The 120,595-nt window shown below is 59.5% G+C and overlaps 9 protein-coding genes and 2 non-coding genes across 20 annotated transcripts; 8 read left to right on the top strand and 3 right to left on the bottom strand.

Moving 5' to 3' along the window:
- Positions 1–14,945: 14,945 nt before the first annotated feature.
- On the top strand, positions 14,946–23,136 carry TBRG4 (transforming growth factor beta regulator 4). 3 transcript variants are annotated; one of them, XM_054726254.1, is made up of 12 exons: positions 14,973–15,066; positions 15,328–15,443; positions 16,817–17,286; positions 19,361–19,684; positions 20,035–20,206; positions 20,455–20,612; positions 20,934–21,044; positions 21,574–21,718; positions 21,955–22,200; positions 22,287–22,404; positions 22,505–22,619; positions 22,936–23,136. In XM_054726254.1, the coding sequence occupies exons 3-12, from the start codon at positions 16,873–16,875 to the stop codon at positions 23,035–23,037; spliced, it is 1,905 nt and encodes a 634-aa protein (XP_054582229.1). In that variant the 5' UTR covers positions 14,973–15,066; positions 15,328–15,443; positions 16,817–16,872; the 3' UTR covers positions 23,038–23,136. The 3 variants fall into 3 exon arrangements, with proteins under 3 accessions (XP_054582231.1, XP_054582229.1, XP_054582230.1); XM_054726256.1 differs by lacking the exon at positions 15,328–15,443 and having other exon boundaries at positions 14,946–15,036; XM_054726255.1 differs by lacking the exon at positions 15,328–15,443 and having other exon boundaries at positions 14,977–15,066.
- Positions 20,240–20,373, top strand: LOC114229305 (small nucleolar RNA SNORA5). Its single transcript, XR_003615394.1, has one exon. It is a non-coding gene; the product is annotated as a small nucleolar RNA SNORA5 (small nucleolar RNA).
- A 2,391-nt stretch (positions 23,137–25,527) lies between the features above and the next one.
- NACAD (NAC alpha domain containing) lies at positions 25,528–31,769 on the top strand. The gene is made up of 8 exons (XM_054726598.1): positions 25,528–25,594; positions 26,865–30,488; positions 30,577–30,683; positions 30,760–30,831; positions 31,083–31,229; positions 31,328–31,480; positions 31,562–31,684; positions 31,755–31,769. The coding sequence occupies exons 1-8, from the start codon at positions 25,528–25,530 to the stop codon at positions 31,767–31,769; spliced, it is 4,308 nt and encodes a 1,435-aa protein (XP_054582573.1).
- Positions 31,770–32,715: 946 nt separating this feature from the next.
- Positions 32,716–47,653, bottom strand: CCM2 (CCM2 scaffold protein). Of its 2 annotated transcripts, none has more exons than XM_054726074.1 (10): positions 47,474–47,653; positions 40,021–40,194; positions 38,899–38,982; positions 37,339–37,522; positions 36,261–36,397; positions 35,431–35,566; positions 33,971–34,028; positions 33,748–33,850; positions 33,521–33,659; positions 32,716–33,187 (listed from the first exon to the last, which is right to left on the bottom strand). In XM_054726074.1, exons 1-10 carry the CDS (start codon positions 47,501–47,503, stop codon positions 32,907–32,909), a joined length of 1,326 nt encoding a protein of 441 aa, XP_054582049.1. In that variant the 5' UTR covers positions 47,504–47,653; the 3' UTR covers positions 32,716–32,906. The 2 variants fall into 2 exon arrangements, with proteins under 2 accessions (XP_054582049.1, XP_054582050.1); XM_054726075.1 differs by lacking the exon at positions 47,474–47,653 and adding an exon at positions 41,146–41,158.
- A 1,729-nt stretch (positions 47,654–49,382) lies between these two features.
- Positions 49,383–49,514, top strand: LOC114229306 (small nucleolar RNA SNORA9). The gene has a single exon (XR_003615395.1). It is a non-coding gene; the product is annotated as a small nucleolar RNA SNORA9 (small nucleolar RNA).
- Positions 49,515–50,392: 878 nt separating this feature from the next.
- Positions 50,393–51,550, bottom strand: LOC103303620 (testis-specific serine/threonine-protein kinase 1-like). The gene has a single exon (XM_008160622.3). It carries the CDS (start codon positions 51,548–51,550, stop codon positions 50,393–50,395), a length of 1,158 nt encoding a protein of 385 aa, XP_008158844.2.
- Positions 51,551–52,164: 614 nt separating this feature from the next.
- On the top strand, positions 52,165–53,950 carry LOC114229303 (uncharacterized). The gene is made up of 5 exons (XM_054726596.1): positions 52,165–52,183; positions 52,429–52,756; positions 52,911–52,981; positions 53,356–53,444; positions 53,695–53,950. Exons 1-5 carry the CDS (start codon positions 52,165–52,167, stop codon positions 53,851–53,853), a joined length of 666 nt encoding a protein of 221 aa, XP_054582571.1. The 3' UTR covers positions 53,854–53,950.
- A 2,132-nt stretch (positions 53,951–56,082) lies between these two features.
- On the top strand, positions 56,083–70,308 carry MYO1G (myosin IG). The gene is made up of 22 exons (XM_054726073.1): positions 56,083–56,236; positions 57,436–57,644; positions 57,760–57,853; positions 58,396–58,561; positions 59,307–59,360; positions 59,640–59,735; positions 59,858–59,977; positions 60,430–60,639; positions 60,740–60,885; positions 61,209–61,323; positions 61,414–61,584; positions 61,763–61,833; positions 62,403–62,477; positions 62,591–62,723; positions 62,864–63,030; positions 63,807–64,014; positions 66,754–66,977; positions 67,817–67,961; positions 69,045–69,149; positions 69,231–69,344; positions 69,797–69,951; positions 70,087–70,308. The coding sequence occupies exons 1-22, from the start codon at positions 56,142–56,144 to the stop codon at positions 70,241–70,243; spliced, it is 3,030 nt and encodes a 1,009-aa protein (XP_054582048.1). The 5' UTR covers positions 56,083–56,141; the 3' UTR covers positions 70,244–70,308.
- Positions 70,309–79,267: 8,959 nt separating this feature from the next.
- On the top strand, positions 79,268–87,636 carry PURB (purine rich element binding protein B). Its single transcript, XM_054726576.1, has one exon. The coding sequence runs from the start codon at positions 79,451–79,453 to the stop codon at positions 80,384–80,386; it is 936 nt and encodes a 311-aa protein (XP_054582551.1). The 5' UTR covers positions 79,268–79,450; the 3' UTR covers positions 80,387–87,636.
- A 10,076-nt stretch (positions 87,637–97,712) lies between these two features.
- LOC103303598 (histone H2A.V) lies at positions 97,713–107,825 on the top strand. 7 transcript variants are annotated; one of them, XM_054726209.1, is made up of 5 exons: positions 97,713–97,820; positions 100,878–100,955; positions 103,460–103,573; positions 106,962–107,091; positions 107,498–107,825. In XM_054726209.1, the coding sequence occupies exons 1-5, from the start codon at positions 97,818–97,820 to the stop codon at positions 107,557–107,559; spliced, it is 387 nt and encodes a 128-aa protein (XP_054582184.1). In that variant the 5' UTR covers positions 97,713–97,817; the 3' UTR covers positions 107,560–107,825. The 7 variants fall into 7 exon arrangements, with proteins under 7 accessions (XP_054582184.1, XP_054582182.1, XP_054582188.1 ...); XM_054726207.1 differs by having other exon boundaries at positions 103,430–103,573; XM_054726206.1 differs by lacking the exon at positions 97,713–97,820 and adding an exon at positions 98,426–98,524.
- A 6,174-nt stretch (positions 107,826–113,999) lies between these two features.
- PPIA (peptidylprolyl isomerase A) lies at positions 114,000–117,691 on the bottom strand. The gene is made up of 5 exons (XM_054726033.1): positions 117,569–117,691; positions 116,060–116,090; positions 115,876–115,964; positions 115,494–115,666; positions 114,000–114,158 (listed from the first exon to the last, which is right to left on the bottom strand). Exons 1-5 carry the CDS (start codon positions 117,635–117,637, stop codon positions 114,026–114,028), a joined length of 495 nt encoding a protein of 164 aa, XP_054582008.1. The 5' UTR covers positions 117,638–117,691; the 3' UTR covers positions 114,000–114,025.
- Between the last annotated feature and the right edge of the window lie 2,904 nt (positions 117,692–120,595).

Genomic DNA, 120,595 nt, shown 5'->3' with positions numbered 1-120,595 from the left:
TTCCCATGGGGGTGCCAACCGCGTGTCCCCCAATAGGACAGGCCCGTCCGGCCCAGAAGCTCGAGGTGCTGCCCGCGCCCGCGCCCAGGGTCCTGCGAGACCCAGAGGCGATGCCCAGGACCCGGGCGGGAGGGAGGTGGCGGCGGGGAGGGTGGCTCCCCCACAGCCGGAGGGGGGCGGGCAGCGCGGGAGGGGTGCCGGTGTCTCCAGGAGCCGGGCCAGGGCTGGGTGTGCGCCAGGTGAGGTCCTGGAGCCAGCGGTTAGGAAGCAGGTGCGAGGCTGCAGGGGGGCGGGGAGACAGGAAAGTGGGGGGCGCTGCAGTTTGCCCCAAGGGGGAGCCGGAACCCCAGAAGTGGTGAGCTGTGTGGCCCTGCTTACACGCACCCGGAGGGAGGGCGTAGCCGACCTGCATCTGGCCCTCCTGCCGCCCTGGGTGGGGACCTCTGTCTGTCCCCACAAACAAGAGGGCCCAGGGCAGGTGCTGCCCCGCGGGGTGCAGAGGGGCGGGGACTCAGCGCAGGCCCGGCCCTGTCCTCCTGGTAGACGGACCAGGAACTGGGCCCCCCATCCTGCCCCGCCCCCTTCCAGACACCGGGCCTCCTTGGGGGGAGGGGGGGGCCAGGGGCCCCCGTGGGCTGTGGGCCTGAGGATGGGACTTTCAGGAGAGTCTCGAGTCCCAGCGTCAGGATTAGGTGAGCCGCATGACGGTGCCCTGGCCGGTGCGGCTCAGTGGATAGAGCGGCGGTCTTCGGACTGAAGGGTCCCGGGTTCGACTCCAGTCAAGGGCACGTACCTCGGTGGCAGGCTTGATCCCTGGCCCTGGTCCAGGCGCGTGTGGGAGGCAACCAGTCGATGTGTCTCTCCCTCTCCCTCCCGCTCTCTAAAGTCAATGGGAAGCGTCCTCTAATGAGGACGGCCAACAGCCAAGTGGCCACAGGTCAGCTCTGACGGTTGCAGAGATGGCACCTCAGTCTCTCCCAGGCCAGGCCTCCTGCCCACTCCTGGTCCCAGCAGCTCCCAGCAGCTCCCAGCAGCAAGTGGGTGGGGTCCCCAGGCCCCGCCCCCTTCCCGCCCTCGGCCCCTAATCCTCCACCCACCAGGCCATCTGGGCAGGTCTCCATCCCCTCTTGGAACTGGTGTCCCTGGAGGGGAGGGCGGCCCAGGGCCTGGGTGGCAAACGCCACCTCCCATCACCGCATCCCTGCCTGTCCCCGGACCGTAGCACCGTGTGGGGTTTCCGTCTCCCGTATCAGGTGCCGATCGGCGGACGCTCTGGGGTGTGTTGTATGCCCCAAAGCTGAGTGATGGCCACAGCTGGAACAGCCCAGCCCGTGTGGCTCAGGGGATGAGCACTGACCTATGACCCAAGAGGTCAGGGTTCGATTCCCAGTCAGCGCACAGGCCCAGGTTGCTGCTCGATTGGGGGCAGCCAGTCATTGATTCTCTCATCATGGGTGTTTCTCTCTCTCCCTCTCCCTCTCCCTTCCTCTCCGAAATCAATACAAATATAAAATAAAAAGAAAACTGGATCAGACCACAGGCCCCGGAAGGTCGTGATGAAGTGACGGGGGGAAAGGTCACAGGTCAATAGCCCCTCCACCTCCCCAACCTGCACAGGCAGGTGGGCACCTGCTTCCCAGAGAGCCGGGGACGGTGTCCTTGTGCCCCAGGCCACGCGCTGTCCTCACGCAGCACGGCCCTGGGGGGCGCGTCGCCATCGCGTCATCCTGTCGGCTCCGTGGCCTTCCGGACGGACAGAGGTCGCCTCCCTCCTTTGGTGGAGGGACAAGCAGAGGCCTGGGGGGGGCGGGGCTCGTGCCGTGTCACGGGCGGGATGACCAGAGCCCAAGATGGGGTCGGCCCCGCACGCACCCCGTGGCTGGCTCACCCTGGACGGCCGTCTGTCCCATAGGGGACCCGCCCTCTCCCCGTTCCTCTCCCCGTTCGCCGGGTTGGGCGTAGAAGCCCCCAAAGGGCGGTTGCAGCCAGGGTGACGGGGAGGTCACCCCAGAGGCAGGGCACGCGCACACCATCGGCCAAACTGTGTCCCCTCGTTCACATGCTGAGGCCCTCACCCCGGGACCTCAGACTGGCCTTGCTTTTCCAAGGTGGCGGCCAAGGCAGGTGAGATGGGGTCGCACTGGAGCAGGTGGGTCCCAGTCCAGCCTGTGTCCTCATGAAGGGACCTCTGGGGACAGGCCACGTCCCAGGAGGACCCCGTGGAGACAGGAGTGACGCTGCCACAGGCCCTCCCGCAGCCGCCAGAGGGCGCCGCCCCGCCCACACCTGGTCTCGGACATCAGCCTCCGCGAGGGACCGAGGGGTCTGCGGTTTGAGCCCCAGTGTCCTGGGCCCCTGGTGCCTCCTCCATCCTGGACGCCTTGGTGTGACGGACGGTGAACACCCACCCACAGCCAAGGGCCGCTCGGACCCACGGGCCGCCTCCCCTCAGCGCTGAGCAGACCGAGGGACCGTCACCGTCCCACCGGGTCCTCCCGGGCTGGAGGCGGCCTCGGTCACCTGCCCAAGACCACGCGTGCACTTTCCTCTCCGCACCCCAAGTCCGTGGGACAGCCTCAGCCTGTGCCCCTGCGTCCCTTGGACTTCCCATCATTGCCAACCTCGTGTGTGTCTTTATCCAGGTCCCATTCCCCCTCCCCCTCTGCCCTCCCCCTCCCCCTCCCCCTCTCAGTGTAACAACTGAGGGCCTGGCCTTCCGACACCCCGTGAATGTCCCTGATGGTGGGCAGGCCACGGGGGACATGGTCATGGCTGAGTGGAGACCTGAGTCTCCCGTCCAAGCCGGAGTCCCAGCGCCCCTCCCCGCTGGGTGACTCTGGGCAGGTGACTCAGCCTCTCTGTGCCTCGTCTCCTCCGAGGATTGGCTCACAGGGTTCTGGCAGGAGGAGAGGCAGGCCACACGCCTCTGCCTCTAACGTGTCTGCACCCCGTGCACACGGGGCGGCGGCACTGACGCTCGCTGAGCTGCCGTGGAGGTCAGGCGCCTGCAGAGACCCCTCGGGCCAGGGTGTCGCTCTGCAGGGGCTTCTGTGCAGGGCAGCTCGCCCAGTCCCTCCTCTTCAGCCCGGGATCCAGCCTCCGATGGGAGCTCCCGCCCCCGGTCCCCGCACACTGGCTGCGTCTGTGGAGGCGGAAAAGGGGCGGGTGACATTCAGCCGGGAACCGCATTCGGTCAGGTTAACTTGGTCAACGCGTTTCTCGGCCCTGGAATCACCCAGCCACAGGCTCGATCAGCCACTAGCACGGCGTCCTAGGAGGTTTCTGTGTCATCTGGTGGGACAAGTGGCCTCAGAGGCATGGGCGCCAGTCGTGGGTGAGGGTCCAGGGGGCCCCGGAAGGAGGCCATGTGGATGCTGGGGCGGGGAGGGGAGGGGGGACATGGGGGAGGAGGGGCGCTCTGCCATTGAGAGGCCGCGAGTGAGCTGGCAAAGCACAAACAGGCCTGGCCCCTGGAGGGGGTTCCCGGGCTGAGTGAGGCCAGGGCGGGGTTCTCTGTGAACCCCCAGGGATGTTCACAAAAGACATGCTTAGCACCCCCTTTCCCTGGCGGACAGACACCTCCCCAAAGCTGGCCACGGCCTCCCTTATCTATGGTGACACCGGGGCCCTAAGCCGACCACCCTGGGGGTCAGGCGACGGGGCCCCCGGCTCGCACCAGGTGAGCTGGAAACAGGGGCTCCGGGAGCCGCTGACAGCTGCCGAGAGCGGGCGCTGGGCTGAGGATTGTGCTAAAAATAGGCCGCTGAGCGGTGGCAGAGAGTTTGACCCAATTAGAGATTACCAGTCTCAGGAATTACTGGGTAGAATCTCATTAAACGGGTTAAATATAGGCGCTGGGCGGGACGCCTGCAGGCTTAGAGGAAACCCAGTCCTGACCACAGGCTGCACACCTGCCGGGGAGGGTGCGCGGAGGGGCCCAGCCTAGGACGCGGGCAGGTGCGGGGGGCAGGTGTGGGGAGGCAGGTGGGGGCTGGGCAGGTGCAGGGGGGCAGGTGGGGGCTGAGCAGGTGCAGGGGGGCAGGTGCGGGGAGGCAGGTGCAGGTGGGCAGGTGCAGGCGGGCAGTTGCAGGTGGGCAGGTGTGGGGAGGCAAGTGCGGGGAGGCAGGTGCGGGCAGGTGCGGGCTGGGCAGGGCAGGCGGGCAGGTGCGGGCAGGCAGGTGCGGGCGGGCAGGCAGGTGCAGGGGGGCAGGTACAGGCTGGGCAAGGCAGGCGGGCAGGTGCAGGGGAGCAGGGGCGGGCGGGCAAGTGCGGGCTGGGCAGGTGCAGGCTGGGCAGGGCGAGCAGGTGCGGGCTGGGCAGGTGCGGGCTGGGCAGGTGGGGGCGGGCAGGTGGGGGGGCAGGTGCGGACTGGGCAGGTGCGGGCTGGGCAGGTGGGGGGGCAGGTGCGGGCTGGGCAGGTGGGGGCGGGCAGGTGGGGGGGCAGGTGCGGACTGGGCAGGTGGGGGCGGGCAGGTGGGGGGGCAGGTGGGGGCGGGCAGGTGGGGGAGGCAGGTGCAGGAAGGGTCCCGTGAGGCCTGTGGTCCCGTGAGGCCAGCCCCTCCAGCGCAGAGCCACGCTGCTCTGGCAGCAGCCGCTCGGTGGGCCGGGGGCCTATGGCTGCAGAACGTGAGGCAGGGGCACCGCCCACCCCATTCCCGGGTCAGCAGGCACCGCCTCCCCGCAGGAGCCTGGCCAGCAGCCCTCGCCCGCCTCTCTCTGTCCCCACGTCCCATCTGTCCCCAGTGCAGGGGATCCGCCCGAAATAGCTCCTCGTGGCGTGTGCTCAGCCCACGGCGGCGGCTCCTGCCAGGACCCTCGCACCCGCCCACCCAGCACACGCGCCCCAACCTGGAGGGGGTCCCAGCGTTCCTGCTCTGAAAGCAGCCGCTCCTCCTGCCTCCGAGCTCCCCGCTTTCCCAGCCACGGCCCCGGGCCCCGGAGTCCCCAGGAGGAGCCCCGTCCGGTGCCCTGAGCCCTCATGGCGCCTTCAACCACCCTGACCGCCTGCGAGCCGGCCTACGTGCCGGGTGTGCCAGGCCTGCCAGGTCGGTGGCCACACGGCTTCAACACCCGCCCCTTCGCCCACGCGGCTTAGCCTCCACCTGTTTATATATCGGCCTCAGGTGAGGCTTTGTTGGCAGAAAGCATTCGGTGGGAAAAGTCTGAAAAGCCCTGCAAACTCTCACAGTCCGGGGTTTCCCAGAATGGAGGCCTCTCTCCCTAACACACCGGCTTCGAATGAAGCCAAGTGCCCCCTGCCTCCTGGTGTGATTGCCTCGCATCCTAATGGGCAGCAGACACAGGCCTGTGGGTGTGGAGACGACCCCTGACCCCTGAGCTGGCTCCAAATGGGAGGAGGCAGGAGGTGCTGGGGCGGAAGGGAGTGGGCTTTGCTCCGTGCCCAGCCCCGTGCCAGGTGCTCACGGCCCAGATCCGCTCCAATCTCATGAGAGGTGTTTCATTGCTCCCTCCCCTCCCCCTTCCCTTCCGTCCGGATTCACTGAGCACCTGTCTGTGCCGGGGGCTGGGGCACAAAGGCAGAGCTGGCACCCCGAAGACCTCACCACCCCTGAGAGCGTCATCCAGAAAACGGCTGACTGGGGGGTGCAGGGTGCAGGGGGAGCCCCGAGGGACTCAGGGGAGGTTCTCCAGGGGAGTTACAGCCGAGCTGGGCCCTGAAGGACGAGGAAGGGCCTTCGAGGTGGAGGGAACTGCACGTGCGAAGGCGGGGAGGCAGGAAAGAGCCCGCCTGGTCTGCGAGCTGTGGGAGGGCGAGGGCCCAGTCCCAGGAGCTCTGCTGGGTGAGGCTGGAGTCCCAGCACCCACCACCCGGACCCTCTGCCTCATGGACCTCCTTTGCTCCCGGCTGCCTGGCCAGGAAGAGGCCCCGCTCACCTGCCCAAAGGAGGCTTTGGTGCTGGAGAGGGATGAGGAAGGAGGGCCAGCTGTGTGTTTTGGGATGGCTTCTCAGGAATCTCCTCCTCTTCCTCCTCCTCCTCCTCCTCCTCCCCCTCCTCCTCCTCCTCCTCCCCCTCCTCCTCCTCCTCCTCCTCCTCCTCCTCCCCCTCCTCCTCCTCCCCCTCCTCCTCCTCCTCCTCCTCCTCCTCCCCCCCCCTCCTCCTCCTCCTCCTCCTCCTCCTCCCCCCCCCTCCTCCTCTTCCTCCTCCTCCTCCTCCTCCCCCCCCCTCCTCCTCCTCCTCCTCCTCCTCCCCCTCCCCCCTCCCCCTCCTCCTCCTCCCCCTCCCCTTCCCCCTGTGGCAGCCAGGCAGCTGGGGGAGCCCCTGTGAGCTGGGCTGAATGGAGGGGGAGGGGGGCTGGGGGAGGGCCCTCTGCTCCCCTCTCTGAGCCTCAGTTTTGGCGTCTAGAAAATGGGCACCACAACCCGGGTGCTGGCTCCTGTCACCCCAGGTGCTCCAGGACTCGGGGCCCAGGCTGGACTCTTGAGGGGGAAGGCCGGGAGGTGGGAGGGGGGGTTGGGGGGGCCCTGCACCGTCCTGCAGCAGGGGGCTTGGCCAGGCGGCGGGGAGTCCCTGAGCCTCGTGGCCTGCGCTTCCCACCCAGCAGCCCGCCTGGTGTGCCCACTGCACGTCACTGCCCGGGAGCCGGGGGGAGCGGGAGGCAGGGCCGAGGCACAGACACAGGATGGAGCCCCCTGTGAGCCCGGCAGGGAGAGGTCTAGGGGTCCCCCTGCCAGGGGCTCAGCTGTTCAGAGCCCCAGAAGGAGGGGCAGGGAGGGGCCGTGTCCTGGGGCTGCTGCTCCCGTGACTGCGGACTGGCCTCCAACAGGAACACCTGCTCCCCCTTCTGGGCCAGACCCTGCAATCGGGGTGCTGGGCGGTGCCCCCTCCGAGGCTCCAGGGGAGGGTCCCTCCTGCCTCAGCTACTGGGGGCTCCTGGCTGCACCCCGTCCATCTCCATGTGGCCCCGCCCCCTGTTCACGTGCACACTTCCGGCGGATCACGTGGCCCTGTGGCCCTTCCCCCTGTTAACAGCGCACATCTGGCCAATCACATGGCCCCGCCCCTGTCACGTGCACACTTCCGGCGGATCACGTGGCCCCGCCCCCTTGTCAGTGACCACGCCCCCTGCTGGCACAGCCACCCATGGGACAAAAATGGAAACAGCGGCAAAGGCAAAGCGTCAATGAAAGCAGGGGGGCTGGAAGGGGCTGGAAGGGGCTGGAAGGGGCTGGAAGGGGCGGGTCAGGACCCGGCAGGAGGCCCCGCAGCCGCAGAGGGGGTGCTGAAGGCGGGATGGAGGCCCTGGGGGAGGCACCGGGCCGGCTGGCTGTGCAGGCTGCGTCTCTGAGCCGGGGGGCGGGAGGTTTGGAGAGAAAGATGGAGGGACCCCAGCCAAGCGTGCAGCCATCTGGAGCGCAGCTATTCTGGGCCCCGGCTGCAGACAAAGTGGGGTGTCCCCGAGCCAGAGGAGAAGGGAGGGGTGCGGGCACCACGGGGAGGTAACCAGCTTCATTCGCCTCCACAGGGTGTCCTGGTGCCACCCCACGCCAGGCAGCCGGCCCTGCGTCCCCACAGGAGAGCAGGCGGCCGCCCGCCCGTCCGGGAGGGCCCTCCTTCCGCCTCAGAGGCGGTTTCTCTCTGGACAGAACCCGCCCTGCGGCCGGGGTCCGCGCCCTGAAGCCCCACCTCGTGTGCCCTCGCCAGGCAGCCCCTCGCCAGGCACGTCCACCCCGTTCTGGGCTCCCAGGCGCTCCTACTGCACGCTGGCCCCCCACCCACACTGCACCCCACCCACGCTGCCCCCCCCCCCGCGCTGCCCCCCCACCCGCGCTGGCCCCCCACCCGCGCTGGCCCCCCACCCACGCTGTACCCCACCCACGCTGGCCCCCCACCCATGCTGTACCCCACCCACACTGGCCCCCCACCCACACTGTCCCCCACCCACGCTGCCCCCCACCCGCGCTGTACCCCCACCCACACTGTACCCCCACCCACACTGTACCCCCACCCGCGCTGCACCCCCACCCACCCTGGCCCCCCACCCGCGCTGGCCCCCCACCCGCGCTGGCCCCCCACCCGCGCTGTCCACCCCCGCGGGTTTGATTCCCGTCCAGGGCACACGCCCTGGTTGTGGGCTGGATCCCCAGTAGAGGGCACACAGGAGGCAGCTGATCACTGATTCCCTCTCATCACTGATGTTTCTCTCTCTGACATCAGTAAAGTATTTACTTTTTAAAGGAAGCGGCTCTCTCATCGTCCCGTCCTAGGTGTGCGGGGCTTCGCTCACACACTCAGGAGAAGCGCTGCTCTGAGGCGAGTGGCCACTCGCCAGCCGCCTCCTGGAGGTCAGGCGCGCCCAGTCCCCGCGCCCAGGCCCCGCGCCCAGTCCCCGCGCCCAGGCCAGGCGGCGGGAGGCGAAGGGCCCTCGGCGCCCGGGCCGGCAGATGGCTTCCCACGCTGCGTCGTGTTTGTTAACGTTCAGCCCAGACTGAACTGACAATACTACACGCTGGCTCTCTAAACATTCTGTGTAGTTCTTTGCAACGGTGATTTTCGCAAACAGGAGCTTATTCCAAATCTTTGGAGTGTGAAATTAAATGTGTTGGTTAATTAATTGGAGGAATGTGGCAACTTCATTCTGCTGAGAGATTGTGGCGAAAGTCACACTATAGAGTGTCAAAACCACAGGGTAAATAAACGTATCGACGTGTAGCAACCTGCAAGCCCAGCTGTTTGCAACAATGTCGCTGGGAATTAGCACACGGCTTTCCTGCGGCCCCCCTCCCCCACACCCACCCACACACACACACACACCTGCCTGGACCATTCATCACTATCAGGGGACGCCAGGTCCCAGGGCCTTGCCCAGCGACGCGGGACGAGCTGTTCAGAGAGCTGTCCTCAGCCTGAAGGCGGGCACCTAGCCTCAGTCTTTCCTCCAACTTCATTATAAACCTCCCGGTTACAAATGATAACGTGAAATGCTCTGAAACCAGGGCATTTCAAATGGTTGACTTCCGAAGATAATCACCACCCCCCCGGCCAGTGTGGCTCAGTGGTTGAGCTTTGACCTATGAACCAAGAGGTCCCGGGCTCCATCCCCAGCAGGGGCGTGCAGGAGGCAGCCGATCAGTGACGCGCTCTCATCACTGACATCTCTCTCCCTCTCCCTTCCTCTCTGAAATCAATTTCTTTCTTTTTTTTTTTTTTAAATATATTTTATTGATTTATTACAGTGAGGAAGAGAGAGAGATAGAGAGTTAGAAACATCGATGAGAGAGAAACATCGACCAGCTGCCTCTTGCACACCCCCCACTGGGGATGTGCCCGCAACCAAGGTACATGCCCTTGACCGGAATCGAACCTGGGACCTTTCAGTCCGCAGGCCGACGCTCTATCCACTGAGCCAAACCGGTTTCGGCAATCAATTTCTTTAAAAAAGATAATTGCCGCCCTAGCCGGTTTGGCTCAGTAGATAGAGCGTCAGCCTGCGGACTCAAGGGTCCCAGGTTCGATTCCGGTCAAGGGCATGTACCTTGGTTGCGGGCACATCCCCAGTAGGAGGTGTGCAGGAGGCAGCTGATCGATGTTTCTCTCTCATTGATGTTTCTAACTCTCTATCCCTCTCCCTTCCTCTCTAAAAAATCAATAAGATATATATTTTTTTTTTATATATTTTTAAAACACAAAAATAAATAAAATAAAAAAGATCATCGCCACCATCTGTGAGGCCCCCACGAACACCCAAAACATCACCACGATGATAACGAGACGGTTCCTTTCACCTGTTGAGTTGGCCAAGCGGAAACACGAGGCTCGCCCATGCTCCCGCCGCCGTGCGGAGGCCTCGGACACGCTCTCCCAGGGGGAAGCGGATACAATATTGATGAGAGCGACTTGGCATCAGAACCCTGCAGAGCCGCATCAAAGCCTCGGCCCGCCTCCTGGGACAGGCGCTCTGGCACCTGCACAGCGGGCACAGGTGGCCTTTCGTCGCAGGGCTGCTTAGGACAAGTAAAATGCCAGCACTCACCAAGCAAGAGCGTAAAAGTCCTCAACAATCAGGGACCCGCCCGCCCTCTGGAGTGTGCGGCAAGCCTTTTGCTTTATCTTCAGGGCTGAGCCGGGCGGGGGCGGGCGTGACCCTCCTGCCCAGGCCAAGGCCTCGCCATTCTTACTTCACGTGGCAGAACTTTGGTTCAAATTCAGGTCTTTTCGCCTGTTTCCCCTCCGCGTGTTTTGCGCTATCGTGAACTTTAAGGACACATTTTCAAGCAAGTGCACAGCAGGTCCTTCCCGTTCGGGAATCCCAGGGCCACGGCGCAGGCTTGAAACGGAGACACCCTAAAAAATAAAATAAAATAAAATAAAATAAAATAAAATAAAATAAAATAAAATAAAATAAAATAAAAAGAAACGGAGACACCCTTCCCACAATACAGCAGCGGCCCAGGGACCGGCCGGCACTGCTACCAAATGCAACCCCCCCCAAAGCTGTCTTCCCTCACGGGAAGTGGGGAGCCTGGAAAAGCTGTGACTTGCAGCACGTGTTCCTCCTGTGAATCCGCTGTTGCCCCGGGTGCAGAAATGAAACCCTGGAGTGTGTCCACGCGGGTCAGAGTTGTCACCCTGGCTCAGCTGCTGGCTCCTGGAAGGCACTTAATTCCTTGTTCACCCCCCCACCCCCCACCCCCAAATGCCCCATGTTCGCGGTATCAGTGGAGGCACCTCCACGGATGGGGGCGAGGCCCAGGGAGCGGGGTCCACCTGATGGGCGCTAACGTGTGCGGAGTGTCAGCAAGCACCTGGCACAGTCGCTCCGGCAGACACACCTGAGAGCCCCGGGTGCCTCTGCCCTCCTCCCCGCCGCGCAGCTGGGACCAGCTTCTGGGGCGTATCCAGCCCCTCAGACCTGGAACCTGGCCCTGTGGATGGAGCGCCAGGCTGAGCGCTGCCCTGGGGACTGAAGGCTGGGAAGCAGGGGTCAGAGGAGCCCCCCCCCCCGAGGGGGGGCAGGTGGAGGCTGAGAGGAGGTGGACTCTGGGACTGAGGCTGCCCACCCACGGGGCTGCCCTCGGTGAGGCCCACCCACACAGCCCCTGAGTCACTCTCCCACATCCTCTCACCACCCAGTCACCCTAAGACATGCCCCCGTGACCCTCAGACCAGCCTCCCTAAGACCATCGCCCCGGAAGCGTGAACCTCGGATGAAAGAACTCCACGAACCCGTCACCAGGACCGTGACAAACCCCACATCGAGGCCTGCCACGCCCTATGGCCCCAAACTGCTGGCGAAGTGGCTGGAGACCTGAGACTCCTGCAGAGCGGGGAGGGCACGAGGGGGAGGGGTCGCATGCCGTGTGCAGCCGCGAAGAAACACTGGTAACGTCTGAAGAAAACTCCCTGTCAGCCTGGAAGTTATGTATATAATTATGTCAGAGAGGAAGGAAGAGGGAGAGAAACATCAATGATGAGAGAGAACCATGGATCGGCTGCCTCCTGCACGCCCCCCACAGGGGATCGACCTGGGCATGTGCCCCGACGGGACCTGCTCCTTCCTGGGGTGCAGCCCCCGTCCCCGGTTCCCCCGCAGCCCCCAGCCCTTGTGCTCACAATTCTCTGGGTCAGATCCCCGTGTCGGTGACCGAGGGCCTCCCCTCCTGACTCCTACCGTGGTGTGTGTTTGGCCGTTTTTCTTACTTATAAGTGGTTTTAAAAGAACATTTTCTTGACACCACAGTAGCCTCCTCTTTAAGGGAGGCTGTGAGCACGGGATTCGCCCACCAGCAGCGCCTGTGAGGCCCAGACCAGCCAAGCCCGCGGGAGGCAGAGGCGGAGGCGACAGGCAGGTGCGCGGGCCTGTGGCGCCCCCTGCCGGCAACCATTGTATCTCCATCCCCTGGGACGGGGCATGGGAAGTGGGGGTACGGGTCTGTCTCCAAAGAGGGGGGGCGACAGAGGAATCCTCCCAGCTCCCTTAGGGGCCCTCAGCTGTTTCCCAGCCGCCCCAGGCCCAGGACTCAACTCTCAATGTCCTATTATTATTATATTATTATAACAATTACAAAATACACATTATTTAAAGGCGCCCTCTGAACCTGCTTAGTGTACAGTTCAGTGTGTTCAGCACATTCACGTGAGCACCACCATCCCCAGAACTTTCCATCTTCCCCAACGCACATCTGTCCTCTTAGGGCGCCATCCCACACACTTGATCACGCACACACACCTGCACACACATGCACATACACCTGCGCGCACACACACCTGCACATGCACACACCTGCACATGCACACACAGGTGCACACACCTGCACACACAGGTACCCACACACCTGCACATACACACACACACACCTGCACACACAGGCACACATACCTGCACACACAGGCACACACATACCTGCACACACACCTGCACATACACACACCTGCACACACAGGCACGCACACACCTGCACACACAGGTACCCACACACCTGCACATACACACACCTGCACACACACCTGCACACAAACCTGCACACACACCTGCACACACACACACACAGGCACACACACCTGCACACACACCTGCACACACACCTGCACACACAGGCACACACATACCTGCACACACACCTGCACACACACCTGCACACACACCTGCACACACATCTGCACACACAGGCACACACATACCTGCACACACACCTGCACACACACCTGCACACACAGGCACACACATACCTGCACACACACCTGCACACTCACACCTGCACACACAGGCACCCACCCTCCACACCGTCTCCTGGTCTCAGGATGGAGTCAGGTCCAGGGGCTCCGCAGCCACTCACCGCTCTCCCGAGTCCCGTCCAGAACCGTTTCTGTTCAGTTGGCCCAGGAAGAGGGGGAGACTGCTGAGCGCGGGTCGCCACAGCCCACAGCGCGAAGGTCTAGCCCGGCCTTGGGCTGCGCCCACAGCATCGCAGGCAGAGGGCCCAGGGCAGCCCCAAGGTTTCCCACGTGAAGGAGGGACGGGAGCCTGGAGGAAGGACACTGACCATGGTTTCCAAACAGGGTGGGGGTGCTGTGCGTGGGGTCACCCCACCTTGGGCCTCAGTCTCGGTCAGCGGGGTGCACCTGGGGCGTCAGGAGCAGGTTCGTGTGAATGTGCCGAGGGCAGCGATGGGGCTCCCGGATCGGGTCTCGGTGCTGGGAGGCCGTGCCAGCTCCCACAGCCTGTGGGCCCAGCCGCTGTGTCGGGGGACGAACATCGGGGAGGGCAGACCACGGAGTGGATGAACATGTCATAGTTTTTGGACTCTTCATCAGAAACATGAGATGCTAGAGCAGGGGTCCTCAAACTTTTTAAACAGGGGGCCAGTTCACTGTCCCTCAGACCGTGGGAGGGCCGGACTATAGTTTAAAAAAAACTATGAGCAAATTCCTATGCACACTGCACATATCTTATCTTGAAGTAAAAAAACAAAACGGCAAAAACACCCGCATGTGGCCCGCGGGCCGTAGTCTGAGGTCGCCTGTGCTAGAGGCTCATGGGAGAAGCCTTCAAACCAGGAAATGATTTCTAAACACGAGCAGCTGCGGAAGGCCGTCACCCAGCAAACGTCCCCTCGTCCCTCCTTTCTCATCCGGCTGCCGGAGGCCGAGGCCGTGCTCCACCCGAACCCGGGCGGGCGGGAGCGGGAGCGAGAAATGAGATGCGGGAAGGGACAGGGCAGCGGCCCCAGGGAGGGCGGAGGCGGAGGGCGCTCCCCGCACAGGCGGCTCAGGCTCCGGGAGACGGGGTGGCTTCTCGGACGGGGACGTGTCAGCTGTGGACGAAAGGGGCCACAGGCTGACCTGACAGCTCAGGGGAGGCCTGCAGGGCCGTCTTGCAAACTCAGACCTACAGTCACCACAAAGGATGGTCTGGAATTAAACTTGAACTAAGCGCAGTGATGGTGGGTAGTCACCTCCTAGGCCGGTATCTTCCCTGACAAGGTCAGCCTTTACCTTCACTGAGCCTGTCTGTCTTTTTGCATCTGTGATAACACACCCTTGAAATGTCTGGGTGACTGGTAACTCCCCTTTTTCCGGACCCCTCAGGGCACAGCCCACTGTGCTGGGCGCCAGGACAGAGACCACCAATTCCTTCATTATCATGTTCATTGTCCCTGCACCCACGTAAGCTTGTGTCCATTTTACCTTTTATCCAATCCCAGGGGTTCTCTCCGCCCCCCCCCCCCTTTGCTTGCTCCCGCCTCTCTAGTCCATCCCCGATGGATTTCATATAAACACAGATGTAACCCGCCATTCTCCGGAGCATTATCTCAATTCGTTGAGGTTCTGCTTCCCGGCATATGTTGAGAGTTTGGCTCAAATAAACGCACTAAAATTCTTTACAGGTTTCAATGTTTTTTACGTTAACACGGCGCATCTGGAAAGATTTGGACAGCTGGTGAGGGATGCGGGGTAGATCTGTGATACGAACGGGGGTCTCAAACCAAACAAGGCCATCACCCATTCCAGGGGAGACTGCAGTCCACCGCGGGCCCAGATACCTTCTTCCCCGCACACTATTTTCTAATTAAACCTCAACCCCTAGGAGTCGGAAATGGCACCTGAAAGCCAGAGTACTTCCTTTTCGTTTTTTAAGTGCCAGACGCAGGCAAGGTGAGCCCGCGTTTCGGCGGCCTCAGCTGGGCGGCAACCGAGGGCGGGTCTGCACGTGGGTCCGCGGCCCCCACCCCCGCAGTCCACCCCGCGCTGCGGGGCGCACCAGCCGCCCAGCCCTCCGTCCGGGGCCCTCACGCTCCGCCCCGCCCGGTCTCCTCAACTGCCAACCCCGCCTCGCGCCCCGCTTCCCGGCGCGGAGTCGTCGCCCGCAACAAAGATGGCGAACGGCAGTGACTTTCGGCCGTGCGCCCTCAACAAAGATGGCACCCGGCCGGAAATGGTCCGCCGCAGTGACTTCCGGTCGGGAGACCTCAACCAAGATGGCACCAGACCGGAAATGGTCCGCCGCAGTGACTTCCGGTCGGGAGACGTCCGGCGAGCCTCGCTTCCGGCGGCGCTCCGTGCGGGACGCAGGGAGGTCAGCGGCGGCGGCGGCCGTGGCCGCGGCGTAGGTCTCCGGGCGGAGCGGACGGGGCCGCAGCGGGGGGTTCCGAGGGCCGGAGGCGTGGCGGGAGGGGAGACGGGGCGGGGGCGGGGGCGCCGGGGCCGGAAGGCAGGGCCTCAGGAGGAGGGGCAGGTTCGCAACCGGTCCCGCGTGGCGGCCCGCGAGCCTCGCCCTGGCCGGGGGTGGGGGGGTCTCCTAGAGCGGCCCTGGGGCCCCCCTCCGGGCTGGTGCTGGCTTAGGCCCAGCTGGGCTTCCGGACCTCAGTTTCCTCCCCAGCTCGTGGGGTCGTCTTGCTGGGGAACGCCCGGTGCTTCCCCGCTGCCGTCCGTGCACGGGCCGTCGACCTTGGGCCAGGATCCCCTCTCGCTGGGCCTCTCTCTGTAAGTCAGGCCGAGTGTTTTGGGGTTTTTTTTAATGTTTTTATTAATTTCAGAGAGGGAGAGACAGATAGAATCATCCATGATGAGAGAGAATCATGGACCGGCTGCCTCCTGCACGCCCCACGCTGGGGATGGAGCTCACAGCCGGGGCCTGTGCCCTTGAGTGGAATCGAACCCTGACCTCCCGGTTCATAGGTTGAAGCTCAACCACTGAGCCACGCTGGTGGGCAGACTAAGCTTTTTTTGCAGCTGCAGGAACCCACCCATGTAAAAGTAAAACATAGCGGCCACGTCCAGGTTCCAGGAGCTCAAAGATCAAACACGCACGCTCTGTGCTTTGGCGGGAGGCCCTGGCTAACGTTTACCCCCCTCCCCGTCACCTGCCTTACCTGGGTCACTTAATGACCCCGGTAAGCAAGACTGACAGAATCGTCAAAGCAACATAGTTGGGATATGTAACAACTTCTTGGAGGAGGAAACTTTGGTCTGGGCTTGGGGAGATGAAGGGTGATTTCCTGGTCCCTGTGGTGGGAGGTGAGGCCAGGAACCCAGGGCAAGGAGGGCACGGGGCCTGTTCAGAATGAGGGGTGTGTTGCTGGGAGGAAGGGGAGGTAAAGCTGAGAGAGGATTCTAAACCTGTGAAGTGCTTGTTATGATTGGTTTAGGAGTTTAACATTATTATTACTGATTTCAGAGAGTAAGCGGGAGGGAGAGAGAGAGAGAGAAACGTCAATGATGAGAGAGAATCACTGATGGGCTGCCTCCTGCATGCCTCCTCCTGGAGATCCTGCCTGTAGCCGGGGGAATGTGCCCTGACAGGGAATCGAACATTGAGCTCCTGGTTCAGAGGTCGATGCTCAACCAGTGCTGATTTGGGGAAGCTCACTCTGTGTCTCTAAGTATTAAAATTACCCATGGAAGCTGTGGGATGTGGATTCTATGCCCAGGAACTCTCAGGAGAAAGTGGTTGAAAACATCTTACCCTGTTGTCTCTCTTCGTTCTTAATCCTGAAGACACTTAACATTTGAAAACAAGTTGCCCGGCCCTGCTGGCAGACTCCCCTTTCATGCGGGTGTGAGGGCCTGCTGATCTGAACTGTCCAACTGCTCCTAGTGATGAAGCACAGTCACTGAAAACGCCCCCCGCCCCCCCCCACCCCCCCCCCCCCGTTCTGGTGTTTGGTTACCCTGTGTATTGGGGGAAACACACCTCTGAGCCTTTGCTTCAGAGAGCGCTGTCCAGTGCCTGGGAGCGGTAACGAGGTGTGGGCGGGAGTATGGAGCGTGTGCCTGAGGCTCCGTTTCACTGGTCACGTGCTCCTGTGTGTGCGTCAGGAAGGCCCTGCACCAAACCCTTCTCTCTCTCCCTTCAGGGCCTTGGGATGACCTGCTAGGAGTGCCACCTCCCTGCCGTCCGGTCCGGGCCATCATGGCCGCTCGCCTGGTGAAGCGATGTGCCTGCCTCCTGAGAGAGGCCGCCCATCTGGCCCCTGCTGGGCCTCCGGCTGGCCGCCTGAGCCTGGCCAGGGTGGCCCGTAAGACTCTGACGTCCTCAGCTACCTCACCCAGTTCCCACCTCCCAGCTTCCTGGTCACAGCACCTGGAGAAGGAGCAGGTGATGACTCCCTACCCGGAGCGCCAGGAGGTGGACGAGCTCATCGAGAAGGCCACTGGGCCGGAGGAGCTCCTGGAGCTGCTGCGGGGTGGCCACTGCCTGCAGCAGAACCAGGCGGCCCTCGCGCTCATCCGGCTCTCGCGCCTGCTGTCCGAGAAGCCGGAGGACAAAGCCTCGCTCGTGCAGGACGCCCGCTTCCAGCAGCTTCTCCAGCTGGTCAACAGTCAGGTGGGTCCCAGACTGTTCAGGTGGGAACAGCAGGGGCCCCGAGGCCACAGCAGCCGGTCTAGGTCTGTAGACGTTCACGCTTTCTCTCTGCTGACCCTCACAGCGGCCTGCTAGGTGGAGGGTGCCGTCCTCACGTAACCAGCACAGGATGCCAGCCTGCTCCTGCTTCTGCTCCTGCCTCTGGCTCTTCTCTGTCTGTCGGTGTGCCACCCGCTCCCCGGGGTCTGGCTGATGGCGGCACACTCTTAAAGCTTGAGGAGGTGTGGGTGATTGATGGGGGAGCCCTGAAACTTGAGAAGGGCATGGGCGTTGTTCAGCCAATCCGATTCTCAAAGGGTGAGGGTGGAGATAGGGGAGATGAGGGTGGAGACAAGGGAGAATATAGCTCATAAGAATCACCTTGATTGTCTGGCTGGTGAGGCTCAGTTGTTGGGCAGCTTGCCCTGCACCAGGAGGTTGCCAGTTCCATCCCAGGCCCCATGCAGGGCTTGAGCGGGAGGCAGCCGATCGAAGTCTCTCACATCGATCTTTCTCTCTCCCTCTCCTCTTCTCCTCTCCTCTCCCCTCCTTTCCACTCTCTCTGAAAATCAATGCAAAAAATATTCTCAGGGGAGGGTTTAAAAAAAGTAAAGTGACCTTAACCAGTTAACTGCCATGATATTTCTAATTTAATTTAAAAAGTTCCGCCGCTTGCGTCTATAGATGCTTATGGCGTACAAATGGTTAATTAGGGGCCCTCCTGTTTTAAGGCTGTAATTCTAGTTATTTATTGAATACTAGAGGCCCAGTGCACAATTTCGTGCGCTGGGGGGGGGGTGGGGTGGTTGTCCCTCAGCCCGGCCTGCACCCTTTCGCAGTCTGGGAACCCTTGGGGGATGTCCATCTTCTGGCTTAAGCCCGCTCCCCAGGGGATCGGGCCTAAGCTGGCAGTCAGACATCCCTCTTGCAGCCCGGGAGCCCTGGGGGGATGTCTGACTGCGGCTTAGGCATGCTCCCCATCAGTCGGACATCCTCCTTAGCACTGGTGCAGCTATCAGCCCAGCTGGTGGCTGAGCGGTGCTCCCCCTGTGGGAGTGCAATGGCCACCAGGGGGCAGCTCCTGCATTGGGCATCTGCTCCCTGGTGGTCAGTGCGCATAATAGCAACCAATCTTTCCGCTGTTGGGGTCAATTTGCATATTACCCTTTTATTACATAGGATAGACACAATTAAAGCAAATTTGAGGAAACTAAACATAATAAAGTTTAAGCTGTAACAAATTGGGAGCAAAGTATTTGCCATGCAAAGGATGATCAAGCTTTTTTAAAAAACCCTTCTTGCTGTCGAGGAAATCTACAGAGACGCAGGCACCGGGCCTCGTGACACTGAGATTAAACTCGGTGTTACCTCCCCACCTGCCACACAGCGTTGGTTTCTCACTTCGTGGGAGTGGCTTTGGTCCCTCTCGCAGCATGGTCCCACATGTGAAGACAGGCTGGGACCGGAGTCTCGTGTCGCCAGTAGTAAGAGCACAGCCACGCTCACCTCCCACGAGGGCGGGGCCACAGGGCCCTGAAACACTGCAGGGTACAGCGGGGTCACTCTCCTCCACAACTCACACAGGAGACCTAGGAGGAGGGGGTGCTGGGGTGCAGGGGGCAAGGCTGATGTCAGACCACCGGGCAGGCTCTGGTTCTGCGGGTCCCTGGCGTGACACGGGTGGTGAGGCCTGCGTTTGTAAGAGCTGGTGGTGGTGGCAGCCGCCCGTCTCCCAAAGCCTGTGGCACCAGCCTGTCCAGGGCAAAGGGCCTCCCTGTGCTGCTTGAACAAGGGCTGGCCGCTGTGGAGAACTGTTCTTAAAGCCAAAGGTTGTCATTGTCGTCAGCAAAAGGGGAGTCTGCTGACAAAACTGGCCTGGACGGGCCTGCAGGGGGCAGAGAAGCGGGCAGCCGGGCGGGCAGGGCTGAGCACAGCTCAGGTGTGAGGAGACGCCAGGACCTTACCTCTCCGAGTTCCTGCTGCAGGTGACGGCTGCACAGCCAGCCCGGCACACAGGCCCGCCGGGTCCCGGCCTGACCCTGCCTTGTCCCCCCAGATAACTGCCGTCTGGCACGGGACGCTCGTGAAGCTGCTCCGGAGCCTCTACACGCTGGCGCTCCCCGCCACGTCCAAGGAGCTGCAGTCGGTGGAGCAGGAGGTGCGCTGGCGCATGCGCAGGCTCAAGTTCAAGCACCTGGCCTTCCTGGCCGAGTCCAGTGCCGCCCACATGCAGGAGCGGGGCTCCCAGGAGCTGCTGGCCGAGCTGCTGCTGAGCCTGGAGCGGCGCTGGGCGGAGATCGAGGACGGCCGCACGCTGGTGGCCCTCCTGACAAAGGCGGGGTCCCTCTCGGAGTCGCTGATGAACCACCTGGAGGACAAGGTACTGGACTGGGAGCAGGGGAGAGACAGGGCGGCGGGGCCTGCAGGCTCCTTCCCCCTCCCGATGGCCTCGTGCACACGGCCTCCCCGGGGGGCCCAGGCCAGCCCCAAGGCTCAGCTCCCGGCCGGACTGAGAGCGGTGGTGCCCCAGCCCGCAGCCAAGTCAGTGCAGCCCCGTCCCCCATAGCGGGCTGGCCACATGGCTGCCACCACAAGGCCCTGGGTCCCCTGCCCCGGGCCCTGCAGGGCGCTGTGGGTAGTAAGCTCAGGCCCAGTTGCTGTCTCGCAGGGGCTGCGCTGCATGGGACCCCGGCCGTGGGCGCCGAGCTGACCCTGGGCTGTGGTTGACAGTGCCTGGACCTGGTGGAGCAGTTTGGCCCGGACGAGCTGCAGAGGGTGCTGGCGGCGCTGGCGGCTCAGAACCGGCGGTCCGTGCCCTTGTTGCGGGCCATCTCCTACCACCTGGTCCAGAAGCCCTTCCCCCTGACCAAAGGCGTCCTCCTGGACCTGGCCTATGCCTACGGTGAGCCCGTGTGCAGGGCTGGGGCGCCCTGGCTGCAGCCGTGTCAAATTCGGTGCCTGCCCCCCCGTGGCAGGCACCGGCCCGGAAGGCTGCCATAGAAACACTGTGGCCCATGGGCCCTGGTCCCCTCTGCTGGGCCTCAGGGATAAATTTGGCTACAGACACCAAGCTCCTAGACCTGGAGGCCGGGCTGGGGTGCTGGGTGGGCCTCCAGGTGAACCAACCCCCGGGTCTGCTCTGTCCCGAAGGCAAACTCGGCTTCCACCAGACCCAGGTGTTCCAGCGCCTGGCCACCGACCTGCTGCCCCACGTGCCCAGCCTCACGTCCGGCGAGGTGGCCCGCTGCGCCAAGTCCTTCGCCTTCCTCAAGTGGCTCAACCTGCCCCTGTTCGAGGCCTTTGCCCAGGTGAGCAGGGTGCACACCTGAGTCCTGGGGTTCGTCAGGAAGGTCCAGGGGCTAGAAACGCCCAGTGCAAACCTGGGGTTCCTGCTCTGCATGTGAGGGACGCTGTCGCAGGGAGGGGACGGTGTTCTCCCCGAGCCGCAGTCATGGTGGCTGCAGAGGGCACCGAGCAGGCGGCGAGGCTGAGACCCACTCGGCTGCCACAGAGCGTTGGTGGGAGGAGGGCGGTGCCTGTGCTGCCGTGCGTGGGCGCCTGGTCGGCACAGCGCCTGCTGGGAGGAAGGCGTGGGCACCTCATCCTGCCCCCTGCCTCCCTGTGCCCAGCACGTCCTGAGCAGGGCCCAGAGCGTCGCCGTGTCAGACCTCTGCAACGTGCTGCTGGCCTTCGCCCGCCTGAACTTCCGTCCAGAGCAAGAGGACGCGTTCTTCGACCTGGTACGTCTCCCGCCCAGACCCGGCCCCTCTCTCCCTGCAGGCGGGAAGGAGGGATGCTTTGCAGGGGAAGGGGGCGGGGCGAGCCAGCTGGAGCCAGACCTCCCGGGGGTTGTCTGGGGGCAACACTCGAAACCCCGGCACGTGTGCCGAGCGGCTGCAGGCCCCGAAGGCGTTGTTGGGCGGGCTCCCTTCCCATTACCGCCTTAACGCCCCCGAGACTCCGACCCACGGGCAGGGTCCCTGCAGGGGCTCCACCTCAGCCGGCCAGCTGCGTCCCCTCGTGCCCTCAGTCCCTCTCGGGGCCGGAAATGCCTCCCCGTCTGGGCCACTCGGACGTTCCTGGAGAGGTGGTTGTGCCGCACCTTCTGCCGTGGAGGGCTCCGTGGGAAAGCCCAGTTGAATGTCCTTCTGTGCAGATGGGTCCTGGGGATTCGGAGGGCTCCTGGCACCTCTCCCAGCGGCGGCCTCCCGCCCAGGACATCCGTGGGTACTGAGCAGAGCCTCCCTTGCACCCCTCCCTGTCGCCCAGGTTCACGAGAAGCTGGGGAGTCAGCTGGCCGACCTGGACCCGGCCCTGCAGGTGGATGTGCTGTGGGCCCTGTGCGTGCTGCAGCAGGCCCAGGCGTCGGAGCTGCAGGCCGTGCTGCGCCCCGAGCTGCACACCCAGTTCCTAGGTGAGTGTGGGGGTCCCTCCCCCTGCAAAGAGGGGAGCCTGTTCACATGTTGCCGGGCCTGTGTGCCCACGGCCAGGTGCGGGTGGGAGCCTCTAGGCTCAGTGCCAGGCCAGGAGCAGGGGAGACAGTGGGCCAGGGCTCCCCAGCATTTGCTGCTTTGCCGCCCGCCTGCAGGTGACCCATCAGGTCGTCGTGTCCCCCCCCCGTCCCCCCCGCCACTGCACCTCTTCTCTTAGGTGACCGGTCCCCGAGGGGTCAGAGCACCTTTCAGAAGCTGCTGCACATCAACGCCACGGCCCGGCTGGAGCACCCTGAGTATATGGGCCCCCTGCTGCCGGCCTCGGCCTTGGACCCCGGGCCCCCGGGCCCTGAGAGGAAGGTGACGCCCCTGCAGAAGGAGCTGCAGGGGACCCTGAAGGGGCTGCTGGGGGCGGCCGACCGGGGCCGCTTCTCCGTGGCCACACAGTACGGCTGGGTCCTCGGTGAGCCTCCCTGCCCTCCACCTAGCTGGGCCTGCCCTGCCCTCCCCCTGGGACCGCCGACCATCCCGTCTGTCACCCCTCCCCAGACGCGGAGGTGCTGCTGGACGCCGAAGGCCAGTTCCTGCCCCTGAGGGACTTCGTGGCCCCTCATCTGGCCCCGCCCTCGGGTGGCCAGCTGCCGCCGCCGCCACCCAGGGCCAAGAGGTAGGCCGTGCGCCTAGCCCTCCCCGGCTCTTGGTGTTGCCCTGCCCGGCCCTCCGAGGACGGACGCGGTCAGCCCAGCGCCTCCTCTCCCTCCCCCCAGGCTGGCCTTCCTGCGATGGGAGTTCCCCAACTTCACCAGCCGGAGCAAAGACCTGCTGGGCCGCTTTGTGCTCGCCCGGCGCCACGTGCTGGCTGCCGGCTTCCTGGTGGTGGACGTGAGTACCTGTCGGGCAGGTGGTGACCGAAGGGGGCATGTCAGCGGAGCCTCAGGTCTGCTCCCACCTGCACGGCCGGGGCCTCTGGGAGGAGGGGCAGGTTACCCAGGTTCAAACCAGGTGAGCGGCACGGAGCCCTGCTCTGCTCTCGCCTGGGAGACCTTCGTCCCTCCTGCTCCTTCCAGAGACGGCCTGGGGGCCACACGAGGTGCTGTCAGTGTCTTTGTTAAAACAGCGGGAACAAGTGGTGGAGCCCTGCCCAGCCCGCACCTGCGGGAGGGAGGCTGGAGCCCCGCCCACACGGTCCCTCCCCCAGGTCCCCTACTACGAGTGGCTGGAGCTCCGGTCCGAGTGGCAGAAGGCCGCCTACCTCAAGGACAAGATGCGCAAGTCGGTGGCAGCGGAGCTGGCCAAGTAGCCTGCCCACGTGGACTGTGCAGGGCCTGGGCCCCAGCACTGCGTGGCCCTCCCTCTCCTCTCGTGGGAAATAAATCTTTAACTTTGGTTTTCAACACCAGGAGGCCTCCTGGGCTTTGCCGTGACCCCACGCCGTCCACCCTGCTCTCACCACCCACCGTGGGCTGTGGTCAGGGGTGGCCCCGAGGCCGCTGCCCTGTGCGTCCCCTCCATCAGCAGAGCCACTTGTCCGAGAGGCACGGAGCTGGGCGGGGCTGGCTTCCCACAGGCGCCCGTCACCAGCTTCCTGGCTGCTCTGCCCCCCACAGGCCTTCCTTGTGGGCGTCCACATGGGGCCTCCCGGGGCCTGGGCCTGCGGTCAGCCAGCTCAGACCGAGTCCTCAAGTTGTGGGGCCAGTGCCTGGCGTAGGGTTCTGATTGGGGTGTGAACAGTCCTGGAGGTGCCCTCGCACCCATGGTCAGATGGGGCTGTGCTGGCAGCGTCACGAGAGCCCGCTATTTGGGGGCGTTGACGCCGGAGCAGGAGACCTCTCGTCGCACCTGGACTCGATGCCGAGTGCCACCTGGTGCCGGGAGGAGACGGCGTCCCCCCTCTGCTCCCCACCAGGGGGCACGCTGGGCGCTGGCCTCCAGGGAGCCGGAAGCACAGTCGGCATGGTGCCCAGGGGCCTCCTCATGCCGTACCCGTCCCAGCTGTTGCCCACCCCTCGTTAAACCCTCTGCTCACAGGCTGGGGTCGAGGGGGAGCCCCCAGGCTCCAGTGCATAGAACACAGTCATTGGCGCAGGCGGGGGTGGGGGTGGGGGTGGGGGTGGGGGGCCAGAGATAGACGGCTTTCCAAGCCCAGGCAGGATGGGGGAGCACCCCACGGTGAAGGGCCAGCAGGGACGCACCCAGGGTGCAGCCAGCTCGGGGGTCTGGGGGGTCCCACTAAGGACATGTGAGCTGTGCACACCAGGGCCCCACAGGCTCATGGGCTCTGACTCCGTGTTTGCAGCGCCCCCTGCTGGGGGCCCATGTGACCTGGGCATGGGTCAACGCTCAGCCGCTGAAACACTGGCCAGGCTGGTTGGTCACTTACTCTAGCTGGTTTTCCCGGTACGATGGGTGATTTTTACGGCATTCGGACAGCTGGGCGATGAGGGTTGAGTGTTTTATCCCAGCAGACGGCCCTCCTATCGGGGCCACGCACGCAGGTCCTGTGGCTCCAGACGAACGGTGCCCGGCTTGGCATCACTGCTGGCGTCCTGCCACCTGCCTCTGCTGGTTCCCCGAGTGGGGGTTGGGGGGTGCTTTGTGGTGGGCGCCCCCTTGCTAGTGCCTTTTCCACTCCCCTGTCGCCTCTGGGCTGGGAGCTGGGCCCAGTGGGGAGCAGTGGGCTCCCCTTGGCCCCTTGTCGGGGTCCTCCCCAGTCTGCCAGGCCCCCCAGAGCTGGCGGGACTGGTTCCCCCGGGCAGAATGCACCTGCCTGGTCCTGGTGGTCGGCTGGGCCCTCCTGTGGGGAGCTGCTCTGGGGTCCCTCAGCCCTGAGTCCCCTCACTACGGGGCTCCCATGAAGTGGGCTTGTTTCCAGCATTTAGGGGCGGGGGGGGGGGGCAGAGACGACCCCAGACAAGCCCGGGCCCATGGAGGGCTCTTGGTTCCTGAGGGGAGGGGACGGGGGAGAGGAGCAGGGCTCCCGGACGGACGGACGGTTTCCAGCGACTGGAGGGACCCGGGATGCACGCGGAGGTTGGGCGTCAACCCCCTGGCCCCGCGGGCTCGGGGCGGAGCCGTGGGCAGGAGGGAGGACACCACCCGCCGGCACAGCTGCTGACACCGGTGCTCCCGCCCCGCCAGGCCGGGCAGTGACAGTGCCGGTCGCCCAGAGCCTGGCACGACGGTCAGGCCATCGGGGCGGGGCGGGCGCTGCCGGGAACGGGCGGGAGGGAGGGTGTTTCTCCCGCTTCCACGCGGAGCGCTCACTGTCCCCGCCCCTCCGGTTGCTCTGAGCCGGAGGCGGTTGCCATGGGGACCGACCTAGGACCAGCCAATCGCTGCGGAGCTGCGGGCCGGCTCACCTCTCGGATGGAGGCGCCAGCTGGGCAGACCCCGACCGGGACCGCTGGGCCGGGAAGCCGGGCAGAGGGCCGCGTAGCCTCCCCCAGAGCGCCCAGCCACCTCCGCCCCGCACCCCGAGTTCTGGCGACCCCGCCTCTCCCGACGCCGCCGAGGAGTGCTGCTGCCCGGCCCCGCCTCCCGCCAGCCCGAGCCCCTGGGCCGTGAGGAGGGAGGGAGACCGCTCTGCGGGGAGACTCCGCTCCGGGAGGGCGCCCCGCGCTCGGAGTGCCTGGCGGCGCGCACGCTCATTTGGGCGCCGGCGGGCGGGGCGGCGTGACGTCACCCACTGACCCCCCCCCCCCCATCCCGGGCGAGGGGCGGTGGCCTCCCAGGCTCCACGGGGCGGACGCACGGAGGGACCCGGACGGAGGGACGGGCGCACGGCCAGGCCATGCCCGGGGAGGCGGCCCGCGCCGAGCTGCTGCTGCCCGAGGCGGGCGGCCCGGGGGTCCGCACAGGTGAGGCTGCGCGCTTCCCGCGTGCGTCCCGCGCCCTCTGTCTGTCCCTGCCCCCCGCCCCCTGTCCTTGCGACCCCTGAATGCTGACCCCGCCCGGCCGCCCCGGGACTGCGGGAAAGGGCGGGGGAGGGGCTGACCGAGGGTCCCGACCCCGCGCGTTCCATTGTCTGCGTGGCGCGGGGTGCCTGGGCGGGTCAGATCTGGACCGGAGGCGGCGGTTCCCAGGTGACCCTGGGTCGGGGGGACACTTGTCCCCCACTTGCCTGCAGGCCACTAGGCCACCCTGGTCCCAGAGGGAGGAGCAGGAGGGAGGCCAGAGGGCACCACGGTCGGGGGAGGGGAGTCCTGGGGGACAGGGCCGGGGCAGTCTGCCGCAGGCAGGCCTCGTCCTGGGAGGCCAGGCCGCCGTGCTGGGTCCCCGGCCAGGAAGACTAGATGGGGTGGCCCCGCTGGAGGTCAGCCATGTGCGCCCGGGCCAAGGGCACCTTGCTGTGGGCAGGTTGCCTGGGGATGGGGCCGAGCCGGGTCCAGGGCTTGGCCTCCCTCTGAGTCCAGAAAAGGGGACAGGGCCGGTGTCCCCAGGCCCAGGGGCTGGCGGCCCTGCCAGAGCCGGTGACCTTGAACCAGTCCCTCAGACTTCTGACCTTTAGGCTTCCCCACTCTGCAGCCTTGGCCCAGCTCCACCCGCCCGCTGCCCTGGGGCATTGGGGCCCGGTTTGGGTGGGGACGGGGCCCATGCCAGGCCGTCTCAGGCACCCGCCCTGCCCACCACACCCACCTCAGGTGCCGGGTGTTGGTCACACCCGTGGACCCAAAGGGCCTCTCCTCAGGACCCCTGGCCACCCAGCGCCCAGCAGTGTGGCCCAGGGCCGGGCCGGCTGCAGGCGGGTGGGCACCTGGGCAGTGCCACCCTCGGAGCTTTGCCTCAGGTCTGGCGGGCACTTCCCTTTGCAGACAGAAAGCCGAGGCACAGGGACCCAGACCCAGGTGGAATGTTCCAGAGCCAAGCAGAGTGCAGGCCCTCCCCCAGGGCCCTCTGACCCCGGAGGTCATGGGCAGTGGGTCACAGGCAGGGAGCTGCGCCATCGCTGCCAAGCACCTTGCAGAAAAGCGGGGTGCCCGTCTGTGCCACAGCTGCGCCCACACGGACCCCGAGCTGGTTGCTGTGGTCAGACCTCGGAACTTCTCCCCGACTCCCCGTCACTCTCCAGGGGCACCCCTTCCTGGGGGCACGGGTGCCAGCCCTCCTCACGCCCTTCTCCCTCCACAGATGGGTCCTGTGGCACGGCCGCGGCCACCACTCCAAGAGGGGACCAGCCTGAGCAGTGTGCCCTGACCCCTGGGCCCAGCCCCCTGGACCTCACCTTCCTGCTCAGCAAGCCGGGCGCCCGGCCCCCGCCTGAGGGCGCCAGCGGGGATGTGGGGCCTGGCCGGGCGCTCTCAGCCTGGGCGGGCCCCATGGAGGGGGGCCCCAGCCCAAGGCCCCACGAGGCCCAGCCTGCCGAGCGGCCTCTCCCAGCTACCCTGGAGGCCCGGGTGGTGATGGGGGAGGAGACGTGCCAGGCGCCCCCACTGCCCTGGGCGGCCCCGCCACAGCTCAGGGACCCGGAGGGGGGGCCTGCCAGCCTGCACCCCCCCGCGTCGTGTTCTCGGGGTGACCCTCCCGTGCCTTTCCCCGCCCCAGACCCCGATTCCTATTTCACGCCTCCTTCCACCCCCAGCGAGACCCCGGCCTTGCTCCCCAGCTCCGGGCCCCGCAGGGATGCCAGGGACGCCCAGGCCGAGGCCAGGCCCGTGGGGGACTCGCCGCCCACCTCACCCTCAGGCTCCTACGTCACCGCGGACACAGACAGCTGGGCCTCCTCCCCGTCCCCTTCCTGCTCCCTGAGCCTGGCCCCCGAGGAAGGGCTGGGTGTGCCCTCGGGCCGCGGCGTCTCCCCACCCGGCTCTGAGGCCCCGGAGCAGGAGTGGCCGCCCGCAGGGTCCCCGGGGCCCTCGTCCCCGGAGTCCAGCCTCTCCACGGACAGCAGCTCCTCCTGGGACCAGGAGGGCCACTTCCTGGACCTGGATCTCCTGGGCCAGGACGCGCTGGTCCCTGCCGCCCTCCTGCCGTTCCGGGGCAGCCTGCTCTTCCAGGTGGAGGCGGTGGAGGTGCTGGCCCTGCCCCCCGAGGAGCAGCCAGAGGCCCCGGCCGCCGACGGGGACTGGGCCAGCGAGGACAAGGACGACAGCACGTTCGCCTCCTCCCTGCAGTCACTGTCCGACCTGTCCGTCACCGAGGGCGTGGACGAGGCCTTCGCCTTCCCGGACGACAGCTCTGCCGCCTCCTCGGACCCCGACTCGGCCTCCTACCCGGGGGCAGATGACGAGAGACTGTACAGCGGGGAGCCCCACGCGCAGCCCGCCGCCCTGCGGGAGGGCCCCGTGGCCTCCGAGGGAGACCTGGGCACGTTGGTCTCCGGGGCCGGCCCCGCTCCAGGCCCCATGTCCCCGGTGGCCCTGGCCCGCCGGGCCCCAGGGGTCGCAGAAGTGACCACTCAGGCTGGGTGGCCAGGAGCAGGCCCCACCGCTGGAGCAGGGCCCATCCCCAGGGCCACACCTCGGTCCCCGCAGGAGCGGGCGCACGCCACCCCGGGCCCCGAGCCCAGGGCCCCGAAGGCAGACACGGGCTGGGAGCCCCCTCCGGGAGAAGAGGGCCACGCCTTCCCGCAGGCCCCCGAACCTGCAGCTAGGCCTCGGAGCCTGCCGACAGACGCGGGCGGCGCCCCAGGGACCGAGCCCGTGGCCTCCGCGGCCCAGGGGGCAGCTGCGGGGAAGGACGTGGGCTGCACTGGAGACCCGGAGCCTCCAGACCTGGACCAGACCCACCAGAGTGGCCGGGAGCTCACTGTAGATGCGGGGACACCCTGGGCCTCACGTGAAGATGCAGGCCCCCCCAAGCCTGCCTTGGAAACCCCAGACACCCCTGAGCCTGCCACGGAGGCCCCAGACATACCTGAACTCACCTCAGAGGCTTCTGACACTGCAAAGATTCCCGACCCCCCCACGTTCACCCCGGAGATCCTGGAGCCCACTGCGAACATCCAAGACCACCTATACACCCCCACAGAGACACTGGGACCCCCAGGCCTCCCCACGGAAGCCTTGGGCCCACCTGAGCCTACCTCGGAGACCCCAGACCCCCCCGAGTCTGCCTCAGAGACCCCGGACCCCCCCGAGTCTGCCTCGGAGACCCCGGACCCCCCTGAGGATGCCTCGGAGATCCCAGACCCCCCTGAGGATGCCTCGGAGACCCCGGACCCCCCCGAGTCAGCCTCGGAGACCCCGGACCCCCCTGAGGATGCCTCGGAGATCCCGGACCCCCCCGAGTCTGCCTTGGAGACCCCGGACTCCCCCGAGTCTGCCTCAGAGACCCCGGACCCCCCTGAGGATGCCTCGGAGATCCCGGACCCCCCCGAGTCTGCCTTGGAGACCCCGGACTCCCCCGAGTCTGCCTCAGAGACCCCGGACCCCCCTGAATCAGCCTCGGAGACCCCGGACCCCCCTGAGGATGCCTCGGAGACCCCGGACCCCCCTGAGTCTGCCTCGGAGACCCCGGACCCCCCCGAGGATGCCTCGGAGACCCCAGACCCCCCTGAATCAGCCTCGGAGACCCCGGACCCCCCTGAGGATGCCTTGGAGACCCCAGACCCCCCTGAGTCTGCCTTGGAGACCCCAGACCCCCCCGAGTCTGCCTCGGAGACCCCGGACCCCCCTGAAGATGCCTTGGAGACCCTAGGCCCCCCCGAGTCTGCCTCGGAGACCCCGGACCCCCCAGAGTCTGCCTCAGTGGCCCTGGACCCCCCAGAGTCTGCTTCGGAGACCCTGGAACCCCCTGAGGATGCCTCGGAGACCCCTGACCCCTCCAAGCCTGCCTCGGAGACCCCAGACCTCCCAGAGTCTGCCTCGGAGGCCCCGGACCCCCCTGAGGATGCCTCGGAGACCTCTGACCCCTCCAAGCCTGCCTCGGAGACCCCGGACCCCCCTGAGGATGCCTCGGAGACCCCGGACCCCCCTGAGGATGCCTCAGAGTCCCCGGACCCCCCCGAGCCTGCCTCTGGTGGAGAGGAAGTAGGCCTGCTGGCGCCCGACAGGGGGGCCCACCTGCCTGCTGGTGTGGGGGCTGAGCCCGGCTTGCCCCCAAAGGAGGCCCCCGGGGCAGGGAACCAGGGGGACGGAGGCTTTGAGCCAGCACCCCAGGGTGCTGGGAGCAGCTGCCCCGAGGGTGGACAGGTGCAGCCCCAGATTCCAGCAGAGGGCGGAGGGGGCACCCCGGGGCCCAGGCGTCCATCGGCTGTGGCTTCCCAGTCTCCATCAAGGGCTGTGCCCAGGATGGGCAGGGCCTGCCCCGAGGAACCTACCCCCAGGTCTTCACCACCCGCCTCCAGGCGGGAGCGGGTGCGAGGCGTGGGGGGTGATGAGCAGGCCCAGGCGGTCCCCGGAATCCCCCGCCCCTCACCACTGCAGCCCCAGGACAGGCGCCCAAGTCCTGAGGCCTCCGTGCCCAGGGTGCCCCCCGCAACGCCCCCTGTCCCCTGCCCCTGCCAGGGTCCGCGGGAAAGCTCAGGGGAGGGGCGGGACCTCCCGCCGCCCCAGGCGGGAGCCCCGCGGGCCGCCGCCTTCTCAGGAACCAGGAACCACCCCCGGGAGTCCAGGCAGCGCGTTGGCCTCCCGCCCCACCCCTCCCTCCTCGGCCCCAAGGTAACCCCCACGGGGGGCCCCCAAGCCAAAGACCCGGCCTTGCGGCCCCCACTCCCCTGCCAAGTGCCTCTTGGCTCCGGGCCCCGGGGCCCCAGCAGCCCTCACGGGCCCCCAGCCACCCGGCAGCAGGACGAGCGGGACAGCCGGGAGGAAGGTGAGCCGCGGGCGCTGCCCACCAGGGGCCAGAGGTGGGGGGCGGGGGCCAGGCAGGAAGGGCCGCTTCACCCCTCCCCTGTCCCCAGAGCCGCCTCCGGCTGCTGGCAGCTGCTCCGACAGCCACGGGGAGTCGTCGGGGGAGACAGAGGAGCAGGACGTCTCGGGACCCCAGGCCCCTCAAGGCCCAGCCCAGGTGCCAGCTGAGGGGTGCATTCGGGGGGCAGGGGGCTCCACCCCCACCCTTGGTGCTCAGACCCGCCCTTCCCCAGGCGGCAGCCAGTGGCCCCGAGGAGACGGCAGCCAAGGCCAAGCAGAGCCGCAGCGAGAAGAAAGCAAGGAAGGTGGGCGGGGCCTGCTCCCGGGGGCGGGGCTGGTCAGACAACCCCCCCAGACCTGGGGGCCTCCCCCACCTCCCACCCTGGGGAGGGTGAATCCCATGGGGTGGGCGTTGGGGATTCCTTCTTGAAACAGCCGGGCCCTGTCAGCCCGAGTCCAGCACCCGGCTCTCCCCGGGACCCCGTCCCGCCCGCATTGTGCCCCCCACACACACAGACCGTGGGCAGTGCCCGGCCTGAGCCTGCCGCGCCCCCAGGCCATGTCCAAGCTGGGCCTGCGCCAGGTGCAGGGCGTCACGCGGATCACCATCCACAAGTCCAAGAACATCCTCTTCGTCATCGCCAAGCCCGACGTGTTCAAGAGCCCGGCCTCGGACACCTACGTGGTCTTCGGGGAGGCCAAGGCCAGCAGCGGGGAGGGGCGGGGGGGGTGGGGGGGGGCGGGGAGGGCGGGGGGGGGGGCGGGCAGCCCAGGCGAGGTGCTGACGGCTGCCCTGCTCAGATCGAGGACCTGTCCCAGCAAGTGCACAGAGCTGCCGCCGAGAAGTTCAAGGTGCCCGCGGAGCCCGCCACCCTGGTCCCCGAGTCGGCCCCGGGGCCCCGGGCGCAGCCGGAGGAAGAGGAGGAGGAGGAGGAGGAGGGCGAGGAGGAGGAGGTGCGGCCCGGGAGCCGGTGGTGGTGGGAGGGGTGGCTCTGCGATGGAGGACCCGTCCCAGCCCAGCACCCGTGCCCCCAGGTGGACGAGGCGGGCCTGGAGCTGCGGGACATCGAGCTGGTGATGGCCCAGGCCAACGTGTCCAGGGCCAAGGCCGTGCGGGCGCTGAGGGACAACCAGAGCGACATCGTCAACGCCATCATGGTGAGGGGCCGGCCCTTCAGACACCCGCCGGCTCTGCGGGCCCCGGCCTGACCCCCCCCTTCTCCTGCAGGAGCTGACGATGTAGCCACTGGCCCTCCCCTGCGCTGCCGCTCAACAAACGGGGTCCCTCACCTCACTCCTGCCTGCCCCGCGGCCTCAGCCAAGCGGGTGAGGCAGGACCTCCCGAGCCCGCACACCCACGGGTGGTGGTCCCTCCCCTCGCGGGGTGGGGACCTCCATCCCTGTGTTCTGGGGTGCCCAGCGGTCACTGGGCTGTGGGCCAGGGGTGGGCCAGGGGGCTGGGGTTCCATAAGAACAAGCCTCGGGCAGTTCCCACAGGAGGGTCCCACAGGGGCTTCGGAAGGAGACGCGCAGGAAGGCGGCCTTGGCTCCTGGTGGCCTAGCTCCCGGAGTCACCCTCCCTTCCAGACAGAACACAGGGACCCTGAGTGGGGTTCCCATCCCAGCACAGGGTGTGCCGGTGCCAGGATAAGAGGGTGGGGGGACCCCTGAGCAGAGGAGAGGCTCCTGACTCCACAAAATGCAGGGTTCACTGTGCAGGGCGGGCTGCAGCCTCCGGGGCCCCTGCTCGCACCATCGGTCTGTGGAGCAGAGGCACCTGAAGGGGGGCCTAGGCTCCCCACACCTCTGCGCAGTCTCCAGCTCCCCTGGGGCCACCCCACCGCCTCCCACACTCAAAGGGCACGGACGGGAGGCTGACGCCAAGGGGCTGGGAGGAGGGAGGAGGGGGACTCGGTTTGCTGTGGGGACCACCCGACCACCCGGCGGCAGGTGAACCGTGGCCACGCCCCTCGGCGCCTGTGCCCACCTCCCTGCAGCCAGGGCCTGACAGTCTCACCGCAGGCGCCCGGACACCGGTTCCCGGCCCCACGTCCCGGAAGCAGAAGCCCCGTCGGGTCCTCCCCACAGGGCGGCGTGGGCCCCGACCGCTGTGCCCAGCTGGGGGGGCGGGGGGGCGGGGGACACCGGCCCCCACAGGCTCAGAAACACGCTGCAGCCGAGATAAATTATTCACATTGCAGTGACTTCTTTAAGGTCTCTGAGTTTCATAGGAACGTCATGTGCAAAACCACCGCTGTGGGCTCCGGCCCTCCCACGGCCGCGGGCAGGCGCTCGGGAGCCTCTGCCCGTCCCCTTCACAGTAGAGGCCCCGCACGCAGGCCCGGCCCAGCCCTGGGCGGGGAGGCGGCTGCGGCGGGCGCTAGGCCGAGTCAGGGTCCAGGCTGCAGCCCAGCGCCTCGATGTCGTTGCTGATGTCCGAGATCATGCGGTCCCACTCGTCCCCCTCCGAGGGCGCGGACTGGTCGTCGGAGCTGCCGGCCACTCTGTTCCCGTTGGAGGTGGAGGTGGAGGCGGAGCTCACGGCCCGCCGGTACCGCCCGAAGCTGTCCGTGATGATGCCGCGGCCGTCCTTCACCCCGATGGTCTCCAGGAAGTTCTCGAAGTGCTGGCTGTCCTTCTCGGGGATGAAGGGCCGCAGACCTGCGGGCACACGCAGCTGACCCTCAGTCCCGCAGGGCAGCCCCCGGGAGGAGGGACAGGAGGGGCCGAGCAGGCACCCCCCGGCCCAGCTGGGCTCCCACCGCGGGGGACCCCTCACTCATGGACAAGACAGAGCCCCTGAGCGGCGGGCGGAGCCTGGGCCCGGCGCACCCACGTCACTGCCACCAGCCTGCTCTCTAGGGCCACGGGGGACACGGCAGGTCCAGGGCCCATTCCGCTGCGGACGGCAGGGCCCTCCCTCGGCTGCAATGGCGTTTCACTCTCCGCCCAGCGAACTCCTCACCCCGAGCTGGCCGGGCGCCCCCCGCTCACCCAGCAGCAGGAACTTGCGGCTGTCCCCGTAGAGCCGCCGCAGGTTGATGCAGAACTCGTGCACGGAGGCCCCGTCGCGGTACTCGTGCAGCAGCGCCGCAAACTGCTGGATCTCCTGCGAGGACAGCTTGGTGCGCAGCTGCGGGGAGCGGGTGGTGACGGGTCGGGGGGGCGGCCCAGAGCCACCCCCCTCCCACCCCTGGGGCTGGCCGGGCGCGGACGCCTACCGTGAGCATGTAGTCCTGCAGCAGCTCGGCGGCCGTGGCGCTCAGCTCGCTCTCGCTGACCGTCTTGGCGTGGGGCACGGTGGGCACGCACTCGGGGAAGGAGCTGCAAGGACATGGACCCTGTACCTGCACCCGGGACCCCCGCAGGGCCCCGCGCGCTGGGGGCAGGGCAGGTGCGGGAGGGGCCGCTGTGGGACGGGCGCAGGGTGGGGGCAGGACTCACAAGCTGCTGGCGTCAGCCTCATACGGCTCCTTCAGGTCCACTTTGGTGGAAGAGTCATCTGTGTGGGACGCAGAGCGGAGCCTGGGTTACGGGAGGGGCAGCCACGCAGGGCCCAGCTCTCACAGGCACGGGGCCCGGCGCCGGGCACAGCGCGGGCAGAGCATGGGCCCGGGGCTCCCTGGGGGCGCAGAGGCTCCCACCAGCTGCGTCGCAGGGCTCACGACTTCCCCGTGCCCAGCAACCACCACGGCCGCCCGCGCGCGGGTGAGGGGCTGACCGGGTCCTGCAGCCTGCCCTGTCCCACAGCTGGCGAGGGCTGCAGCCACGAGTAGCTGATCCCCTGCGGGGACCAGTGAGCTCCCCGTGTGCACAGCTGCTCCCCAGGGACAGAGACAGGCCGGGAGCCGAGACCTCCAGACCAGCCAAGGGCCCGGGACCGCTGCTCCTCAGGACACAGCGGACAGCGGCCTCAGGTCCGGGGGACGGAACACGAGGGACCCTGAGGCACTGACGTGCAGGACCGAGGGCTGAGGGACAGGCGGGTGTTGGGCAGAGGAATGGCCCCGAGGAGGCCGCGCCCAGACCCGCGGCCCGGACCGTGGAGACACCGTGGGGCCGGGAAGGAGGTGGTGGAGCTCTGACTCTCTGGGGGGCCCTGCGATGTGGGGGGCAGGGCCGTGGAGGAGAGTCCTGGTCCAAGCCACGAAGGCAGAGGGAGCCCAGAGCGACGGGCAGGACCAGCCTGTCCGGAGCCACAGACGAGCTGGCAGCGCCCAGACGGGCAGGGAGACCTGTCAACTCTGAGAGCCCCGCACCCGGGCTGCGGCTTCGCACTGGGCTCTGCGGAGGCCCCCCGGCTGCTGGCCTCCCCCTCCTGGCCTCGACTCAGAGCCCCGAACCCTCAATAAACCGGTTCCGAACGCAGAGGCTTTGGCTGTGCACACCAAGGTCTGTGTGCAGGGGGAGCGCGTGGACCTGGGGCCTGGGCCACGTGGGCGGGGCCTGAGTCTGCCTGTGTGTGGGGGGGGGCACCCGAATGCTGTCCTGGTCTAAGCCTTTGGGGCTTCACTGCTCCCCGCCGCCACCACCCAGCAAGCTCTGTCCTGGGAGGGAGCCCCCGGCGAGCGGGCCTGGGCTCTGGAAGGGAGGTGCCCACAGCCGCTCGCGACCCTAGTGCTGGGAGCCCCCGCCGTGTCTGCCTCAGGTGAGGTGGCCGGAGCCACCTGTGGTTCCAGGAAAGATTTCCCAGCGCCAAGTTATGAGGAAGCCACGGGCTGGCCGGGGGGAGGGAGGGTACGGGTCAGTCCCAGCTGCACCTGCAGGGGAGCCTGGAAATCAAGGCGTCGGCTCAGCCCGAGGACCCGCCGTGGCCACCACGTCCCTGCGCACCACGCGGCCTGGGCGGCACGCCCGTGGCGGCAGAGCCTGCTGGGAGGGGCCCTGCGCCCGCCTGCGCTCACCGCTGTGCAGGGACAGGTGGTGCGTGGGGGTGGAGGCCCCGTCGAATATGGCTCTGTCCAGGAAGTCGATGGTGGACTCGGTGTACACGATCTGGAACACCTGCCCGAGCAGCGAGCACAGCTCCTCCGCCGCCACCTGCAGGGGGCAGAGCGGCACCTCCTGGGCGGCTGCCAGGGGCCCGGCCCGCAGGGCCCTCTGCGCCCAGGTTGCCAGCTGGCCAGCACGCTCCTGCAGCTCCTCCCACTGCCCTGCCAGCCCCCCACCCCCGTCCCGGCCTGGGGTGGGGCTGGGGCAGCACTCCCAGCGCCAGGCCTCCCCGCCTGCAGCTGAAGCAGGACCAGGACGGGGGGACCCAGAGGGGACTGGCGCTGGTCACCTCGTCTCACGGGTGCGGAAATGGGACCGAGGGGTGAGAGGGGTCCCCGGGGCAAGCAGCTCTCACGTGGCCGATGGGCCCCAAACCCTAGCCCTAACCCTCCCAGGCATCCTCCCTCAGGGCACAGCTTGGGGCACAGGGAACCAGCCCCATCACACAGGGAGGGAGGAGGGACGCTGGGGAAGGGACCACCCAGCACAGCCCAGGAGGCACCCCTCAGTGGGGCCTGGGGCCTGGGCCACTGTGGGTGGGGCCAGCTGCCGGGTCAGGTGGAGGGCGGGGCCGGGTCAGGTGAGGGCGGGGCCGGGTCAGGTGTGAGGGCGGGGCCAGGTCAGGTGAGGGCGGGGCCGGGTCAGGTGGAGGGCGGGGCCAGGTCAGGTGTGAGGGCGGGGCCAGGTCAGGTGGAGGGCGGGGCCGGGTCAGGTGAGGGCGGGGCCAGTCCGGCCGGCTCACCTTGCTCTCCGTGGCCAGGATCACCAGGCAGCAGGCTTCCACAGGCCCCACTCCGCTCTCAGACAGGGAGCCTGTGGTGAGGCCTCTGGAACTTTCCGCACACAGACTCTGGCTGGGGGAGATGCCGGGGTCCTGGGCTGAGAAATGAACGCGTGGCAGGTCAGGGCAGGTGGGGACCCCACAGCAGGCTCTCGGCTGCCTGGCTTAGCTCAGGTGGGACGGCCACGCGCCTTCCCCGCCTCCTCTCAGCAAGGGAAGGGCAGGCGAGCAGCCCACCTTCCGTGGCCACTGAGACCCCACGGGACGCCCGGCGCCTCGCCGTGACGGCACGAGCGGCGTAGGCTGACACTGAACTGCTGGTTCCCTCTCTGAGCACAGAGGGTACTGGCAGGGCCCCGTGCATATGCCGTCCTGACAGATGGGGACACGCAGGCACGGGGCCCAGGACGGGGCCCAGGACGGGAACCCCGCCCACGGGCCGGAAGCCCGCCGGTTCCACGGGTCCCGCTGGGTCCCACCACTGGGTGCCTCTCACCTGCGGGCAGTGCCGACCTGGGACCCCACACCCCTCAGGGCAGAGGCTGTGCTCGACGGGCAGCTTGCCAGGGGAACCCGGGAGGTGGCCCCACTGCCGAGAAGAGAGGCTGCGGCAGGTCCTGCGAGTCCCCTCGGGGGACCACTCAGATCCCTCGGCTCGAGAGGCCGGAGGGTCTGGCCTCCCCTTTGCACCAGCTTTGGAGGACCGCGTGGCCAAGGCCCCCACAGCCTCAGTCTGCCCACGTGGGGCCCACCAGGCCTGGGCACCACAGGGCACCCCAGTGTCCCCGAGGGCAGCACTGGGCAGAGCACAAGCTCAGAGCCAGTGGCCAGACCCACCCCTGCCCCTCGGGACCTCCTGGTCCCGCCCTCCTCGGGCCGAGGCTGACCAGGGACAGAGGCCGCCTCTCGCCTTCCTGGCCCAGTGGCTGCGGCGGCTGACCGGCGTGCAGGAGCCGTCTGTCTCCAGAGCATCCAGGCAGACTGGGCCTCATGGGAGACCGGGCTGCGCTCCCCAGGCCCCGCCCGCCCAGGCCCGCACCTGTCTTCAGGACCACCAGGTGCGAGGCGTCGTCCCGCACGTAGGACACGGCGGCGATGTCGTGGATGGGCACCCTGAGGATGGTGTCCTCGCCGTCCCGCCAGGCCAGCTTCACGTTGTAGGCCGACAGGCTGATGACCGCGTCGTGCTCCTGCGTCAGGTGTCCGGGGAGCAGGTGGGCTCTCTGGAGGGGACACAGGCGTCACAGAGGTCGCAGAGGTCGCAGAGGCCTGAGCCCCGCCCGCTCCCCGGGCCCCTCTGGAAAGGCCCCGCGTCAGACCCAGTGCGTCTGGGTGTTTAGAAGATGCTGATCGTGGGACAGCCAGCACCTCGAGGAGCACGTCTGGGAACAATTCCCGTTCAGACTGGGAACCCAGGTGGTGGCCCTGGGTCTGACCATGAAGGCCCAGGTCAGAGGGCCAGGAGCTGCTGCCAGAGAGTAAGGGGCAGAGGTCAGGGTTAGGAGGTGACGCAGGCCGAGGGTTGGAGGTCAGGGTTAGGAGGTGACGCAGGCTGAGGGTCAGAGGTCAGGGTTAGGAGGTGAAGCAGGTTGAGGGTCAGAGGTCAGGGTTAGGAGGTGACGCAGGCTGAGGGTCGGAGGTCAGGGTTAGGAGGTGACGCAGGCCGAGGGTCAGAGGTCAGGGTTAGGAGGTGAAGCAGGTTGAGGGTCGGAGGTCAGGGTTAGGAGGTGACGCAGGCTGAGGGTCGGAGGTCAGGGTTAGGAGGTGAAGCAGGTTGAGGGTCAGAGGTCAGGGTTAGGAGGTGACGCAGGCTGAGGGTCGGAGGTCAGGGTTAGGAGGTGACGCAGGCTGAGGGTCAGAGGTCAGGGTTAGGAGGTGAAGCAGGCTGAGGGTCGGAGGTCAGGGTTAGGAGGTGACGCAGGCTGAGGGTCAGAGGTCAGGGTTAGGAGGTGAAGCAGGTTGAAGGTCAGAGGTCAGGGTTAGGAGGTCAGGGTTAGGAGGTGATGCAGGCTGAGGGTCGGAGGTCAGGGTTAGGAGGTGACGCAGGCTGAGGGTCAGAGGTCAGGGTTAGGAGGTGAAGCAGGTTGAGGGTCGGAGGTCAGGGTTAGGAGGTGAAGCAGGTTGAGGGTCAGAGGTCAGGGTTAGGAGGTGAAGCAGGCTGAGGGTCAGAGGTCAGGGTTAGGAGGTGAAGCAGGCTGAGGGTCGGAGGTCAGGGTTAGGAGGTGAAGCAGGTTGAGGGTCAGAGGTCAGGGTTAGGAGGTGACGCAGGCTGAGGGTCGGAGGTCAGGGTTAGGAGGTGACGCAGGCTGAGGGTCAGAGGTCAGGGTTAGGAGGTGAAGCAGGTTGAGGGTCAGAGGTCAGGGTTAGGAGGTGAAGCAGGTTGAGGGTCAGAGGTCAGGGTTAGGAGGTGACGCAGGCCGAGGGTCGGAGGTCAGGGTTAGGAGGTGACGCAGGTTGAGGGTCAGAGGTCAGGGTTAGGAGGTGAAGCAGGTTGAGGGTCGGAGGTCAGGGTTAGGAGGTGAAGCAGGTTGAGGGTCAGAGGTCAGGGTTAGGAGGTGAAGCGGGCCGAGGGTCGGAGGCTGGGTGGAAGGAGGGTCACCTTGGCGTTGTCTATGAAGTGCAGGATCTCAGTCCGACTGGACGGGTTCAGGTAGCCTGGAATGGACGTTAACTGACCTAAGTACTGAGAGAGACAGGGAAGCCGTGAGAGAGGGCCAGCCGGCGGCGCCCGCCGTGTTCACGCTGTCACAAAGCCCAGGTCGCCCCACACGCCGCACCCCCACACTCAGTGCCCGCGGGCCGGCCAAGGAAAGGAGCGCAGACGTGACAAGAGCCGCGACCTGGCGTAACCAGGGCCTGTCTCCGCGTCGCGGGAGGGGTGTGTGTCTGAGTGTGACCCAGCGCGTCCCCGGCGGCCCCGTCTCTCAGACGCGCACACGCAGGCCGCTGTCCCGCCCGTTCGTCAGGCAGAGAGCTCGGAGGTCTCCATCCTGCCCTCACGAGCAAACCCGACAAACTGAAACCCACAGGTCTTCTAGGTTCCAGGTCCACCAGAGAGCAAGGTCGCAGAGGTCACAGGCCCCCTCCCCGCGCAGGAGGGGAGCTGGCCGAGGCCGAGACCCGCTGAGGGAGGGGCCAGGCCACGGCGGCCACGGCACACGGACAGGCGCCTGGGGAGCGTTTACCGTGCTCACCGGCGGACACGCCCCGTGAAAGGCGCCGCAGGGCACCCTGAGGCTCTGGGAGCAGCACCCGGGCTCGTTCCTCCTTTCACAAAGCGGGCAGCCGCGCCGAGAACCAACACGTCCTCTGCACCTGCACAAGGTCCTGCTGGGGCCCGGCCGCCGCTCTGACCTGGCGCGTGTCCGCCCTGAGCCTGTCACCCGCTCGGACCTGTGGGTGCCCACAGCCCGGCGCCCGCGTCGGCACACGAACCCGAGTGGGGCACCTAAGTGTTTGCTTTAAGCGACAGAAATGGTGTGTCCTGAGCTCCGGTCCCGGCTCCTGACCACGGCGTCTCCTTCCTCCTCCCACCTCCTGAGCGGCTGCTCCTCATCTGTTCCCGCTGAGTGGGGGGCCCGACACCCCGGAGACCTGCATCTGGGCCGTGCCCACCAGGCGGCAGCCCGAGAAGGCGGCGCTCACTCCTGTGGGGAGACCCCGGAGGGGCCGACCAGGAGCCTGGGGCTGGGCACCCGGGGGGGGCGGGGGGCGCACTGACCTTCACCTCCTTCTCGATGTAGTCGCTCAGCAGCCGGTCGGGCTCCACGCGCTCGGGCAGCGACAGCACCACCGTGTGCAGGGGCCGCCGCTCCGTCACCTTCTCGTGGGCCTTCTTGTCTCGGTTCTTCTCTCCTTTGAGGAAGACCCGCTTAAACGGCGACACCAGGCCAGGCTGCGGGCAGAGAGGCAACGGCTGGAGCCCTCCCTGGCACAGGCTCCGCGAGAAGTGGCCGCCCGCTGGGACGGCGGCTGTGCTGTGCGGCTCCGGGAGGAGCGCCAGGCCCCACGCGGTGGGCCGGGCCTTCACCCGCTCTTAGGCACTTGGAAGGTCAAGGCCGATTCCCAGGCGGAAGAGGCGGGAAGAGGGGTCGCCCCAGACCACAAAGCCGCAGCCTCTCCCAGCCCCCGGGCTCCGCGGGCCACGCCCCTCCCGGACGCGAGAGGCAGGGCAGGTCCGATATTTATTAAAACTCTCACTGTGCCGGCCCGTGTGGCTCAGTGGTTGAGTGTCGACCTATGAACCAGAAGGTCAGGGTTCGATTCCTGATCAGGGCCCAGGCCCAGGTTGCGGGCTCGATCCCAGTGTGGGGCGTGCAGGAGGCAGCCTATTAATAATTCTCTCTCATCAGTGATGTTTCTCTCTCTCCCTTCCTCTCTGAAAATTCAATAAAAGCATTTTTTTAAAAACAAAATTAAAATATAAATATATATATATGTATATGTACATGTATATTATTGATTTTACAGAGAGGAAGGAAGAGGGATGGAGAGTTAGGAACATTGATGAGAGAGAAACATCGATCAGCTGCCTCCCGCCCGCCCCACACTGGGGACCAAGCCTGCAATCAAGACACACCTTTGACCAGAATCAAACCCGGACCCTTCAGTCGCAGGCTGACCTTCTATCCACTGAGCCAAACCGGTTAGGGCTAAAAACACATTTTTAAAACAGAACTGAAAACCTCTTTTTAATTCTTCACAAGCCTGTGACTGGGCGCTCAGGTTCCTCATCACCAAATGGCCTGGTAACCTTTGACCCCAAAGACAAAAGGACCCCTCAGCCCCAGAAGCAGCAGGACGCTGGCAGCCGTGGGGAGCTCCGGAGGCCGCCCCGCCCTCAGACCTGCGGGTGCATCCCCACGTGCCACCGTCTCCGCTCCCCACGCAGGCGGGCGGCAGGGAGAGCTCCGGGAGTGGTCGACGCTGTGGATGCACTTTCTCTGACCTCCCTCCCAAGTCATTTTCCACCTCAGCTCTGGGTCCTCACGCGGACTGCCCAGGCCCAGCAGCCGACACCTGAGGCCCCTCGTTCCTGAGCCCGTGGAGCACACGGCTCCTCCCTCACCACCGTCCGCCCAGAGACGGTTCTCAGTCCCGGAACCCCACCCACCTTCCAGAGCAGGGCCCCGTGCCCATTGGCCAGCTGACGCCCCCGGCCAGCACCCACCTCGCCCTCCATGGACCAGCAGGGGGGAGGGTGCATCCGGGCGGGGGGTGGGTGGGCGGGAACTCCTGCAGGGGAAGCCGCCCGCTCACTCGACTGGGCTGTACTGGGCTGTACGGCCACATGGTGACCCTCCCCCGACACTGGTGACGCCCGGAAGGACGGAACCACAGCTTCCGTCTGCTTCCAGCTCAAAATAACGACAGCAGGCAGGGCCCCGGCCCCGGGGCCAACCCGGAAAGGGGCCCAGCCCCCACGCGCCCCCTCAGGACAAGTGCACGTGCGTTGCCTCGTCCCACGTTTGGGAGCCACTGACCCGTCTTCTCTGGGACCCACGTCCCCACCTGCCTGAGCCTCTGCCACGGCCTGTTTCTAACTTGAGGAAAACTCCACGCCGGGAGAGCTGCCTTTTGCTTCTGTCGGCAAATGTTTTTCTTGACTTTTCTCTCACGCTCGTTGACGCGATTAGACCCTCGGTCACCATCCTCCCGCCTCAGGGTTTTGGGGGGACAGGGAGGAAAGCTTCCCGTCCCCCAGTCGCTGAAGCCCCACCCATGGTTTGTACACAGATGGGCAGTCGGTTTTCACTCGCGTCTCCGACCTCCTGCGCTCAGCCGGCCGCACACCAGGAGGCTGGGTCTCCTCGGTCCCGTCCACCCACGCACCAGCTGCCCCGGCCCGACGCAGACCCCAGGGCGGCCGCCCTCCCGCCCTCGGCCTCAAGGGGAGCAGAGCCCCCGCCCCGTTCCTGCAGGGACCAGCTCCAGGCGCCCTCCTGCCTGCTTTCTCAGGTTTCCTGGGGTTCTTCCTTGTTGGTAACATCAATGAGCGTTAAGTGGTCTAGTTCCAGAAAAAAGCCTGATTTTTATTGGGGTCACATTATAAATTAACTCGGAGGCAGACACAAGACGCGAGGGCACTGCGGTCCCACACTTCCGGCCGGGTCAGGCCTCGCCCAGTCGGGTCAGAACCGTGAAGGCCGTGCAGTCTGCATCATGCTCGCGACTGCCCATAGCAGTCGCGAGCGTAACGTGTGGGCCCCGGGGAACTAACGTGTGGGCCCCGGGAAACTGTAACGTGTGGGCCCCGGGGAACTGTAACGTGTGGGCCCCGGGGAACTGTAACGTGTGGGCCCCGGGGAACTGTAACGTGTGGGCCCCGGGGAACTGACGTGTGGGCCCCGCTCCCAGCAGAAAACAGTCCTTGTATTTCTACCCGAACGACAGGTCCAGGCTCAGGCCTCACACGGCGACTCGGGAAACCCCGCGCCCGTGAGGAACAGCGCTGCTCCCACGAGGAGGCACGGGACCGAGCAAGCCTGAGCTCAGGACAGCGCTTGGGGCCGTGGTCCCACCTCAGTGCCCGGCCTGTCTGGGACGATGGAGACCAGGCCCCAGCCCAGGGCCTCCGCTCCAGACTCCGGTCACATCAGCGGATGTCCTGGGCTTGCTTCAAAATACCTGCCGCCCTGGCCCAGCAGGATAGGGGACCAGAGATGGGGCACCCGCAGCCGACACCCCTTCCCCCCAGGGCTGGACCCCGAGGCGTCTCTGGGCGTGGAGATGGGCTGCTCCCGTCCTCGGGCGCCTGCGTGCACCCTGTCCACGTCTCCTCCTCCGATAAGGACGCAGGTCCTATGGGATGGGAGCCACCTACCGACTCATTTAACCTCATCACCTCGTCAGAGGCCCATCTCCAAACACAGACCCTGCTGAGCTGCGGGGACCAGGCTTCACCCCGGAACCTGAGGGCCCGTCCAGCTCGGCCGGGAGCAGGGCTGGCTGAGGACACGCGGGCGACCAAGCGGCCACGCGCTGACGCAGGTGAGCTGGGGCCCCGATGGCACAAGGTTCTCTCTCGACGTGGGCTCACGTCTTCGTAACAGAGGTTCCTTCCTCGCTCGTATCAAAGCCCGTCTCCCAGCAGCCCCTCGCTCGCCGTCCCAGCACGTGCACCGGGAGGGCTCAGTGCGAGGACGAGCTCCAGTCGTTCCAGCTGCTCCCGGGCCCAAAGCAGGCGCCCCACAGCCTCCCCCACCGCCCTGCTCTGCGTCACGGCGGGTCCCCATCCCATGTCTCCTGACACACGAGCACGGGCCTTTCTCTGATGCTGCATGTGAGCAGCTCACTTTCCGGCCCTCAGCCCTCTTCTCGCTGCACAAGCGCATCAGCGGCACGGAGACCAACGGAGGGGCTTCGTGCTGACCAGCTGACCTCGACTCAGCCCAGAGTGGCCAGGGCAGTCGGGCCACTATCGCCGACAGCAATGCAGGGACAGGAGGCTTGCAGGAGGCACCAGCTCCCTGCACTTCATTCACATACAAGTGTTTACACACCTGTGCTCACCTGCGGAGAAGGTGTCTTCAGGCCTCACACAAGCCAACTGCCTGAGCCTGGAGTCCCTGCAGCTTGTTTGTTTGTTTGTTTGTTTTGGTTAATCCTCACCCAGGGTATTTCCCACCGCTTTTTAGACAGAGTGGGCGGAGGGGGAGGGAGAGAAAGTGAGAGAAACAAGGATGTGAGAGACACACTGATGGGTTGCCTCCCGCACACACCCCGACCAGGGCCAGGAATCGAACCTACGACCCAGGTACCTGCCCTGGACCGGAAATGGGACCAACAATCTGGGGTGCACAGGCTGGTCTCTAACCACGGAGCTCGCTGGCCAGGGCGGGAGCCACAGAAGTGTCACAGGCGCCGGTCTAGGCCAGGCTCCCAATCCTGGGGTGAGCTGGCAGGTCCCGGAGCTGGTAACCTGGGACCATAACCCACTTTTTATATGGAAATTCTCAGAAATTCACCACTGTAGACAGGATAAGTAATGAACACCCACTGCCAAAACACTCAGCTGTCTCCCTCTTCTAGCTCGAATAACACGCATCTCACAAATCACAGAATTCCGCCTAGAACATCTCAGCATGGACGTCCCTCAGATCAGAACTGGACGAAACACAAATATCAAACACACACGACGAACAGGAAGCCCTCGTCTCCATCTAAGACCCAGCCCCGCATTCCCAGGTGCCTCACCACCTTCTCTTTCATTTGAAGAATGCGGATAAACCAGATCGACGCGGGGATGTGCGCCTTCTTCAGGCTGAAATCCTGGCCACCGAAAGGGCGGCGGTGACCAACAGCAGCTCAAGAGCAGAAGCCTGGTGTGGCTTCCCAGCGGCAGCTTCCCCCACCCCCCGCCCCGCTGGCTGCGATCCTCGACTAAGTCAAATGTTTTTGTAAAAACGTACCCAACCCAACCCAAGTGCACACCTACGTTTCTTACAAAAAGGAGTTACATCCTGACAGAATGGTGTCAAACGCACAAAACTGGGGTTCGCTTGGGAAGGAGGCAGGTGTATTCTCCAAACCACAAATCAGGACTCAGGACGTGTGGCCTGCACGGCACCCTCCCTCCGGGCCCAGCACTTCTCTGCCCCCACGCTCACCCCCCCACAGGCTCCTCCTGCACCCCCACCACCCAGCGTCTTCCAAGGGGCCTGGCAGGGGTTCAAGTCACCCCCCTCCTATGTGCCAGGGGGGCCTGAGAAAGGACAGGGCTGTACCTGGGCCCCTTTATAGGAAATCCACTGGCTCTCGGGCAGCTTCCTGTCCTGAGGAACTAGGCCACGTTAGCACGAGCCTGAAGAACTGCCTGACCAGCACCCAGACAAGTGTACGAAGACCCAGATGAAGCTGCCACCCACACTGTTAGAGTTAAAGCTGCCTTTTCTAAGAAACATTTTCTATTGATTTCAGAGAGGAAGGTAAAGGGAGAGTTAGAAACATCAAGGATGAGAGAATCATCAATTAGCTGCCTCCTGCATGCCCCCTACTGGGGATCGAGACCGCAACCTGGGCATGTGCCCTTGACCAGAATCAAACCCAGGACCTTTCAGTCCACAGACCAATGCTCTACCCATTGAGCCAAACTGGTAAGGGCAAAGCTGCATTTTTGAGGAAGCTAACTTGGGAAGAGAATTTAAACGTCCAACTGGCCTGGCTGTGGTGGCTCGATGGATTGAGTCTCATCCCGTGGACCAAGAGGTCCCAGGTTCGATTCCTAGTCAGGGCACATACCCGGGGTGCGGGCTTGATCCCCAGTAGGGGGCGTGCAGGAGGCAGCCCAACAATTATTCTCTCATCATTGATACATCTCTCTCTCCCTCTCCCTTCTGAAATCAATAAAAATATGGTGTGTTTTTTAAATGTCCAACTCTACTTTCATGAAGTTATTGTCATTACTTCTGCTGTTTCAGCTTGAACCTGTGTATGTGGTTTAGTTTACCACGATGAAAACGACATCGCCTGGGGGAGCAGAACAGGAAGGTTCCGCCAGGGGCGACCGGCATGGGGCGATAGGTGAAGTGTGCTGAGTGGCGGCCTGGGTAGGAAGCCACGTCCCAGAGCCCGTGGCCGCCTGTGGGAAAATGAGCTGCAAGGCGCAGAAAGAGAGAGAGGCTCTCCCAGCTAAGGCTACTATGTATCCTCCACCGGAGACAATGAATCCCGCTGTGGACGAGGACATGCATCAGTAACCTTCTCTGTGCCTGAATCTCTCCACTGGCCACAACTCCGACATTCTTGACTTTTACTGGCTTTTCACTTCTATCCCAAAAGCTCAGGAATGTCTGTTTCCCCAATATTGCTAGATGGTGTAATGTTTCTACCAAAGCTGGTAGAAGGTTCTAGAAGAAATTCAGCCAGACCCATCCTTCCTGGGTGGTGCTAACCCGGCGACTCTCCTTAGCAAGTAGGGAGAGTTTGGCCTGGCTGTGAAGACTGGAGCTAGGGCTGGTCTCTGCTGGGGACGGGCCACCTCCTGTCCAGGCCCGGGCCTGCCGCTGCCTGAACGTCCTCCAGGGCCTTCCACCGGCTTTGGCACAAGCTCCCCGGCCGCTCTGCTCCTCTGCGGTGGGCAGCCTCTCTGCAGACTAACGCTTCAGGCTCAGTCACTTGCCTGGGCGTTTTCCGGATTTAAACATCTGTGTAGGTCACCGCTCCCGCACTCACGCTGACACAGAACTAGCAAACAAGGGGAGAGAGGCGGCCCCAGGCAACCCCTGGGCCCACCTGCCCAGCCCCTCCCAACGCAGCTTTTCAAAGGGGCACCTGGTGAGGCGGGTGATGGGTGAGCAACTCGGCGGAGGGGCACAGCGGTGTGACGTAAGATCGCAGGCTGACCAAGGTCTGCTTTAAGCTTAAACAGGAAAGAGCACACGCTCACACTTCCTGGGCCAAAGTGGTAGGTGAGACACCTCTAAGCAGGTTACCAAGCCTGTGTTTGAAAAAGACACATTTCATTGAAACCCTTCTCCATGGTGATGGTAGCCTACCCTACGTGGCTGTTTCAGTCTCCGTAAGAGGCTGAGCTTCTTTATCAACTACTCTACCCGTCCTTAGAGCCACATCTTAAAAACCGCAAAAACTAAGGAGTCTCTTCAACTATCGCGTCCAAAACCCAACTGCAAAACGTCACGTCACCGAGACCCCTCGGATGGCACTGGGTGGAGGAAACACGACCCGGGAACGGGCCCAGCGGGGCACAGCTTCTGGCTCCACTCGGTCCCAACAACGTGAGGACAGGAAGCAGCCAAGGTTCGGTACATCACGCGGACCCCGCCTCTACGGTTCCCGTCCTGGAAGACCCCGCGCAGCCCTGGTCAGTCCCCCCGGGTCAGGCCACGTGCAGAGCCCGGGTTTGGGGGAGTCACTGGCCGGAAGGGGCGGAAAGGCGTGGCTCCTTCCTCCCCCGCCGCGCCGGCCGGCCGCGGACCACCTACCGGCATTGTCCCGGGCGCGCCTCCGCCGCCCGCGGGGTCCGCTCCGCCGCCCGCCCGCCCGCCCGCCCGCCAGCTGGTGCGCTGGGCTCCGCACGCTGGACCTCCCGGCCCGGACCTCCCCCCGCCCCGGCCTCCCCGCGCCCGCGCTCGCAGCGCGGAGGGCGGCCCGCGGGAGCCTCCCGGGCCCCCAGCCGGCCCCTCTGCCCGCCGCCTGGCCCTCGGAGGACGCACCTTCTTGCCCTTCTTGCCCTCCTCCTCCATGTCGCCGCGAGCGGTCCCCGCGGCCCGGCCCGCCCAGGGAGCCCCGCGCCCCCGCGACCGCTACATGCTCGCCGGGGCCCCGCGGCCGCCGCAGCCGCGTTCCTGCGCTGCCCGCCCGCCGCCCTGCGCTGTCTCCGCCCGCGGCCGCCAGGGGCCGTCCGCACCCCGCACCCTGCACTTCCGGGCCCAGGGCTCGGCCCCGCCCCCCGCACGCCCCGCCCCCAGCCGTTTAGGGCGGCGGGATGGCGCCCACCCTGCCCCGCCCCTCGGGGCCGCGGGAGCGCGTCTGTCGCGCCCCTTTCCCGCCCCCAGCCCGCCCATTGCCCCTCGGGGTCGCGGGAGCCGCTTCAGCTTTTGGATTCCGCCGCCATTTTTACGGCAGCCAACTTCCCGGCCTGCCTTGCGCTCAGGGAGGCCGACCACGGGCAGACGGGAATTGGAGGGCGGGGCCGGAGGGGCGGGGCTAAATGAAGGGGGAGGCGGGGCCTGGGAGGAGGCGGGGCCCGAGGGAGGGAGGGGCGGGGCTCCCTGGGCGCGATAGGAAGGTGAGGGAGGGGCCTGGGGAGGGGCGGGGCCTGAGGGGAGGAGGGGCGGGGCCAGCTGGATGGGCGGCACTGACAGGAACGGGAGAGCGAGCCCGGTTTTAAACCCGTCACCTGCCACCCCGGGGCGGGGAGTGGTCTGCCTCTCTCCTCAGCGCCTCCGGCCGTCCGTGTAGGAAGCCACGGTCAGGTTACACCCAGGAAGCTCCCGCGGTTGCTAACTCACGTCCACACGCACCGGGATCAACCGTGGAAGCTAACAGCCGGCTGGGACCGGTGCTTTGCCCGAAAGCACATTGCAAAGTGGAGCCCGGCGGCAGCCGTAAGCACGCCGTCTGTCAGTGCGAACCCTGCAGCCCAGACCGTGCACACCGACACTCAACTAGCCGGGGTCTGTCCCACTGGTTCTCCTCAGTGAGGGGCGCCACGCCGGCTGCCTGTCTCTCGGCTCCTGCTCTGCGGGGTCAGCTGGGCCCTCGGGCACTCCCCGGCCCGCAGACGGTGCGGGGAGGCCGTGCGACTTGGAATCAGGTGGCCAGTGGGGCCCCTGCCCGCCCCCCCCCCCCGGACTGTCTGGATTGTGAGGAGCCAAGAGGAGCCATTTGCGTTCACTTGAAAAGGGCAGAGACTGGGGTTCTGAAGGCCACGGGGTCCTTCTACTTGGGACAGGGTGGACCAACTTCCGCTTTCATTTGCGGGGCGCCCCAGCCCCGTCCCTCACAGGAACCCCGAAACGTCACTTCCCCTGGGCCACGGGCCAGGAGACGTCGCGTGCCGCTTCCGGCGGAATGCGCGATGACGCACAGCGGCGTGCGCGGCGGTAGCCATGGCGGGCGGTGGCGGTGCGACGGTTCTGCGAGGCGCCCCCGGCTGTGGTTTCCATCCGAGTCCATCGGGGGCCGCAGGCGGGGCCGGCCGAGTGCGGAGACGGGTAAGGGGCGCGGGCGGGAGGGCCTCCAGCCGGGCTCGGCGCCACCTGACACGTGGGCCCGGGGGGTCGGGACGCGCTGGGGACGGCGCCTCGGGGCGGCTTCCCCGGGGGAGAGCCCGCGCCTCGAGGCCTCCGGGGCTGAGCGCACCGCCCTTCGCCGCACCCCGCCCAGGTTCAGGGACAGTCGTCACCGACCTACTTGTGGGTCCCGCCTGTGGCCCCGCAGGGGGTCCCCACCTGTGGAAGAGCGAGAGGCAGTGACATGACGGCACGGACAGCCCCCACGTCTGGTGAGTTCTCGGAGCTGGAATGGCGGGGAGTGACGTCCATTGATGCGGCTGCCATTCCCGGGTCCTGGAGGCCACCCACGTGGGCTCACTCAGCGCGGGGCGGGGCGGGGCGGGGGCTGCAAGCCTCCAGCGTGCTTGGGTCTGGGGTGACCCTGTGCATTCCTACCGAGCTTGCGAGAACATTTTGGAACGGTTTGAGGCCTTGCCCCGCTGCATCCGGAGCAAGGTTATAGACATTTCAGACAGGCGCGTGCTCCCGTCCAGGCCCCGGCGCGCTGGACACTGGATCTGCACTGCCCCGTGGTAACCGCTTGCCACGTGGGGTTGCACTAAGTACAATCCTAAGTCCCGCTTCCACTCACCGTACCCACGTTCCAGATGCTCACTAGAGGGCGGGGGCGGGGGGGCGCAAGTGCTGCCGGGCTGCAGGGCAGACCGCACAGCAGTCACGTTTTTGCAGAAAGCGTTTTGGGCCTTTGGGTGTTTGCTGTGTTCTAGGCTCGTCGCGCATTTATTGGATCATATCCTCACAGACAGTGACAAGAAGCTCGGGGAGCCCTGGCCGGTGTGGCTCAGGGGGTAGAGCCTCGACTTGAGGACTCAAAGGTTCCAGGTTCAATTCTGGCCAAGGGCACATGCCCCTGTTGCAGGCTCCATCCCCAGTGGGGGGCGTGCAGGAGGCAGCTGATCAATGATTCATCATTGATGTTTCTATCTATCTCCCTTCCTCTCTGAAATAAATAAAAACACCTTAAAAAAAAAAAAAGAAAGCTCGGGGAGTGGAGGAGTGGAGGCAGGTCAGCTGCGGGGAGTGGGAGTAGGGAGCAGCAAGGGGGCCGAGCCCCGTCCTGAGGGTCCAGGAGACAACCTGGAGAACCACAGGCCGAATTCTGAGTGCACGGACGGCTGGTGAGCTCCGTGTGCCGTGGAGAGGTGGGCAGTGATGTTGGCTGAAGCTTATTAACCCTACACCCCGTTTATGGACCAATATAGTGATTTATTGCTTCTGTAGCATGTTCTAAGGGAGGGGGGAAATTGACAAAAATAGTGGCTCATCTGGGGGGTCGTCCGTCACCGTCTTGTGTCTCCGCCTCCGTCCCGCCAGCCCCTGGGCCCTGGGAGAGGCTCACTGGGTCTGCGGGGGCTTTGGAGAGCGCCTTTCCACGGGCTCCAGCTGCCCGGCGCCCTGCCCGTGCCCCGTCTCCTCCGGGGGCTTTGACTCCGGCGTCGCCTCAAGCTGTGCCTCCTCTTGGGGCTCCAGGTGGGTGATGGACTTGTTGTCAAAGCTGGGCTCGGTGGTCTGCGAGGGCTTGGTGGTCCGTGAGGGCTCGGGGGTCCGTGAGGGCTCGGGGGTCCGTGAGATCTCGGGGGTCCGCGAGGGCTCGGGGGTCTGCGGGGGCTCGGCCGTCAGGAGGCTCCCCCCGTCCTTGCTGAGGGGTGTGGAGCACAGGTCGCTGGCCTTGGGCTGCACCCAGGGGTGGCCGAGGACCTCGTCGATGTGCAGCCGCCGGCTGACGTCGGGCTGCAGCATGCGGTAGATGAGGTCCTTGCACTCGCCCGTCAGGTGCTTGGAGCGCGGGAAGTTGATGCGGTGCTCCTTCTGGATGCGCAGCATCTTCTTGATGTTGGAGTCGTCGTAGGGCATGGAGCCGCAGACCATGATGTAGAGGATCACGCCCAGGCTCCAGACGTCGTAGACCTTGGGCTGGTAGGGGATGCCCTGCAGCACCTCGGGGGCCGCGTACGCCGCCGACCCGCAGAAGGTCTTGCTCAGGGCCAGCCGGCCGCTGTCGTCCCGCTGGCAGCGCTTGGAGAAGCCGAAGTCGGACAGCTTGATGTTGAAGTCCTTGTCGAGGAGCAGGTTCTCGCACTTGAGGTCCCGGTGGACGATGTCCAGGTCGTGGCAGTACTTGATGGCCGAGGAGAGCTGGTGGAACTTCTTGCGAGCATCCTCTTCGTGCAGGGCTCCCCGGCTTTTGATGAAGTCGAGGAGGTCGCCCTGGACCCCGAGCTCCATGATAATGTACACCTTGCCCTCTGACGTCTCAAAGATCTCGTAGGTCTTGACGATGGAGCGGTGGTTTAGCATGATCAGAATCTCAATTTCTCGGGGAAGGAATTTCTCCAAGAAGTCTGTGGGGGCTTTCTTGCGGTCAATGATCTTGACCGCCACGTTGAACTTCAGGCGTTCAGAGTACGCGGATTTGACTTTTGCGTACGAGCCTTCTCCCAAATTTATCCCCATGATGTAGCCTCGTCGCTTGAGGACGGCAGCATCGTCCATGGTGCCAGGAGCACCCCGTGCCTCTGAGGCTGCCCTCTGCACCCCTGTGAGACATGGGCCAGCAGTGTCCTCACCTGCACCGGAGAGTCGCTGGGCTGGCCGTGGCTGTCCCTCCTCCCGGAGGCCCGGCGCTGGGGTGGAACCTTCAGCATTGTCCGGTGACTTCCGTGGGTGAAGTCATAAAGGAAGGGTGCCCTGGGGACGAGGCTCTGGCTTGAGCCACTGGGACTCGGAACCCAGAAGGCGGGCCAGTGGGCTGGAGCCCACATTGGGGGGGGCGAGGTGGACCGGCCTGCGGAGAGTGGCCTCGCACTTGGCTGGAGGTGGGGGAGGCTGTGGGGACACATGGTCTGTCCGCACCTCAGCCCAGGACTGCTTGTTGAGACGGCTGGTGGTTGTGATGGTCGGGGTCCCAGCAGGAGACAAGAACGCTGGTTGGGGCGGTCGGAGGGTCTCAGGCGGGAGCAGGGTGTGGGAAGCCCAAATGGCAGTGACCTTTCTGGAGGAGAGGGTGACCTTGAGAGAGGCAGGGCTGTAGGCGGACCTTTTCTCCCGTCTTCAGCCTTGGAAGCCCTTGCTGTGCCCACACAGGTGGCCTGCGGGCCCGGCAGCGGATGGAGCAGGCGGCAGTGGGTCAGGAAGGGCAGGCTGCAGCCGGGGTCACTCCCTTCAGGAAGCCAGGCCCTGCCTCTCCTGGCTGGTTTAGCTGGACCCTTCACCTCCCGTACTTCTCTGACAGTGACCCTGCTCGGGGGACAGCCGGCAGGACCTTCTGCTCTTGCTGTGTGTTCCCTTCTGGGGTCTGAACACCCCGCAGCCTGGGCAGGGCTCCTGGAATATCGGGCCAGGGCAGAGCTGGACCTGGCTCCCACATTGAGTACCAGCAGCTCGGGAATGCTCAGAGGATGTGCCCGTGGAGGAGTCCAGCTTTGGACGGGGACCCGTTTCTGCCCGCAGTGGGCCCTCCGCTGGGACAGCCTCTTTGTCTGGGCAGCTCTGGCCTCGCCTTTGGTTTCCCCTTGGCCACATCCGCCCAGAGGGAGCTGGTGCCTCAGAGGGCCCAGCGCGGCCAGCGGCCTGTGCGCGCCAGACAGCGCAGGCACCCCCGCCCCACCCTCTGGTGCTCATTGGGAGGCCAAGGCAGACAGCGGCGCCTTCTGCTCGAATTCCCTTCTCCGGGCTCACCCAGCCGGACACTGGCAGGTTGTGAGTGGACACCAGGCCTTCAGCCACCAGACAGGAGGGAGTGCCCTGGGTCCTTGCCCTGGTGTGAGGGCTGTTGGGTGCAGTCAGGGGTGGGCGGCAGGGAGAGTGGCCAGCATGGTGCTTGCAGGGTCTCACTCTGCCTTCTTCCTTCCAGGGGACTCCTCTCCTGTCTGAGTGAAGATGTGGACACGCTGGCCATTGCAGAGAGGCCGTCGGGAGACACTGGTGTGTCCGTGAGTCTCGTGTTCCTTCGGTTCTGGGGGTGAGGCTCTGGCTGGCTGTCCTTTCGAGGTTTTCCGGAACAGTGTCGGGCGGACCAGGTAGCCCCCTCCCGAGCAGAGAGCTAGCGTGCCCTCCCGTGGTCGGTGCTCTGGCCCCTGCCGGCAGGGCGCCCAGCTCGCCCACGTCCCCCTGGGAGTGGGAGCCGGTGAGCAGTGCTGGTGCTGACTGCCCATGTGACTAACCAGCTGGTTCTCGTTGAGGCCTCGGGGCTTCCTCCCAGGAGGGCACCCACAAACCTGGCGGACCACCTTGTCAGCCTCGGCCTGGGGACTGCTGTGTCCCTGCCCAGCACGTGACAGTGCATCCTCCCTCCCCAGTGTCTCGGCCCCGGGAACCCCGGGACGTCGGAGCTAGAAGAGGGTTCCCTTCGGGGGCATGCGGCTGGCCCCTCCATCCTGGAGGTCAGGTGAGTGTCCCAGGAGGCTGCTCGACTCCTAGCGCACGGGACGGGGGGCGGGCAGATGACTGATGTCAGGGCCCTGGGGTGAGTCTGTCGGGCATTGGATCGCCTTTGGTTTTGGATTCGACCTGCACCCTTTCCCCGGGGACCTTCTGGTCAGCGGAGTGGGGGCCCGGGTGTGGTTTAAGGCTGCTCTGGCCACTGGCACCTGTGGCAGCCTCTGGCGTGGGCTGTCGTCACCGAGTTTCCCCCGCAGTGTCTTGTTTTACAGGTGAAGTGGATGCTGACGGCTGGATGCCCAGGGAGGGTGCGGCAGGATTTGAATCCAGGCCCTTGCCCTCACTGCTCCCTCTGCAAGGAGTCGGCTCCTGGTTCTGGGCTGGTGTTGGTGGCTCCCGGGCTGGCATCTGACTGACCTTCTCTGACCCCAGGTTTTGGCCCTGTGTCTTCCGTCTGCTTCCCGCTCGCATCGGGATGAGAAACGGGGGTTTAATAAACAGGTTTTAAATGAGTGAGTGAGTCCAGCCTGCTTCTCTCCTTCCCAAAGTACGTGTGGCACAAAGAGGAAGACCTGCCTCCCTGAAGGCGGCCTGGCCAGGTTGAAGTGCCTCCATGCCCTCACTTGGCCTTTGCAAACTGGGTGGGAGGGGCTGCTCTCAGGACACTTCCCTGAGATCCTGGGGTGGGTTCTGCGTCTGTATCGTAAGGCGCCTGCAGCGTCCGTTCCGTTTGACAAGTGCTGGCTGCAGCCACGACTGTGCACATGGGTTCCCCGAGCCCACGTGGCCGGGCTGAGGGAGCTGGTTTCACGTTCGGTTTGCCAGTGAGGACGATGGAAGAGCACCTGCAGGCCTCACACCGAAGCAAGTGGGGTCAGCCACGCCTCAGCCCAGAGGAGGGGCCTCCAGACCGATGGAAGGGGGCGGTGACCTCAGACCAGCCGGGGCCAGGCTGTGCTGCCCAGCTTGGCATCACCAGGGACCTCCAGGGGGAAGCATCTTGAGAGTGGTCCTGAGGACATGGGGTGTGGAACAGCGGAATCTCGGGGAGGCGGGGAGGGCGGGTGGGTGGGAGGTATCAAAGACCTGGTGTGCAGATGCATCACCCAGGGACAGACAGCAGGTGGGGGGCGAATGAGGGGGAAAGGGACCTACGTAGTACATTAAACAAAGAATTACTTAGAAAAAGAAGGTGGTCCAGAGGAGACAGGAGAGGGCCCTGCTGCCCCCCACACGCGCGCACACACACACACACACACTCCTGCTGGTTCTACCTGCCCTGCCCCCGCTGCCAGGCCCTGCCGGGAAGCTGAGGGTCAGGCCACCACCTGAGCTGCCCAGGACAAGCCTGAGGCAGACCAGCCGGCCCACAAATCAGGCCACACCCAGGAAGGGGAAGGACTGTGTTCTGTCACCCAGAGAAATGAGGTGGTGGGTGGGACTCCCCCAAGCTGTCAGGTGGAGGGCTTGGTGAGGTTCAGGCCCATAGCCGGGGCCTGGAAGCCCGTGTCCCCGACCTGAAAAAGATCTTGACGTTTTACATAAGAAAATAACGGAAGAAAATTGTGTGATGGGAAAATGTGGCCCAGTTCACGTTTCATTGTCCCTGACGCTCTGGGGCCCCTGTGGTCCCTTCTGAGTTAATTCAAACCCAGGGTGCCGACCCCGGGCTCAGAAAGTGAAACTGCCGCCCCCCGCACGGAACTCCCCAGGTTCTCCGCGGCTTCGGGCGGGAAAGGCCTTCAAAAGCACCAGCCCACCGCGGGCGGGGTGCCCCAGGGGACCCCAGGGTGGAGCCAACGCTGTTCTGGGAGCTCACCAGGTTTATCCGCACGTGGATAAGCACTTTTCAGCTTAAGTTTGTGTTTGTCTTAAGGTACTTGAGGGGGTGGAGACTGCACATCCGTTATTCCAGAGCTTAGGAAGGGAGTTGATGGAAAGACAATTACTAAGTAAAGCAGCTTTCTGAGTGCAGAATCCCATGGATGAGTTTGGGAAACCCGCAGCCCGCCCTGTCGAGGGAAGGACGCCGAGAACCACCTGCCCCGCCCAGAGGTCACCGTGGTCAAGGATGCTGTTCAGGCACAAAACTGAGCGGCTGCTAACTGCGGCCGGGGGCAGAGCGAGGGGACCACTGAGGGCTCGCTGGGCGGCCGGCACAGGGACCGGCCTCTGGAACACGCCAGGGCAGGTGAATACGGCCCCGCCCGCCCTACGGCAGGTCCCAGGCAAAGCGGGTCTTGTCCTTCACGTCCTGGCGTCTCCACTCCAAGGACTGTTACTGCCTGGGCCCTGCCCAAAGGCCAGGGCACCAGGGGGCCCTGTGCCCACCCTGTTCCCGCCAGGCCCGGGGCAGAGCTGACAGCCACGTGGGGGTGGGGGGGTGACCGGAATCTTCCCCCTGGGCTGCAGGGCGCTCCCTGTTGGGTGCGAGGCTGCTGGGTGAGGGCGGGTTGGACATGGGGTGGGCTTCCTCGGGGCCAGGAGGAACCGCCTGCCCGGCCCACACTTAGGGGCCCGCCCAGGAAGCAGGGGTCAGAGCCCCTCGCAGGGAGGGAGGCAGCCCCTCCCGGGCCAGAACCCACTTCCTACTTCACCACACGGGAGGCGGAGCGGGGAGCGCTGTGGGCAGGGGCCGGGCCTGCTCCCTCGCCCTGCGCCGGAAGGTCGGCGACCTGGCCTGGGCTCTGGTGCTCCCGGCAGGATGGAGGACGAAGAAGGCCCCGAGTGCGGCAAAGCGGACTTTGTGCTTTTGGACCAGGTGACCATGGAGGACTTCATGGAGAACCTGAAGCTCAGGTGGGCCCGGCCGCTCCCCTCTCCCGGGTCCCTGATGGGGGTGGCGGGGGTTGGGGGGGAGACACAGCCACCCAGGCCCCCGTCTGGGCCTGGGTCACTGCAGGGGGACGTGGCAGCCAGGCAGGACTGACCCCTCAGGGCCAGGTGGCTGGCCAGTTCTGGCACCGACTCCCCAGGCCCCTGCCTCCCACACAACCCATGATTTCCTGCCCAGCACCCAAAGCAGCTCCCAGACGGGTGGGCACCCATCCCCCTCGTGGGGCCCGGCTGAGCCCTGGGTGCTCTGAGGGAGTGGGCAGCTGAATGAGTCTTCGGGGGAGTGTGGGTGCTGCAGGGCACAGCTTCCAAGGGAGGAGCCGGATCAGGAGGTGCCCGGGGGCTGCCAGGAGCTGGCCTCGCCCTGGGCAGCGGGGCCTCGCCCTGGGCAGCGGGGCCTCGCCCTGGGCAGCGGGGTGGGCGGAAGGCAGGCCCCTGGCAGATTGTGGAGTTGGAGGACAGAGTGAGCTCTTTCTGTGGCACTGAGCTGGGCATGACGGCAGCTCATTCACACAAACCAGCTCACGGGACGGCTCCCCCTCCCCGTCCCGACCCAGATGCTGAGCCGGGCCACAGCTGCTCAGCGTGCCCCAGAAAAAGCGTCCGCGAGGTCCTGGGTGCCGGGAGAGGGTGTAGCCAGGGAACCCCGCGGTCAGAGGCGAGGTGGCTGAGGAAGAGGAACCCGACGGGTGCCGGGGAAACGGCAGCTCCCACACACCCCGGGGCAGGCCCGCCAGGCTCCCCGAGATGCAGGCACCCCCGCCGGTGGCTGGTTCCTGAAGGGAAGGGTTGAGAGATCAGAGGTGTTGGGGGCTCCCTCCCTGCACCCCTCCCAGGCCCTGCATCTGGGTGGGGCTGGGTGGGGCTCCTTTCTGCCACTGGGTCCCCGCCCAGGCCCAGGCCCCGACGAACAGGAAACAGCGGAGGCCCCTCCCTCTGCCTCCAGCCCCCGTCTCCTTCCTACCTGCTGGCTCTGCCTGCCCAGGGAGGCTCTGGGCAGTCCAGTCCCTTCATAAAATGGGTGGTCCCTATTCCTGTGCCGTCAGGACCCCATGGAGCGCCGTGGGGGTGGGCTACCCTCCCCCTCCCCCCGGGTGGGCCAGGGCCCGGGAGCTGGGTGCTGGGCCCGTGGCCTGCGGCTGAGGAGGGCCCCGCCCCGCCAGGTTCGAGAAGGGCCGCATCTACACCTACATCGGCGAGGTGCTGGTGTCGGTGAACCCCTACCAGGAGCTGCCCCTCTACGGGCCCGAGGCCATCGCCAGGTACCAGGGCCGCGAGCTGTACGAGCGGCCGCCCCACCTGTACGCCGTGGCCAACGCCGCCTACCGGGCGATGAAGCGCCGGGCCAGGGACACCTGCATCGTGATCTCAGGTACCGCCCGGCCCGCAGCGTCAGTTCTGAGTGGTGGGAGGTGACTGGACACAGAGGAGAGGTGGGCCCGGCCGAGGGGCCGCCCATCCTGCCTGTCCCTCTGTCCGTCCCGCAGGGGAGAGCGGGGCGGGCAAGACGGAGGCCAGCAAGCACATCATGCAGTACATCGCGGCCGTCACCAACCCCAGCCAGAGGGCCGAGGTGGAGAGGTGAGGGCGGCCGGGCTGGGCGGGGACTGGACAGCAGGAGGCACCCGAGTCCAAGTCCCGGGCGAGGGGAGGGGAGGGGCGGCTCCGCGCAGGGGCACCTGCCGGGGCGGGCGGGGGCAGGGGGGCGGAGGAGAAGGTGGCCTGCCGGGGCCCAGGGAGCCCAGCCAGGTACCGGTGAGGCCGGAGCTGGAAATCAGGGCTTGCTCCCCAGCCGTGAGGAGCGGTTTCCTGTGGGGGAGCCTGCTCTTCCTGTGACATGGAGTGACGTGGGGCTTGTGGGGAAGAGCACCCACCCGTGGCCAGCAGCTGCTCCCCGGCCGCTGGAGGTCGAAGGCGGAGGGTCCAGACCCAGGTCCTCGCTGCAGGCTGCAGCTGGCGGGGAGGCGGAGGTGGCCCGGCCCGGCCTGGCCCAGGGCCCCGGTGGGCCTCTCCGGTGGCTCAGGATGAAGGGGAAGTGGGCGGGGCTCGGCCCGGGACACCGCGGGGTGAACAGGGACCCGGCTCGAGGTCCCTGCGTGCAGCCCGCCCTGCGCCCCGTTCAGGGTCAAGGACGTGCTGCTCAAGTCCACCTGCGTGCTGGAGGCCTTCGGGAACGCCCGCACCAACCGCAACCACAACTCCAGCCGCTTCGGCAAGTACATGGACATCAACTTCGACTTCAAGGGCGACCCCGTCGGGGGGCACATCCACAGCTACTTGCTGGAGAAGGTGGGTGGGCCCTGGCCAGTGTGCTCAGTGGGCAGAGCGTGGGCCCTCGGACCGAAGGGTCCCGGGTTCGATTCCCGTCAAGGGCACGTACCTCGGTGGCAGGCTCCATCCCCCGGCTTGGTCTGGGCACGTGTGGGACACAACCAATCAGTACGAGTGGATGGTTCTCTCTCCATGTCTCTCCCCTTCCCTTCCACTCTCTCTAAAAATCAGCGGAAAAGTGTCCTCAGGTGGGGATTAACAAAAATACATAAATATGAATTAGCCTGTATGTTTAAAAAGAAAAGAAAAGAAAAGGTGGGTTACGCCCTAGCCGGTTTGGCTCAGCAGATCAAGTGTCAGCCTATAGACCTAAGGGTCCCGGGTTCGATTCTGGTCAAGGGCACATACCTCGGTGGCAGGCTCCTCCCCGGCCTGGGCCCTGGTCAGGGCGCGTGCAGGAGGCGGCTGATCGATGTTTCTCTCTGTCTTTCCCTCTCTCTCCCACTCTCTCTAAAAATCAATGGAAAGTATACTCAGGTGAGGATTAAAATAAAGAGAGAAAAGAAGATGTTGAGAGAATTGTGCTGCCAGGCCTCCGTAAGGCCCAGGCCCTGGGCAGGGCTCGCGTCTCTGAGGTCCCAGAGGCACCGGTGGGCGCCCGGTGGCCAGGCCAGCCGCTCGCTCCCTCACTGCCTCGGGCTCTGCGCCTGTGCCCTGGGGGTCCCCATCCGCCCATTCACGCCCGCTCCCCCTCTCTCCTCAGTCTCGGGTCCTCAAGCAGCACGTGGGGGAGAGGAACTTCCACGCCTTCTACCAGGTGAGCCAGGCGGGCAGGTGGGCCGACAGGGCAGCCCTTCCCCGCCCCCTCTCGGCCCCCTCTCGCTGGGGGGGGGGGGGTTCCCTGGACACAGCACGTCTGCCTCTGCCCCTGAGGTGCCTTCTGCCTGGACCTTGGTGGTGTCCACAGTTCGTCTGAGCCTGAAGGGGGCTCTCCCTGCACGAGGGCGGTGTCCACGCGGCCACGAGCTCCCTGGCGGGCGGGGTCCGGGCTGACGGGACCTCTGTGCTGCCCGGCCTGACCCCGTGTGTCCCGCAGGTGCTGCGAGGCTGTGAGGACGCAGAGCTCCGGGAGCTGCACCTGCAGAGAAACCCGGCCCTGTACAGCTTCACCCGCCAGGGCGCGGGGCTCAGCGTGAGTGGGGCTCCGCGGACGCCGGGCGCCCAGCGCTGGGGGGTGGCCGTCAGGCACCTGCAGGGCCGGGGCGGGATGCAGTGGGTGAGCAGGCGCCGGGTGCTGAGCCCCCTCTCCCCCAGGCCTCGGAGAGCGAGGAGAGGAGCCACCACCGGGCGGTGATGGAGGCCATGCAGGTGATCGGCTTCAGCGCTGAGGAGATGGGGTCTGTGCGCCGGATCCTGGCTGCCATCCTGCACCTGGTGAGCCTGCTGCCTGGGCTGGGCCACCTCCACCCGCCGTCCTGTCCTCGTGCCGCCCCGGGGGCGGGGGGAGCCTGGCCTCATCCGTACCCAGGATGCGGCGGGCAGGCCTGCAAGCTGCCTGGTCCGTGTCGGGTGGGTGAGCCCACCCAGCAGGTAGGGCAGTCCCACCCGGGAGCCGAGCGTTGGGACCTGCCTGGTGCTTCTGACGCTTGAGGGCTGGTGGCTTTGGGCAGGCTGCTCTGAGCCCTCGTCCTCTCTGAGGTAGCCGGGGGCAAGTGGGGGGGGAGCACAGAGCCACCTCGCTTGGCTGGCAGGAAGCCTCTGGCTGCTGGGGGCCCCCTCATCTCGGGCTGAGTCCCTGCCATCCCTTCCCTCTTCCTGGGGGCAAAGGCATGCCAGCTCCTCCCCGGCCCGTGCAGCCTGAATCTTCCCCGCTTCCCCGCCACCAGGGAAACATCGAGTTTGTGGAGATGGAGGAGGGGCAGCTGGCTGTGGCTGAGGAGGCGCTGGTGGACCACGTGGCCGAGCTGACGGCCACCCCCAGGGGGCAGGTGCTGCGCTGCCTGCTGGCCCGCACCGTGGCCTCGGGGGGCAGGGAGGTCATTGAGAAGGGCCACACCGCGGCCGAGGCCAGCTACGCCCGGGACGCCTGCGCCAAGGTACCCTGGGGACGGGCAGCCCGGGGAGGAACCCGGGAGGCCTTCCTGGGGGAGGCAACGTCAAACGCAGCCTGAAGCAGCCCAGCCCGGCTCTCCCCAGGCAGTGTACCAGCGGCTGTTCGAGTGGGTGGTGAACCGGATCAACGGCGTCATGGAACCCCGGGGCAGGGACGCCCGGCGGGATGGCAAGGACACGGTCATTGGCGTGTTGGACATCTACGGCTTCGAAGTGTTCCCTGTCAACAGGTGGGGGACCCAGCTCCGACCCCAACCTCCAGGGCCCCCGCCGTCCCGGGGAGCTGGGTTGGCTGGGGAGTAAGATGTCCGGTGTCCGTCCTGGCTGGTCCCTGACCCCAGGGTCATAGCCAAGCGCCTCCGCGGTGCCCCCGCTCCCTGGTCCGTGGGGCCCAGGAAGGGGAAATCCTGAGCCCCTCCCCCTCGCTGGGGGCAAAGGAAGGGGGCCTGGCGCTGGGCCCTGCGAGCTCGCTCAGGGCGCTGCTGGGCTGGGGCTGGGGCGGGCAGGCGGCGGGAGCCCGCGGGCCGAGCATGACGCTGGCGGCCTGGCCCAGCTTCGAGCAGTTCTGCATCAACTACTGCAACGAGAAGCTGCAGCAGCTGTTCATCCAGCTCATCCTGAAGCAGGAGCAGGAGGAGTACGAGCGCGAGGGCATTGCCTGGCAGAGCGTGAGTGCCCGCCGCCCCTGCGCCCGTGGCCTGGCGGGGAGCCCCCCCCCCCCGAGCCCCCGCTCGCTCTACCCCCTCTCCCTCTCCCAGGTGGAGTTCTTCAACAACGCCACCATCGTGGACCTGGTGGAGCGGCCGCACCGCGGCATCCTGGCCGTGCTGGACGAGGCCTGCTGCAGCGCGGGCACCATCACCGACCGCATCTTCCTGCAGAGCCTGGACACGCACCACCGCCACCACCCGCACTACACCAGCCGCCAGGTGCCCGCCCGCGGCCGCCCGCCCCACCCCCCGCTTGTCCCGGAGCTGGCCTGCACCCACGGGCGTCACGCTGGCATCTCGGCAGGGCCGTGGTGTGGCCCAGCCCCCCCTCCCCTGCGAGACTGCCCCCCGCCCTGCAGGCCCCCTTCTCCCCTTGACCCTGGCCGTCCCCCCACAGCTCTGCCCCACGGACAAGACCATGGAGTTCGGCCGCGACTTCCGGATCAAGCACTACGCGGGCGACGTCACGTAAGGTCCCCATGGCACCTTCCATCCTCCCTTCTGCCCCTCCATTTTGGTTAATTTTTATGTATTTTTTATTGGTTTCAGAGAGGAAGGGAGAGGGAGATAGAAACATCAATAATGACAGAGAATCACGGATCGGCTGCCTCCTGCACGCCCCCTCCACTGGGGTTCGATCCCACAAGCCAGTCATGACCGGGAATCGAACCCGGGACCCTTCAGTCTGCAGGCCGACACTCTATCCACTGAGCCAAACCAGCCAGGACAAAAATGTATTTCAAACACACACACACACACACACACACACACACACACACACACACCATGACTTGGGAGTCCCTGGCTGTAAGGCAGTTGCTGATGCCCAGGCGCTTTCCTGAGCACAGAGAGGTTTGGTAACTGTGCCAGGTCACACAGCATGTACGCCTGGAGCAGGATCCAGGGCTGGGAGGTCTGGGCCCAGAGCCAGGGCACAGCCGCTGGACTGTCTTTAGGAGAAACTGCCAGGGGAGGGGAGGGGAGGGCAGGGCAGGGGAGGCGGCGGCCCTCACGCCTGCCTGCCTGCCGGCCCCCAGGTACTCCGTGCTGGGCTTCATCGACAAGAACAGAGACGCCCTCTTCCAGGACTTCAAGCGGCTGCTGTACAACAGGTGAGTGCGCGGGGCCGCAGGCTTGGGGTGCCCTGCCCGCAGGGGAAAGCTACAGCTCACGGGGGGGGGGGGGGGGGCTCCCCGAGGGCCGCTCCATGTGCCCGTGTCCACAGCGCGGACCCCACGCTGCGGGCCATGTGGCCGGAGGGGCAGCAGGACATCACCGAGGTGACCAAGCGGCCCCTGACGGCCGGCACGCTCTTCAAGAACTCCATGGTGGCGCTGGTGGACAACCTGGCCTCCAAGGTGCGCCCCCCACCTCCTCCCGGGGCCTCCTGGGCGCCCCCACCCGCCCTGCGCGTCCTGGGTGGGGGAGAGGCGGGTTTCTCTCCGCCCTGAGCCCCCCGCAGCGGGGGGTCCCCGGTAAGACGCCCCCCGCCCCCCAGGAGCCCTTCTACGTGCGCTGCCTCAAGCCCAACCAGGACAAGGCGGCCGCGCGGCTGGACGAGGCGCACTGCCGCCACCAGGTCGCCTACCTGGGGCTCCTGGAGAACGTGAGGGTCCGCAGGGCCGGCTTCGCCTCCCGCCAGCCGTACCCGCGCTTCCTGCTCAGGTACAGACACCCCGCTTCCCGTCCCGTGGGTCCGAGGGGCGAAGGGAGACGGGGTCCCGGAAGCCGCTTCTCAGACCTGCACGCGGGAGCGGACTTGCCGTGACCACGGGTCCAAGTCCACGGACCCTCGGGGACACAGGAGTGGGCCAGGGCCAGGGGCAGGGGCCAGGGGCAGGGGCAGGGGCAGGGGCAGGGCCAGGGCCAGGGGCAGGGGCAGGGCCAGGGGCAGGGGCAGAGCAGGGGCAGGGCCAGGGGCAGGGCCAGGGGCAGGGCCAGGGCCAGGGGCAGGGGCAGGGCCAGGGCCAGGGGCAGGGCCAGGGGCAGGGCCAGGGCCAGGGCCAGGGCCAGGGGCAGGGGCAGAGCAGGGGCAGGGCCAGGGCCAGGGGCAGGGCCAGGGCCAGGGGCAGGGGCAGGGGCAGGGCCAGGGCCAGGGGCAGGGGCAGGGGCAGAGCAGGGCCAGGGCCAGGGGCAGGGGTAGGGGTAGGGGCAGGGGCAGGGCCAGGGCCAGGGGCAGAGCAGGGGCAGGGCCAGGGGCAGGGCCAGGGGCAGGGGCAGGGGCATAGCAGGGCCAGGGCCAGGGGCAGGGGTAGGGGCAGGGGCAGGGCCAGGGGCAGGGCCAGGGGTAGGGGCAGGGGCAGGGGCAGGGGCAGAGCAGTGGTAGGGTCAGGTGGGATTTGTTGGGGGCCCGAGTGTGGGTGTGGGCGGGGCTAGTGTGTGAGTGGCGTGCGGGGGAGGGGGGGGGAGGGCCTGGCGCCCACCGCCTGCCGTGGCCACAGGTACAAGATGACCTGCGAGTACACGTGGCCCAACCACCTGCTGGGCTCGGACCGCGAGGCCGTGGGCGCCCTCCTGGAGCAGCACGGGCTGCAGGGGGACGTGGCCTTCGGGCGCAGCAAGCTCTTCATCCGCTCGCCGCGGACGCTGGTGACTCTGGAGCAGAGCCGCGCGCGCCTGGTGCCCATCATCGTGCTGCTGCTGCAGAAGGTGCTGCGGGGCCTGGGGGGTGGGGGGCGTGCACGTGGGGAGGGGCGTGCACGTGGGGAGGGGCGTGCACGTGGGGAGGGGAGGGGCGTGCACGTGGGGAGGGGGAGGGGCGTGCACGTGGGGAGGGGAGTGCACGTGGGGAGGGGGAGGGGCGTGCACGTGGGGAGGGGAGTGCACGTGGGGAGGGGGCGTGCACGGGGGAGGGGGAGGGGCGTGCACGTGGGGGGAGGGGCGTGCACGTGGGGAGGGAGTGCACGTGGGGGGAGGGGCGTGCACGTGGGGAGGGGCGTGCACGTGGGGAGGGGGCGTGCACGTGGGGAGGGGGGTGTGCACGTGGGGGGAGGGGCGTGCACGGGGGGAGGGGCGTGCACGGGGGGAGGGGCGTGCACGTGGGGAGGGGGCGTGCACGTGGGGAGGGGGGTGTGCACGTGGGGGGAGGGGCGTGCACGGGGGGAGGGGCGTGCACGGGGGAGGGGCGTGCACGGGGGGAGGGGCGTGCACGGGGGGAGGGGGTGTGCACGTGGGGGAGGGCGTGCACGTGGGGGAGGGCGTGCACGTGGGGAGGGGGGCGTGCACGGGGGGAGGGGCGTGCACGTGGGGAGGGGCGTGCACGTGGGGAGGGGGGTGCACGTGGGGAGGGGGGGTGTGCACGTGGGGGGAGGGGCGTGCACGGGGGGAGGGGCGTGCACGGGGGGAGGGGGGCGTGCACGGGGGGAGGGGCGTGCACGGGGGGAGGGGCGTGCACGGGGGGAGGGGGTGTGCACGTGGGGGAGGGCGTGCACGTGGGGGAGGGCGTGCACGTGGGGGAGGGCGTGCACGGGGGGAGGGGCGTGCACGTGGGGAGGGGCGTGCACGTGGGGAGGGGGGTGCACGTGGGGAGGGGGGTGTGCACGTGGGGGGAGGGGCGTGCACGGGGGGAGGGGCGTGCACGGGGGGAGGGGCGTGCACGGGGGGAGGGGCGTGCACGGGGGGAGGGGGTGTGCACGTGGGGGAGGGCGTGCACGTGGGGGAGGGCGTGCACGTGGGGAGGGGGGCGTGCACGGGGGGAGGGGCGTGCACGTGGGGAGGGGGGCGTGCACGTGGGGGAGGGGCGTGCACGTGGGGGAGGGCGTGCACGTGGGGGAGGGCTGCACGTGGGGAGGGGGGCGTGCACGTGGGGGGAGGGGCGTGCACGGGGGGAGGGGCGTGCACGGGGGGAGGGGCATGCACGGGGGGAGGGGCGTGCACGGGGGGAGGGGGTGTGCACGTGGGGGAGGGCGTGCACGTGGGGGAGGGCGTGCACGTGGGGAGGGGGGCGTGCACGTGGGGAGGGGCGTGCACGTGGGGAGGGGCGTGCACGTGGGGAGGGGGAGGGGCGTGCACGTGGGGGGGGGGCGTGCACGTGGGGAGGGGCGTGCACGTGGGGAGGGGCGTGCACGTGGGGAGGGGCGTGCACGGGGGAGGGGCGTGCACGTGGGGGAGGGGGAGGGCGTGCACGTGGGGAGGGGGGCGTGCACGTGGGGGGGGGGCGTGCTCACGGGCCCACGGCACTTTTTCCAGAGGACAGTGGCTGTCCACCCCTCCCACAGCCCTTTGCTTTTCACTTTTCAAACCGACAGAAAAGCTGAAAGATTCACACAGGTCGCCACTCACTGCGTCGCTAGGTCGTGCGCCCCACCCCGTGTCTGCGTCCCCGTCTCCCCACCTCGCTGTTCACCCCACAGACACTCACAGCAGGTCTGCCGTTTCTGATGTACAAAGTAGCACTTCGGCAGGCAGCCACCTTTGTGGCGGAACTCCACCCGACACCATGTGTCCTCCCGTCCAGAACCGGCCACGTGGGCCGCATCCTATTTCCACACGCGCCCGCTGTTACCGGTTCCACCCGGAACCCAGCATCCCACCCAGGGACGGGCACTCGGCAGCTCCCTCTAACACTCAGGCATTTGTGTGTCTTAGGTCCTCACCCAAGGAGTGAGGATGTTTCTCCACTGATTTTAAGAGAGTGGAAGGGAGGGGTGGGAGAGAGAGAGAGAGAGAGAGAGAGACCGATGTGAGAGAGCCACACCGATTGGCTGCCTCCCACACACCCCAACAGGGGCAGCTAGGATCGAACCTGCAACCCAGGTGTGTGCCCTTGACCCGGACTCAAACCCTGGACCTCTGGTGCGAAGGCCAATGGGCCACCCGGCCGGGACCAGAGACGGGGACGCACTGTGTCCAGGACCGTGGGATGGAGCGAGTTCTCGCTGATCCTTGCCGACAGGCGCCTCCCCCTCAGCCTCCCCACCCTCCCGTGTGCCATTCGGTCCCAAGTGGCGATCCGGCGACATGGCTTAAGTCCGTCTGGACTGTGGCCCCCGGGCCGCCGCCTGGCCGCCTGGTCTGGGCGCGGGTGGCTGTAGTCGGGGATGCCCGCCCTGGGGGTCCCCGGGAGTGGGCGGTGGGGGAGGTCAGAGTCCAGGTGGGCACCTCCAGGTGGGAAGGGCTTCATCTGCTCCTGCGCCTCCTCCCTGGGGGCGCTGGGTCCCCAGCTGTGTGTTGGGGGGGGGGGGGCTCAGTAAAGCGCCTGGCTCAGGTGAGCAGCTTTCCCCAGAGCCGGCAGAGGCTGGGGCGGGGCCCGGTGGGCGGTTCCGGGAGCCAGGGGCGGGGGGCAGGGCAGGGGCAGGGCAGAGGCTGCCCCTGAGCCCGGCGGCGTTCCAGGGGCGGGGCCTGGCCGGGTCCGCCCTGACCCTGTCCCCGCTCCCCCCGCACCCCCAGGCCTGGAGGGGCACCCTGGCCCGGTGGCGCTGCCGCCGCCTGCGCGCCGTCTACACCATCATGCGCTGCTACCGGAGGCACAAGGTGCGCGCGCACCTGGCGGAGCTGCACCGGCGGTTCCAGGCCGCGCGGCAGCCCCCGCTCTTCGGCCGCGACCTGGCCTGGCCGCCGCCCCCGGCCGTGCTGCAGCCGTTCCAGGACGCCTGCCGCGCGCTCTTCGGCAGGTACCGCCGCCCTCCTCCTCCCCGCGCGGCCCGTACCCCGACCCGGACTCCGAGCCCCGCGCGGCCCGTACCCCGACCCGGACTCCCAGCCCCGCGCGGCCGGTACCCCGACCCCGGACTCCCAGCCCCGCGCGGCCCGTACCCCGACCCGGACTCCCAGCCCCGCGCGGCCCGTACCCCGACCCGGACTCCCAGCCCCGCGCGGCCCGTACCCCGACCCGGACTCCCAGCCCCGCGCGGCCCGTACCCCGACCCGGACTCCCAGCCCCGCGCGGCCGGTACCCCGACCCGGACTCCCAGCCCCGGGCGGCCCGTACCCCGACCCGGACTCCCAGCCCCGCGCGGCCCGCTGGACGCACCGGGAATATGTCTTTATTGACGTCAGAGAGGAAGGGAGAGGGAGAGAGAAACATCCGTGATGAGAGAGAATCATGGACCAGCTGCCTCCCGCACCCCCGCTACTGGGGATGGAGCCCGCAGCCCGGGCATGCGCCCTTGACCTGAACCGAACCCCGGACCTCTCAGTCCGCAGGCCGACGCTCTACCCACTGAGCCACACCGGCCAGAACTCCACAGTTGGTAGCAGACCCTGCGGTCCCACCACGCTGGGCATCGGAGGGGACACGGGCCTGCAGGGAGGGGGGCAGCTGGGGCTGGGAGTGGGGGCTCTGCAGGCTGAGTAGGAGTTCTCCGGGAGGAGGGCCACAGGGTGACCAGCAGGCTCAGAGCAGGAGGGGTGGCTGGGTCATGCCCGGTGGTCAGGGCCAGGCTGAGAGTGAGGGGCAGGACCTGGGGGGGACGTGGGCTGCTCAGGCCCCTCTGAGCACCTGTCCCCGCAGGTGGCGGGCTCGGCAGCTGGTGAAGAACATCCCCCCCTCGGACATGGCCCAGATCAAGGCCAAGGTGGCTGCCATGGGGGCCCTGCAGGAGCTGCGGCCGGACTGGGGCTGCCGGCGGGCCTGGCTGCGGGACTACCTGTCCTCCGTGAGTGCCGGGCCGGGCCGGGCCGGGCCGGGGGCCTCTCCTCCGGAGTTTACGGGGTTTTGTTGTTGTTGTTTTTAAAAATACATTTTTACTGATTTCAGAGGAAGGGAGTGGGAGATAGAGAGAAACATCAATGACGATGAGAAAGGATCATTGATCGGCTGCTTCCCGCACCCCCCCTACTGGGGATCGAGCCCACAACTGGGAATCGAACCCAGGACCTTTGTTCCACAGGCTGAGGCTCTATCCATTGAGCCAAACTGGCCAGAGCATGGTGGGGTTTTTTGGTTGGTTTGTTTTAAATATTTTTTTTTATTGATGTCAGAGAGGAAGGGAGAAGGAGAGAGAGAAACATCCATGATGAGAGAGAATCATTGATCCGCTGCCTCCTTCACACCCCACACTGGGGATCGAGCTCAAAACCGGGGCATGTGCCCCAACCGGGAATCGAACCGTGACCTCCTGGGTCATAGGTCGACGCTCAGCTGAGCCACGCCCGGTTCTGTTTTCACTCAGAGCCACTGGGCTGGGCTGCAGTAGCACCTGCTCCTCTGCCCTGTTCCCATTCCCTCCCCCCATTCTAAGGCCGACCCCCTTATTCTCAAGAACACCGCCCCCCATTCTCAGGTACAGACCAACCCCGTCCTCAGACACGGCCCCCCAAGCCCGGTTGGCACCCCGGCCAGGGCTCCCCTTGGCCCTCCGTGGGTGGGTGCTGCCCGCAGGCCCCTGGCCTGGATTGCAGGAGCTGAGGCCAGGGGCCTGGGTTGGGCCAGGTGGGCGTTGGCATGGGGGGGGGCCGGGTCCCCGCTGGCTGCTGCCTTCTCAGCGTCCATCTGCCCAGGCCCAGGGGCCCGAGGAGCAGGCGGGGGCCGGCGTGGAGGGCGGAAACCTGACGTCTTGCCCCTCGGGCTGTGAGGTCTGTGCTGGCCCTCAGGACCCGTGTCGGGGGTGGCCCAGCAAGGGCGGTGCCGCCCGGCCCGACGCGGGCTCCGAGGTGAGGGTGGCTGTGCCACGCAGCCGGCGGGGCTGCCAGTGCAACACGGTCCCAGACCCCGTCCCACGCTGCCCCTCTGTGCTCAGGCCGCGGACAACCCTGCCGCCTGCAGCCTGTTCGCCCAGCGCCTGAAGGCGCTCCGGGACAAGGACGGCTTCGGGGCCGTGCTCTTCTCCAGCCACGTCCGCAAGGTGAGCGGCGGGCGGTGGGGGCGGGACCACAGGGCGGGGCTGGGTGCCCGTGGTGGCACTGACCCCAGCGCCCGCCCCAAGGTGAACCGCTTCAACAAGAGGCGGGACCGCGCCCTGCTGCTCACCGACCGGCACCTGTACAAGCTGGAGCCCGCCCGGCAGTACCGGGTGATGCGGGCCGTTCCCCTGGACTCGGTGAGCCTGTGGGGGCGGGAGCAGCGGGTGGGCCCCTCCCCTCCCCTCCGCCTGCCCGGGGTGCCTGGAACTTTCTAGAACAGTCTCCTCTCCTCCCCCAGCAGCAGCCCCGTCCCCACCACTCCCTGCTCAGCCCCAGGTGGCCTCTCCCCACCCCTGTGCCGCTCCCGCTGGGCCATCTCCCACTCCCCCGTCCTGTGGCTCACCGGCTCCCGGAGCCCCAGCTCCTGTACCCCCGGGGCAAGGACTGGCCCAGGCCGGTCCAGGTCCCTGTGGCAGACCCGGGGGGCGGGTGCTTGGGGTGACTGGAAGGCCAGCCCTCAGCCCCACCAGTGCGGCCGGCGGAAGGGGACCTGGGGACCCACGGAGGAGCAGCGGGTGGGCCCCAGAGGCTGGGTCCTGGGGGGTCGGAGGAGGACTTGCTGACCCTGACCCTGACCCTGACCCCCCAGGTGACGGGGCTGAGCGTGACCAGCGGGCGGGACCAGCTGGTGGTGCTGCACGCGAAGGGTCAGGACGACCTGGTGGTGTGTCTGCACCGCTCGAGGCCGCCGCTGGACAACCGCGTGGGGGAGCTGGTGGGCGTGCTGGCCGCACACTGCCAGGGGTGAGCTGGGCGGCCGAGGGGGGTTTGGGCCCTCGGGGCTTGGCCCCCTGCCTGTCGCCCCGCCCGCCCACTTGTCCCCCTGCTGGCCTGCCCGCCCCCTGCCCATCCGCACCTGACCTCTCCCGTCCGCTCCAGGGAGGGCCGCCCCCTGGAGGTCCGTGTGTCCGACTGCATCCCGCTGAGCCAGCGCGGCGCCCGGCGCCTGGTGTCCGTGGAGCCCCGGCCGGAGCAGCCCCAGCCCGACTTCCGCTGCAGCCGCGGCTCCTTCGCCCTCCTGTGGCCCAGCGGCTGAGCCCTTCTGTGTGCAGGCCGCCAGCCCCCCTCCCCAGCAGCCAGAGCCCTCCGCCCGCCCGCCCCTTGAGAGCCCCAGCGCCGGGCAATAAAGGACATCACCCTGCCCGTGGGCTTGTGTCTGTGGGTGCACGTCGCTCCTGCTTGGCAGATGCCACCCAGCATCTCTGCTGACCCCTGTGGTCTGAGAGGAAACCTTGTCCTTTCCACCCCAGGCGGCTCCCCGTCCCCCGCTGTGGGTTCCAGACTGTCCCCCCAACGTGGACCCTTCCCGGAAGGGCTCAGCCCTCTGAGGCTTCCCCTTGTCACTGTCCCGGGCACTCGGGGTCGCCTCCTGCCTGGTCCGTGTCCGGCCGCTCCTGCCCCGGGAGAGCTGCTGTCTGCCCAGCCTGGAGGTCCGGCCTGGGGGGCTGCAGCCGCCCCGCCTCCCCACCGCGCACCCCCACGTGGACACAGCTGCCCGGACACAGGCGGCCTCGCCCTTTGTGGTCCTGCAGGCGGCCGTGCAGGCTGCTGAGAGCTGTGGGCATCCCCGGCTGACAGAGGCTCAGGGTGGGAGCCTGGGGGGACCGCACACCCCACCTGGCAACATGGGGGGCCAGCGCCCGGGGGGCAGGTGCACGCCCAGGGCCCAGAGCCTACGCGGTGTGCCCCCCTCCAGAGAAGCTGCAGCCGCCAGGTGGCGCTCCTGGGCCTCGGGGTCTGAGAACAGTCCCAGGGAGGTGACACCAGGGGAGGAAGGGGACAGACCCCGTCACTGGACCCCAACCACAGTCAGGCCGTTCCCACACCCGACGCCGCGGACCCTCATACTCGACACCTGTCACTGCGAACCGGGGCTCCAGGTGCTTCCCAGGCCAGACTTAGGGGTGGGAGGTGGGGTGACAGGTGGAGGCTGGGACGCCAGTGGCTGGCCTGGGCCCCCAGGAGCTGAGTGGGGCAGATCCCCTGTCACCTCTGTGCCTGACCCTCCAGCCAGATAGGAGCGCTCACTCACAGGCAGGTGTTGGGGTTGTGCCAAGAAATCATCGCAACACCCACGTCTCGGCCAGTGTGTAGCTCGCATCTGCTGCACCACACGCTGTGGGTGCCGGCACCTCTGCACCCTCCAGGGATGTGGGCTGCAATGGGGCCCAGCCCTCTCCCCACTCCCCCTCCTCCCCCCGCTCCCGCTTTCCCAGTCCCCGCGTGTCAACAACCAGAGTCTGGGCCTCCAACTGCAGGGACAAGTGCACAGACACCCCTCCATCAGGGAGGCCGGGGAACGGTCACCCACAGCTCCGACTGCCATCCTCTCGGGGCCGCCACTGGGGAAAGAAGTTGCACGTCTCCCATCCGCTTCAGTTTCTAGAACCTGGGAGAGCCAGGTCAGCAGCGTGGCACCCCCGCACCGGGCCGGACGCAGCTTCTCGGGCTGCCAGGCAACCTTCAGAATTCCCACCATTTCTCACATGCAACTTAAATTTAATATATTTTTTTGTTCATCCTCACCCGAGGATATTTTCCATTGATTTTTTTTTTAAGAGAGTAGAAGGGAGGGGGAAAGACAGAGAGGAACATCGATGGGAGAGAGACACATCGATTAGTTGCCTCCTGCACACCCGCCCTGGGGCCCCGGATCAAGCCTGCAACTGAGGTACAGCGAGCCCTTGACCAGAATCGAACCCAGGACCCTTCAGTCCACAGGCTGACGCTCTATCCACTGAGCCAAACCGGCTAGAGACTCACATGTAATTTTAGAGCAAGATCATAAAGTTCTCTTGGCTATTCAAGACTCAATCGGTAATTTTTTACTGTAATTTATTTTTAATTGCAATGACAGTTGTCTGCCAAGATGATGCTCATAAAACTTTTAAACTATGAATGATTCAGTGAGCTCAACGAGCACTTTCACTGCAATAAAACATCAGACTACACTAACCAGACCATAATCTGTAATGGCCGCTACCTGGTGCTGGGTGAGGGCCCCGGCCGTGGCTTGGAGCTAATGCATGGGGCAGGGCCCACACTGCCCTCATCAACAAGGCACTGAGCAGAAGCCAGAGGCCGCCTACATCTCCTCGGGGTTCCCCTTAGGGCGCAGCATCCTGGCCAGGCCTGGTCCTGCCCTGGCTGTGCCGGGACGCCCGGTCCCTGAGGGTGCGGTGGAGCCAGCCCCAAGGACCGCAGACCCATGGATTCCACTTGTGCTTGTCATTAAAACTGGGTGGGTCTGACCTATGAACCAGGAGGTCAGGGTTCGATTCCCGGTCAGGGCACATGCCAGATTGTGGGCTCCATCCCAGTGTGGGACGTGCAGGAGGAGGCAGCCGATCAATGATTCTCTCATCATGGATGTTTCTATTTCTCTCTCCCTTCCTCTCTGAAGTCAATAAAAATATATTTTTTAAAAACTGGGTGGGTCCCGTTCTGCCCTTCCCCTGCCTGTCAGGCCCCTGGGCCTCCCTCCCTGCCCACTTCTCTTAAGGAGCAGCCAGACCCCGGGCACACAGAGCAGCAGTGGGACCCCCACTTACGGGAACTTGTCCTGGGAAAGCCGGGCCTCCCGTGTCCACCGCCGGGCACCATCTTGGGACGGGGGCACCAGTGTGTCCATCTCCGAAGCTCCGTGGGGACAGGGGACGCAGGAGTGTCCCTGCCCGACTCAGCTTCCCTGTTCACGCTCATCAGCACCTCCCCCAACACCGGGCCGAGCCCGATCCCAGGGAAAGAGAGGCCACCCCCCTCACCGGTGCCCACGTGGGGGCCAGCTCAGAGGCCACCTCCGCGGGGAAGACCTTCCCCAGCATTTTGTCGTGGAAATTCAAACCTGCACCCAGCTGACAGGCAGCATTTCTCAGCGAATGCCCTTACCCCTCCCGCCTGGCGCCACCTCCGACACTGCCGTCCGCCCGCTCCCTCTGGAGCCCCGCTCCTCGCATTCCCCCAAATGCCTTCCTCTCACATCCGGAGCCAGGCTTGGTGCCCGCTTACACACTTCTATCTTCACATGAAATTGACATTGGATGATACCTCGGACCTTAAATGTGCCGTCAGGGGCTTCTGACAAATGAATCGGCCAGGACCCCGACCCGTGAAGGTGGGAGGTGGGGTGCCACCATTGCTCTGGGGTGTCTCCCCCTGGCATCCCCTTGGCCTTGCCTGGCGCTTCCTGTGCCACGAAAGGTTCCGGACTGGCCACCAGGGGGCAGGCAAGACGCTGCTGCCGGCCTCCGGCCTCCGTTTCTCAACCTGCGCCCTCAGGCTGGACCCCGCCCTACAGGGCAGCCCCGGCCGGCGGGGGGCTCGTGCACACCCCTCCGGTGGCACCCCGCCAGAATGGAACCCCGGCACCGAGGCGGTCGGCCCCTCTGGGCTCCCCACCGAAGCTCCCGGACCTTCCAGAACCCCACACTTAGCAGGTGCTCGGTAACCACTTGGGACCTGACACGGAAGGAGTGACCGTCCAGGGCCCTGAAGGGAGAGTGACTGAGGGGGGCGCTGCCCTGCCTCCCACACCGGACTTTTCCACCCGAGTGCGGACCTGCCCACAGCAAACCGGCCTTCCTTCCCACATCGTCACGGCCCTTTGACACACACACCTCTGACCGTCACAGCTCACCTTCCGGGTGCACCCTCATTTCTCAACTGAGGACAGCGGGGCTCAGCCACCCTTGGGCCCTTTCTGCCCGAGACCCTGGGAGATGGGGAGGTGAGCACCCCAAGAGCCCCCTCCGCCCTGACCACCGGCTCAACCCACTGTCCCCACACCCAGGTGCTCTGACACGGATGCTCTGACACACGGATGCTCTGACACGGATGCTCTGACACACGGATGCTCTGACACGGATGTGGGAAAACACAGCACGCGCCCGCCCGGCGTGGCTCAGTGGCTGAGCGTTGACCTATGAACCAGGAGGTCACAGTTTTTTTTTTTTTTTTTTTTTAAATATTTTTATTAATTTTTTACAGAGAGGAAGGGAGAGGGATAGAGTTAGAAACATCGATGAGAGAGAAACATCGATCAGCTGCCTCTTGCACACCCCCTACTGGGGATGTGCCTGCAACCAAGGTACATGCCCTTGACCGGAATCGAACCTGGGACCCTTCAGTCCGCAGGCCGACACTCCATCCACTGAGCCACACCGGCCAGGGCTAGGAGGTCACAGTTTGATTCCCCGTCAGGGCACATGCCCAGGTTGTGGGCTCGATCCCCAGTGGGAACGTGCAGGAGGCAGCCGACCCATGATTCTCTCTCATCACTGATGTTTCTGTCTCTCTCCCCCTCTCCCTTCCTCACTCTGAAATCAATAAAAACATATTTAAAAGTATTTCCATAAATGTTTCCCAAAATACCTACTCTACAAATACCGATGATAAATCCCTCCATGTTGGGCTCCATTCGTGGGTAAATTCATGCATGGCCGGCGGGCTTGGGAGCAGATGGCGCGGCTGAGCCTCCCACGGTGGGTTCAGCCGGTGCCAGGGCTGGAGGGAGCTGCACCGGTCTCACCGTGTGGAGTCTGAGAGGGAGGCGGGCAGGACAGCCAGCGAGAGCCAGTGGCCGGAGGGAGGGAATCCCAGGGTGACCGCGACCAGGGCACGTGTCACCGCAAAGCGGTTACAGCTCGGACCATCACTGCTCACGGGCAAGGCCTGCTGGCCACCAGGACCCCCGCGGCGGCAGCGGGAAGGGACCGAGGCAGGAGCACAGGCACAGAGGATTGTGGGAAGAATTCCTCGCCCATCAGGAGCAGGGAGAGAGCGTGGGCTGGCATTCCCCGCCAAGGAAACCCTGTGGCCCACGCGGGGAGGCGTGGTGTGTGTGTGTGTGTGTACCACGGCGGCAGAGAAACCGTGCCTTCCGGCTGTCCCAGGCTAAAACCCAGGGCTGGAGAGGCTGTGGACCAGGGGTTTCACACAGGGCTGAGGGCCCTGTTGGCGTGGCTCAGTGGTTAGAGCATCAGCCCACACACCAAAGAATCCTGGGTTCGATTCCCGGTCAAGGGCACATACCTTGGTTACAGGTTTGATCCCTGGCCCTAGTTGGGGTGCGTGTGGGAGGCAACCAATTGATGTGTCTTTCTCACATTGATGTTTCTTTCTCTCCTTCTCTCCCTTCCACTCTCTCTAAAAACCTATGGAAAATAGATGAGGATTAACAAAACAAACACGGCTGAGGGCCTGCTGGACACTCGCCTGCCGAGCTCGGGAAGCGCTCCTGGGGTTCCGACTTCCGTCAGGTAAAGGTTTCTTTAAGGGCTTGGCTGTGGCTCAGGCCGGCGTCATTACTGCGGCCGCCGGTCACAGGGCCTTGCGTTGCGGTCTCCAGCCTGTGGGAGGGCGAGGAGCAGACGGGGAGGCAGGTGGGGCAGTGTCTGAGCCAGACGCCTTCTGGAAGGAGTGGGGGAGGCAGAGCCGAGTCCCCAGGAAGAGTCGGAGGGAGGACAACATTCCGGGATTTTCTCCATGAAACGAGAAGTCAGAACAGATGGCCATTGTCCGGCTCATGGAGAAACCAGTGTGACCTCGGGGCGGGTGGGAAGGGCACACCTGTTCCCCCAGCAGCTGAGGGGAGAGCCTGCCTGGAGGCCTTGTGAGCACAGCTGGGCCTGATGAGCTGAGGGCAACTGGGGGGCCCTGCGGCTAGGGACAGCCCCCCGGCTGTGAAGGGCTGGAGGGGCCCCAGGTATGGCTCCTCAGGCCGGTTTACCATGCAGCCGGTACACTTTTCAGCAGTTCTGTTTCTATTGGTTGGGTTGGGGTTTCAACGCTCTCATCCAACAAACATATCCCCCAAAGACAGACGAGGTAGGTCTGGGGTTTCCTCCCGCACCCCCACCCCAGGGCGCCTGGGAAGGGTCCCTGCAGGCTCCGCACGGACCGTAACCTCGGGCCCCTCGGCCTCTCTCCGTCTTGTTCGCCTGTCCCTGGCTTCTCTCTGCAGCTCTTGGAAGCGGAGGTCAAGCCCACCCGTCGGCTAGCAGCTCCCAAGCCTGCATCTCCGGTGCTGGCCCCGCGCTTGACTCCGCTTGTCTGGGACCACAGCTGCTGGGACGTCTCCCCTGGGCATCCAGCCAGCTCCTCGGATGGAACATGCCGGCACTGAGAGGCCCTTGCTCATGCTGGATTTGCCACAAGGCGGCCACAACAGGTGCTTAAGGCCACCGAGAAGGAATATACTTCCGGGGAAAATTTTTAATATTCCAAAAATGCATCAAAGCAGCTCCTTCTGCAGTGTAGTTTATTGTGACTTTTGTGGGCGGGGCACGTCACAGTCGCAGCATCGGGCCCTCTGCGGTCTCCAACAAGAACTCAGACTGGCCCGGCCAGCGTGGCTCAGGGGTTGAGCGTTGGCCCATGAAGCAGGAGGTCACAGTTCGACTCTCGGTCGGGGCACAGGCCTGTGTTGTGGGCTCGATCCCCAGTGGCGGGTGTGCAGGAGGCAGCCAATCAATGATGCTCTCTCATCATGGATGTTTCTCTCTCTCCCTTTTCCTCTTCCTTCCTCTCTGAAATCAATAAAAATATATTAAAAAAAAAAAACACATATTAAGTCAAAAAAACAAAACCTCATCCTTCTTGAACAGCCTTGGGAGCTGGTCACTCACAGCATCCTGTCTCTCATCCCCATGTTGGGTTTTTAAATCTTGACCCTTCTCCTGCCCCTGAACCCCACAGTCTCCCTCCCTCTCTCCACCAGCCACGTCCAGTCCTGCCTCCTCACAGCGCACGCACGCTGTCCTGGATCATGGGCCACCTCCTGGGAACACAGAGGGGAGGCGTCACACTCCATGTACACAGCTCCAGGGGCTCCCCCTGGGCTCCAGTCCCACCTCCCTCCCACCTACAAACCAGGTCCCCCCAGCAGCCCGTCTAGCCACCTTCCACTCTGTTGCTCATCACCCCCTCCTCACAGATCCCGGGCTCCAGCCAAACTAGACTTCTAGCCATCTGGGAACAAATGTTCCCTCTGCCCCAAATAAGCTACATCCATCTCCACCTGTTGAGATCTGTCCTTGGAGGGTTACCCAATAAATAGTACTGGGACAATTGGTCATTTGAAAGAAATGTTTTAGATTCTTCAGTTCATACCACACACACCAAAATACATCCCAGCTAAACTACAGTTAAATATAAAATATAAATACATGATATAATCACATGTATTTTAAAAACCAAACTGTAAAAATCCTGAAAGACAAAACAAAACTTGATGATTGAATATTACGGTAGGGTATTAGATCCTAAGTGTAACAGGAAAGAATGAAACTTCCAAGGAAACAAAGCAATTGTTGACCTTAAACAAACCGCCAGCTATTTCGCCAGCAAATGGGTTTATTGGGAACAATAAATGTGGGCATGCAGTCCAAAGGCAGGTGAACCAGGGTTAAGTCCAGAGAGCAGAGGAAAGGAGCCTTCTTTTAGAGGCGCGGTGGGCGTGCGGAGGGGCTGCTGTGAAGAAGGGAGTTCAGAGCGCAGCGGCCTTCCATCTGCTGAGCTGTAACCATGCTGGTGAGGGGTCGCGTGGAGGAGTCCCGCTCCTTCCTGCTGGAGCAGGCGAGTAGAAAACACCTCGTGCTGGAGATGGAAGTGGGTATCCTCTGGTCCGGGGTAACTGGTGGATGGTGGAGAGGAAGATCTCTCCCACCGGCTCTCCCCATTCCAGCTTAAAGGAGGCCTCTGTTTACTCATCTTCACACAGTAAACCTCACTCTCCCTTAGAACTTGACTGTGGAAACCAAACTGGTAAGAAAGGAACAGGGGGACAGAGCATCCTTCCCAGGTCCGGGTCCCCACGCAGGGAAGAGGTTTGGTTGGCAAGAAATCAGAGAAGGAGCTGCGTGGGCATCTTCCAGGAAGGCCGGGCGATGCCTGACCTCGCATTCCTTCCCCAGGGACTCAAAACGTCCAAATCCTCGCCGAGGCTGGCATGCCCGGGGCCCCAGACTGTTGTCTTCCCCTGGATCCCGGGAGTGTGGCTGGGGGCCAGTATTCTAACTTTGCCTGAATGTGTGTGTTTTTCCACCCGAGACGGGTCTTGTGCCGATGTCCTAACAAGGTTTGCGGGGGCACCTCTCACAACCGCGCTCGTCAACTAGGCAAGGACCCGACTGGGTCTTTTTTATGAAACAGCAGCGGCGGCGACTAATACTTGGCGCTGCCTTCGTGTCAGTTTACGTGTTTTACATGCTTTGTCTCGTTTATCGACTATAAAACACAACCGACCAGGTATTCCATCGCCAAGGGTTTACTTGGGGAAAAGACAGGAATGCAGTCCAGTGCGCGGGCCCGGGGTGAGCCACCAGCAGGAAGAGCAGAGGAGGGAGCAGGGGGCGCCTCCCTCCGAGGGGGAGGGCTCTCCCCGGGCCCCCGGGTTCCGGTGTGGGTCACCTTCTTTGCCCTAAACTGCATCCCAAGTAGCTCTTACAAACCCCGGGGACAGGCACGATCACTCCCACAACTGGAGGGCGCAGGCTCACTGTCTGCCTGGTCTCGGGCTGGCGTGGGGTGCAGGCCCGGGACGCGCGCGGCCCACGAAGCGTGGGTCCTTCTGCGCTAACACGGGGTCCTCCCCGGCTCAGGCCCTCGCCCGTTCCCCTGCGTCGTCGGGACGCTACGCTCCCACGTACGTCCCGGGGCTGGTGTGAGGCCTCCGGGGACCAAAGCGGCGTCCCCGTCACCGGTTCCCGCGGGCGGTTCCCGCGCGGCAGTGCCGGCGGGCGGGCCCCGGTGTGCGGCGAGCGCAGACGAGCCCCCGGACGCCGCCCTGTGTCTGGACACGCGCTCACCCGGAGCGCACACGCCGGGGAGTTTGGGCCCGCGGCGCCGCACCCGGGACGGTTCCCCGCACCTTCCCCCGCGCCCTTCCGGGCCCCCCGGCCCTCGCCTCTCCCGTGACGTCACTTCTCTGCGCCCCGCCGCCTCGCGCGCGCGCGCGCGGCGCTTCCGGCCGCGAGGACAGGATGGGCGTGAACGGGCTGCGTCACGCGAGCGCGCGCCGGAAGCCAGCGCGGCCGAGGCGGAAGTGGCGGGGCGGGGCGCGGGGGCGGTGGGGGGCGGCGGCCGGCGATGAGCGGCCGGAGAGAGTGAGCGGGCCGGCGGCGAGGCTGGGGGGCCGCGGAGAGCGAGCCGCAGGGCGGAGGGCAGGGGCGCGAGCGCGGCGGGCTGCGGGCGGCGGCCAGGGCGCGGCGGCGGCGGCGGCGGCCAGGGCGCGGCGGCCAAGAAGATGGCGGACGGCGACAGCGGCAGCGAGCGCGGCGGCGGCGGCGGCGGGCCCGGCGGCTTCCAGCCCGCGTCCCGCGGCGGCGGCGGCGAGCAGGAGACGCAGGAGCTGGCCTCGAAGCGGCTGGACATCCAGAACAAGCGCTTCTACCTGGACGTGAAGCAGAACGCCAAGGGCCGCTTCCTCAAGATCGCCGAGGTGGGCGCGGGCGGCTCCAAGAGCCGCCTCACGCTGTCCATGGCCGTGGCCGCCGAGTTCCGCGACTACCTGGGCGACTTCATCGAGCACTACGCGCAGCTGGGCCCCAGCAGCCCCGAGCAGGTGGCGGCGGCGGCGGCGGCCGAGGAGGGCGGCGGGCCGCGGCGCGCGCTCAAGAGCGAGTTCCTGGTCCGCGAGAACCGCAAGTACTACCTGGACCTCAAGGAGAACCAGCGCGGCCGCTTCCTGCGCATCCGCCAGACCGTCACGCGCGGCGGCGGCCCCGCGCCCGGCGGCCTGCAGAGCGGGCAGACCATCGCGCTGCCCGCGCAGGGCCTCATCGAGTTCCGCGACGCGCTGGCCAAGCTCATCGACGACTACGGCGGCGACGACGACGAGCTGGCGGGCGGCGCGGGCGGCGGCGCGGGCGGCCCCGGCGGCGGCCAGTACGGCGAGCTCCCGGAAGGCACCTCCATCACGGTGGACTCGAAGCGCTTCTTCTTCGACGTGGGCTGCAACAAGTACGGGGTGTTCCTGCGCGTGAGCGAGGTGAAGCCGTCCTACCGCAACGCCATCACCGTCCCCTTCAAGGCCTGGGGCAAGTTCGGGGGCGCCTTCTGCCGGTACGCGGATGAGATGAAGGAGATCCAGGAGCGCCAGAGAGATAAGCTTTATGAGCGACGCGGCGGGGGCAGCGGCGGCGGGGACGAGTCTGAGGGCGAGGAGGTGGACGAGGATTGAAGCACGCAGCTTCCCCGACGGGCCTCCACCCCCACTTCCGTCCCCTCGTCTAAAGAGCTCTCTTCCCTTCTCATCCCCAGTGAGCTAGTGGGGGGGGCAAGGGAGGCCCACAGGGAGAAAACAACACTTAAAATAATGTAGTTCATTACGAGAAATAACCATAAGAGAACAGTCACGGACAATTCGAGAAAAGCAGTCAAGTTCCAAGGAGCTGACAGCAACCTGCAAGAACAGCGTCTCCTCACCTGAGCAAACTAGGCCCAGCTTCTGTGGTTTCCCGGCTGAGGTTCCTGAACGCACCAGGGTCCTCCCACATCCTGGGCCAAGGGACACTTCTGAGTTACCCAGACCTCGTGATCACAGCTGAACTTGTGTTGTACTCGGGAACCTAAAGATCTCCAGACCTTCCTATTGCAGTGTCTGTTCCTTCACCTCCATTGAAATCAGCATTTTGGATTTAGGTCTTCACGGAATTCTTGAGAAGAGAGAGACCTTTGCAGTTACCCAGTTCTGAGGGTACAGGTTTAATGAAAAGGAATGCAACTTTAATCATGGACAGGGCAAAATATGAATTCAAAAAGTCACCGGGGAATACAGAAACAAATTGGATCCATTTTGTTTAAGATGGTTTTGCACCACACCTGGACCAAGGCCAATGTCTTGTCTTGGCTGAATTGTCTTCCAGGATGCAAATGGATTCAGCTGTCAAACCTTGAACTAGAATTGGTTACTAAAATATTTTAAAAGTTGGCAAAATTTTTTGAAGATGGAAGAGCAGTTTTACATCGGGGTTGCTGAGATAGGCACAAGAAAAAATCGGGCATAAAGCACAAGGAAAAAACTGTTTGAGTGGATTGGTTGCTGCTCACTAAAGTTCTTCCCCCTGATCTCTCAAACATGGAGGTCATTACCAAGAAATGGCTTAGGTATGAATGAGAGCCAGATCCCTGTGGCTCCACCATGGGAGCCAGTGAATTAAGGCTAATTTGGCTGTTTCGGCCACTGGTTGTCTGGATTTTAAACCACAAAACTTGAAAAAGGAACAGTGTGGCTACAAGCCTGAGCTTTAATGGAATATACATCTAACAGAAAAGTTGGAAATAACGAAAACTGAAGTCTTCCTCTACCTTCAGTTTAATCTGTGGATTTGTTCAAATACTAAAGATCCTCAGGTCCAGAATTCCAGCATCATTTATTCTTTTTAAATAAAATTTTAAAAACTTGATCCATTGTATCAGTACCTCACAATCCAAGTTGGCAAAAGATGGATGTGTGTCTAGCAAGCAGTGAGCCCTTTGGAAGCTGAAATCCACCCGAATGGAGCCGAAGTGAGCGTGAATATGCTGACTATATCCTGGAAGCGTTTTTATACCATCTTGAAATTTCAACAAAACTGGCTTTTGCCAGTTTATCCAGCTGTCTTTCAAGAATAAAAGTTGGGGTTTTCAAGGATCGCCTCTTATATATTTTAAACGGATTTTTAGTAGAAGTGATTTTACTAATCAAGTTAATGCCACCCATCAAAAGGTATTTGAGTGTCATAGACCTAGGTAACTTTGAATCAAATGGGAGCTATGTTCTTTCCAAAGTTTTTCAGGTATGCTTTGTGCAACACCTCAACCAAGAGGCAAATAACCCCACCTCCACAATCTTAGTGGTTGTTTTTTTTTTTTAACTGCATGACTGCCCTTTATTTGAGCTGCCTTTTAATTTATTGCATACCCTTTTTATTATCTTATTTTGGTATTATTCAATATATACAATCTTTTTGTATTTATTAGGAAATAAGTAATATACAAAAAGGTCGTTTTCATGCATTGTGGCTGAGAGGGAGGGAAATAATTATGTATATAAAATTAGGCTTTTTTAAAAATTAGACTGTGATTCAGAATATTATTAATCTTAGATTTAAAAAAAAAAAAGTGGAAGAGCCACAAACATTGGTGCCCTTTTCAGACAATTTCTCTACTCTCATCGTCCACAGTAGAGTTTTTAAACCGATTTTTTTAAAGCTTTTCTTTTTTTAAAAAATTTTCTCCGTTGCAAAGAATGTTTCCTAAATTGTATGGGAGCAATAGTATTTTCGATGTTTTCACGACATCCGTGTACTTGTACTGTATTTTGTACTACAAGGCAGCTGTTTCCAATGATGTCCTGCTGTATTTACCTATGTGTTTTGAGTGTTTTATTTCTTTGCTGCGGAGAACAAATCCCTAAGCAGTTTAGTAAAGGAGCTGAGAAACTAGCATTAGGTTTGCAGAAACTGTTTAGTTTCGAACTTTGAGGCAGCAATGAAAATTAAGGTTGCAGCTATTAGTTGACCGCTGTAACTTTTGTTTTGAAATCCTGTACAATTCCTGTATAGACCAACTTGTTTTCTTGCTTCAGTGGTGGTTCTGTTGCTCAGCTGCAGTGAGCCAGTTCAATTTTGCAAAGGTGCGGTACCTCTCCTTTTTAAGGGGTTGGTTTACTCTTTTTTTCTGTTCTTTTGTTTGGCTGAATTGCAGTAACTAGCCTTGCCTTTCTATTCTGTAGAAATGACAGGGTCTTCACACTCCTCACCAGTGGCTACTAAGCTATAATTAGCTGAATAGAAAGAATGTGGAAGTGGTCTGAGGCATATAGAATATATGCCAAGAACACTACCATATATGGGATCAGCTTTGGTTACCAGAGAAATTTTCTTAGTCATTAGACCATATAACAGTAATATATCATATGTAAATCTTTAGATAATCAATTTGAGAATCCTCCAAAAAAAAGGAGCAAAGAATGCATAAGCTATGTGTTGGAAAAGTAATTTATATTAAAATTTTTGACCTGCCTATGTAAGATTAAGTGGTAAATGTCATAGTGGTGGGTTTTAAGTCTTAACCAATCTCAAAGGTTTGTTTCTCCTGCAGGGTGGTTGATGGCCTCTCTTCCTACTGCAGGAAGGTTACAGAAGGATGTGGATTGATTGTAGCATTTCACTGATCCTCCTTCCAGTCACTAGGGACGATAGAAACTACACTTTTAATGTGTGGTTTGTTAAACAAGGTGGTATTAATGGGCCATCTTTTAGAATTCGGTCGTAGATATTGCTTATTAAAGGAAATAATCTATATTAAATCCAAGCAGAAAATCTTTTGTTTTCAACCACTGCTATACACAGTGATTTAGGGCTTGTTTTTGACTTTGGCAAACATTGCAGCTAATGACATGTTCAAAATCGTCATATTCCAGAGAAATAGGGAAGTAAAATTTATTTCCTAATAATTGGTAGAATGTTCATTTCTCAAACTGCTGCAATTACAGAAGTAAAAAGTCCACAATTTTAGGAACAGAATTGAAAGAGCAAGAAACTCTGAGTATATCCCATAATTCCTTTCTGGTTTCTATTGTCCCTACCTGTCATTCATGTAGAACTACAGTTCTCATCAGCAAAGGAAGTTGTCAGTGCATATGCCGCACAGAGCAGAGTGTAAATCTGGATGGCACCAAAAATCAAAGCGAAAACCAAACCGAAACCCAGACCCCTATGTCACGATGGGAGGCATGTAGGTGGTACAATGACTGTAGCTGTGAGACAGACACGGCTACCTGTCAGGTCACTGTCCATAATGTTTACTGCAAAATGATTGAGAGGCCTTCAGTCCAGGCAGCCGTTAACCTGCTTCCTTTGTAACCTCTCCATCATTTTGCAATAAATTGCAGGTCTTTTAAGAGATTCAAGCTTCAGTTTTCTCAAAACAAAACAATTATCCTGTCTTACCTGAAAATGCAGGGTTGTGGGCAGAAGAGGCTGGTTATAATAATGCCCTCATATTGAGTGGTCTGTAAACGGCTGCACACTTCAGGCACTATAGTTGCTGAGGATGCTTTGTTAAATGTGACCTTGACTGGCTTTACAGGGGGGTATAGAATGATCTACACAAGGTATTAAAAGGTGACAGTTTGCTTGCGTCTACCTTGCCTTGAGGTGGATGAAATTAAGGAGACGCTTGAGTGTGTAAGCTATGCACATAAGTATTCTTCACTGTAAATTTTTTTTCATTTTAACCCAGTTATGGTACTTTGTCTAATGCACAACTGATCTCTCAGTAGATATTCATTTGAAAATAGTGTGGCCTTGATCGGTGAGAAGGGGAAGGAGAAAGTGACTTTTGCTTATGTGAAAATGACTCATTTGCCAAGAGTCTTTCTGCAGTACTCTTAGTACCTAATGTGTTTGTGATTGGTCTCCTTTTTGATTGGGGAAATTTAATGGTTTTGATCTGGGAGTTATTAATTCAATTGAGTTGTCTTCTATTTTTAGGAAGTATCAGAATTGCTCTAATAAGTACAAAGTTGATTGCTTTGATGTCCAATCTCAGGTTTTAGAATATATATAGTGGTGTAAAATCCCACTGTTAACTCTTTAAAAACTATTTTAATTTAATACACCCTTAAAAGTCACATGCATAAGGCCTGTTCAGAGGGCAGAGCCTCCCATCTTTTTGCTCCTTTTCCATTTTGTACTTCACTTGAGAAAGTGTGGAGTGATTTTACATTGTATATTGCCATTTTAACCCTGACATATTTCTCAAGAAAAAGCACTTTTTGATCATGAAATACACGGACTCTTTGTGTGATGTGGATCATGGTTTCTCAGGCTCCCCTAAGGATAATCTGCTTATGAATATTATTCTCTGTGTATGAAGAGTAGAAATCTTTCCTAATGTTAGCAAGTTTGTATTATTGACCCAGAATGCATTTTGCTAGCTTCCAGTGGATGGGATAGTGAACAATGCTGCATTCACAGTTTATAAGTTTCTTTCCCATGAGCCTTAAGGTAACTTTTTTTTGTCAGTAACAGCACTGAAGTTCTAGTAAATGAATGAGATTCAGTTTTCAGGGTTAGTTTTAGAGTACTGTAAATCAGTTAGATGTCTTCATAAACAGTTACTATTCCCATTGAATAAACTGAATAATGAGTATTTAGGTGGGGCTGGGGGCAGAGAAAGATAGTTTGTAGAAAAGAAAAAACTCATTTACCTTAAGAAAAATATAGACAAAAAAGAAAAAGTTCACGTCGATCCCCTGTTTGAAATTTCCAAATATAAGATAGAAATGGCAAATTATAACTTCATTTCCCATTTTTAATCTAGAAAAGTAGCCATTAATTTTTAAATGTTAGACCCCAGAAGTTTCAAGAGATAGATTCTTGATACAGCTAACTTTGTTACTTAGTCACCATTCCCAGCCCTCATTCTTAAAACTTAGTTTCATCAGACTCTTATTTCAACAAATGTGGTCTAATTATCAGTACCAAAAATTAAATTTGGAAAATGAAAAAAATTACGAAATTGCATCATGAAGATTTATTAAGTAATTTCCAATTGTTATCTGTACGTCTGATCCAAGTAAGACCTTTATGAATGTATATTTCCTAATGAAATAGGAAATATGTCATCAGTGTAATCACCTTTATTCACAATCTTTTGCTTTTCATTTGAAAATCTAACTCAAGCCTCTTGAATTAGACATTCCAATTGGGACAGGCAAAGCCATGTTAGAAAAGCAGCAAGAGAATATGACTATTTGTAATTAACAGAGTTTGAATCTAGGAGCAAGTTTCATTTTCTCTGTTATATGTAAAGTGTCTCTGTCATTGATGAGAGAGGGCTGGTTATGTCTTTGGTATGATGAAATGTGGGCTCAGAATACTGGAGAGAAAACGATAGACCTGCCCAAATTGTCCACTAGCATGTTTTTTTCCTATCTTCATTCATTTCAATGGCTAACTCTTTCAGGAAAATTGATTTAGACCAACCCTTATTCCTTAAAGGCAAACTTTTGTCCCCACTCATACCCTGTGTCACAAAATCAGGTTGATTCAAAAAAAATCTTTATATTTGAAAATATTAGAGCAAGTATATATTTCCCCTTTTAAAATTGCTTTTTTGGGAACATATAACTGCGGGGAGAGTCCTAAGAAAATTGAAAAAATTCTGTCACTAAGCACATGTGTAGGAATTTGGGAGTTTCATTTCCAGCTCTTCAGATAATGAGATGTAAACCCTTTTCTCCCAGTCCACATGCCACCTCTGTTATAAAAAGCTCTGTGATTTCCTAGAAGTTAATAGATTGGGCAAGTGCAGAAACATTTTACATCAGAGCAGGGCTTACTTATAAAGAGTGGGCAGTTTTGCATGTTATGGTAGCAGGCCAAGTATATTTTGAGTTTTTTCAATTATCAATATTTGAATAATATTAAGATTAAAGTTCTAGGGAAATTTATGGGGATTTATGCTTCCTTTTGCAACTACATGCAGGTGTTTTTCCATGATCATTTTTAAAAGTCCATTTGTATTCTGGGATGTTTCCAGTCATATCTATCAGGACTTCCTTACATTAGATTCTTCACTCCAAAGTGAGGCTATGTCCTGCTGGTAGAGAATCTATAGGCATTGTTTGAATGAAGTTAAAACCAAATCTTGACAGCAGGAGACAGCTTCCTGATCTAATCAGATGTACAAGTAGAGTTAAGGTTGGAAGTCACTTTACAATTGATCTTAGCTGAAAGGCTGAGAAGCTATGGAAGTTACTTTAAAGGGGGTTTTGGGGTGTCTTCAGTCTGTAAATACCCACCTGCTGTGCATTGTAAACCAAGTGTGTGTTCTTATGTGTGAATTTGTAGGACTGACTTCTGCTTCAAAAGAAGCTGCACCTTTAAATGTATAAGGTCCCCTCCACCTGTAACCCTATAAATACTTGTAAATAGAACACTAAAATTTGTAGTGATAGGATCAACTTGGGAATATCTGCTGAGAGACCAAAAAGTTCATTTTTTAAAGTACCTTGATTAAAGAGTAAAGATTATTCCTCTTATTTTTTAAAAGAAGAATGCACTTTAACAAACAGCTGCATGGGCAATTCAAACAAATCCGTAAAGTGCAGTATCCATTCAGAAACCATACTTCCTGGAAATGTTCAAAAGCAGAGTCTAGATGGGCTGTTGATCTCACTGCCTGGAGGTTGAAGCTCAGATTGCGGTCAATTTTGAGATGAGCAGGGCTGCTTCAGACAGGTCTCTAAAATGGCGGGTCCCGTAATTACCACTAACTAGCAAAACTGACAGAAAAACTCACAGAGAAAAAAGTTTAAGAATCCTTACTGCTGGTGTGTACTCCTTACAATAGCAGACTTTTGCAAATGGAGTTTTACAGTCTATATTTAAAAAATTGTATGTTTGTAACAAATAAAGTATGCGGAAAAGTGAATGACAATCTTGTGCTGGTGTCTCTAATTTAAAGAATTACCTGGTGACTGGGAGGGAGATGCCACACAGCCTCTGCTGGGGCTCAATGGGTCTGGGATTGGGTGAGTTTCCACTGAAATGACTTACAGGCCATTGTACTAGGACAGTGGTCGGCAAACTCATTAGTCAACAGAGCCATATACCAACAGTACAACAATTGAAATTTCTTTTGAGAGTCAAATTTTTTAAACTTCTAACGCCACTTCTTCAAAATAGACTCTCCCAGGCCGTGGTATTTTGTGGAAGAGCCACACTCAAGGGGCCAAAGAGCCGCATGTGGCTCGCGAGCTACGGTTTGCCGACCACTGTGCTAGAGGAAAACAAAAGAAATGCATGATCGCAAAGCACTCAAATACGGCCTTAACCTATGCTTCTGTGCTGAAATTACCTACATCAACACTCAAACCCCAAAATAGCTCATTTTGAGAAAAGTTTGCAAATGGAATTGTGAAATACTGTGTCAGCAGTGCCCTCACTGGGAGAACCTGGGGGCTTTTATTCACATAGAACCCCTCAGTATGCCTCCGTCACGTGGAGGGTTTCTTAAACTCCAATTCCTGAGCTTCTGGTTCAGCTGGTCTGGGTGGAGTGTGAGAAGCTGCATTTCTAGCAAGTTCCCAGGTGATGCTGCTGATGATGGTCAAACCCCATTGGAGCCTCACTGCAGAAATCACAGAAGTTCTGGGGAAGGTAGCTGTTGTCACTGACAGGGGCCTCCGGAAGCATTCGCCCTGGTGCACTGCTTCTGCTATAGCCCTGCTGAGTTTTGTGTTTTAATATATTTTTATTGATTTCAGAGAGGAAGGGAGAGGGAAAGAGGCCTAGAAACATCGATAAGAGAGAATCACCGATTGGCTGCCTCCTGTATGTCCCCCACTGGGGATCGAGCCCGCAACCCAGGCATGTGCCCTTTACCGGAATCGAACCTGGGACCCTTCAGTCTGCAGGCCAACGCTCTATCCACTGAGCCAAACCAGCCAGGGCTGTTTTGTTTGTTTTTTTAATCCTCACCTGAGGATATTTTTTCCATTGATTTTTAAAGAAAGTGGAAGGGAGAGGGAGAAACAGAAACACCAATATGAGAGAGACACATCAATTGGTTGCTTCCTGCATGTCCCCAACCAGGGCCAGGAGCCTGCAACTGAGGTACGTGCCGTTGACCGGAATCGAACCCGATACCCTTCAGTCCACAGGCCAACTATCCACTGAGCCAAACAGGCTAGGGCAGCCCTGCTGATTTTGTCAGCTTAATGTAAAGTTGTCACTGACGTTCTGGGTGTGCAGCCAGGCTGCAGCTTGAAGAGCTCTTTTGAAGCCAGCACCTCAAGGTATCGGGGTATGACTTCAGCGTTTTGGTATTTTGTGAGTTAGGTTCTGTTCCTGACTCTGTCATAAACCAACAGCGTGACTCCAGTATCTTTAACACACAAAATCCTTACGGTGCTATATTCAGTGTCCGGTTTCCTGTAGAAGCCATTGGTACTTAGGGAGATGAGAGCCACCTGGTGGTCAGCACTCTGAAATCTTCTTACTAACCATGAGGCCAGATCATGTTGTAAATTCATTCAGTTCTTTATGTACAAATATTGTACTAGGTGTGGAAGACACGGTCCAAGTGGAACTTACAGTTTAGTGGGTTAGGAGAGAAAATAGTAGGAAGCTTTTCAGAATTAGAACGTACATTAGATTGAGGATATATTTAGGGTTCAAATATTCTGGTTTATGTGACTAGGAAGCTAGGATGGGTTTCAGCTGAAATTTGCTACAGATCTCCCCGCTCATTAAAACACCTCTATGAATCTCAAATCCTAAGAAGCCATTTCCCCAAGCCCCAAGGAGGAAGTGGGCCCAGTGTAGGTGGACAGAGGAAGGGAGGTTTGGAAGAATTCCCTGAGCGCCTTTATGAATATACTAGAGGCCTGGTGCACAAATTTGTGCACCAGTGGGATTCCTTGACCCGGCCTTCGAGATCGGGCCCAAACCGGCTCTCCAACATCCCTTGAGGGGTCCTGGATTGTGAGAGGGCACAGGCCAGCCCGAGGGACCCCACTGGTGCACGAACGGGGTCGCGGAGGGACCTCGGGAGGGCTCCAAGGTGTGTCTGGCCCCATCTCGCTCAGTCCCAATTGGGGCCAGGCCAGGGAGGGATGCGGGAGGTTGGCCAGACGGGGAGGGACTGCGGGAGGGCTCCAGGGTGTGTCCAGCCTGTCTCACTCAGTCCAGATGGGCTGGACCCCAGCAGCAAGCTAACCTACCAGTCGGAGTGTCTGCCCCCTGGTGGTCAGTGCATGTCATAGTGAGCGGTTGAGCAGCCTTAGCATATCATTAGCATATTACACTTTGGTTGAACTGTCAACTGGACACTTAGCATATTAGGCTTTAATTATATAGGACTAGAGGCCCAGTGCACAAATTCGTGCACATTAAAAGAAAATTAATTAGAAGCAATATTTTAATATCGCTATTTGCTCTTTCTCTATATTAGAAGTGTCAACCAAATTCATGAACGACAATGACAGATGGAAACACACGTGCATTGGCGCCAGGGAGAGCTTTTTTGCAGCTAATGAAAATAGGATTCTACCGAGTCTCCTATCTGCCTACTCCAGGACTTCTGTGAGGATCAAATGAGATGAGGCACGGGAAAACGCTTCACAGACATTTGGTTAAAGTGTAAAGTGTTTGCACCGGGCTATAAAGCAAGTCGTGTTCCTGGGCTGAAGAAACTGCAAGGAGGCTAGTCGCTAGGGAGAGGAAGCCGGGTGTTGCTATGTTACATCATTACCCAGCACCCACAGTCACCATTCTGAACTGGGCTGGGATGTGGGCCGCATTTTGCGCCATGGGGTCTCGGCAGCATTGGCTGCGATTTGGTGAGGTGTCGCTCGAGGTGGTGGTGGAACCTGTGTCCCACTTGGGGGAAGTCGAGTGTTGCTTTGTTGGTGCCAGGTCCTCGGTGCCATTTCTTTGTAAATGGACAGTGTGCATCATGGCAGCTCCTGTGTTGAGCATCTGCCCCCTGGTGGTCAGTACACGTCATAGCAACCAGTCGGAGGGACACAGCATATTAACCTTTTGTGTATATAGATTATATATATAGATATTGCATCCCAGTAATGCATAGTTCAGAACATAAAGGCAGGGTCCCCACCTTTAGTATCTATAATAAAAGCATAATATGCTAATTAGACTGGAGGTCGTTCTGGACGAAGTCGGGGCTGCAAGGGAAGCCCAGATCCTGGGTGCCAGGGGGAAGCCGGTGCCAGCAGGCAGGGGAAGGAAGGCATACTCTTGCACAAATTTCATGCGTCGGTCGGGCCTCTAGTAAATAACACAAAAGAGAAAGGAAAAGAGAGGAGAAAGCATGTTAAGTTCTCAGGAAAAATGGCAGAAAACAGTCTTCTGAGGGAAGGAGAACTATTGTCAGCAATGTGGAATGTTCTAGTCCAGCAGCTGCCAATTTTCCGGCAAGGAAAACCCAGCTGGCCATATCGCTCAGGCAAGTGAGTCATCACGACAGTGGGATCTCATCTGTCTGCCCCTCATCTGACCCATACCTTTCTGGTGGGGACTGCAAGCTCTATTTTGGATACAACTGCTGAACTCTCCAGACCTTTGCAGCTTAAGGTTTCTAGGACAGAAACAAGTGTGGGGAAAATTCTTGGGGTTTTTGCTGCAGTGTTTCTACACTGTAACTACCACTTAGTCTTTGAAGACTTCCGAGGGAACACTTCAGCATGTTGATTCATTTCCTGCCAATCCATTTTCTATATAAATAAATAAAAGCAAATTCTCTTTAAGGAGAAATACCAGCACCACTTGTCAAAAGATTGTAATTTCCCTAATGAATTTTCTTGTTTAAAAATTTTTAATTGATTTTAGAGAGAGAAACATCCATTTGTTGTTACACTTATGCATTTTTTGGTTGATTCTTGTATGTGCTGTGACCAGGGATCAAACCCACAACTTCAGCATTTTATTTTATTTATTTAAGTTTCCCATGGGTTATTTGGGGGTGGGGGTGGGTGGTATTTTGGTGGTTGTTGTTTTTTAATTTAATAAATCTTCATTGTTCAGATTATTACACTTGTTCCTCTTTTTTCCCCCCATAGCTCCCCTCCACCCGGTTCCCACCCCACCCTCTGCCCTTACCTCCCCCGCACTGTCCTCATCCATAGGTGTACGATTTTTGTCCAGTCTCTTCCCGCACCCCCCACACCCCTTTCCTGCTGAGAATTTTCAGTCCACTCCCTTTCTATGCCCCTGATTCTATTATATTCACCAGTTTATTCTGTTCATCACATTTTTAATTCACTTGATTTTTAGATTCACTTGTTGATAGATATGTTTTTGTTGTTCATAACTTTTACCTTTACCTTTTTCTTCTTCCTCTTCTTAAAGAATACCTTTCAGCATTTCATATAATACTGGTTTGGTGGTGATGAACTCCTTTAGCTTTTTCTTATCTGTGAAGCTCTTTATCTGACCTTCAATTCTGAATGATAGCTTTGCTGGGTAGAGTAGTCTTGATTGTAGGTTCTTGCTATTCATCACTTGGAATATTTCTTGCCACTCCCGTCTTGCCTGCATAGTTTCTGTTGAGAAATCAGTTGACAATCGTATGGGTGCTCCCTTGTAGGTAATTAACTGTTTTTCTCTTGCTGTTTTTAATATTCTTTGTCTTTTGCTCTTGGCGTTTTAATTATGATGTGTCTTGGTGTGGTCCTCTTTGGATTCCTTTTGTTTGGGGTTCTGTGCACTTCCTGGACTTATAAGTCTATTTCTTTCACCAGGTGGGGGAATTTTTCAGTCATTATTTCTTCAAATAGGTTTTCAGTATCTTGCTCTCTCTCTTCTTCTGGCACCCCCATTATTCTGATGTTGGTATGCTTGAAGTTGTCCCAGAGGCTTCTTACACTATCTTCGAATTTTTGGATTCTTTTTTCTTTTCTGGTTGAGTGTTTTTTGCTTATTTGTATTTCAAATCTTTGACTTGATTCTTGCATTCCTCTAGTCTGCTGTTGGGTCTCTGTATAATATTTTTTATTTCAGTCAGTGTATGTTTAATTTCTAGTTGGTCCTTTTTCATATTAGTGAGACTCGAGGGTCTCACTAAATTTATCGGCCTTTTCTAGGAAATTCTTGAAAAACCTTATAACTGTGGTTTTGAACTCTATATCCAGTCGTTTGTTTTCCTCCATTTCTTTCGTTTGTGATCTGTTTCTTTGTCTCCGCATTTTCGCTGCTTCCCTGAGTTGGTAGGGTAGCTTTGTGTGCTAGGTGTCCTATATGGCCCAGTGGCTTGGCCTCCCCAGTTACCTGAAGTGGACACTTTTGGTGCACCCCTTTGTGGACTGTGTGTATAGCCTTGTTGTAGTTAAGTCTTGATTGTTGTTGGTATCACTGGGAGGAATTGACCTCCAGGCCAATTGGCTGTGAGGATCAGCTGTGTCTATGCCGGGAGAACTTCTGTGATGGAGACAATCTTATGAGACAAGACTTGCAAAATTGCAAAAGCCTCTGTGCTCAGCTTGGATGGGGCGGAGTCTCAGGGCTGAGCAGACAGTCTTGGCTTCCCGTCAGCCCTGCCCTATGATGCCCTTGGGTCTCAGTGTCCCTGGGTAATCACTGCAAGCACCTCTAAGAGTAAGGCGCCCTCGAGTTTCGCCCTCTGCCAGACAGTCCAGTTTCTCCCCCAATGAATCTGGATTCCCAGATTCTCGCCCGGAACTGGAGTTCAGCGTCGTGGAGGAGCTTCCGTTTCCCACCCGCTAGAGAAAGCCAGCGGCATTCAGCAGTCAGTCCTCTCTTTGAGCACTTGCGCACACGCGCACCTCCAGACCTCTGCCTTTCGCGGCTCCCCTGAGTTTCTGCCTGACAGTCCAGATTCCCCCCGTATAAGCCTGGGTCCCCAGGGTCTCGCCTGGAGCTGGGGTTCAGTGCAGTCGGAAATGGGGTTCAGTGCAGTCGGGAGCTTTTTTAAAAAATATTTTTTTATTGATTTCAGAGAGGAATAGAGAGGGAGAGACAGAAACATCAATGATGAGAGAGCCTCATTGATCCACTGCTTCCTGCTGGGGATCGAGCCCGCAACCCAGGCATGTGCCCCCGACCAGAATTGAACCTGCGACCCTTCAGTCCACAGGCCAATGCTCAATCCACTTAGCTAAACCAGCTAGGGCCAGTCGGGAGCTTTTGTCTCCTTCCCGCTAGAGAAAGCCAGCCAGGCACTCAGCCACCCGTGTGCGTGTCTCTACCTCAGCCTTTTGAGGCTCCTCTGATTCTCCGTGTGCTTTCCTCTTTCCTTCTAGTTGTAAAATTTCCACTCAGTCAGCTTTCCTGTGGTTCTGGATGATGTTCATTTTGTCTTTTCGTTGTAGTTTTGAAATTGTTGTGCGAGGCAGCAGTTTAGGTGTTTACCTATGCCGCCATCTTGGTTTCTCTGGTTGGTTGTTGTTGTTGTTTTTTTAATATATTTTATTGATTTTTTACAGAGAGGAAGGGAGAGGGATAGAGTGTTAGAAACATTGATGAGGGAGAAACATCAATCAGCTGCCTCCTGCACACTCCCTACTGGGTATGTGCCCACAACCAAGGTACGTGCCCTTGACCGGAATCGAACCTGGGACCCTTGAGTCTGCAGGCCGACGCTCTATCCACTGAGTCAAACTGACCAGGGCAACTTCAGCATTTTAGACGACTCTCTAACCAACTGATCTACCCAGCCAGGACTCTCCATTGACTTTTTTTGACATCCTTGTCAAATATCAAATGACCATAGGGCTCTAATATATTCCATTTCGTGTATGTCTATTCTTATGCCAGTACACTATCTTGATTACTGTAACTTTGTAGTTTTGAAATTGAGAAGTGTGCATCCTCCAACTTAATTATTTTTCAAGATTATTTTGGCTATTCTGGTTCTCTTGCATTCCCACATGAATTTTAGAATGGTCTTGTCAATTTCTACAAAGCAGCAAGCTGTGATTCTCCTAGATCTTTAGTTTATCCAACAATGTTTAGTAGTTTTAAGAGTATAAATCTTGCCTACCAGTGTAGCTCAATGGCTGAGCATTGACCCGTGAACCAGGAAGTCATGGTTCAGTTCTCAATCAGGGCACATCCCTGGGTTGTGGGCTCGATCCACTGGAGGAGACATGCAGGAAACAGTAGATCAATGATTCTCTCTCATTATTGATGTTTCTACCTTTCTCTCCCTCTCTCTGAAATAAATTTTTTAATAATTAAAAAAGAGGGTATAGCCCAGCTCAGTGGTGTGAGCACTGACCTATCAACCAGGAGGTCATGGTTTGATTCCATCAGGGCACATGCCCAGGTTTTGGGCTCAGTCCCCAGTGTGGGGCATGCAGGAGGCAGCTGATCAATTATTATCTTTGATCATTGATGTTTCTATCTCTCCCTCCCTCTCTGAAATCAATAAAAACACATTAAGAAAGAGTATAAATTTTGTGCTTCTTTTGTGAAATTTACTCCCGAGTATTTTATTCTTTTAGATGCTATTGTAAATGGAAGTTCTTTGTACCTTTAACATTTTGGACATGTGAATATACTGCTCATTCAAAAGTTGATTAAATAGCCCAGCTGGCATGGCTCAGTGGTTGAGCATCGACCTATGAACCAGGAGGTCACAGTTTGATTCCCCGGGGAAGGGCACATGCCCGGGTTGCCGGCTCAATCCCCAGTAGGGGGGTGCAGGAGGCAGCCGATCCATGATTCTCTCTCATCACTGATGTTTCCATCGCTCCTTTCCTCTCTAAAATTAATTTTAAAAAATATTTTTAAAAAGTTGATTAAATAATTGCATAGAAAAGCCATTGTCTTAGGTCAGATTTCTCAGAAAACAGACTTTTACACGGGGATTTACCTTAGAGAAGTTTACTATGGAATGCTCTTAGCAACATGACTGAGAAAATGAAGGAAGCAGGATTAAGTAGAGGGAGAAGTTAAACTGGGATGCAGTGTTAATCACCCAGGAAAACCTGCAGCTGGAAGGGCCCTTCAGAGTTGTCCCAAATTAGGGCAAAATATCCATCAGTCATTGGAGGGAGGCTGCCCGCTGAAAAGGAGTGTGACTGTGGGCAATGGAGCTCCTCTGGGCCAAGTGCAATTTGTTGGAAGAGTCAATGATCATTAAACACACTCTCCCACCTCTAAACAGGACATAGAAATCAGTAAAGGGACTACTTTGTCTGTGATGAGAACCAGTTTATTTCAACCTAACCACATTTTCCTGGAAATCTCAACCCATGACAGGAAGGCTGAGGGGTGGAGAGTGGAGACAATATGAAGTTCCTGTTAAGAAGTTAGCATTCCCTCGAAAATTATTTCATGCTTGGTGCCTATGTCTATCCTTATGCCAGTACACTTTTTTTTTCTTAAGTCTTAAAAAATATATATTTTTATTAATTTCAGAGAGGGAGAGGGAGAGAAATAGAAACATCAATGATGAGAGAGAATCATTTGATCGGCTGCCTCCTGCACGCCCCCCACTGGGGATCGAGCCCACAACCCAGGCATGTGCCCTTGGCCGGAATGGAACCCAGGACCCTTCAGTCCGCAGGCCGACGCTCTATCCACTGAGCCACACCGGCTAGGGGCCAGTACACTATCTTGATTACTGTGACTTTCTGGTTTCCAGTTTTACATAGGACAAAACGGGCCTGATGATGTGAAATAGCTGGTCCAGGTCACAGCACTAGTGAGTGAAGGAGTCTGTAGTCAAACTCAAGCCTTCCCACTAAATGACTCTCAGTGGCTTTAAAGAATGTCATCGTTTCCCTTCCTTTGCCAAGTGACTTTTACGGGTGCCTGGTACTGCCCCAGGCCTCACGACGACGCCGTGCGACGGAAACCAATGCAATTCGGGCAATAAGAGCTGAGGTGGCAGATCCCGGGGGCCGGCACCCCATCCAGGCGAGAGTGTCCGGAGGCCGGGAGGGAGGAAGTCTTCGCTGACACCTGAAGGGTGACTCGGTCAGCTGGCGAGAAGCTGCCATGGGGGCTGTTTCCAGCAAAGGCAAAACCAAGGGCACCGAAGCACGCGGGGCCAGGAGATGCAGAGCCTTCTGGGGATTTGGATCTTGTCCGAGTCAACCAGGTTAAGGAAAACATGCCGAGAGCTGTGTTTACGGAAAGAGGGGTCGATGAGGGAAGGAAGGGGAGGGCTGTGACGAGGACGGAAGTGGCCACGGCTGACAGCGCGGAGCTGAGTGCGAGCGCACGTGGTGGCCAGGCGACGGCACTGCGGGGCCTGCGCCATGACATCCCCCCGCGCGTCTGCTTCCCGTGACCGGGGACAGGCTCCCAGGGACATCCCGGCAGGTCGCTCAGGCGGGAAAGGAGGCGCGGGCGCAGTCCGTTAACTTCCAGGCTCTAGGTTCCCCCCACGCCTCCGGCTCAGGCCTCCTTCCTCACCTCAGCCCTCGTTACCTTCCCTCCTGTCAGAGGGTCCTTCACACCGTGGGGCCGGGCCGCCCACCTGGTGAGACCTGTGAAATGCCGGCCGGGGTCAGCGTCCGCCGCGACACGAGCCCCGCTCACCCGTACACGCCCGGGAGTCATAAGCCCCGCGGGCACAGGCGACGCCCACAGCCTCTCCCTCCCAAGAAGTTCAGAGCGGGAGAGCGGACTCCGCGAACGCGCGGGAAAACCGCCGCCGCCCTCCAGTCGCTTCTCGTTGGCTAATCCCGCTGTGGTCTCCTGAGGCCCGCCTCCCTTGCTCGCGGGCGATGTTCTCATTGGCTAATATCCACCCACCGTCCACCCTCACTGGTCCATCGCTCCGCTCATCAGGCTCTGCCACGGACACAGGCGGAGAGCGGCGCGAGGCCCCGCCCCTACTCGCTCACTTGCACGTCCCAGTGGAGGCTGGAGGCCCCGCCCCCACGTGCCGTGTGCAAAAACAAACAGCCGTTAGGGAGGAGGTGCCGGGGGGCGGGGTCTGCATAGAAGGAGACGTGCGATTGGGCGGCCGCCGCGGTTCAAACTAGCAAAGCGGGCGGCTATTGGTCGGGGCGGCGCGAGGCGGGCCCCGGTTATTGTCCGGGCTCCGGCGGCGACAGCGGCGGTCGGTGCTGCGGGAGCAGCGGCGGCGGCTCGGCGGGAGCGAGGGCGGGAGCGGCCGAGACTATGGTGAGGGCGGGGGCGGCGGCGGGGCGGGCGGGAGGCGGCGGGCGGGCCGAGGCCGGGCGGCCTGAGCGGGCGGCAGCACCCCCGCCGCCGGCGAGCGCGTCTGGGTGCTGAGTGGCGCGCCGTGGGGCTGGGACGCAGCGCTCCGTGGGGACGCGCGGGTCCCCAACTCATCGAAGGGCCTTGCGGCCCCGGAGCCGAAGCCCTTCCGCGGGCGCGCGAGGCGCAGGTCCGGCCGCCGGGCCCCGCCGGTGCTCCCGGGGTCACGCGCGCCCCAGCCGAGTGCCGTGCACCGGTGCCCCTTGCCCGGCCGCTAAAAATACCGGAGGCGCTGAGTTGTCAGCGGGCCCGTAGGGTTTTAAACTGGAGCGGAAGTCAGCCGCGTCCGTTAGTGTTGGAGTGTCCTGCCGAGGGCAGAGCCCGGCTCGGTCCCGATCCGGTGGTCGCGGTGAAACACGGACCGTGCCTGCCCCGGCCGGTGTCGCTGGTGGATCGGAGCGGGTCCCGGGCACCGCAGGGTTGCGGATCCGACCCCCCGTCGGGCGCGCACGGATCGATGTTTCCCTCTCCCTTCCGCCCTGAAACCGATCAGCACGTCCTCGGTGAGGATGAGAGACGAGCGCGGCGCTGGTGGTCTGTCCCCGGCAGCACGCACAGGCCCATGGCAGTCTGACCTCCAGCCTTGGGGACCGCCGTGTAATGACCAGGTTTCTAAAGACTGATTTTGTACCTGCCCCTTAGAAAGCAAACCGGTAGCCATGGTGGGTTAGACAGGAGGTGGAAGCGGCGTAGGAGTAAGCTGGGAAGCCGGCGGTGTTTTGCCCGTGGTGGCTTTTAGTTCATGATAGTTTAGTTCATAATCCATAGACAGTGAGTAGAATATTAGACCGTGCACCAGTTGAGAGGTTTTTTTGTGTTGTTGTTGTTTAATATATTTTTATTGATTTCAGAGAGGAAGGGAGGAGGAGAGAGAGAGAGAGACATCAAAGATGAGAGAGAATCATTGATCAGGTGGCTCCTGCACGCCCCCCACTGGGGATCCAGCCGCAACCTGGGCCTGTGCCCTTGACCAGAATCGAACCCGGGACCCTTCAGTCTGCAGGCGGATGCTCTATCCACTGAGCAAACAAGCTAGGACGGTTTTTAAATGTTTTATACCAGGGCAAAGATTTCTGTGAGGAGTAAGTGAGAATATATTGTTACTTGACTGACCTCAGAAATAAAAAAATTTAAGGAAGCGACATGAATTAATTCTTAGACTTTTCCTGCTTCTAATTGCTGTCACAGTCTCTTTTTTTAATATATGGTTTTCAGAAATAAACATTAAATTAACAGAGACATGCACTTAGGAGGACTATACACAGTTGACTTTTTTTTTAAATAGCTTCATTTTTCTTTTAAAATATATTTTTATTGATTTTTTACAGAGAGGAAGGGGGAGGATAGAGAGTTAGAAACATTGATGAGAGAGAAACATCGATCACCTGCCTGCTGCACACCCCCCACTGGGCATGTGCCAGCAACCAAGGTACATGCCCCTGACTGGAATCGAACCTGGGACCCTTCAGTCCCCAGGCCGACGCTCTATCCAGTGAGCCAAACTGGCTAGGGCCACAGTTGATTTTATAAAAATTTATATTAAAGACAGACATCGATTTGTTCCACTTATTTACACATTCATCGGTTGATTTTTTTTTTAAATATATTTTTATTGCCCTGACCTGTTTGGCTCAGTGGATTGAGTGTCGGCCTGTGGACTGAATGGTCCCGGGTTCAATTGCAGTTAAGGGCTTGTACCTTGGTTACAGGCACATCCCCAGTGGGGGGTGTGCAGGAGGCAGCTGATCGATGTTTAACTCTCTCCCTCTCCCTTCCTCTCTGTAAAAAATCATTAAAATCTATTTTTTAAAAAATAAAATTATATTTTTATTGATTTCAGGGAGGGAAAGAGAGAGAAACATCAATGATGAGAGAGGATCATGGATTGGCTGCCTCCTGCACACCTCCCACTGGGGATTGAGCCCACAGCCCCTGCATGTACCCTGACTGGGAATCGAACCCTGACCTGGTTCATAGATGGGGCTCAACCACTGAGCCACACTGGCAGGGCTCACCAGTTGATTCTTTTTTTTTTTTTTTTTTAATATATTTTATTGATTTTTCACAGAGAGGAAGGGAGAGGGACAGAGAGCCAGAAACATCGATGAGAGAGAAACATCGATCAGCTGCCTCCTGCACACCCCGCACTGGGGATGTGCCCGCAACCAATGTACATGCCCTTGACCGGAATCGAACCTGGGACCCTCCAGTCCGCAGACCAACGCTCCATCCACTGAGCCAAACCGGTCTCGGCAGTTGATTCTTATATGTGCCCTGACAGGGGGATCAAACCGGCTACCTTTGGTGTACTGTAAGATTCTCCAGCCAACTAAGCCACACTGTTCATGGATGTTATTATTATTATTTTTTTATTTTTTTACTGGTTTCCTCCTAGAAGAGCTAAGTTCTGAATGTTCTTGTGGAAATTATATGTTGACATGAAGATTCTTCAGTCTGAAATTTGAAAAATATGTTCAAATTTTTAGCAATTTCATTTAAGTAAGGTTTGACTTCATTTTAAATAAATTAGTAAGTGGTGATATAACACATGTATATTGTATGTATATTTTATAATTTTAATTATATAAATTATATAAATTTTATAATTTATATAAAATTGAGGAAGAAGATCACCTAGATTTTTTTTTTAAAATATATTTTATTGATTTTTTACAGAGAGGAAGGGAGAGGGATAGAGAGCTAGAAACATCAATGAGAGAGAAACATTGACCAGCTGCCTCCTGCACACCCCCTACCGGGGATATGCCCGCAACCAATGTACATGCCCTTGACCGGAATCGAACCTGGGACCCTTCAGTCCGCAGGCCGACGCTCTATCCACTGAGCCAAACCGGTTTTGGCCACCTAGATTTTTTTTAACTGACTAAAATAAAATTAGAAAATTTTTGTTTTCTGAGTATTTTGAAATAGCATCTTTACCTGGAGTCTTTTTTCACATAGGCTGGAGGCAAAGCTGGTAAGGACAGTGGGAAGGCCAAGGCTAAGGCAGTGTCTCGCTCACAGAGAGCTGGGCTACAGGTAATGTATCCTACCTAATAAAATGGTAATATGTAAATTACTATCACTCCGCTACGCCCACGATTGGGCCAGAGGGAGGTGCAAGGGGCAGGACTCGGGGTGGCCGGGGTAGCCGATTGGGCTGGCAGGACGCTGAGCTCGCATCTGCGCCATGGCTGTGCTGCGGGACAGAAGGGGCCTCTGGGGCAGCGAGCTCACGTCCCGCTGCGGATCATCAAAAGCGGGGGAGCTGGGTGCCTGTCTGCTCCGACACCATGCCTTTCGGAAGCCTCTGCTGCGCCGGAGGCTTCCGAAAGGCCTGGTGCACCAGCGGACAGGCACCCAGCTCCCCCGCGATCGAAAGCGTGTAGGGGACCCTACACGTGCATGATTCAATCATGCACTGGGCCTCTAGTCTATGATATTGTAATTCATTATTAAATTTTTTACTGTTGTAATTTCACAACCCATAGAACTTTCAATAATTATAAAAATATACTGACCTTTAATAATGAGGTTAATTGGTCAAAATTTAAATCATAAAGCAATTATCTTTTAATTTGTATTCTCTTCTTCCAAACTAGAACAGTTATGAAGAGGTCTTAAATAAATTGGGTAATTTTGCTCTCTTAAAATCTATTATTTCTAGATTATAACTATGTTTCTGATTATTTTATAAATTGTATCAAAATACTAAATACTTTCAAACTTCATCTATTTGAATAATTGCACCTTTAGTCCACAAATTAAAAATTTTCTGGATGAGTAAGAATTATTCTGTGCATATGAGACAGTTTGTAAACAGGAAAGTTCAAAGGCCAGACTGTAAGGTTTGGATTTTATCCTCTTGGCAGTGGTGAGCCACTGAAAGTTTTTGAACGAGAGGCTGACCTGATCTAGGTGGTACTGCAGGAAGGGGACGGGAACTTAAACTTGATGGGTACATTCTATGTTTTAACTCATGTAAATTTCTATTCGATTTATTTGAAGTGGGAGGTGGAAGGCAGGTGGAGGCTGTTGCAGTGGTGCTAGGAGTAAGGTAATACATACTTGAATGGAAGTGGGAAAGATAGGAACAGGAGGCATTCATGTACTCCCAGAAAGTGGGAGGAGAGGTATGGTGTTGTAAGTCAAAGGTTTCTGTAAGCCTCAGAACTAAGGGACACAGGAGCTTGTGGTAAGGATATGTTAGAAGATTTAAGAATTTAAGTGGAGTCATTTTGGAGTTCTACCAAAACATCCACATGAAAATGTCCAAAAGTTGTAGATTTGAGTCCAGCTTTCCAAGTGAGATGATAGAAATAACTACAAATTTAAAATCATTTCTGTAAAATTGGTAGTTCATGCTGTAAATGAGTTTCCAAGTAGAGCATAAGAAAGCAACACAAGGATAGGGTGAACCCCTGAGAAACACAGAGAAGCCTGCCGAGTAGCAGAGTTGGGAGTTCGTATTAGAGCTCTGTAACCTGCAACCCAAGGAGCCCTGGTGTTTGAGGTCCTGCTCTCTGCAGAGGACAAGCCAGGCACTGAGGATGCGTTGGGGAGCAAGGCCTGGGTCCTGCTGCACCCACCCCAAATCCTGCCTTTTCTCCTCTCCAGAAGGTTGCCATCTGGAGGCGGCTAATACATTTGGTCATTAAAGTGTTACCCTGGTCTTCAAGAATGGTGCTAGTGTTTGGGAGAAAATAGATGACAAGAAAGAAAGGGTTTCCGGATTTGCTTTTAAATGTTGCCTTCGGAAAGCAGGCACCTGGGCTGTCACTGGAAACACTTGATTAGACGTATGAGAGGTTCTCAGTGAAGTGTGCAGGAGAGGAGCCTGTGGGGAGGAACAGGGTGAGGAGGATCCATAAAAAGTGGGTAGAGAACAGTAAAGGGTGCAGATCAGGGGGATGAGGCTATTTTGGGAATGAGAAAGGACCCGTTTTCAGAAAGTAGAGAGTCACAATGAAAGAAGGGTGTTGGTTGTTTTTTTTAGAGAATACTTTGTTAGTTTCTGTAATCAAACCCACGTAGTTAAGACCTTACATATTTAATACAGCGTGTTACCGAATGGTGTTGCTTTTTGTCAGGTCTCCTCTTGAAACACTGAATGGAGTTGAGGCTGAAGGAACGTGTTGGAGGTTCAGAGTCGCACGAGGCTGCTAGGTGAAGGAATTAACAGGACATGAATGTGGCGGTGAGGCCACATGGGATGTGCAGGTGATGACTGCACGGCAGCTTCTCTCCATCTTACGGTGACCTTCCGTTGATGCAGAAACTAGTCCTAAAGCCCTGTGGTGGTTTGTTCTTTGGACTTTGATTCTCTTCTCAGGAGGGTAAAAGCAGGCATGAAGATTTGGGGCTAAATACTAGGACACAACACACAGGCCCTAGGACTGTTCATTGCCAAATAAGTTTGGCTTCTAATATGGGTAATCAAATTTTTTAACTTATGCTTTACTCAGTCATTTGCCTTTGGTTACACTCAGTGGTGTGCTGTTAATGCTCTTCAGTCCCTCCCATTCAGACGGTGTCTCTTTCAGTTTCCCGTGGGCCGCATCCACAGACATTTGAAGACTCGCACCACAAGCCACGGAAGGGTCGGCGCCACCGCGGCCGTGTACAGTGCCGCAATCCTGGAGTACCTCACTGCTGAGGTGTGTAGGGGATGTTAGACATGGAAATCCAAAAGTACTAGACTAGAGAAGGCTGGAACCATGGAATATGAGTTTAAAACAAAAAAGACAAATCTGCTTGTTGGTCTCTCTCTTTTTTTTTAATATGTTTTTATTGATTTTAGAGAGAGGAAGGGAGAGGGAGAAAAATGGAAACATCAGTCTGCTGCCTCCTGCATGCTCCCTGCTGGTAGCAGTTTTAGATGTCCTAATCAGCCTGTTACCCAGTACCAGTCTCAAAGGAACCTTGGTTTACTCGTTCGTAACATTAAGCAAGGGTCATCCATCCATATTTTTAAGTGACTGCCAAAGGAATTTAAATACTATGAGTGAACTCTGAAGTAAGTATATAATCAGTAGAAGTTACAGCATAATCTCTTAATAAAGATTTGGGGTGGGGGAAAGGTTTGCCAGTGTGATAATACATTTTTAAAAATCACAAATATAATACAAAATTTGATAAAAGATATAATCATTCTGGTTCTATGCATGATTTTATGAATAATATGCTATATTGTGCTTAGCTTCACATTTCGGGAAGGTAAGTTACTTGGGCAAGAGTTGTTTTTTGTGGTGGTGGTGGTGTTTTAAATGTCTTTAATTGATATATATATATTTATTTATTTTTTTTTTTTGAGGGAGGAAGGGAGAGGGAGAGATAGAAACATTGATGAGAGAGGAACATCTGATTGGTTGCCTCCTGCATGCCACCTCCTGGGGATCAAGCATGCAACCCAAATATGTGCCCTGACCAGGAATTTTTTTTAAAGATTTTTAAAAATTGATTTTTAGAGAGAGAGACAGAAATATTGATGTGAGAGCAGAACATCAATTGCCTGCTCCTGCACCCCCCGTACCTGGGATGGAGCCCAAAACCCAGGCATGTGCCCCCATTAGGAATCAAAACATCAACCTTTTGGTGCCCAACCAATTTGAGCCACACGGGCTATGGCTGGGCAAGAGTTCTTATTTCCTGGGTCATGGACCACCACTTCCTCCATCCTAGCCCCTCCTAAGGAAAACGTGGTTGGCCACGAAACTCCATGATCTGTATCCCAAGCAAGTCAAGTGGCAGAGGTAGCCAGCCTAGTAGAAACAGAAGGTGGGTTTTTACTTGAGAAAGATTTAGGGTCAAACTATGTGTTAATTATCTTTGCTGTCATTTCATTAACCTCATCCAGGTCATTTGTGTCCCATTGAACATTTAAGATTAAATTGCTGGTGGCCCTGGCCAGGTAGCTCAGTTGGCTAGAGCATCATCCCGATACACCAAGGTCACGGGTTCGATTTCTGGTAAGGGCACATTCCCAGGTTTTGGGTTCAATCCCCAGTAGGGAGTATGTGCAGGAGATGGCCCATCGATGTTCTGCTCTCACATCAATGTTTCTCTTTCTCCCTCTCCCTTCCTTTCTCTTTGAAAATCAATAAAATTAGCCCTGGCTGGTTTGGCTCAGTGGATAGAGTGTCGGCCTGCAGACTGAAAGGTCCTGGGTTCCATTCCAGTTCAGGGTGCATGCCTGGGTTGCGAGCTGGATCCCCTGTAGGGGGCTTGCAGAAGGCAGCTGATCAATGATTCTCACTGATGTTTCTATTTCTCTCTCCCTTTCTCTCTCCCTTTCTCTCTGAAATCAATCAAAATCTATTTAAAAAATAAAAGCAAAAATCAATAAAATTATATATATGAATGACACTTCTCCAGAGGCTTTCCATTGCCCTCAGGAAAAAAATCCAGATTTTTTTTGGGGGGGGGGTGCGGCGGGAATAAATAAATAAGATTGAATTACCAGTAGTTTCAGCTTTGCTCTATGGTGAACCAGGGGTTTCGTTTTGGCAATATGGAACTAGTTGAGAACCTCTCTTCCCCTTCCTCCCTTATCAGTCTTACACCAGTTTTTGTTTAGCTGCAGACTTTTCAGAAAGGTACACATTTAATTCACATCTAGAGGCCTAGTCTCCTAGCTCAGAATGTTCAAGTTCCATCTGAACTACATTTTCTTTATTCTTAGGAACTTTGACTACATTTGATTAAGTTAAGATTCGACAGTAATCAGAAGCAGTTGACATATTTTCAGATATATAAGTTTGGGGTTTCATTGTTAGTACAGGTATAGAAAATAATTTAGTCATTAGTAGAGGTCATCACTTTCTAACCTTGGCTTCCTGCTAGGGTCACTTCGGGAGCTCTCAGAAGATACTGGTGGCCCTAGCTGGTTTGGATCCGTGGAGAGAGCATCGGCCTTCGAACTGAAGGGTCCTGGGCTCGATTTCAAGTCAAGGGGACATGCCTGGGTTGCGGGCTCCATCCCCATTAGGGGGTATGCAGGAGGCAACCGATCCATGATTCTCATCACTGATGTTTCTCTCTCCCTCTCCCTTCCTCTCAAATCAATAATTTTCTTTTTTTTTTAAAAAAGGATACTGGTGCCAGGCCAGACTCTGAAGGAAAATGAGATGGGATTCTGGTGGATTTTAAAGCATGCCAGTTACTTCAGATGTACAAGAAGGCTTCCCATGCTCTTAAGTGCAGAGGGCCTGTGGAGTAATTTTTGTAGTCTGTCAAAGGGTTTATGATGCCAGTGCAGTCTATAAAGGGCTTCTAGCTTATTGTGTACATACTAGTATAATATGGCCCAGTGATGTTAAAAACTCTGAGTAAAAATAACTTTAAAATTCTGTTCATTTTTAGACAGTGGAGGGAGAGAGAAAGAGAAACATTGGTCCATGTGCTGACATTAACCATTGAACATACCAGCCAGGGTGACTAAAATTTTTTGAATTATATTTTTCATCTTTTCTACAAGTGCTAGGAAATAAGTTCTAGCCATTAAAGGTTATACAGAAATAGACTACATGGTTTTCTAGATGTCCACATTTAGAATCTTGGCTGAGGAAAAATATCCCTTGGCCTTACTTTTTTCTATAGTAATAGCTTTTTGCTGAAGTCTCTAGTGCTCTTATAGAAAATGAATATTGAAAAGCCAAATGAAATAATGAGAGCTCTATAAAAGCACTATAAAAATATGAAAAAGAATGGATTTTGGAATTGTTGAACATTCCTATGACCTCTCCTCCAAGGGTACTTAGGAAAACAGAGTATCTGTTCTCTAGGATATGATTGTGTTCAAATATATTGGATGGGACTTGTTCGCATGTTTATATTCCTGTCCAATGCCAAATCCATTGTTGGAGGAGCATTAATAGATATCCAGAATTCATTAAAAAGTAGGAAAAAGAAAAGTGTACTATTTGTTTCTAACATTTTGTGTGTCTTATGTACAGATGCCGTAGTGATCTTTTTAGCTATAAACGCAGTCCACACTGAACCCTCCACACCCCCTTGGCTGACGTGCTGTCGCCCGGTGCTTTGCAGGTGCTGGAGCTGGCAGGCAACGCCTCCAAGGACCTCAAAGTGAAGCGCATCACTCCCCGCCACCTACAGCTCGCCATCCGTGGGGATGAAGAGCTGGATTCTCTCATCAAGGCCACCATAGCCGGGGGTGGTACGTATTAGCACCCCTTCAGACTAGTTGCTGTTGGCCTTTCTGATTATAAATGTCGATCCTCTATGAGGCGATCAGGTGAGTCAGGATCAGTGAAGGTGAGGTGTAAGTTGGTGTCCCTTAACCCTTTTTGGGTCATTTTGGAACCTCTTGAAAGCTGTGGTTATTCTTCTCCCCAAAAGCACATGGAATCACATCACTTTATACGTACAGTCCTAGGGGAGTTCTCGGACCTTGAGGTGGGGCCCCCCCTTGGTATAGATGATAAATAGGAGCAGACATGAGAGGGGACTTCAGTAAATTTTACTCTTTGTAGAATTGCTCTTTTTGGTTTGAGGTACTGAAGTAGTTCGATACAGCCAGCTTATGTTCTTTTTAATAATTCATTTTTTTAATTTCATTCTAGGTGTGATCCCTCACATCCATAAGTCTCTGATTGGAAAGAAGGGTCAGCAGAAAACTGCTTAGAGAATTGTTTTAACTCTCTTCCTCCCTGTCATTGTACTGTAACTAGGACAGAAGAAATATTGGGGATATATGGAATTTTAAAAAGTTAAATGGAACAGCATAGACAATTACTGTAGACATGGTTAGAGAAACATTTGTACATTCTTAGACTCGAAGTTTGATAAAAGTATCTTTTCACGTGGCAACAGTTGTGTGTTGATTGGCTGGCTTTCTCCCATGTATTTTATACAAAAATGGAATTGATAAACCATTTTTTACAAAAATGATTTGTCTAAAATCTGTTCTGTTTGTGATGTGTTGGGAATACTTTACTCATATGAAATATTTAAATTTTTAAATTGGTTATATACTCAGAATCTTTTTTTTTTTTTCTATATTCAGAATAATCTTAAAATAGAATCTGGGAATAATATAGCTTTACCATGATTGATACCATATTATTTTGAGTCTTAGATGCTATCCATTTCCAGTGTGCACCATTTTTACATACTACCAAAGAAAGAAAAACTGCCCATTAACCGTGATCTACCATTGATAGATGCATACCAGTTTTAGAAATGTTAGAATATGAAAACGTGCACTTAAAATTGTTGAACTAGGACAGCGGAACTATTTGATTAACTGTATGGCAGGCCCTGTGCTAAGTGCTTTACTGACCCAGAAACTTTATTACCCCCACTTTAAATATGTGGAACCTGAGGCCCACAGAAATTAAATGGTTTGCCAGAAAACACTGGGTTAGTAGATAGAAATGGCAGAGCTGGGATACAAACTTAGATTGCCTGACTTCAGAGCCCACACTATTACCTAGATTTGAAGTTAAATTTATCAGAGTTTTCCACTTTGGGCTTAAAATTAAAATTTTTAGTGGTCTTTTATTGACACAGTAACGTTCAGTAATTTGTACATTTTTAACCCTTTGCACTCGCTTGCTTTTTTCTCGAGCTGCTACCGATGCTAACCGTGTTGAGTCACACTCAACATCTGAGTGTAAAAGGTTAAACTTATTTTTCTTTGTCAGTTTCTAAGTAACTTTTAAATTTTATATAATGTACCAGTTAGTGGTACTTCAGAAAGTATTTTCTGCCTGGAAGTCTTAAACAAAAAACATAGGGTAGTTGAATGGATGCAAAAACGTGACCCAATTATATACTGTCTACAAGAGACCCACCTCTTTTGATCGTCACAGATCACAATGGAATGAAATTAGAAATCAACTAAAATAAAAACACTCAAAAACATTCAAACACATGGAGGCTAAATAACATGTTATTAAACAATGAATGGCCCTGACCGGTTTGGCTCAGTGGATAGAGCGTTGGCCTGTGGACTGAAGGGTCCCGGGTTTGATTCTGGTCAAGGGCATGTACCTTGGTTGCGGGTACATCCCCAGTAGGGGGTGTGCAGGAGGCAGCTGGTTGATGTTTCTCTCTCATCGATGTTTCTAACTATCCCTCTCTCTTCCTCTCTGTAAAAAATCAATAAAATATTTAAAAAAAAACACACAAAAACAATGAATGGGTTACCAATGAGATCAAATAAAAACTCCCTGGAAACAAGTGAAAATTAACACATAACCCAAAATCTCTGGGACATAGCAAAAGCAGTTCTGAGAGGGAAGTTCAGTACTATCTCAAAAAACAAGAAAAAACAATTAACACTACAGCTTAGAGAATAAGAAAAGCCCAGAGTAAGTGGAAGGAAGGAAATAATAAAGATTAGAGCAGAAATAAATGACAGAGACTAAAAAAACAATGCAAAAGGTCAATGAGCCCAAGCCAGTTTGGCTCAGTGGATAGAGCATCAGCCTGCGGACCAAAGGGTCCCAGGTTCAATTCCTGTTAAGAGCATGCACCTTGGTTGCAGGCTTTACCCTGGTCCAGGCCCTGTTCAGGGCTCCTGCAGGAGGCAACCAATTGATATGTTTGTGTTTCTCACAATAATGTTTCTGTCTTTCCCTCCCTTCCACTCCCAAAAAATCAATGGAAAAAATACCCTCGGGTGAAGATTTAAAAAAAAAAAGAATTAGAGGGATCACAATACCAGATATCAAGTTATACTAAAAAGCCACTATAATCAAAACTGCCTGGTACTGGCATAAGAACAGGCATACTAGTATAGGTCAATGGAAGAGAACAGACCCTAGAAATTGACCCAAGTCATTACACTCAATATATATCTACACTAATAAAAGAGAAAGATGCAAATTGACTGTACCTTCGCGATGCCCACCAGCCAATCGAGTATGCAAATTAACCCAACAAAGATGGTGGGTTAATTTGTATATGCAGGTGCCAAACGGCTGGGGGCAGGGCGGGACGCTTGTGTCGTCGCCATGGTGACGATGCAGGCTCCGGGCCTCTGGGCAGTGTGGGAAGGCAGAAAGGCGGCTCTGGACAGAGCGAAGGTGGTGCCAGCAGCCAGGGGAAGGAAGGCCCATTCTTGCACGAATCTTCATGCATCGGACCTCTGGTATATATTTAAAATCCTCACCCTATGATATTTTTCCATTGATTATTAGAGAGTGGAAGAGAAAAAGAAAAGTAATGATATGAGAGAAACACATTGATTGGTTGCCTCCTGCATGAGCCCTGACCAGGGCCGGGCCGGGCCTGGGAGGAGCCTGAAACCTAGGTATGTGCCCTTGACTGAAAGGACCCTTCAGTCTGCTCTGTCCACTGAACCGAACCGGCTGGGGCTCGAGTAACATCTGACAAAGGAAGCAAGAACATACAAAGTCAAAACACTCTTCAGTGAATGTTGGAAAAGTTGGACAGATACATGCAAAAAAATGAAACTAAACCACCAACTTACACCTGAGACAGGTTAGTTTTTCCCTACTGATGACGTGTTATTGCCATGGTAATCCGGCTCAGCATGAGAGGAACCGCAGGTTCAGACATTTGGTGACTGTGCTTGGCTGAGGAGCCAATGGGGCGAAGCTACCATCTGTGGGATTATGACCGAACGCCTCTAAGTCAGAATCCCGCCCAGGCGGAACGATACTGGCAGCGCCACGGAGCCGGTCCCCCGACGACCCCACTTCATGCAACGCACGTTTGTGGGGAACCTGGCGCTAAACCATTCGTAGATGACCTGCTTCTGGGTCGGGGTTTTGTATGTAGCAGAGCAGCTCCTCGCTGAGATCTATTGAAAGTCAGCCCTCGACACAAGGGTTTGTAAAAAAATTATTAAAGAAAAAGAAAAAACTAAAATGGATAAAAGACTTAAATACAAGTTGTGAAATCATAAAAATCCTGGAAGAAACTATAAGCAGCAAAATCTCAGACATCTAGCAATTTGTTTACAAATGAATACAGCTCCTAGGGCAAAGGAAATTAAGGAGAAAATAAGCAAATGGGACTTCATCAAAATAAAAAACTTCTGCACAAAGAAACCATCAACAAAACGAAAAGGGAGCCCACTGTATGGGAGAACATATTTGGCAATGATACATCTGATAAAGATTTAATATCCGAAATATATAAGGAATTCATACAACTTAACAAAAGGAAGACAATCCAATTAAAAAATGAGCAAAGCCCTAACCGGTTTGGCTCAGTGGATAGAGCGTCGGCCTGCGGACTGAAGGGTCGCAGGTTCAATTCCGGTCAAGGGCATGTACCTTGGTTGCAGGCACATCCCCAGTGGGAGGTGTGCAGGAGGCAGCTGATTGATGTTTCTCATTGATGTTTCTCTCTCCTTTCCTCTCTGTAAAAAATCAATTTTATATATATATATATATATATATATATATATATATATATATATATATATATATATATAAAAACTGACTGATGGTCGGATGGGTGCTGCCAGCCCACCCCATTGATTGTCAAGTTTTTTGTTTTTTTTCCCAAGTTCTCTCGTCAGCTCTTCTCTCACTGTTGACCTTTACTGCCTGCCCAGATCCAGGTCCCTGCTGGGAGTCACCCATGGATGATATCCCGTCATCCCTTCTGCTCTTGGACTTACAAGAAGAAATTTCAACATTCTGAATGGACTTTCTCGGTACGTATTTTGAAGTTTCTATACTGAGAGGATTGTTATCCCTGTGTGAACTTTTTCTTTGTTGTTAATCTTCACCTGAGGATATTTTCTCCATTGATTTTGAGAGTGGAAGGGTGGGTGGGAAGTGGGGGGGGAGAAACATCGATGTGAGAGACACACATCAATTGGTTGCCTCCCACAGGTGCCCTGACTGGGGCTGGGATCAAACCTGCACCACTGAGCTCACCAGCCAAGTCCCTGCTGAACTTTTAATCATTTTTGGAAGCCAAAGTGGAGATAGAAAAGGCAATAATCAACAGAGAATAGGGTTCTTTTACTAGTTTTCTAAAGAATTGCTTTAAACATTTCCTCTTTGTAATTTGGCTAGTGTCCCAGGATTGTATTCCTTTTTTAATATTCTATTTTACAGCAGAAACACGTTCTTGTTCCACTTACTTATGCACTCATTGGTTGATTCTTGCTTGTATGGTGCCCTGACCAGAGCTTGAATCCCCAGCCTTGGTGTATGGGGACGATGCTCTTAAGCAACTGAGCTGCGTGGCCAGGGCAGATGGGAAGTCCTTTCTGTGTCAGGTTGTAAGCAGTGAATTTTACCTGGTTGGTGAGACCTGGAGACAAAGAACAATCCTGCAGGGTAACACCCGTTAAGAGGCTACAAAGCAGACCCTCCCCCATGGAGCCGAGAGGACTTTGGACGCAGACAGGCCGTACTCAGATTCCCCACCAACCAGAACGGAGGGGGTTTTGTTTTGGGATAATTTGAAATGCAGCAGTAGATACCCACACAATATGCTTCTGCATGTCTGTCACAAGTTTTTAAGTTCTGAATTCTGAAAAAAAAAAAACACACACCATGGTCTATGTTCACCCTGGCTCGTTTGGATCAGTGGCTAGAGCGTCAGCCTGAGGAATAAAGGGTGACATGTTCAATTCTGGTCAAGGTCACGTGCCCAGGCTATGGGCTGGATCCCCAGTAGGGGGCGTGTAGGAGGCAGCCGATCAGTGATACCCATCATTCATGTTTCTTTCCCTCTCCCCATCAATAAAAATGTATTTTTAAAAAATGGTCTGTGTTCAAGTTTCACAGTTCCCTCCAGTATTTGTGGACCTCCTCGGGGCCAGGCACTAGGGTTCACTGAAAACCCCAGGGGGTCCCCTCAAAAACTGGCCAACCCCATGTACTCAAGTGTTTGATAAGAGTCCTTACAACCCCACGAAGCAGAGAAGCAATTGTACAGAATGTGAACTGGGCCCTAACCCGTTTGGCTCAGTAGTGTTGCCCTGCGACTGAAAAGTCAAGGGCATATGCCTTGGTTGCGGGCACATCCCCAGTAGGTGTGCAGGAGGCAGCAGATTGATGTCTCTATTCTCTGTAAGAAAGTTAAAACCTCAGTGACTCAGATCACCAGCCAGCATAGCTCAGTGGTTGAGCATCCACCTATCACCATGCCCAGGTTGTGGGCTCATCCCCAGTAGGGGTGTGCAGGAGGCAGCACATCAATGATTACTTCTCTCTGAAGTCAGTAAAAATGTACTAAAAAAATAGGTAAACCTCCAGAGTTGGAGATTTTCTGTGGTGCCAGAGCCCAGCTATCCCCTCATGCGCAGACAGGGAACTGGAGGCAGGCTTTGAATACGCAGGCTGTGCTGGGACCTTTGCTCCATCTGGTTAACTCTTAAGCCATTTGGCAATGCCAACTAGGTCATCTTACTACACATGCTGAGACCATCTGAAGCAAAACCATCATAAACTAGCAATCTGCCCTTCACCTCCTGGTCCACCGTCTTTCCAATCCCAGCCTTGTACATTAGTATCCACCGCTCGGCAGACACTTGTTAGAGGAATAAGGACTTGGCGTGTGGTCACACCTAGGACTAGTCTATGAGGAGGAACTCCACAGCCACCATGAGGAAACGGGACCAATCCACTCAGGGAGGGCCAGTGCCTCTGCAGGACCCGGCCAAGCAGCCCATCACCTGGTTATCCCCTCAACAGCATCAGGACAGGGACTACTGGGACAACCAAGGCCCCTCCAGGAGCCAGCGAGGTGGGGTGCTCCTGGTGGCACCCCCACTGGGCTCGTCCTGGGCAGGCTTCCTTCTGCCAATGCACAGGGTTCCTGTGTCACTGAACCTTTTACTCATCCTGAGGTTAGGGAAACAAAAACTACTCTGTGAAATTAAATAGCAAGGTTGCCTTGGAAGACAAGTTACTGCTTAAAATGAAGCCCTAACCCAAACAAGGACAGACAACTGTTTAGTTTTTATTTCATAATCATAAACTTAACTCTGTAATCCAGCTAGACTGGGAAGGGGTAAGGAAATTATGGAACCCAATAAACTGGCAAGAGCACAAAGATTATGGAACATTCCAAGCAAATTGGGGTGAAGGGGTGCTCTCCTGAGCTACAGAAGGAATGGTCTGGTGGTAAAGATAAAACACAAGTCAAATTTATTAGAGTTGTCCACAGTCGGCAATGGTGATCTTCTTGCTGGTCTTGCCATTCCTGGACCCAAAGCGCTCCATGGCCGTCACAACATCCATGCCTTCTTTCACCTGGCCGAAGACCACATGCTTGCCATCCAACCTGGAAATAGAACCAGCAGCCTGCCTTGTGCACTGAGATGAGAAAAGAGCCCCACAAACCAACCGTGCATGCCCAAGAGCACACCAGAAAGGAAGCTGATCAAGCACTTAAGTACTGGAAACACCATAGATCGACTCAAAAAAGTGGCTTAAGGTTCTCCAACTGAGGCTAAAAAGTTCCTAATAGCTTTGCAAGCGTGGGTCAGTGGTTGAGTGTCAACCTATGAACCAGGTCAAAGGTTCCAACTCCTGGTCAGGGGGTAGTCCTGGGTTGCAGGCTTGATCCCATGTGGGGTGTGCAGAAGAGGCAGCTGATCAATGATTCTCTATTTCTGATGTTTTTATTTTTATATCTTTCTCCCTCTTGGAAAAAAGTTTATCATGGACCCCTAAGAAGGATCAATAAGACACATGCAAATTAGATTAAAAAAAGATTCTTAGCCTAGGCCTGGCCGGCGTTGAGTGTCGACCTACGAATCAGATCAGAGGTTCAATTCCCGGACAGGGTGTAAGCCTGGTTTATGGGCTCAATACCCAACGATTCTCATCACTGATGTCTCTCTCTCTGAAATCCAGATTCGATTCCAATCAAGGGCACATGCCTGGGTTGCAGGCTCGATCCCCAGTAGGGGGTTGTGCAGGAGGCAGCTGATCAATGATTCTCTCTCATCAGTGACATTTTTCTATCCCCCCCCACCACTCTGAAATAAAAATAATTTTAAAAAAACATTACTTAGCCGAAACCGGTTTGGCTCAGTGGATCGAGCATCGGCCTGCGGACTGAGGGGTCCCGGGTTCGATTCCGGTCAAGGGCATGTACCTTGGTTGCGGGCACATCCCCAGTAGGGGTTGTGCAGGAGGCAGCTGATCGATGTTTCTCTATCATCTATGTTTCTCTCTATCCCTCTCTCTTCCTCTCTGTAAAAAAATCAATAAAATATATTTAAAAAAAAAAAAAAAAAAAAAACATTACTTAAAAAAAAACATGTTTTCCATGGATTAGAGTGAAAGGGAGAGCGTTAGAAACATCAACGAGGGTAATCAATTGGCTGACCAACCCCCAATGGGAAACAACCCCGCAAACTGGGCAATGTGCCCTGACCAGGCATCAGCCTGTTACCGACTAGTTCATGAGCTGAAACAACCCACTCACCCACACGCTCAGGCTAAAAACACTACTTTTAAGCCAACTATCCAGCAGCCAAGAGCCCTGGCTCACTGCACAGGATCTTGCTCCCTAGAGCCCACTATCTGAACTCGTAGGTATCCATGTTCTCCTGCTGCCCAGCGATGTCAGCGGCAGGAAAGCCGGCAGCCCTGCGGGTGCTGTCCTTACCACTCAGTCTTGGCGGTGCAGATGAAAAACTGGGAGCCGTTGGTGTTGGGCCCAGCATTGGCCATGGACAGGATGCCAGGGCCTGTGTGTTTCAGGACGAAGTTTTCGTCCGCAAATTTCTCCCCATAGATGGACTTGCCGCCTGTGCCATTATGGCATGTGAAGTCACCACCCTAGAATTTAAGAAAGAAACCTGTCACTTTTGCAACATAATTGGAAAACGTGCCAAGCCTGTAAGGTTCAAACTTCAAAACTCAAGTGGAAACCGATCAGGTTTACATGAAACCAAAAAGGAACACTAACAGTTCATGTTTACACATTCTCAACGGTACTGGCTCGATCCCAAAGTAACAACCCAAATCAAAATCCATCAACTTCATACCTGGCACATAAATCCCGGAATAATTCTGTGAAAGCAGGAACCTTTATAACCAAATCCTTTCTCCCCAGTGCTCAGAGCACGGAAGTTTTCTATAAAAAAAAAAAGAGAGAGAGAGAAAGGATATACGTATGCATACACAACTATTAAAATGGGACTGCCTTTATTAAACGTTCAAGGAACTAACCTGCCGTCTTTGGAACTTTGTCTGCATACAGCTGTAAGAGAAAAATGACACTTGCTTACTTATTTTATTGCCAACCACCCCTGTCTTTAGGGGCTCAGTCCTGAGTCCAATTCATTTTCTCACTAGAAAAGAATGCTTCAGTAGTGACTGTGAATCCCAAATAAGCAGCGCTCCAGACAACCTTAAGTCCTGTGGGGGCGAGTGAGGCAACCGGAGACCCAAGACTCTCCAAACATGCAGAACCCGCAATAACTTAAATAGCGTGAAGCTTCCACAAGTGCCTTAGAGCTTCCCAGGGTTCTGACACCTCCTCCTCACAGACACACAGCTTCTCCATGGCCATCGCCTCCCACCCTCGGCTGCAGCTGAAGGACAGGAATGTCAGACGCGGGGCGGCCTCTGCTCCTGTCGGTGGCTGGTGGGGGGGCGCCACCACCTCCGGGCGGTCAGCCACGGCTCGGCTCCCGGGCCTCACCGAGCAGCGCGCCCCCCCCGCCGCGGCCTGGAAGGAGCCCTCCTGCGGGTCTCGGCACGGACCAGCCCCTCCGCCGGGAGGGCCACACGCCCGCGGCAGCCACCCCGCCTCTCCGCGCTCACACCTCTCGGAGCTCCGGGCCCCGGGGAGCCGCTGCAGCTTCCCCTCCCGACCGTAACGAGGGGCGGGCCCGCTCCCTGGCAGCCCCGCCGCCATTCTCGCCCAGGGATCCGCGGCCCCTATCCCGTTTCACTGAGCCCGTGGCTAACCCGACACAAACGCGTTCCCGAGCTCTCGGCTCGGCCAAGTTTCCACGTGGGCGCTTGACAGGAGGTGACTCAGACAGAGGCGGGCAGGCCGACTGGCACGGAAACGCCTGTCCCACGAGGCCGAGGTGCCCGCCACCGGCCAGGCGCCGCGGACAGGACGCCTGCGCCCTCGACCTGCACGAAGCCCCGCATCCCGCGCGTCGGGGGCGTCAGAGGCGGTGGCACAGGCCACGCCGGGCAACGCGGACGCGGCTCCCACCGTCCAGGGCCGCCGCCCGGGCCGTAGGGCCTCCGGCTGCCGGCCTCGCCCAAGGGCGTCGTCACCGCGCGGGGGGCGGGCCGCGGCGCCGGCAGCTTCCGCCGGGCCGGGAGCGCGCCCGGGGCCGCGGCGGCCCCACCGCACGGTCTACCCGCCCCAGACGCGGTCACGGGGGCCCGGCCCGGGGAGGGAAAGGCGCCCCGGGGGGCGGCCGCCGCGAGGGGCCCGCCCAGCGCTCAGGGAGGCGCCCGCCGTCCGGCAGGGGCGTTGCCAACCCGCAGGGCCCGCGGTGCGCGCGGCGGCCAACGGCTCGCGGTCCGAGCACGTGCGCGGCCGGAAGGGCGCGGCCGCCCCTCCCCCCGCCTTTGTCTGCCGCCGCCCCCGGTTCCCAAAATGGCCCCTCGCAGGAAATGGCGCCGCCGCACTCCTCGGCGGCCGCCCGCCCGAGTCCCTCAGCCGCCGCCCCGACCCCCGCCCACCCGGCGCGCCCACGCCGCCCGCCAGACCTCGAAGGTGACGCGGCCCAAGGGCTCGCCATCGGCGGAGATGTCGAAGTACACGGTAGGGTTCACCATGGCTGGTCACGGGCGGCTTCGGGGTGGCGGCGTCTGCAAAGCGGCACGAGCGCCGCCGTCCGCCCTTCTTATAGCCGCGCCTGCACCCGCCCCCTGCCGGTCGCGCGCCGCGACCCTGGCCAATCGCGACCGCGCGCCGGCCAAAATGACGGTCCTGCCGGCCTATGGGAAGAGGCGGCGCTGGGGTGGGGGTGGGAACCGCAGGCGCGCGTGCGCACTGGCGTTCCCCGGCAGGTTCCCGCCCGCAGGCTCCTTCGCGCACTGCGGCGTGGGGTCGGGGCGGGGGCGGGGGCCGGGGCCGCGCCTCCGGTGGGGCGGGGCGTGGGGGCCGCGGGGAGCCCGAGGGCACGCGGAGGGAGGAAGCCCCCAACCCCCGCCCCGGCGTCTCCCCACTGCGCAGAGGAGCCACTGAGGCGAGCGCAGGCGTCAAGGTCGCGGGCGCGCTGAGGTCGTTCGGGCCCCGCGCCGCTCGGAGCCCGGGCGGCCGCCAGGGAGGCGTAGGCGCCCCCGGCCGAGCGGTGACGGAATGCTCCCACATGCCCTACTTTCCGAAAAGGCCGGGCGCGCCCGCCCGCACCCCGGAGGAAGGCCCTGCCGCGGCAGGTCGGCGCCCCGCCTGGGAAGGCTGCCCTCCGCCCTCCGTAAATCTCTGCCCGGGGCCCCGCCCCGCCGCCGGCAGAACCGAGCTCCGACCCCGGGAAGACGAAGCCGCGCGTGAGGGGAAACCCGCAGCGCCGGCCATTGGCACTTTCACACCAGTTCGTACCCAACGCACCCAGGCGACCCTCGTGTTTTGTTCAGAAAACCTTGAAACGGGAGAATCCTCACACGCCCCGGTGCCCCTCGGCCGCAGCACGGAATGCTACCGACGGCCTCCAGCCGCCGTCTCCCCCGCAGGCTTCTCCGCGGGGAGGAGCCGCGTGCGGTTTCGTTCTCACCACCTGCCAGGACCCCCACTTACCGATGCGGACAGCCAGGCTCCTGGCTTACCGGCTGCTCGGGCTTCGCAAGGCCGGCACGGAGCGCGCCTTGTGACCCGGAGGCAGCGACTTGCCTTCCTCGGACACTGAGGAGCCCAGGCCTCTCCCCGCCACTTGGAACCCGAGAGCCCCCCCCCCCCCCCAAGGGACGGACGGACGGACGGATGAATGAATGAATTCAGAAACGCCTAATGCAAGCATGCTGACCCCCTCCCACGACTCCCACCATCCTCTGCGCCGTCGCCACGGTGGCAGCCTAGGCCTCACCTGATCCGCAGGCTCGCAGTCTGCACTCAAACGCGCACGTGTTTTGTTTAGGGGGCAAATGTTGTGGCGGATCCTGGATGGGCATCTGTGGAACTGGACTTCCTAACGGAGTGAGACATCGGCAGGCACGGAACCTCCGGAATGCGGGGCTGTCTCTGCCTTATTTGGAACATTCAGACCAAAAAGTGAATTCATCAGCGCCCTGACCTGGCTAAGAGGGTTCCCTCCCAGCAAGCAGAACTCCCTCCTTAACTGTGTGGGTGTAGCTTACTACACACAAATGCTTCTCTCAAAAACATCTCCGGCCAAGAGAGACCACCACGAAAATGAATCCGGTGAGCCAAGTAAAAACGCTCCTTTGGAAGCGGGCAACTTGTCTCCTCTCCTTAGGGCCTAGCTTGGTCCTCCTGCCATCTTGTTCTGCTCACAACTGGGCGGGAGCTGCCCCTGCTGGGACAGCCTGTGACACCGCCGTCCACAAACCCAGGCGTTTTCCAGGCGTCTTCCCCTCCTCACGCACCTCACCACCTCCTGCTTCCACAGCTGCCTTGATGGCCTCGGCGTTCCTCTGCCATTTCTCCAACGCCGGCTTTTCCCCCTTGAACTGTTTCACAGGTTTCTCGTGTGTCTGAGTTGTGTCTTTTGTTCCTTACACACCTGCCATGGTGAACCTCATCCATGCCCATGGCTCAGATTTTCAGGGGACTTCTCCGCCACTCCCTCACAGGGCTCCTCCCTTCGACCTCTCCTCTCCGTCCCTCCTCTCCTCTCCTCTCCGTCTCACGGGCAGCAGCCTCTTAACTGGTTACTGGGCCCCTGGTTCTTCCAGGTGTTTCCTGAGTGGTCATTCTCAAAACCATCTGATTTTGTAGCCACCCCCGCCTTGGAGACCTCCTGGGCCTGGCCCACAGTACAGGATGTAATCAGCCCCTTCACAGTCTGGCCCCAGCTGGCTGGCTCTCGTCTCTGGGTGGACATTTCTCCTGCTACACTGAATCCCTCACCCCACCCTGTGTTTCCAGAACTCGCCCTTTGCCTGTACAGGGCACCACCACCCTCTCTTCTCAACCAGCTCTGCCAGAGTCATAGTATCTGCAACATCCAAACTCTCAAAGTCAGTTGGATGGATGCATAAATGAGGTCCACAACCCACAGGCAGGTGATGAGGGAACCTGGCCCTGGAGCGTGTCCCTTGGGTTCGTTATAACCCTTAAAGGCCAGCTCGCAGGCACCCCTCCTCTTGCCAGTCAGCCCAGGAGAACATCCAAGGGATGGAGCAGTTTCACCCCGCCGTGGACATCTGCTGACACCCCAAGAAATGAATGAATGAATATAGGAACACCTAATGCAGTGATGGGCATCCTTTTGAGCTTGGTGTGTCAAACTTCGCCAAAAAACTGAGCATAACTCGGGTAGTGTGTCACTTTGAGGAAAAAAACATTTCGCAAATGTTTCATCCTCAGGAGCAGTAAATGTTTCATCCTTGGCATGCGGCCGCCTCAGCGGCCGCGTGTCATCAGAAATGGCTACGCGTGTCATAGGTTCGCCATCACTGACCTAAAGTAATCGTCCTGTGACCTGCCTGCACCCTCCCTTCCCCATCCGTCCTCTCCTGCCCCTTCTTTCTAAGCCCCTTGCAAGGGGCCCGCCCCAGAGTTAGTCTTCCTCCCATCATCTGAGCACCTCCTCTGCCCCCGATGCTGGGTCCTCC

The sequence above is a fragment of the Eptesicus fuscus genome, chromosome 14 (genome assembly GCF_027574615.1).
Source record: "Eptesicus fuscus isolate TK198812 chromosome 14, DD_ASM_mEF_20220401, whole genome shotgun sequence".
NCBI classification, from domain to species: domain Eukaryota; kingdom Metazoa; phylum Chordata; class Mammalia; order Chiroptera; family Vespertilionidae; genus Eptesicus; species Eptesicus fuscus.
Note: the sequence above shows the minus strand (reverse complement) of the source record. Positions and strands in the feature narration are given on the sequence as shown.

Coding starts and splice junctions, on each gene's coding strand:
- LOC103303620 (XM_008160622.3), bottom strand. CDS start 51,550: ATGGACGATGCTGCCGTCCTCAAGCGACGAGGCTACATCATGGGGATA.
- NACAD (XM_054726598.1), top strand. CDS start 25,528: ATGCCCGGGGAGGCGGCCCGCGCCGAGCTGCTGCTGCCCGAGGCGGGC. Junction 30,832..31,082: donor GCGAGAAGAAAGCAAGGAAG/GTGGGCGGGGCC, acceptor CCGCGCCCCCAG/GCCATGTCCAAGCTGGGCCT. Junction 31,230..31,327: donor TGGTCTTCGGGGAGGCCAAG/GCCAGCAGCGGG, acceptor TGCCCTGCTCAG/ATCGAGGACCTGTCCCAGCA.
- TBRG4 (XM_054726256.1), top strand. CDS start 16,873: ATGGCCGCTCGCCTGGTGAAGCGATGTGCCTGCCTCCTGAGAGAGGCC. Junction 17,287..19,360: donor TCCAGCTGGTCAACAGTCAG/GTGGGTCCCAGA, acceptor TTGTCCCCCCAG/ATAACTGCCGTCTGGCACGG. Junction 22,201..22,286: donor ACAGTACGGCTGGGTCCTCG/GTGAGCCTCCCT, acceptor ACCCCTCCCCAG/ACGCGGAGGTGCTGCTGGAC.
- CCM2 (XM_054726074.1), bottom strand. CDS start 47,503: ATGGAGGAGGAGGGCAAGAAGGGCAAGAAG. Junction 34,029..35,430: donor CCACCTGTCCCTGCACAGCG/GTGAGCGCAGGC, acceptor CGTCCCACACAG/ATGACTCTTCCACCAAAGTG. Junction 33,851..33,970: donor GAGGCTGACGCCAGCAGCTT/GTGAGTCCTGCC, acceptor ATGTCCTTGCAG/CTCCTTCCCCGAGTGCGTGC.
- LOC103303598 (XM_054726206.1), top strand. CDS start 98,426: ATGAGAGACGAGCGCGGCGCTGGTGGTCTGTCCCCGGCAGCACGCACA. Junction 103,574..106,961: donor TGGAGTACCTCACTGCTGAG/GTGTGTAGGGGA, acceptor GGTGCTTTGCAG/GTGCTGGAGCTGGCAGGCAA. Junction 107,092..107,497: donor GGCCACCATAGCCGGGGGTG/GTACGTATTAGC, acceptor ATTTCATTCTAG/GTGTGATCCCTCACATCCAT.
- MYO1G (XM_054726073.1), top strand. CDS start 56,142: ATGGAGGACGAAGAAGGCCCCGAGTGCGGCAAAGCGGACTTTGTGCTT. Junction 59,361..59,639: donor ACTTCCACGCCTTCTACCAG/GTGAGCCAGGCG, acceptor TGTGTCCCGCAG/GTGCTGCGAGGCTGTGAGGA. Junction 60,886..61,208: donor GAAGTGTTCCCTGTCAACAG/GTGGGGGACCCA, acceptor GGCCTGGCCCAG/CTTCGAGCAGTTCTGCATCA.
- LOC114229303 (XM_054726596.1), top strand. Junction 52,982..53,355: donor GAGGCCGTCGGGAGACACTG/GTGTGTCCGTGA, acceptor CTCCCTCCCCAG/TGTCTCGGCCCCGGGAACCC. Junction 53,445..53,694: donor CCCTCCATCCTGGAGGTCAG/GTGAGTGTCCCA, acceptor TTTCCCCCGCAG/TGTCTTGTTTTACAGGTGAA.
- PURB (XM_054726576.1), top strand. CDS start 79,451: ATGGCGGACGGCGACAGCGGCAGCGAGCGCGGCGGCGGCGGCGGCGGG.
- PPIA (XM_054726033.1), bottom strand. CDS start 117,637: ATGGTGAACCCTACCGTGTACTTCGACATCTCCGCCGATGGCGAGCCC. Junction 116,091..117,568: donor TGGGCCGCGTCACCTTCGAG/GTCTGGCGGGCG, acceptor TTTCTCTTACAG/CTGTATGCAGACAAAGTTCC. Junction 115,667..115,875: donor TTCCGGGATTTATGTGCCAG/GTATGAAGTTGA, acceptor CTTAAATTCTAG/GGTGGTGACTTCACATGCCA.